Source organism: Pristis pectinata, chromosome 18 (assembly GCF_009764475.1).
Source record: "Pristis pectinata isolate sPriPec2 chromosome 18, sPriPec2.1.pri, whole genome shotgun sequence".
Lineage (NCBI taxonomy): Eukaryota > Metazoa > Chordata > Chondrichthyes > Rhinopristiformes > Pristidae > Pristis > Pristis pectinata.
In genome coordinates, this window is record NC_067422.1 from 6,467,850 (window position 1) to 6,580,473 (window position 112,624).

The 112,624-nt window shown below is 42.6% G+C and overlaps 2 protein-coding genes and 1 long non-coding RNA gene across 4 annotated transcripts; 2 read left to right on the forward strand and 1 right to left on the reverse strand.

Annotated features, from left to right (window-relative positions):
* The first annotated feature begins 3,547 nt into the window (after positions 1-3,547).
* alyref (Aly/REF export factor) lies at positions 3,548-11,547 on the forward strand. The gene is made up of 6 exons (XM_052033308.1): positions 3,548-4,067; positions 5,509-5,640; positions 7,994-8,141; positions 9,294-9,357; positions 10,219-10,384; positions 11,299-11,547. The coding sequence occupies exons 1-6, from the start codon at positions 3,801-3,803 to the stop codon at positions 11,311-11,313; spliced, it is 792 nt and encodes a 263-aa protein (XP_051889268.1). The 5' UTR covers positions 3,548-3,800; the 3' UTR covers positions 11,314-11,547.
* LOC127580098 (uncharacterized) lies at positions 4,074-47,044 on the reverse strand. Its single transcript, XR_007957783.1, has 3 exons — positions 46,921-47,044; positions 5,974-6,077; positions 4,074-5,120 (listed from the first exon to the last, which is right to left on the reverse strand). It is a non-coding gene; the product is annotated as an uncharacterized LOC127580098 (long non-coding RNA).
* Positions 47,034-94,382, forward strand: arhgdia (Rho GDP dissociation inhibitor (GDI) alpha). 2 transcript variants are annotated; one of them, XM_052033309.1, is made up of 6 exons: positions 47,034-47,181; positions 76,270-76,472; positions 85,824-85,907; positions 87,632-87,708; positions 90,111-90,174; positions 92,932-94,382. In XM_052033309.1, the coding sequence occupies exons 2-6, from the start codon at positions 76,283-76,285 to the stop codon at positions 93,129-93,131; spliced, it is 615 nt and encodes a 204-aa protein (XP_051889269.1). In that variant the 5' UTR covers positions 47,034-47,181; positions 76,270-76,282; the 3' UTR covers positions 93,132-94,382. The 2 variants fall into 2 exon arrangements, with proteins under 2 accessions (XP_051889269.1, XP_051889270.1); XM_052033310.1 differs by lacking the exon at positions 47,034-47,181 and adding an exon at positions 53,822-53,842.
* The last annotated feature ends 18,242 nt before the right edge of the window (positions 94,383-112,624 follow it).

The following is a 112,624-nucleotide window of genomic DNA, read 5'->3' on the forward strand; positions in this document are numbered from 1 at the left end:
TGTCCCGGGTGGTGTACTGAGGTTTTCAATACCGCGGTAGTGTGAAAAACTTGTCTTGCATACTGTTCATGCAGATCAATTCATTACACAGTGCATTGAGATAGTCCAAGGTAAAACAATACAGAATGCGGAGTAAAGTGTCATAGCTACAGAGAAGGTGCAGTGCAGGCAGACGATAAGGTGCAAGGTCATAACAAGGTAGATTGTGAGGTCAAGCTGCTTGAATCTGGGAGCAACACACAAGATGCTGAAGGGAACAGGGAGGATGTATTGACCCCAGAGCACAGATTTAACAGAAATATCTGGTCTCAAACTGTTAAAACAAGAGGAGAGAGCATAAGAATTGGGAACAAGATTTGGCAACCTGGTCTTTTGAGCCTGCTCCTCCCTTCATCATGGTTGATCTTCTGTCTCCTCACTGTTTTATTATTAAGAAATCTATCAATTTCAATTTTCAATGACTGAGCCTCCAGGGAGAGAATTCCGAAGATCCAGCACCCTCTAATGAAGAACTTAATTCTCATCTGAGTCCTAAATAGCCTGCCCTTTATTTTGATATTGCGATTCTAGACTCCTTAGCCCAGGTAAACATCCTCCCTGCATCCAGCCTGTTAAGTCCTGCATTAATTTTCTAAGTTTCAATGACGTCGATGATAGTTTTCTGGGCACCTTTGTTCGCTGCACAGGGATGACCCAGTCACTATATTTCTCCATTGCATTCTGTCTGTGCCCTCACCAAAGTAAGCTTGAGGAATAGTGTCTCATCATCCATTTCGGCAGGTTGTAGCCTTTGGAATATTGAGTTCAACAATCTGAAGTAACCTACTTTTCCTGTTTGTATCAGAACTGGCCAATTCTGCCCTGGTTATCCCATGTAATATTGACTTCATCTTTTTCTTGCCATGCCCTATCTGCTGGGTATTTCCAGCATTGCCTTTTTTCTGGTTTCAGCAACAGCTCTGACTTGCATTTGACAGCTTCTTTGCCCTTTTCTCTGTGTGCACTCTAACTGTCCTCATTACTCTAATAACCAGGCAGCTCTGTAAAGTGAGCAACACTGGCCTTACCCTATTAGAGATATTCCATAACACCATAAGACATTGGAGCAGAATTAGGCCATTCAGCCCATCGAGTCTGCTCTGCCATTCGATCATGGCTGATTTATTTTTCCCTCTCAAACCCATTCTCCCGCCTTCTCCCGTAACTTTTGACGCCCTTACTAATCAAGAACCTATCAGCCTCCGCTTTAAATATACCGAATGACTTGGCCTCCACAGCCGTCTGTGGCAATGAATTCCATAGATTCACCATCCTCTGGCTAAAGAAATCCCACCTCATCTCTGTTCGAAAGGGACATCCTTCTATTCTGAGGCTGTGCCCTCTGGTCCTAGAGTCTCCCACTGCTGGAAACATCCTCTCCACATCCACTCTGTCCAGACCTTTCAATGTTCAGTAGGTTTCAATGAGACCCCTCCCTCATCCTTCTGAACTCCAGTGAGTACAGGCCCAGAGACATCAAATGCTCCTCATACGTTAACCCTTTCATTCCTGGGATCATTCTTGTAAGCCCCTGGACCCTCTCCAATGCCTGCACATCCTTCCTTAGATATGGGGCCCAAAACTGCTCACAATGCTCCAGATGTGGTCTAATGCACCTTATAAAGCCTCTGCATTACATCCTTGCTTTTATATTCTCGTCCTCTCGACGTGAATGCTAATATTGCATTTGTCTTCCTTACTACCAACTCAACCTGCAAGTTAACCTTTAGGGAATCCTGCACTAGGATCCCAAGTCTCTTTGCACCTCTGATTTCTGAATTCTCTCCCTGTTTAGAAAATAGTCTACGCCTTTATTCCTTCTACCAGAGTGCATGACCATACACATCCCTGCGCTGTATTCCTTCTGCCACTTGTTTGCCCATTCTCCCAACCTGTCCAAGTCCTCCTGCAGACTCCCTGCTTCCTCAACGCTACCTGCCCCTCCACCTATCTTTGTATCGTCTGTAAACTTGGCCACAAAGCCCTCAATTCCGTCATCCAGATCATTAACATATAACGTGAAAAGTAGCGGACCCAATATCGACCCCTGAGGAACACCACTAGTCACTGACAGCCAACCAGAAAAGGCTCCCTTTATTCCCACTCTTTGCCTTCTGCCAGTCAGCCAATCTTCTATCCATGCTAGTACCCTTCCTGTAATACTATGGGCTCCGATCTTGTTTAGCAGCCTCATGTGTGGCACCTTGTCAAAAGCCTTCTGAAAATCCAAGTAAACAACATCCACTGACTCTCTTTTGTTTATCCTGCCTGTTACTTCCTCAAAGAATTCCAACAGATTTGTCAGGCAAGATTTCCCCTTAAGGAAATCATGCTGACTTCGATCTATTTCATCATGAGCTTCCAAGTATCCCGAAACCTCATCCTTCATAATGGACTCTAACATCTTACCAACCACTGAAGTCAGGCGAACCAGCCTATAATCTCCTGTCTTTTGCTTTCCTCCATTCTTAAAGAGTGGAGCAACACTTGCCATCCCTTTTCAGGTTTTCGAGCCGAAACATCAACAAGTCTTCCCCACCCCGCACTGCTGCTCGACCTGCTGAGTTCCTCCAACAGATTGTTTATTGCTGGAGGGACTCAGCGTGGAGGAATTCGTGATCATTTTATTTTGTTTCTCCCTTTGTGCTATCCGTCTTTTGCTCACACCAATTCAGAAACGGACTTGTTTTCAATCTTTCCCATTGTTAATGATAAGTCTTCAACCTGATACATTTACTTTGTTTCCCTGTCCATAGATGCTACCAGACTTGCGTTTTTTTATTGGTATTGGTTTATTACTGTCACTTGTACCGAGGTACAGTGCAAAACTTGTCTTGCATACCAATCGTACAGGTCAATTCATTACACATTGAGTTAGTGCAGAGTGTAGTACAGGTAAAAACAATAACATTACAGAGCAAAGTGTCACAGCTACAGGGAAAGTGCAGTGCAATAAGGTGCAAGGTCACAACAAGGTAGGTCGTGAGGTCATAGTCCATCTCATTGTATAAGGGAACCGTTCAATAGTCTTATCACAGTGGGGTAGAAGCTGTCCTTAAGTCCGGTGGTACGTGCCCTCAGGCTCCTGTATCTTCTACCCGATGGAAGAGGAGAGAAGAGAGAATGTCCCGGGTGGGTGGGGTCTTTGATTATGCTGGCTGCTACACCAAGGCAGCGGGAAGGTAAAGACAGCAATTCTTTATCCAGCAGTTCCTGCTTTTATTCTGGAATATCTTTTTCCCTGCTGGGAAGTGGAGCTGATGCTAAAAGAGCAACAGTCGTTTTCCTACTGAATCGGGCCACATTGGCTAAAAGTGCCGGCGTGTGTTGGCCAATCGCACAAGCGGCGCTACCTCAGCCGGGGAGCCCGGGGAGCCTCGCTTACGTCACGCCATTCCACACGTAACAAAGCGGGGCTGGCGGGCTAACAACCTGCTTCTCCGAAGGGTTTGTGAATGGCCTGCCCGTCCTGGCTGCTCATTGGTTGATCCGAACACGTCACCTGTGACGTCGGGGCATCATGAGGCGGGGGGGTGGCGCCTCTCCCCCTCCCGCTCAGCCGCCCGTCGTCGTGAGGGGAGAGCCGCCATTACGGAGCCGCGGGACGTTTTCTTCCTTTAAATGTTTGAGCGAGGAGGGCGGAAAACAACCCCACCCTGAGTAGCCGCCACATCTTGTGTGAAATCCAGTCCGGCAGCCGACGTTTAACTCTTTTATTTGGGGGAAGGCCAGAGGAAAAGAAAAACAAAAAAAGAGGAAAAATGGGCGACAAACTCGACATGTCCCTGGACGACATCATCAAACTGAACCGGCAGAAAAGTCCGGGCGGCCGCGGCGGAAGGGGCGGCGGAGGCCGCGGCGGGGGAGGCGGCGTGGGCCGCGGAGCGGGGCGAGGCGGCGCGGGTGGCCTCGCCGGTCGTGGAGCGGCGGGAGGCCGAGGCGGCGGCGGAGGGGGCCTGGGTGTAGGCCTCATGCGCAACAGACAGAGCGCAATGCGAGGAAGAAACCGACCGGCTCCTTACAGCAGGGTAGGAAGCAGCGACCGCGGTGTAAAACAAAATGATAAATGTGTTGCATTTAAACCCAGAGAGAGGAAAAAAAAACAAATCTTTGTAGGTTTGGTCTTTTTTTTAAATGAATCTTTCGGTTTAAATTTGGAACCGTGACGGAGCGGCGCCATATTGGCGGGGGCCGTTATCGATTCAAATTTTTAAACAAGATGTAGTTTGTTAGCCCGTGTAAATTGTACAAAGAAAGAGAGAGACGTCCGCCGGCTTCGAGGATCAAGCACGGGAGGCCGCGGAGGGAGAGAGAGCGGCGCCCGTTTTGGATTTGGACCCGCGCCCGGGTTCCTTCCCCCCCCCCCCCCCCCCCCCCCTTTTACCCCGGGAGATAAAATGGCGGCGGGCCGGGCCGGGCCCGGGGGCGCCGAGGCCAGCGCGGGATGGTGGAGCAGCTCGGCCAAAGGGGACTGCGTGCCCCCTTCACCGTCTGCAGGAGAGGTTTTTACAGACTTGTTCCTGTCGCATCAACTCTTCTCGGCGACATCGACCTCGCTTTTTAAACACGGACTCTTTTGACTTCTCCGGAATTGTTTGTTAATGTTACCAAACCTCTATTGAACTGAATGAACCCTGCACAAAGAGACACTGTTTTATACCGTTCCCTTCGCGTTCACTCAAACATCAGAACTGTTGCAAATGCTACTGGATATCTTCACGGACATGAAACTTTCCTAATTAAAAATTACACGCCGTTTTGCTGGCGTCTTCACGAACTGTTGCAATTTATCTAACGTTCTGTTCGAGTTATGGACTTCCGAAGTTGCTGATTTACCCAGGCCGTTATCTGGGACTAAAGGCCGTTGTTTGGGACTTTGCCAGGCGAATGCGAAATACTCCCTGGGATTGTTGTGCGACGGAGGAATTTTGCGGAGAAATGGAGAGCATCTTGCTTTTTGCCAAGAGGTGATTTCGTGGAATTGACCCCGTGGAGGAGGAGTTGCCAGCAGGAGCGGAATTTCACACCAAGTATCTGTCTAGTGGCTATTAAAAGGAATCCAGGCTTTAGTTCGAGATGTGCTGTGGAAACAGTGGTAGGATAATAAGTGAATTCATTTTTCACCAAGTAACAAGTTGCATCAGATTCTTTGCTTAACTGTTATTTGAGTATTGTTGTGTATTCATTAGAGCACTGTGATGTTACTAATTTCGTGGATTCAATATAATTAGCTACCAAGTACATTCACTGCATCTGTGGTCATGTTAAATATTTAATCCATCTCAGGTAAGGCCAACATTTTAATTTATAATGAAGATTATCTTAACCAGCAGCTGATGATTCTGGCTTACCAATGTTTAATTTTAATCAGGGAGGGGGTGGGATGGCAGTAAGTGGACATGGATTAACCAACATTTGGGGTAACAAACGTAGGAAGTCAGCGAGGTGTATCTGTTTATTTTCTTATAGCCGAAACAACTCCCAGACAAGTGGCAACATGACCTTTTTGACAGTGGTTTTGGAGCTAGCGGTGGTGTTGAAACTGGTGGAAAGCTCTTGGTGTCGAACTTAGACTTTGGTGTGTCTGATGCAGATATTCAGGTAAGTGAAGCACAGGGTGGTGGTCATTTTCATTTGATGTGACAATTTATTTATGCAGGTAGAGGACTGAAAACACTTATTGGATGCTTCTAGCTCTGGTAGGATTTGTTTTGCTTACAGCACCATCCTTCACTCTGGAAAAATAGAACGTGTACCTGAGGACTTTTTTGGACAGACCATCAAAATTAGGCCCTGTAACTGCTAGGATTACACTCAAGCTGTTTTAGGCATTTGTGACATTGAGATCTAATGTCTTCACATTGTAATTGAAGTGTATTCAATATTAGCTGTTATTTACTGTTATCTCTGGCTGTCCGCGCATGAATCTTTTACCTAATGTTCAGCTGATATTTGGACTAATACTTGACTTCTAAGTCCAAGTCTCTCTCTTTAGGGAGTGCAAACAGACCACTGGAAATCCTTGGGTAAGGCAATATCTTTGGAGAGAGAACAGCATTAATGTTTTTAAATTGGAAACAACATGAAATGTTGACACTTTTTCTCCATAGATACTGCCTGACCTGAATATTTCGAGCATCTGCAGTTATTTTGCTTTCTACTTTCTTTGGGAAAGTCTGTTTACATGGTTATTTTTGCATTTTATAAGTGGCAAGTATGTGTCACCAAGTATCTGCCCAAGCTATGGCTGTTAAAAGCTACTTTGTACCATCCAAATGGCTAACCATTCAGGATATCGGAATCCTTGTTGAGCCACAAAATTTCGACTGAACTTGCTCTGTTACCTGTTTAATGCCAATAAAGCATTTTCTTTTGGATTAAAACGTGTGTACATTGTGCTTGGTTTCTAAATCTGCATTCAAGAGAATACTAGTGCACTTTTTGTTATGCATCTGGCACATCCATGACCACCATCACTAAGGCTACCTATTTCCACTAATGTAACAGCTGTTATTATCCCTGCCTCATTTGAAATCTTCATGGCTATTTGCCATCAGCCTGTTCTCTGTAACACCTAAGAGTTTACAAAACTAAAATCCCACACACCTGTTATCTCTGCCCACTGACCAATATTGACCCTTGGTTAATGAATCCCCCCAAGCTTCTAATTTTGAAATTTCTTCCAGACCTAACATCCTTGTGCTCAAGTATTTTTAATTCATTTTCTTTGGGACCTGGGGATCACTAGTAAAGCGAGCATTTATTGCCCATGCCTAACTGTCCTTGAACTGAGTTGCTAGGCTTGCCATTTCAGGGGGCATTTAAGAGTCAATCAATAAGCGAGTCTGAAGCCACGTAGAGGCCGCACTGTTAAGGATGGCACCTTTCCTCCAGAAAGCAATTTGATGAACCTGATGAGTTTTATGACCATTTGGTAGTTTTATTCTCCTTACCAATGACATTTAAAAATCCAAATTATCTGAAAAGTTCTGCAGCTGTCATAGTGGAACTTGGACTCTGGCTTCTGTACACTACACTTTGTTCCCTGTTGTTAATTGCTCCATTAGTGGCAGGGCTTACCTTCATCTACCAATGTCTCAAGTTGGAATTCCTTTCCTAGACCTCTTCAAACCTGCATCATTGGCCAAACATTTGGTCACCTGTTGTTTTCCTGTCAGCTTTTGTTCTGATGCTTTTTGTTATTGCCTGCAGCATCAGTCTCCTTAAGTTACCCAGTGTCATGCAATCTCTTGCTCTGCATTGTTTCACCGAGGCATTTAAAATCTAATTAAATACCTTAATATTTTTATTCCTATAAGGCATACATTCAACAGCATTTACCCTTGTTTATGTACACTTCTGTTTTTAATGTAGAAATGTAATTGCTCTTCAGTGGTTCTAGCATCCCAGTGTTAACTCCCAAATTTATTCCCCAGTTTTGCATTTCAAAAGCAGTTGCCCTATCCTGGGATGTTCTATACGCCACGATTGTTGTGCTTAATGGGCTACTTATAAACTATAATACTTGATGGTAGAATTGTAAAAGATAAGTGTCAAATTTAGCAGCAAAATGACATTGATGTAAAATGCACCAAAATTTACCAAATTGTAATTTAAGTTGAAAACATTTTTCAATGCTACTTTCTATGTCATGTGTTAATTTAATTGTTTGTAGTAGTCACACTATAACACCAGGTCTATGGCACTTTGTAATTTTTCCCTTAATTCTGTCCTTTTGCTCCTCCCCAAATTTAATTCAATTTTGGCCACACCTTCAGCTTCTGGGCATTCTCTGGAATTGCCTTCCAAAACCCTCTTGATCCTGTACCTCTTGTGTGTATCTGTCCTGTTGTATTATGGGGCTTAGCATCAGGTTTTCTAAGCCCTCTAGTGAAGCACCTTGGAATGTTTTGTGTGTGAAAGGTGCTAGTTCTGCACTGTTTTTAATTTTCAGGAACTTTTTGCTGAGTTTGGAACATTGAAGAAAGCAGCTGTACATTATGATAGATCCGGTCGCAGTTTGGGGACGGCAGATGTACACTTTGAACGAAAGGCAGATGCTTTGAAAGCCATGAAGCAGTATAACGGAGTTCCCTTAGATGGTAACTTTGAAATCAGTGAAGTGAAAAAATTGAACCATCTTTTTTAAAGCTAATTCCTGAAAGTGACTTTGCTTGATCTGCTTTTTTTTCTCCCCTCCAAGTTTTGAATGTTTAGCATACTTTTATAACCACTTATTTTTCTTTGCAAAATGTAAAGCAATGATGTGCTTAAAATATAACTCCATTGCTTAAAAATTCTGAAGTGTAACTCTACACGTTCTGAATTATCCAGTTAAGTTTTCAAGTCCTAGTTCATGTTTAAAATATACATGTCCCCCTGATTCTGATGTTTTGGGGATGAGAATATCTCCAAAAAATTGTTAAATTAACTCAAGTGGTAACTTCAAGTTCCAGATTTGAGGCCTGCACCTAATGTGGCGGATATACAATGTTATGTGTACTCTATCAGCCCCAATGGGAGGAACTGTAATGGGTGCTTCGCAGCTCTGTTTAGTCCAGTTGGACAGTGTATTACACTAGAATTGATATATCTTGAAGGTTCTTTTAAATTTTTATAACCTTAATCTCCCAGTTTGAATGGAGGCAAAAATTTCATTGCTTCAGTGGCTGTTGTTGCAACATATAGCACACAGTATTAGGAGATCGGTTTGTTTTTAAATTTGAAGAAATATCTGTTGATTGCTTCCAAGTATAACAATACCCATGTTTAAAATGGACAATGTATTGACTGTTTAATGTAAATTAGACAGCTGGATAGAAATGCAGTGATAGCTTTCAAAAGGAGGCTTTGATCACTGGCTTGGTGAGCACCACGTTCAAGGTCTGTTACCTTCCTGTAAAATGCCTCTAAATAAAAAAAATCTCTGCAGAATAAAAACAGATTCATGGCTTAATCCTCAGACAAGACTTTAAAAGAAAAAGCAAAGTGTTTTTTGCATAGCCCTTTGTGACCAGAAACATTGCTTATGTTTTTAAAGAATTGGGGTTCCTCTGTAGTAGACATTTTTAAAAACAAAACATAGCAAGGGGTGTATCTTCGGTTGCATCATGCCGGGAATCAAAGCTTCCTTTCACACATTTGTCAACATACTATCTTCACTGTTCATGATTTCCTTGTGCTTTTGTACATTATGTTTATGGTTAACTATTAACATTGATAGCAGTTTTCCTTTCTGCTTGTGGTTTAAAAAGGACGACCGATGAACATTCAACTGGTTACCTCTCAAATTGATGCCCAAAGAAGACCTGTTGTTGGGTAAGCATTTCTCCCTTGCCCTTTTCCTCATTTTCAGTCTTTAGATGTGGGTGTGGCTGACATAGCCAGCATTCAGTGCCCATTTGTTTAGCCATGAAGATCTTCTGCTATTCAAGTTGAATGTAGCTCTGTGGGAGGAGGGAGGTTGTTTCAGGATGTTGATGTGGTAACGAGAGGAATTGCAATTGATTTCCAAATTAGAATGGTGTGCAATTTGTGGGGGTGTTCTTTCTAGGCAGTAGAGCCTAGTGTAATTGGTAAAAAGAGCACACCACCTGACAAACTATCCACTTGCTTGTCTCATCTACTGGCTTCATCAGTTACCTCGGAACCAAAGAACGTGTGATAGCGTGTCATATTTTCTCAAGTAACTGCCTAAGGAGCAGAAGAGGTCACGGGTTTAGAAGGTAGTACAGGAGCTTTGAGTTTGCCACATACCTTGTAGATGGAACACTGCACCTCATTTTGCAAGATGTGGAGGAAGTAGTGGATTAGGCCTGCTTGAATCAGTTCTTTGAACTGAATGTTTTGTTTTGAAACGATGCTTAGTTGGACAAGTGAAGACTACTCCATCTCTCCTGTTGTGCAGAGGTTGGAGAAGCTTTTAGTTTGCTCTAGAATATTCAGCCTCATCACTGAATATTCACATGAATATTGTAATGAATACAGTACATTTTCATTTCACCAAATTAAAATTAGCCAGCTACAGTGCTCCAAGTAGTCCAGTGCTATAAGTCACTTATCAATAACTGCTCCTGCAGAATTTTGCCATTTAAGCTAAATAATTTTTGGGAAAGTGCCTTTGCTCAAGTGTTGTACAATATTTTTGCAGTTCTTTCACAACCTTTTCTGTTATTTTAGAGGAAACAGAGCCATAAGCCGAACTCGTGGTAATGCATTCGGGGGTGGAAATCGACGGTCCAGAGGAGGCAATAGAGGTGGAAGAGGTGGTAGAGGTGGAAGAAATTCAAGGCAGCAACTTTCAGCAGAAGAGCTGGATGCCCAGTTGGATGCTTATAATGCTAGGGTGAGTTGTATTGTGCAGGTTGACTTCATTTGTTAAAAGCAGCTTCAGCAGGATTACTACAACTAATTGCTAATATTCATGGAATTGTGTATCACAGTATTTGGGTATAGAATGATTTGAACCCTTATTTGGTTCTTTGGTAGAGAAATTTAAACTCCACCGGGGGGCTCTCAGAATTCAGTCTGAGCCATCCCAACTGAGATGGTACTAAGAAGAGTGTGTTCTGTTTCAGAAGCCATGTTATTGGTGCTTTGAACAAGAATGGATTGATCGTGTATGCTTGTTGAGGACAACTGGTGATGGGACAATAAGAGAAAGTTTAAGGAAGGACCTGCAGCTCTCACATTTGAGGGCACAAGATTGGGCATTTTAGTTACAAATGAGCAGTGATGGGATTGTTTTGAAATGGCATGGTGAATGAAAGAGTAAGGTGGGTCAAGAACCTGAAGGGTAGGGTGCAGGCATCACGGATTTAACCTTTGGAATGCAGAGATAGCATGGAGGATGAAAAATGACAAGCAACATGAAATGCTTCAGCACTACCTTGTCAGTTATGAAACCCTTTGGCAGAAAGGTCATGTTTGTTGGCATATGTTACAAAGGACAACATTTCAGAGGTGACTAATAAAAGATCTGGTAATGTAGAGGATGTACTGAAGGAGTCTTTTCGATAAGTGGTCATAAGGATTTGAATGGGAATCCGAATGCAAGTTGGTTTCATCCAAGAAGTGTGTGGTTGATTGGTACAGGCTTAGAGGGCTGAAGGGCACTTCTGTGCTCCATTTATGACTGGCTAATTTGGGGTGTTACAAATCTAAAATAGTTCTAGCAAGGTCACCATAAAGCTGTAATTAAAATCGTAACATTGATCTGAAGGTTGACTTTTTTAATTTTGTTGTTTCTTCTCTTTTTAGATGGATACAAGTTAAGCGATATTGGAATTGACTTGGCAATTGACATTTTTTTCCTTGTGGGAGGGATGCGAACAATGTAGTCTAGTAACTCCATGGAATAGGTTTTTAAATCTATGTAACTTTTTAAGTCACGGTCCTGTTTTGTACTGAATGTTTTCATTTTGGGATATGTTTTATTGGTTGCATGTTTTCATGGGAGGATGGACTTGCCCCACCAGACCATGAAATAAATTCGCACTGTTAACTGAAGTTATCTGGCTTTCTTGTCTCATTGCAAATTGGAGAACCATGTAACTGTTAACACAGCACAAAGCACAACTAAGGTTTTTTAATGTTCGGCATTAAGTGAAAATTGGACAGCGATGCAAGAGATTGTTCTTAGATTTGTCCAATTGATACCAAGTAAGCCAAAGATTGGCTTGGTTGATTGAACTGAATCTGGAATCGCTTGTCAAAATAAAGTCTGAAGGTAACATGCATGTTGTATTCACTTTGGTACATTGGTTGCAATACTCATTTTAAAAAGGCTTCACTTTTTCACCCTCTTGATCTCTTGAAACATGGACATTCACAAGATAATGCTAGTTCAAATGAGAGTACAAATTTAAAATTTCAATGCTTGTCTTATTAAGAAATCTGGTAGGAGAGGGTAGATAAATTTCTGGCAATGATAAATGTTATGTCAGACCCAAGAAAATCCCCTGATGCATTGTAATTGTATAATTGTAGTTGCAATTTATGTGGTTCTTAAGCTATATGGAGTATTAGATTATTTAAACTGCAACATATCTTCATCACTGATTAAATTGGGACTGATTTTTGTGATCATTTCTGTACTATAGCTAAAGCAATGCATATTTATTTAAATGTCCAGCATTGCATTCAATATTGAGTTTCTTTTGTTCTAAAAGTGAACACAATCACCTCCAGACGTGAGGTGACGATGTAAAATTCTGAAGCATTGAAAATTGAAGTGGCAAAGTATTGTGCATGCCAGCAAATGTACAATGCTGACACTGCCAATAGAAATTAGAAACGTGGTAATCCAACCACAGGGTGTGTGGCAAGACCAGGTTCAAAGCCCATCACTGTCCATTTGGATTTTTCTCATACACAGTGACTCACTGTGCAAGGTTCATGGATCTGCTCTGCTTTCACAAATCTGGTCATTCTTGATGAAGAACAATTCTTGATTAGGGTTGCTACTTAAATTGTGGGTGTTGATCCATGATTAGTGTGAAAAAGGTTTGGGCTTTAGCAAGTGGAATTATTTATAAAATAGCACTTTCAGGTGATTTTAAACTTTGAATATTCTAGAGACAATTAAAAATATTCTGTTCTCTGCAATAGAACATAATCCTTCCTGTAAAAAGGATTTTTATGAGGTGTTGGATTTTGAGTTGAAGTGGAATTAAGGGGGTTTTCCCCATAGATATTAAGTACTAGTACAGATTTAGGAGGGAGAAATACAGGCAGCAGTTGAAAGGTTGCATACAGATTCTCGGGAGGTGTAGAGAAGCAAGACTCTGGTTTAGAGGGTACATTGAGTTGAGGTTTTGGTAGTTTTGTAGAGTAAGGCTGTTCAGGAAGATGGAGAGGAAGGGTTGAATAAAATTTAATGATGGTGAAATTTTGAATGGAGAAAGTCTGATGAGGTAAATATTCTTGTGTACCTTGAGTGAGTTGCAATGAGAGAGGATGTCTGGTGATTGGTATGGGCCAAGGAATTTAAGAAAAATGAAGTTCTGGTTCACAACTTTTGGTAAGTTAGTCGTACAGCATAGAAACAGGCCCTTCAGTCAACAGTCATTTACACCAATCCTACATTTATTCCATTTTATTCTCTCTACATTCCATCAACTCTGCACAGATTCTACCACTCATCTGCACACTGGGACCAGTTGTACAATGGCTAGCTAACCTACCAATCTGCACATTATTGGAATGTGGGAGGAAACCCATGTGGATTGCAACTTTTTTGTTTGGACCTGCACCTGTGCCATTTGAATCCTCAATCATGGGTTGAATAGGTTATCCCCCTAATGATACCTAATATTCCTCCACAATTATGGTTGAAATGTGCATGGATGGACACTTCCATTTATATAGACCTTTAAATGTAGAAATGTCTCAAGGTGCTTCAGTGCCTGAAGCAAAAATGCTGCTGAGCCCCAAAGGCAGATGACTGGAAATTTGCTGAAGAGGTAGGCATCAAATCTGTCATGAGCTACAATGGTTTCCTGTTCTGGTGCCTACACCAGTTGGGTTCCTCAAGAATCTATCTCTGGCCTTTTCCTTTTTCTCACTTCCATGCTAATGCCACAGTGCCTTGCCTCTTAAACTGTCTAGCTCTTTGACATCCAAAACTGGATGAGCAGATGTTTTTTTTAGTGAAAAGACATGCAATCATATTGAAACCCCATCTCTAGTCATTGATTCCATCCTTTTTCTTAGGATTGTGAAATTAGACTGTTCAAAACCTTGATTTGGTTGTTCCCGAGTTGAGTTTTGAACCTCAACCATGTCAAATGTAAAAATGTCTTTCCCCACCTCTTTAACATGGTCTGACTTTAACATTGCTTCACCTAAACTGTTAAAAACACACACATGCCTGTACATTTAGATGGCTATTCCACTACACTTCTGGTTGGCCTTGCTCTACTTCTCTTTATGAACTTGAGGCCATCAAAAAAACACTGCTGCCTTAATTTGTCCCTCTCGCCCATCATCCTCTGTTTAACTTAACTGGCTCCCAGTTAAGCAAAGCCATGCATTGTTATTTCCAAATCCCATACTCCCCACCCCAATCTCCCCCTTTCTGTATCACCTGCAACCCTCTAACTCAGCGATATCTGTGCTCTCCCAATTCTCGGCTTGTGCATTCCTGAAATTAGTTACTCCACTGTTGGCCCTGCTTTCATTTGCTCATTATCTAACCCCTGAAATTCCACCCCAAAACCTCTTCCCTTCTGTTCCTGCCACTTTAAGGCATTGCTTAAAAACCCTTTGACCTACTCTAAATTCATTTTGCTGCTTTCTGTCCATTTTTTTTGTTTGATAAAAATGTCTGTGAAGCATCTTAATCTTGTTATCTTTGAAAGGTCTTGTATAAATGGCAGTTGTGCAGGAAGAAACTGACGCTGTTTGCAGGTGTTGGCAAACGATCAGAAATAGGCTGCAAAACCCTTGGAACACCAAAGGTGACTATGGGCGTGGTGGGGGAAGAAAGGAACTAAAAGAGTACAGGCCTTTTGATTAGCAACGTTAATCAAAGGTTAACATCTTAGATTGCTCGGGTTTGTTAATGCATTGATGACTGTTTCATTAATTTTGAGTATTGATTCATTAGTGGATTGGGCTGTATTGGCAAATATGTTCCATTGATTGCATTTGTGCCCACATTTGCATTTGGGCATACTTTTAATGTACCTGTGATGAATTGGCCAAGCAGATCCAAACCCATTAGTATGTTTGCTTTTTCCTTTGCAGCTGGATGACATTGAAGGAAGATGGTGTTGGTAAACTCTCAAACAAGTGTGATTGAGCTAGATCTCAAACATCCAGCCCAGGAAGTCAGATAGTTCAAGTCAATTCTTTGGATGTTGCATTGAATGAGCTATGTTTTTCAATGTGGTAACTCGTGCATTAGTTGACCTAATGGCCTTTGTATCACGATCTAGAACTGAAAAGTTGGACAATAATGGACGGCTCTTAGACTAGCATAGGCATTATGGGGTGAATGATTGTACCAAAGAAAATTAAGATCAATATATGCAAGTTAATGTTTTTGTAGATTACACAATACCTTTTGTGGTAGATGAGGATTACTGCAAGTAATTTAACCAAAATCATGTCAAGAGGTTTGAACTGAAGCTCTCACTATGCACTACTAATGACATTCTAAGATTAAATCTAGTGTTCAAAATAAGCAAATTATTTTTTTAAATGCTCATCAATTCTAAAAGATTCAAACTCGCTAAGCAAACATTAGTTTTGGTCCACCCTCAGTAAATTTGAGCTGGGAGAGTGGGTGGTGGGATTCTTGTACATGCTGTGTGGGTGTGGACAGCAATCATCCTGGCGTCAACGGTTTGTGCAAGAACTATCTCAAGGGCTCGGAAAGGGGAATTGGCATATTGAGAGGATTCAATGATGTCTTCAGTAAAATAAGTCCTCACTGAGAAGTTGCACACAGCAATTTTCTTTTTAGGGAATTGATAGGTTCAAGTATTTATACACAAGGTAATGTTTTGGTTGAGTTGGCTCATAATCCTTAGAATGGAATTACTTAATGTAAATGTTGTGTATATTCTTATCCCTTGGCTGCTCATGATAGTGTTATAACTTTTGAGTGGTTATAATTTTGGAAACATCTGTCAATATAGTTAAGTCAGTTCTCAGCTACGTTTAGCAATGGGCTGGATTATAAAGGTCAGTAAGAATGGACCAATTTTCTCAAGGATCATCAGTTATTCTTCACCACCATTTGTAGTTAATTGTTACACACATCTACGTTAAGTTTCCAAAGTAGGCTGGACCTAAATCCAATTTTGCATTGGATCTTAAGTGGCTTTGCTACTTTTCCATGATGGGAATGCTGTACACATTTATATAACTGATCTCTGTGACTTAGTTCTTTTTTTGCCCTTGTATCTTTCACAATCTCTTAACAAATAAGCAAATGAACTAGGATGCTTTGTGGTCAAAGTGAGTTAGGCCAGCGCTCTCTCATACTGTTTCTGAGTTTCCCCACCCTGGCCAGGATATTTTTCTGGCTCTATACTCCTCGCATATTGAGGACTGAACTGTGCCTATTCGAAATGTTACATCCCAAATCCAGTTCACACTGAGGACATGCAAGCATCCCACTTCCTACTGATGAAACCATTGAACAATGACTCTCTATTTACCAGGCATATTTTTCTTTGCTTCATGGAGGTGAATATAACAAAACAGTGGTTCCTGTTCATCTCACAAAGAGCCTTGTATATTTGATTCCATGCAAATTCTTAAATAAGGCAACATTTGTCCTTTCAATTTATTTCCTTGTCAAGAAGTGTGTGTTAGATTCGGGTTAGTTCCAGGTACTGATGATGTGTGGCATCCTCTCCCGTCTCAGGAACAAGCTTGTGCTGCATTATTGGAAGTGCCAACTTTTGGATGTAAAGTTGTGACCTTAGAAAAGATCTGATAAACAGGAGGGCCATGCCTGGCCAAAACTTGTCCTTGAAGCAAAATGCAGTTAAATTGATTATTAGTGTACTTATCTCTAGGACCTTTTCTGTGATTTAAAACATGGCTGCTTGACTATTCAGTTATTTTTCTGCCTTAGGACATACTATGGACACCATATGTCAGAGAAAATCCAAATAGTCTCTATGCTGCCCTTGTGCATGTTAATATAGTACCTGCCTATTATCTTCCAGCAGTATACTTGACTATAAGTTATCCATTTCTTTTCCACAATATTAATGTAACTGAAAACATTATACAATCTATTCCTGCATTATGGAGAGGTTGCATTCCTAGAAAACTGTCCCTATCATTTTCTATAGTGCAAATCCTTGACAAAAACTTATAAAATTTGTTCTTTCTTTTGCAGTTGATGTTTAGTTTTTTTTTCTCTCAAGTTCTGTATCTCAGATTTTTTGGTAATGATTTATGAATTCTGTACGGGTGAATTTCTGTTACCTGAACTTCTGTAACGCGGGGGTACACTAGTTGTTATTTTTGTATAACTGGAGGTAGTGTCTTGTATTATTTATTTACATAAGTGTCAATGACACATTCCCCTGAGTAAATGATATTCAGTTTTATAACAAAATTTTGTAGTCAGTAACAATAAACGTGAGCTTGCATTTCAACCCTGTTGTAACCTAAACACAGTCTCTTGAATGAAGTTTGAGTGGATGCTGTTTTAAGCTGATCTGTCACGTTTTCTCATGGTCAGTGTTGGGTGTATGTTGGAGCATGATGTAACACAGCACAATTTTTTTTTTACAACAGAGTCCTAGTGGCTGTTCTTAGCAAATATAACGTGCATAGCACATTTAATAATGTAAGAAATAGGGAAATATGAATTCTAGAAAGTACAGCAAAGTAATTGGAAAACCTGCAAGCCCAGCTCAAAGAGGAAATTGAACATTCTGTAAATGTAATCAGAAACCCAAGGGTACATGTGAAAGGAGTGCACCGTACAATGAGCTGTGAACCAGAACTTGGTGCAATGGTCAATTTGCAACAATTTCCATTTGGAGCAAAAGTATATCCCAGAGTACTTCACAAACACATAATAAGCACAATATCCATTTTTTTTGGGTTGATAAAGATATGTGCCCACAATCTTGATGAAAAAGATTTTTTAAGTGTACCTTTTAGGAGCAGAGAAAGATAGAGATATTGTGGGAAGGGATTCCACACCATGGCTCTGGCAGCCAAAAGCAGCCGACAATGGTGGAGGAATGATAAAGGGGAGAGTTAGAGGAGTGCAGATGTTTAAGTCCTGTGGGATGTTACAGAAATAGGGACTGGCAAGGCCATGGTGGGATTTGAAAGTAACTACTAATTTTAAAATAAAGACATTGCTGAAGAGGGAGCCAGCATAGGTTAGTGAATACAAAGGTGATGGGTGAAAAGGGAATCCAGAAGTTTGAGTACAAGTGATTTAAAAACTGGGATGTGCTCAAGAGAAAACTGAGAGTTGTGTTGTATCTTCACCTGGATGGTAACTGTCTTTTCCCCAGGGTAGGGGAGTCCAAAACTAGGAGGCATAGGTTTAGGGTGGGAGGGGAACGATTTAAAAGGGACCTGAGGGACAAATTTTTCAGAGGGTGGTGAGTATGTGGAATGAGCTGCCAGAGGAAGTGGGTGAGGCAGGTACAATAATATTTAAGAAGCACTTGGATAGGTACATGGAGGGATATGGGCCGAATGCAGGAAATTGGGACTAGCTGGGTGGGCACCATGGTTGGCATGGACAGCTTGGGCTGAAGGGCCTGTATCCTTGCTATATTGCTCTACGACTTGATTTTACTAAGGATAAACAATATAGGTCCTGAGAGAGAAGGGCTATTTGACCATCAAAACATGATTAGTGAAGAGCTTTCTCATCTTCCAGTTAGTATTGGAAAGTAATGACCGATAATGATTACCTATTGTTGGGACCATGAGGTCAGAGTTGTTAGAGACAAATCATGTAATGAAACCACACGGAAGTGGCAAAAATAGATCATTACATAAAATAAAATCAGAAAGCAAATGCAACAGTGCTTTCTGGGCCATTGGAAATCTTTTGGAAAACTGCATACCTATCCTCAGTGAGTGAGTACCATAGGCAGGCTGAAGCATTCCCAGCCACGGTCAGCCAGAAGTAGACAGGACTCAAAATTGGCTTGGGCACGGAAGAGAGAGGGCAGTGGTGGAGGGGGCGTTATTCTGACTGGAGGTCTGTGACCAGTGGTGTTCAGTTGTTTGTGATTTGGACAAATATGTAGCTGGGCCAGTTAGTAAGTTTGCAGACGACACCCAATTTGATGGAGCTGTGAATAGTGGGGAAGGTTGTCACAGGATACAGCTTGGGTACAGAGCAGTTGGAAATGTCGGCAGAGAAATGGCAGACAGAATTTAATATGGACAAGTGTGAGGTGTTGTACTTTGGGAGGTTAAGTGTAAGAGAAAAATGTACAGTAAATGGCTGGACCCTTAGGAGCATTTATGTACAGAGGGATCTTGGGTGCAACTTCATTGCTCCAGAAAGTGGCAACAGAAGTAGATAGGATGGTAAAGAAGGCGTATGACATGCTTGCCTTCATCGGTCAGGGTGTTGAGTATAAAAGTTGGGAAGTCATGTTGCAGCTGTATAAAACTTCGGTCAGGCCACACTTGGAGTACTGTGTGCAGTTCTGGTCTTACAGAAAGGATGTGGAGGCTTTGGAGAGGGTGCAGAAGAGGTTCACCAGGATGTTGCCTGGGTTAGAGATAAGGAGAGGCTGGACAAACTTGAAGCATCAGAGGCTGAGAGGTGACCTGATAGAAGTATATAAAATTATGAGAGGCATAGACAGAGTCTCAACTTCACCAACCACATAAATAGTGTGGCTGCAACAGCAGATCAGAGACTGGGTCTCATACAGGGAGTGACTCATCTCCTGACACCCACATTCTTTCCAGGATCTAAAAGGCAAGATTATAGAAAGTGAAATCAAAGGGGAAATTAGAAGAAAGGGCATGAAGGAAATGATGGCAAGTTTAAAAAAAACATTGAAATATGTTTTATACAACACGAAGAGCAAGAGAATGAGTTAGGAAAAACAGGATCCCGCAAGAGACCAGAAGAAGAAGCCTGTGTGTGGAAGTGGAGGATATGAGTAAATTTCTTAAAGATTACTTTGCACCTGTTTTCATTAAACAGGGAGGAAGGGTGCTAAATATTGGATGGGATAAAGGTTGCAAGATAGGAAGGGATGTAACATCTTTATTAGCCGTGGCATAGAATATAAAAGCAGGGGCGTTGCACTAGAACTGTTATGGCACCAGTTAGACCGCAGCTTGAGTACTGCATACAATTCTGGTCACCACATTACAGGAAGTCTAACTGAATGCCGGAAGGTGCAGAGAGAAGTTGTGAGGACTGCAATGTTTTTGCAATGGGTCTGATGCTATTTTCTTTGGAACAGAGTAGACTGAGGTGTATGACATTATGAGCAGTAAAGGTAAAATAGGAAGGATCTATTTCCCTCAGTAGAGGGGGTCAGTAGTCATGGGTTTGAAATAGCTGCTACAAGAATTAGAGGAGGAGGTGAAAAAGCATTTGCCCAGAGAGCAGTAGGGGCCTGAAAGAATAATGGAGGGAGGAATCCTCACTACGGACCGAGAGCTGGAAGGAGGGATAAAGCTTGGTGGGACTTCGTCAACCGGTATGGGTATGATAGGCCCAATGGGTGTAACATTTCAATGATTCTGTGAAGGGTAGGCACTAGTGTGATGAAATATTTCCCACTCACCTGAATATGTATACTCTCTGATAACTCTCAAGAAACTTGACACCATTCAAAAGATCCCCATTTAACATACACTCCCTCCAATAAACATTCACACCCTCCACCACCGGTAAACTGTGACTACAATGTGTTCTATCTTAAAATGCACTGTAGTTGGTCCCTTAAGCTACTTGGACAGCACCTTCTAAAGCCCCTCTGCTACCACCAAAATGAACAAGGGCTGCAGGTGGTACAGGAGGATCACCATCTGTAGATTCCTGTCCAAGTCACACACCAACCTGGCTTGGCCCTTCATCGTCACTGGGTCTAAATCCTGGACTTCCCAACTGCACAGCAGCACCTTGTCCAGAAGGACTGCAGTAGTTCAAGAAGGTGCACATTACCAACTTCTCAAGAGCAATTCAGTATAGATATTAAACTTTGGCCTTGCGAGCAACACCCAGCTTCTGAAAAATAAATGAAATTAAAAGGAAATTGGTAATTGGTTTATTGTCACATCAACTGAGGTACAGTGAAGAACTTTGTCTTGCATGCCATCCATACACATCATTTCACAACATCAGTACATCGAGGTAGTACAAGGGAAAAGCAATAACAGAATGCAGAATATAGTGTTACAGTTACAGAGAAAGTGCAGTGCAGGCAGACAATAAGGTGCAAGACCATGATGAGGTAGATTGTGAGGTCAAAAGTCCATTTTATCATACAAGAGGTCCTTTTAATAGTCTTACAACAAGGATAGAAGCTGTCCTTGAGCCTGGTGGTTTGTGATTTCAGGCTTTTATATCTTCTGCCCATAGGGAAGGGGGTGGAGAAGATAGAATGTCCGGGGTGGGTGGGGTCTTTGATTATGCTGGCTGCTTTACTGAGGCAGTGAGAAGTGTAGATATATCGAGTCCATGGAGGGGAGCCTGGTTTCCGTGATGTGCTGAGCTGTGTCCACAACTCTCTGCAGTTTCTTGCGGTCTCGGGCAGAGCAGTTGTCATACCAAGCCGTGATGCATCCAGATAGGATGCTTTCTATGGTGCATCTATAAAAATTGGTGAGGGTCAAAGGGGCATGCCGAAGTTCCTTAGTCTCCTGAGGAAGTAGAGGCACTCGTGTGCTTCCTGACCATGGCGTCTGTGTGGTTGGACCAGGACAGGCTACTGGTGATGTTCACTCCTAGGGACTTAAAGCTCTCTCAACCATCTCCACCTCAGCACCATTGATACAGACAGGGGTGTGTACTCCACCCTGCTTGAAGTCAGTGCTCAGCTCTCTTGTTTTGCTGACATTGAGGGAAAGGTGGTTGTCATTAACACCATGTCACTAAACTCTCTATCTCCTTCCTGTACTCTGACTCGTTGTTATTTGAGATGCAGCCTACTACGGTCATCTGCATACTTGTAAGTGGAATTAGAGCAGAGTCTGGCCACGCAGTCATGAGTATATAGGGAGTAGAGTAGAGGGCTGAGGACAATCAGTGTTTGATGATAATTTTATGCATCTTGACCTGCAAACAGTCAAAGTATGTGATGAAAACGCATCCTTTTTTGATATATTATTTAAAGTTTGAATGTAAAGTCATAAGTTTAACAAGTAAAGATCAGCGACGATTGCCAACAGAACATTAGCTCCTGTGAGCAACTGTACAGAGAGAAAACAGGAAATATGTTGTGGCTTTGTATGTGAGCTACAACGCAGGAAGTGGTTGGGCTAGGACAGTAGTGCAACACTTCTCCTATTGGTTACTGAAATGGAGGCACTTTTTACTGTTGGTCATAGTGGTTTAGATGCCGTAGAATAGATGAATGTGAGTGTGCCTTTACAAACTGTGTATATCATGATGCAATATTATACAAGCCACGGTAGGCTGCGTGTTGACTTCCTTTCAGTGAGGGAGGTTCTGTTGGGAGCTCTGTCCTTGTTTGTGAACAGAGCATAAAGGAGTCTGTGGGCACTACGTTGGCAAGGAGTTCGGGACATTGGTGCTTGAGGGAGTAGCAGCCATGATCAAGTGTGAGGTAGCAGAGGGAAGGGTTCTCTAGGTAGAGCATTATGATGGCAGGCAGTGGATGTGACAGATGTATTGGGGGGTTTGGGGAATACAAGCGGTCATCGACAAGTGGGGATGTTCCTGAGAGTTTTCATCAAGGTCCCGAGTAAGACTCAGGACAGAACAATGCGAGGAGGAAGGTGATATTGTTACTGATACTTGGACCGGAGACGTGAGAGATGATGCCAAGCTTACTAGCACCATGAACTAGGGATGAAGTCTCTTATGAGGACTCGGTAAATAAAAGCAGTGACATTTTAATGCATCGCCTTCAGAAATTTTTGGGAGTTACAGGTTTGGCCCATGCAGCCAGGGACCCAGAGGATATTCCTGAAGACACGGCCGGCCTAAAGGCACTCACTGAAGGTGCAATTTTCAGACTTCTTTAAATCAAGCACAGCAGGATCAACTCGACCCGAAACGTTGGCTGACCATTTCCCTCAGTAGATGCTGCTCGACCTGCTGAGTTCCTCCAGCAGTTTGTTTTTTGCTCAGCTGGTCTCTCAGCGGGCAATTGAGGGAACTGATGACGCACTGGACCTACAAGCAGAATATCCTCCTGCATGGAGATAGTGCTAGAAACAGTTTTACTGGGGGCATGCGATGATGAGCACCAGTGTTGATGCTGATGCAGGTAGGTAACAAACCCACGAAGATAGTAATAGCCATGGCCAAGTTCCACGGACATCACAAGTGGATTTAGGAATGTGAGTGCCAAAGCTGGGAATACTGCACTTCATCTAGGTCCAAATGGCAGAGGACTTGCCAGGAATGTCATGGAATATTATTGCTGGTAACAAAGCCCAAGACACATGAGACATTGGTGGGTTTATCAGCACCACACACGAAGTGAGAACATAGTAAGTATCTTGAAGAGTCACTGTCACCCAGTGGCTACAGAGATCATCTAAAGTACAAGTTTGCCACAGGGCCAGAATCAGAATCAGATCTACTTTCATGGGCTTATATGACATGAAATTTGTTTTGCGGCAGAAGTACAGTGCAAAGACGTAAATTTACTATAAATCAAAATAAATAAATAATGCAGAAAAAAAAAGGAACAACAAAGTAGTGTTCACGGGTTCATGGACTGTTCAGAAATCTGATGGCGGAGGGGAAGAAGCTGTTCCTGAATCATTGAGTGTGGGTCTTCAGGCTCCTGTACCTCCTCCCCGATGGTAGTAACGAGAAGAGGGCGTGTCCCGGGTGGTGAGGTGTGCTTAAGTGATTTAGAGGTTGAAAAATACCTGGTCAGGCTAAAGGCAGCGGAGAAAAGCTGCGACTGCCCTGCCTGTTTAGATTTCCAAATTTCCTTACAATATAGAATGAGGTCATTCGGCCCATCAAGTATATGCCAGTTTGCAGAGCAATCCCACACCCCCACTAGTTTTTCCTGTAACCTATTCAACCCCCATTTCCATCGCCCCCCCCCCCCCCCCCCATGTTCTACCAACTGCCTGCTCTACGAACCCCAGCAGTCATACAGCAAACTCCACGTGTGGGCACTAGGGTTGAAGATTGAACCCGGCTCACTGGAGCTGTGAGGCAGCAGCTCTACAGCTACACCACCGTGTTGATTGAGCACTGCGGGACCACAAGTGTGCCTGAATGTCCAATCAACGTGGCCTGATACTGTAACTGTCAGAGAACAGGGCAGATTGCATGGGAGAAAGTAACTGCTGACAGAGACAGTGGTCTGTGTTTGCCTCAGGTGTGCGGGTGTAGAAGGTGTGGAATGACCCTGTTGGAATAGCATCCGTGTGGGGAAATGGGATAGTGAAGAGGTGGTAGTGGGCGCGCTGAATGGACTTCACCACATACCTGAGGAAGGGAATTAGTGCAGCGCACTTAGAGGTGAGTGAGGGAGAAAGGAGGTCAGTGCGGAGCCACGGGCAATGGGTGAGGTTCTTAAGTGAATATTTCTCATCTGTATTTAGTGTGGAGAAGGATATGAAAGCCAATAAATTCAGGGGAGGGAAGTGACACCCTGGAGTATATCAACGATATGAAGGAGCAGGTTTTGGGGCTCTTGAAAAGCATAAAGGTGAATAAATCCCCAGGGCCTGATCAGGTGTATCCTAAAATGTTATGGGAAGCAAGACGGGAGATTGCTAGGACTTTGGCAAAGATTTTTATACCTCCATTAGCCAAAGGGGAGGTTGTGGAAAACTGGAGTATAGCTAACGTTGTGAAGAGCAGCAGGGATAAGCCAGGGAATTACAGGCTGGTGAGTTTACATCAGGGGTGGTCAAGTTATTGGAAGGGATTCTGAGAGACAGGATTTATTTGCATTTGGACTGATTGAGAGCTGTGGGAGCTCAAGCGTGCCTGAATGTCCAATCAACCTGGCCTGATGCTGTAACTGTTGGAGAACAGGGTGGATCACATGGGGGTGGAGAAAGAAGGCATTGGGCATCATGTAAGTGGGACTATCCAAGCTACGGGGGGAGGACAACTCAGTGCAGGTAGATATGTCCAGTTACTTATATAGAGAGGTATACCAGTGATCATGAGCAGAGATCGGATTGAGGGACAGGATGCTTCAGAGAATTGCACCTTATGTGGTGAAGAATTGGAACCTTATAGAACCATAGAACACTACAGCACAGAAAAACAGGCCATTCGGCCCTTCTAGTCTGTGCCGAAATGTTATTTGGCTAGTCCCATTAACCTGCACCCAGTCCATAACCCTCCAGACCTCTCCTGTCCATGCATCTATCCAATTTATTCTTAAAACTCAAGAGTGAGCCCGCATTTACTACATCAGATAGCAGCCCGTTCCATACTCCCACCACTCTTTGAGTGAAGAAGTTCCCCCTAATGTTCCCCCTAAACCTTTCCCCTTTCACCCTAAAGCCATATCCTCTCGTACTTATCTCTCCTAATCTAGGTGGAAAGAGCCTACTCACATTAACTCTGTCTATGCCCCTCATAATTTTGTAAACCTCTATCAAATCTCCCCTCATTCTTCTGCGCTCAAGGAATAAAGTCCTAACCTGTTCAATCTTTCCCTGTAACTGAACTCCTGAAGTCCCAGCAACATTCTAGTAAATCTCCTCTGCACTCTTTCAATCTTACTGATATCCTTCCTATAGTTAGGTGACCAGAACTGCACACAATACTCCAAATTTGGCCTCACCAATGTCTTATACAACCTCACCATAACATCCCAACTCCTGTACTCAATACTTTGATTTATGAATGCCAGGATGCCAAAAGCCTTCTTTACAACCCTGTCTACCTGCGACGCCACTTTCAGGGAATTATGTATCTGAACTCCCAGATCCCTTTGTTCCTCCACACTCCTCAGTATCCTACCATTTACTGTGTATGTCCTACCTTGATTTGTCCTTCCAAAATGCAACACCTCACACTTGTCTGCATTAAATTCCATCTGCCATTTTTGCAGTTGGTTCAGATCCCTCTGCAAACTTTGAAAGCCTTCCTCGCTGTCCGCTACGCCTCCAATCTTAGTACCATCAGCAAACTTGCTGATCCAATTTACCACATTATCATCTAGATCATTGATATAGACAATAAACAACAATGGCCCCAGCACAGATCCCTGAGGCACACCACTAGTCACAGGCCTCCAGTCTGAGAAACAATCATCCACCACCACTCTCTGTCTTCTCCCACACAACCAATTTCAAATCCAGTTTACAACCTCTCCATGGATATCTAGTGTCTGAACCTTCTGAACTAACCTCCCATGTGGGACCTTGTCAAAGTCCTTACTAAAGTCCATGTAGACAACATCCATAGCCTTTCCTTCATCTACTTTCTTGGTAACCTCCTCAAAAAACTCCACAAGATTCGTTAAACACGATCTACCACGCACAAAACCATGCTGACTATCCTTAATCAGCCCTTGGCTACCCAAATACTTGTATATCGGATCTCTCAGAACACCTTCCAATAATTTACCCACTACTGATGTCAGGCTCACTGGCCTGTAATTACCTGGTTTACTTTTAGATCCTTTTTTAAACAATGGAACAACATGAGCTACCCTCCAGTCCTCCGGCACCGCACCCATGGCTAAGGACATTTTAAATATATCTGCCAGGGCCCCTGCAATTTCTACACTAGTCTCTCTCAAGGTCCAAGGAAATATCTTGTCAGGCCCAGGGGATTTATCTACCTTTATTCGCTGTAAGGCAGCAAGCGCCACCTCCTCTTTAATCTCTATATGTTCCATGACACTATTCCTTGTTTCCTTTCCTTCCATATCCACTATGCCAGTTTCCTGAGTAAATACTGATGCAAAAAAACTGTTTAAGATCTCCCCCATCTCCTGAGGCTCCACGCATAGAAGACCACTCTGATCTTCTAGGGGACCAATTTTGTCCCTTACTATCCTTTTACTCTTAATATACTTGTAGAAACCCTTCGGGTTTACCTTCACATTATCTGCCAAAGCAACCTCATGTCTTCTTTTTGCCTTCCTGATTTCCTTTTTTTAGTATTTTCTTATTTTTTCCATACTCTTCAAGTACTTCATTTTGTCCTAGCTGCCTATACCTGCTATACACCTCTCCCTTTTTCTTAACCAGATCGCCAATATCCCTTGAAAACCAACGTTCCCTATGCTTGTTAACTTTGCCTTTAATCCTGGCAGGAACATGCAAACTCTACACTCTCAAAATTTCGCCTTTGAAGGCCTTCCACTTACTGAGCACATCCTTGCCAGAAAACAACTTATCCCAATCCACTCTTTCTAGATCCTTTCTCATTTCCACAAAATTGGTCTTTCTCCAATTTAGAACCTCAACTCGAGGACCAGACCTGTTCTTATCTCACCTACACATACTTCTGTATGTGGAAAGTTAAAATCCCCTACTATTACAACTTACTGTTTCTTACATCGGTCTGCTACCTCCCTACAGATTTGTTCCTCCAATTCTCTCTGACTATTGGGCGGTCTATAATACAACCCTATTAGTGTGGCCACACCTTTCCTGTTCCTCAGCTCCACCCATATGGTCTCAGTAGACGAGCCCTCCGGGCTGTCCTGTCTACGCACAGCCGTGATATTTTCCCTGACCAGTATTGCCACTCCTCCCCCTTTCATCCCTCCCCCTCTATCACGTCTGAAACAACGGAATCCCGGAACATTAAGCTGCCAGTCCTGCCCCTCCTGCATCCAAATCTCACTAATAGCAATAATGTTGTAATCCCACGTGCCAATCCACGTCCTAAGCTCATCTGCCTTACCTGCAATACTTCTTGCATTGAAATAGAGGCACCTGAGAACATTTCTATCACGTACAAACCTTTGCTTTCTGTCTATACCTGCAGTCCTCACATGACCATTTTTCTCCTTCACCCTTACATGCATATAGAAAATTGCAAACTGATGCATATAAAGAATTGCAACCTTATGTGGTAAAGATTTGCAGACTTCTGCAATGAAGAATTGCAGCCTTCTGCATATTCAACATCCACTCATAGGGTGTAATGGTTTGAGCCCACAGACAATGCCAGAGCTGAGTCACCAACTGCAGCTCTAACCTCAAGCGAGGGAGGAACACCATTTCACTAGCTGAGAAGGCAATAGAAGCTTAATGGGAATACGGAGAAGATCGGCAGCTCTCTCCATGAGGGCGGCTGCAGTAACCAAGGTATGAGCGGTGTTCACCAGCACCATTGCAGATGGATGGAGTTTGATGGTTGCCCACCCAGAGCAGAATGAGACACATGGGCTGAAAGGTGAGCCAAGGACTTAACCTGATATTTTTTTGGAGGCAGTGTACCAGAAATTGGGCCAACGCACGCAATAGTTGTGTGCCGAAGATCAAAAAAAAAAGCTTGAATGATACAGAGCCAAGGCCTCTGGTGAAAACACATTGTGCTGAATGGAAAGGTGATATTCCCTATAGCATTGTAGTGATGTTAGTAATATCACTACGGAATTTTGTGAGACATAATGAGATAGTAAGAACATTTTCTGAAACCCAAGCATCTGCCAGCAAGAGCTACAAATGTGTTTACTCTGCTGCTGAGCACTGCGCTCAGCAAATATTACATTAGTGTGGCAGCAGATACTGGGGCAGAAGGTCACGCAGATCGATAGGGTTGTTAAGAAGGCGTATGGTGTGTTGGCCTTCATTAGTCAGGTATTGAGTTCAAGAGCCACGAGGTGATGTTGCAGCTCTTTAGAACTCTGGTCAGACCATACTTAGAGTATTGTGTTCAGTTCTGGTCGCCTCATTATAGGAAGGATGTGGAAGCTTTAGAGAGGGTGCAGAGGAGATTTACCAGGATGCTGCCTGGATTGGAGAGCATGTCTTATGAGGATCAGTTGACTGAGCTAGGTCTTTTCCGTTTGGAGAGAAGGAGGATGAGAGGTGACCTGATAGAGGTGTACAAGATGATAAGAGGCATTGATCGAGTGGACAGTCAGAGACTTTTTCCCAGGGCAACAATGGCTAACATGAGGGGACATAATTTTAAGGTGATTGGAGGAAGGTATAAGGGATAAGTTTTTTACACACTGAGTGGTGGGTGTGTGGAACACACTGCTGGCAAAGGTTGTGGGGGCAGATACATTAGGGACATTTAAGAGACTCTTAGATAGACACATGAATGATAGAGAAATGGAAGGCTATGTGGGATGGAAGGGTTAGATAGATCTTAGAGCAGGATAAAATGTCGGCACAACATTGTGGGCCAAAGGGCCTGTACTGTGCTGTACTGTTCTATATGTTCGATAAGGTGTCTGTTACTGGAGCACCTATGGAGACCACCAAAAGATGGAACGACGCATCTGGGGAGCAATGTCCCAGGTGAACTAGGAGGGGAAACTGATGAGATGTCCCACTTTGAGCAACCTAAGTGCAGAGTAACATTTTGACAGTGATTTAAGGTCTTCAGACCTTGGTAGCAAACCTGTGAGAGAAAGGGTTTGTAATCTGTTGGCCAGTGTTGACAACCAATTCATTGCAGCGTCAGGACAATGGTTGTGCTATTCCAAGGATGCATAAACAGGGTGGAGAGCGAGAAGGTTGGCTTGGAATGCTGTGGCAAGATTAACTCAGATCATGTTGCAGGTGGTGAGGTCGCATGAATCTTGGTAAAGTGTTTCATGTCCACAGAGTTTCTGTTGTTTACAATGTCAAGCTCAGACTGAGCTGAACGCCTTGAAAAGCTTCACCTTCCAGGGAAGGACAAGATGCAAGGCAGAGTGAGAGTTAGAGCAGAGGCACCAAGATGAGCCTTAAGAAGGAATCAATATAAGATAAGATATCTTTATTAGTCACACGTACATCGAAACACACAGTGAAATGCATCTTTTGTGTAGAGTGTTCTGGGTGCAGCCCGCGAGTGTCGCCACGCTTCCAGCGCCAACATAGCATGCCCACAACTTCCTAACCCGTACGTCTTTGGAATGTGGGAGGAAACCGGAGCACCCGGAGGAAACCCATGCAGACACGGGGAGAATGTACAAACTCCTTACAGACAGTGGCTGGAATTGAACCCGGGTCGCTGGCACTGTAATAGCGTTATGCTAACCGCTACACTACCGTGCCTGTAAAAAAAAATCCCCAGATGAACCGGAAGACGACACGGGTGATTTTCGAGCCAGAGGAGCGAGGAACAGGCCACACCTGTGCCAAGTACAGCAGCCCTGAGAGCACCTCACACCTGGTGACCAAGTTCTTCCCAGTTATTGAGAGGGAGCGCCGTTCCCACTGTCCCAGTTTCTGCTTCACCTTCCCAATCCGCTCCCGCCAATTTTTGTTGCATGCCCCGGCCCCTCTGAAGCAGATTCCCAGCACCAAGGCAAGGGTTAAGACAGTGTGCAGGCAGAGATGGTTTGCAGAAAACAATGTGATTGGATTTATAGTATTTAATAATTTACGGCAATATGTATGATTGTAACTTCTTTCCTGTGTTAAGTTCAGAGTTACTGTTGAGGTTAAGCTAAAATATTATATAATGTGATTATGGTTATGCAGAGTGAAGGTAATAATTTTAGTACAGGGTGTGTGATCAGTTATGAATGAAGCCTATTGGGAGAAGTGATTGATGGGAATCGTCAATCCCTTTGGTGCATACTGCGGATATGTTACATTTAGCTTATACGAAGAGTTTGTAGTGGAGAGAATTAAAGAGGGAAATTTATGTTTGGTTAAATGTAAGAACTGTATATATGCATGTCTCTGTAAATTAGTTACTTCCAAAATTTCACTTACGTTGGTCACCAATTTTTGTCGATGCACCATTGAAAGAGTCCTATCCAGATGGATCACGGCTTGGTATGGCAACTGCTCTGCCCAGGACAGCAAGAAACTGCAGAGAGTTGTGGACACAGCTCTGCATATAACGGAAACCAACCTCCCCTCCATGGACTCTGTCTACACTTCTTGCTGCCTCAGTAAAGCAGCCAGCATAATCAAGGACCCCTCCCACCCTGGACATTCTCTCTTCTCCCCCCCCCCCCATTGGACAGAAGATACAAAAGCCTGAAAGCGTGTACCACCAGGCTCAAGGATAGCTTCTACCCTGCCCCTAGTACGATAAGATGGACTCTTGACCTCACAATCTACCTCATTATGCCCTTGCATCTTCTCGTCTAACTGCTCGGCACTTTCTCTGTAGCTGTTACACTTTATTCTGCATTCTGTTATTGTTTTACTTTGCACTACCTCAATGCACTGTTGTAATGAAATGATCTGTATGGTCGGTATGCAAGACAAGTTTTTCACTGTACATTGTACATGTGACAATAATAAACCAACTTACCAATTACAAGTAGTTGACGGTTTGCATGAGTTCTGAAGGAAGTAGTTTATACGAATGGGAGTGTACCTTTAAGAACTGTGTTTACCATGTGATGTGACTTCTGATACATCGTTGTATCAGCCACTGGTGCTGAATGTTGACTGCCTTCAGTAAAGGATGCTTAGTGACAGCTCTTGTCCTTGTTATCTGTCTTAGTGAACAGCAACACAAAACAGCTCATGGCTACTACAGATGCACCTCACTTGAAATGATGCAGAGATTATAAACTGCACAACAGTGTGTTTCAGTCAACTCAGTCATATATTCCATAGTTCCTTTACCCTTGTGACTTTCTGCATCTTCTGAATATTTTCTTTCATTCAAAAGTCCCATACCACAGGTATTGACTTTCCTCTGGCAATTGCCCAGAGGATGTGACCCTTGGCAGTGCCTGTCAACAAGCTGTTCAACCCCAGCTATAGGACAGGATAGAATCCACCTGTTGGGGACATCTCAGCTGGGTCCTGTTCTTCCAGTGTTCACCTGGTGTCCGGCATGAGTTGGTGCCAGTCAGGAATATTGGCTCATTTCCTCCCACTAATCACCCTTAGGGCTTTGACAGGCATGAACAAATCCAGTGGGCTGAATATGGGACCCCTCTGCCCCACGTGTCTGTAGATGTGGAGAAGCTGTCTACTGTAAAGCCTAGATCTTAAGATCCTGTTCTCAGGAAAAGGGGCCAAACATTACGATTGGATGAGGAGATGTTTCTTTGCACAGTGTATCTTTGGAATCATCTAGCCTGAAGACTGGATGTTCAGACACGGTGAGTATATTCTAGACTAGGAATTGTCTTAAATTGACTTCCGGGCACTGAGAAAACAAGGGAAATTGGGATCTGGCAGGGGAGTGGAATTAAGATGAAAGATCACCACAGATTGGAGAGAAGCCGAGAAGAAAACTACTTACCCAGAGGGTGATGGGGGTGCCTGGAAGTATGGTGGGGACAGAAACCATCATCATATTCACAACGCACTGGAATGAGCAGTTGAAGTTAAGTGCTCTGCAGGATTATGGACAAGGAGCTGGGAAGTGACATGAACCCTTTTTTTTTGCAGGCACAATCACAAAGGGCCGAATGGCCCTCTTTTGTACTATAAATTTCTTCGATTCAGTGAATCTTACAGAATGGCGGAGTGGGGTCGAGGAACTGAATGGTCAACTTCTGCTCACATTTTTTATGTTCTTACAATTTAATTTTTAATTCTGAACTTATGTTGCTGCATAAAGAATCGTCCCATTATTGCAGCACTGATTGAAGTATTTGAGCTTCTTATTGAGATATCCAAACTGGAAGCTGGGCTGTGAATACACAGTTGAAGAGACAGTCATGAAGTTCCTGTCCGTGCTGAACACTGCAACCTTAATTAATTAATTACTTTCCATAGCCAGGTCTCTAGAGCTGACTAAGTGAGTGCCAGTAAGGAGCTGATGCAGTGCAGAGTGCAGTGACAAAGGCAAGTGTTTCATGATATCACTGTTCCCGCTCTTGGTGAGTCAGGCTCTAACCTTCCACCAATGAGAAAGCAGTGAGTTCTGCACTCTGCAGTGAATGCCGTTCTTGCACCTCAGCCTTTACAGAGAGGATGCAGGGCAGGGAACAGCCCAGAATTGTTCCCAGGTTTGTCTGGATAAACTGCACACAATTTATTGGCAAAGAAGCACCGAGTGAATAGGAAATAGCTTTATTCAATTGTATCAGCACATGTGCCTCTGAGCAGGAAGGTGGTTATGGGTTCAAATTCCATTCTGTACTTGGGCTGCAATCTGAGCTAGTATATGAGTGTAGTGCTGAGAGGGAGGGCCACTGTATTGTTGCCAGAGGGGTTAAACTGAGGCACTAGTTAACCAAAGAGGAACCTTTGGAACTACTAAAGGACATGGAGCACCTTCTTTTGCCTCATTTCTACTCGTGGGACCTTGCTTTGTTCAAAATGTTTGCTGTGCTTGCCTGCACTCCAAGAGCCATTTTACTTTTAGATGTGACGTTAATCCAAGTCCCTTTCAGGTACGGTGGAAGACCCCACGAGGAGTTAGTCCCAATGTCCTGGAAAATATTAACTCCTTAACCAGTGTCATTACAACAATAAGCTGCTCGTTATCACAGTGCTTTTAGTGGGATCTTGCTGTGCTCAACATTGGCTGGTACAATTCCCACAATACAACAGTGATTACAAAAGTACTTGATTGTGTGTCAAAGAACTTTGTGACATCCCAAGGTTGTGAAATTATTTCAGCATTATTCATAAACAGTTTGTTAAGTTTGAAGTGCTTTGAATGTGTGCTTTAGCATGCTGTGACATTGCGTTGGCTGAATTAAGATCTTGTTAATCGCAGTTGTACAGTACTGTGTTATTTCCTTGGTCTGATTTCAGATCTCAGCACCACTTCTTCATTCTTACTGGAAACTATTATTATCTCGTCCAATACAGCAATGCAATACTTGGGTTAGGGTTAGTGTCGTCCACAAGCGACCATATGTGAACTTGCACCACAGATTCTTTTACACTTAGAAAACCAAAGCCAATGGGGTTTCAAAGAGAAATCTTTTCTATTTCTGGAGTTATATCTGACATAAAGATGGCCAGGATTACCAGAGGCCAGTTGATGTTGTACCACCACATTATTGCAAGAGTTCCTCAGGGCAGTGTCCTCAGTCTGACAAACTTCACCTACAAATGCATCGGACCATAGAAGCAGAATCAGGCCATTCTGCCCATTGAGTCTGCTCCGCCATTTGAACATGGCTGATTTTATTTTCAGCTCCATTCTCCTGCCTTTTCCCCATAACCCTTAACCCTTTACCAAACAAGAACCTATCAATGGGGTGGCACGGTAGTGCAGCAGTTAGCGCGACGCTATTACAGCGCCAGCGATCGGGGTTCAATTCCCATTGCTGTCTGTAAGAAGTTTGTACGTTCTCCCCGTGTCTGCGTGGGTTTCCTCCGGGTGCTCCGGTTTCCTCCCACATTCCAAAGACGTGCGGGTAGGTTAACATGGGTTTAAATGGGTGGCGTGGACTTGTTGGGATGGAAGGGCCTGTTACCGTGCTGTAAATAAAGTTTTTTTAAAATTTCTGCCTTAAATGCACCCAATGACTTGGCCTCCACAGCCCTCTGTGGCAACGCATTCCACAGATTCACCACCCTCTTGCTGAAGAAATTCCTCCTCATCTCAGTTTTAAAAGGACATTGCTTTATTCTGAGGCTGTACCCTCGGATCCTGGACACTCCCACTACTGGAAACATCCTCTCAACATCCACTCTATCCAGGCCTTTCAGTATCCGCTAGGTTTCAATGAGATCCCCATTTATCCATCTGAACTCCCATTGAGTACAAGCCCAGAGACATCAAACGCTCCTCATACGTCAAGCCTTTCATTCCTGGGATCATTCTGTGAGCCTCCTCTGGACCCTCTCCAGGGCCAGCACATCTTTCCTTAGATACAGGGCCCAAAACTACACACAGTATTCCAAATGCAGTCTGACCAACGCCTTACAAAGCCTCAGCAGGACATCCTTGATTTTACGTTCTTGTCCTCTTGAAATGAATGCTAACATTGCATTTGCCTTCCTTACTACTGACTCAACCTGCAAGTTAACCCTGAGGGAATCCTGTCTGCTCTGCTAACTTGGTGGACCTGGTAAGATCATTGAATGCTCCTCTGCACCATTCCAGATGTGGTGGGCAGCATTTGCACCATTAGCCAATCCTTTTGACCCACTGACCCACTTCCCATCAAAGAGGCCAGTTCCATCCTGCCTCTACATTACTTCCGCCACAAACATTTCTGTGACCCAATCAGAGAAGGAGTCCTGTTATCAGGTTCTATGCACAGATTTTCAAGACATCATATGAAGCTGCCCACCAGTTAAAAAATTACAAATTGACTGTTGGTCTTTTTTACAAGTTTAATGGAGTACAAGAGTAAGGGAGTCTCGCTACATCTGCAGTGGGCTTTGGTCTGTGTTTACAGTCTGGAGTTTAGAAGAATGAAAGCATTTGAAAGATTTTGGGAGGGCTGGGGTGTGGAACCTATAAGTAGGGAGGCATAGTCTTGGGATGAAGGATCAGCCATTTATGACTGTGATGACGGAATTGTCTTCTCCCAGAGGGGTATGAATCTTTGGAATTCTCTTCCCTAGAGAGCTGTGGTGCTGACCCATTAAGTACATCAAAAGAGGGATTGAAAAATATTTTGATAATGCACAACTTCACATTTCAGCCAGTCCAGATGAAGGGTCTCAACCCAAAACGTCAACTGTCCATTTCCCTCCACAGGTGCTGCTCGACCTGCTGAGTTTCTCCAGCATCTTGTTGCTCCAGATTCCAGCATCTGCGGTCTTTAATGTCTCCATCACAGCCCACCACATCATGGCTAAACTGTGGGATTTACTTAAAAGGTAGACAGAATCTTGGGCAAATTACTAAATATTAGATAAGATAAGATTTCTTTATTAGTCACATGTAAATCAAAACACACAGTGAAATGCATCTTTTTTTTGCGTAGAGCATTCTGGGGGCAGCCCGCAAGTGTCACCACACTTCCGGCGCCAACATAGCATGCCCACAACTTCCTAACCCGTACGTCTTTAGAATGTGGGAGGAAACCGGAGCACCCGGCGGAAACCCACGCAGTCATGGGGAGAACGTACAAACTCCTTACAGACAGCAGCCGGAATCAAACCCGGGTCGCTGGTGCTGTAAAGCGTTACGCTAACTGCTACACTACCGTGCACAACTTCAGAAATCAATCCATTAATCTATCAACTTTTCAAGAAGTTACAGTTTCTTTGAATTAACAATTAGTTCACCATCTGAGCTCTCTCTTAATCACCTGCACATAGCCCACAGTCTCATAAATGTATCCCACAGGAGATGATAAAGAGGAGATAGATGTACTTCCAGTATTCACAGAGCCTAATATTCCCTCACCTGTCTAAATGTTGTTTTGTAATTGCCTGGTAATATACTTTAATTATTTCTTACACTGTGTTCCCTTGATGATTGTTTTCCCAGATGTGTATTCAGACAGTTAAAATACAAATGCATTTATCCAAAATCTTTCCCTTGCTGAACTACTTGACAGCTAATAAGGTACTTCTGAAGTACAGTGACTATTGCGCTGTGACAGCTAATTTGTGTACCAGCAAGCTCCTCAAACACCAACGGGGGTCAACAAGATCTTGATTTAGCTAACATAATATCACAGCATTCAGCAACAGTTCAAAACACTTCACCTTTAATGAACTCCTTAACCATAACGCTATTACAGCACCAGCGACCCGGGTTCGATTCTGGCCGCTGTCTGTAAGGAGTTTGTATGTTCTCCCCGTGTCTGCGTGGGTTTCCTCCCACATTCCAAAGACGTGCGGGTTAGGAAGTTGCGGGCCTGCTACATTGGCGCCGGAAGCGTGGCGACACTTGCGGGCTGCCCCCAGAACACTCTACGCAAAAGATGCATTTCACTGTGTGTTTCGATGTACATGTGACTAATAAAGATATCTTAATCTTATCTTAAATAATTTGTTTTGGTGATACTGACTGTGAAATGATTTTTAGTCAGGACACAGGGAAACGAGTTGGCTCTTTTAAATAGCACCGTGGACATCCTCCTGAGAATGCAGGCAAGGCCTCAGTTTAACGCCTTACTGAATGACTGCACCTCCAGCACTATTTTGTTTGGGCTCAGCTCCCTGAAATGGGACTAGAACCACAAATCAGAGGCAAATTCCATTGAGCCCCAGCCAACACTCGATATTATCTCTTTCGGACAGCCAGAATGAGGGTGTTTATACATTGAAGCACCTACGTGGTCCATTTGCACAGATATTCATAATTACAACTTACATATATGTCTGGATAATTGTTTTAACATACTGCCCTGACATCAAGAGGAAATTTCTTTGTTGGCGGATCAGACAACCATTTGCCCTGCCATGTTAGACAATGTGTCTGTGATCCATTGTCTGTATAAAAGAGTAGCTTCTGTTTTTGATCCTGGCTCTTTTCCAAGGTTATTCAAATATCTATTGTATACCTGAAAATGCTGCTCTCAGTACATGCTTTGTCTGCACTCAGAAGCAAATAAATATCTTAAACATTAATGATATAGGAGGCTGTTCTGGTCATCATATTTAACGTGGGTGTTTGTGGCCTACAAATGGGAATGTACAGGTGTTGTCTGATTTGTAAAGTGTTTTCGCCGCACTATTAACCCAAAATGATCAGCTCTTCTCCCTCCACCGACGCCCAGTCTCCTCGCCGCACCTTCCCAACTTGGAGGAAGGAAGTCATGTACAGCAGCCAACTTTGCAGATGACGCTTAGTTAGGCAGGAAGTCAAGTAGTGAGGAGCAATACACAAAGAGTGCTGGAGGGATTCGGCAGGTCAGGCAGCATCTATGGAGGGAAATGAACAGTCGGCGTTTTGGGCCGAGACCCTTCATCAGGACTGGAAAGGAAGAGGGCAGAAGCCAGAATAAGAAGGTGGGGGGAGGGGGAGGAGCACAGGCTGGCAGGGGATAGGTGAGTTCAGGGAATAGGCGAGTTCAGGTGAGGGGGGGGAAGATGTAGGAAGCTTTTATGAGGATGGTGTCTGGATGGTGTGTGGCTTGGAGGGTTTCCCTGCTTTTCCTGCCCTTGTCCTTTGAGCTGGTAGAGGTGGTGGGTTTGGAAGGTGCTGTCTAATGAGTCCTGGTGAGTTGCTGCAGTGCATCCTGTAGATGGTACAAACTGCTGCTACTGTGCGTCGGTGGTGGAGTGAGTGAATGGTGATGGATGAGGTGCCTGTCAAGCAGGCTGCTATGTCATGTATCATGTTGTGTTTCTTAAGCGTTGTTGAAACTGAACTCATCCAGGCAAGTGGAGAGTGTTCCATTATAGTCCTGACTTGAGCCTTGTAGATGGTGGACAGGCTTTAGGGAGTTAGGAGGTGAATTACTCGCCACAGGATTCCTAGCCTCTGACCTGCTCTTGTAGCCACATTGCAGCTACTCCAGTTCAGTTTCTGGTCAATGGTAGCCCTCAGGATATTGATGGTGGGGGATGCAGCGATGGAAATGCCATTGAATGTCCGAGGGGTCATAGCTGGATTATCCCTTGTTGGATATCATCATTACCTGGGACTTGTGTGGTGTGATTGTTATTTGCCACCTAACAGCCCAGATCTATCTGCATTTGTCTGTTTCTACTTCTGACCGTATGACCTTACGAAATACAACACTTGCTTTTTACTTCCTTTCCTTCTGTCGCAAAAGCATCTCTTCCAGGTGAGGTAGCAGTTCAATTGTATTTCATTTATTTAAGTATTTGGTGCTCACTTCGTCTGCATTAGGGCAAGCAGACAGATTGGGTTGCTGTTTTGCAAATAGTAACCCTGATCTTCCAAATGCCCGTCACTTTAACTCTCCGTCTTACTCCCAACCTGACATCTCTGTCTTTGGCCTCGTACACTGTCCCAGTGACACCCAATGTAAGCTTGAGAAACAGCACCTCATTTTCGGACTGGGCATATTACAGTCTTCCAGACTCAACACTGAATTCAACAGTGTTGATTCCAGTTTGATATGTCACATTTCCACTCTTCAGTTTTCTCTCTCCTTTTTTGGTAATTTCAGATTTTATTTGTCTCCCTTTCATTACAGATGCAAGTTTTTTTTAATTAGCCTTTACCACCCCCTTCCAGCCATCACCTCCACCACTTGTCTCACCCAGTCTCCACCCTGTCTCAGATCTTCCCTGCTGTTGCCTCTGCCCTTTCCCCCTTTCTCAGCAATGTACGTGTTGGCTGTTTGGGACAAAAATGGGAAGAAATTTCTTCACCCAGCGGGGAGTGAATCTTTGGAATTCTCCAGAGGACTGCGGAGGTTCAATCATTGAATTATATTGAAGATGGAGTTTGAAAGATGTTGAGATTTTATGGGAATCTCGGCATGTGGGGTTACTGCAGGAAGGTAGCATTGAGCTAAAGGATCAACCATGATCGTATTGAATGGTGGAGCAGACACGAGGGACCGAATGGCCTGCTCTCACCACAACTTCCCGTGTCTTTATGTTTATTGTAACGTTTCTGAATCGTGATGAAAGGGCATCGACCTGAAACATTATCTCCGTTCCTCTCATCACGGGTGCTACCTGACCTGCTGAGTATCTGCAGCATTTATTGTTTCTAACTTAACTCAAATTTATGTTAACGATGAACTTTGGAGCATTGGGGAGACAAATTTCATCTTGGCAATGGGTTAATATCTCAAGCATTATGTGACAAAGTACGATACTTGTTTTTAGCTCTTGGATTCCTCTCTGTGCTTCGAAGCACATGTTCCTTTACAAAAGTTTCCATTCTTAACATTGATTCCACAGCACATTCCAAGACCATAATTTCTACCCAGTTTTGGATCTGCATGAATTACCTGAAAGAGGGGAATAGTCAAACAGATATATGTCTGAGAAAACATATTTCTGACATACCAGTTGCTCAAGATAATTAATGTGCATCACTGGGCAATTGTGGAACATGAAATCTAATTTCAATGGTGCTGATATAAATAGCAATCATCAGATCAGATATCACAGGTGGCAATTTGCATGGCCATACGTTACATGCTCAAGGACTTTCATTTTACTGATCGAGTGAAACACATCACAAAGTGACTTCCCAAAGACAAGCCTGAATTTCTAAATGCTATGCGAACATACAGATGATCGAACCTTGATAAACTAATCAACAATTTTCTTTTTAATTCATTCACTTTTTGGGATTTGGGCATGGCTGACAAAGCCATCATTTTTTTGCCCATCCTTCATTGCCCTTGAGAAGATATCTTCTTGAACCACTGCAGTTGTTCCAGTGAAGCAAGTCCCACAGAACAGTTTAAAGAGAGAGTTTCAGGATTTAGACCCAGCGACAAAGAAGGAAATGGCAATAGATTTCCAAGTCGGGATGGTGTGCAACTTGGAGGGGAACCGGCAGGTGGTGGTGCTTCCACGTGTCCACTGCCCTTGTCTTTCTTGGTGGTAGCGGTTGAGAATATGGCAAGAGTAGCCCAGTAATTAAATGCACTTCATTTTGTAGATGCTACACACTGCAGCCAATTGTGCTGTAGCGGAGGGAATGCATGCTTAGGATGGTGCATGGGATACCTATCAAGCTGGCTACTTTATCCCAGATGCTGCCAAGCTTCTTGAGAGTTGTTGGCACTGTACTCATCCAGGCAAGTGAAGGTGGTGGTAAAGCTCTGGGCGTCAGGAGCTCAGTCACTTGCTGCAGAACACCAAGCCTCTGACCCATTCTCGTAGCCACTGTATTTATGTGGCTGGTCCAGCTGAGTTTCTGGTCAATGGATGGAGCTTAATATGGAGCATTCTCTGATGGTAATGCCATTGAATGTTAAGGGTGGGTCATTAGACTGACTCTTGTTGGAGATGGTCATTGCCTTACACTTCAGAGCTGTGAATGTTGCTCGGCACTTGTCAGGCCCATGGCTGAACGTCATCTGGGCCTTGCTGCATGCGGGAAGGGACTGCTTCTTTTGCTGGGGAGTTGCAAATGAAATTGAACATTGTGCGATCATCAGCGAACATTCCCACTTTTGATCTTATGACGGAAGACGCCATGGCCAAGAAAGCTCACCAGTGCCTCTACTTCCTCAGGAGGCTAAAGAAATTTGGCATGTCCCCTTTGACACTCACCAACTTTTATCGATGCACCACAGAAAGCATCCTATCTGGATGCATCACGGCTTGGTACGGCAACTGCTCTGCCCAGGACTGCAAGAAACTGCAGAGAGCTGTGGACACAGCTCAGCACACAGCCTCCCCTCCATGGACTCTGTCTATACTTCTCGCTGCCTCGGTAAAGCAGCCAGCATAATCAAAAACCCCACCCACCCCAGACATTCTCTCTTCTCCCCTCTCCCATCGGGCAGAAGATACAAAGGCCTGAAAGCACGTACCACCAGGCCCAAGGACAGCTTCTATCCAGCTGTTATAAGACCATTGAACGTTTCCCTCGTACAATAAGATGGACTCTTGACCTCACAATCTACCTCATTCTGACCTTGCACCTTATTGTCTACCTGCACTTTCTCTGTAACTGTGACACTTTATTCTGCATTCCATATTGTTTTACCTTGTACTACCTCAATGCACTGTGTAATGAATTGATCTGTACAAATGGTATGCAAGTTTTTCACTGTACTGCAGTACAAATGACAATAATAAACCAACTCCAATTCCAAAGGAAGGCCATTGATGAAGCAGTTAAAGATGGTTGGGTCGAGGACACTACCCTGAAGAACAGTGTGAACTAGGACTGAGATATTTGACCCCCAACAACCACAGCCATCTTTCTTTGTGTACGATTTACTTCTGTCATTTGAATGTGTTCCCTTTGATGCCCATTAACTTCACTTTTACCAGGGCTCCTTGATGCCACATTCAGTTCAATGCTGCTTTGATGTCAAGTGCTGCCTTTATCACCTCCTCTGGAATTCAGTTCCTTGGTCCATGTTTGGAAAAAGGTTAATCCCCAAAATATTTCTTTTCCCCATTGACTGTTTAAGCAAATATTTAATCCTCAAACAGTATTATAGAAACTGATTAGCTGGCCATACTTGGACCAAGTGGTGAGTTTGGTGAACCTGTGAGAGTCTAGAATTGAGGGAGGTCAGAGATCTCAGAGGCTGTGAAACTGCAGGAGGTTACAGAAAGAGAATTCTACAATTATTGCGGCACCATTTCCTGTAGTAAGTTACTTAATCTGTGTATGAACCTATGTTGCAATTTAATCTTGCAAAAAATGATCATGTGGCCCAGTGGCACAGCCAGAAGAGCTGCTGCCTCACAGCACCAGAGAACTAGGTTCGACCCTGACCTTGGATGCTGTCTGTGTGGAGTTTACATGTTCTCTCTGCGACCGTGTGGATTTCCTCCGGGTGCTCCAATAGCCTCTCATGTCCCAGACATGCTGGTTGGTAGGTTAATTGGCAGCTGTAAATTGCCCCTGGCGAGTAGGTAAGTGGTAGAATCTGGGGGGAGGTTGACTGGGACGTGGGGAGAGTGAAAAATGGGATTAGTGTCGTGTAAATGGCCTGCTTCCGTGCCGTATCACTTTATGACTCTATGACACAAGTGTAAGGAGTGATTGTATGAAATGGTGGGGCCTGGCAGTGAAAATCTCGTTTGTAGCCAGAAAAAAAAGGGTATTACACATTAGTTTGTACACAAGATCTTTGTTCAATTCACAGAAGGTGCAGCCTCATCACTAGTAATTGCAGCTGCATTAGAAAAAGCTGGAAAGAAGCAGATTCCATAGTGTTCCTGTTTCTTACAGGGATTTGCTCGTGGCAGGAAACACAAAAGCTCCCCGAAGTGGGCTGGACCTGAAATGGACCAGTGTAGTAGAAATGGAAGTGACTGAACCTAGAACCTCATTAACCCCAAAAATAATTACTTACGAGTGACTGCTTAAGCATTCAGTCATGTTCAACCTTCAAGCAGGCTCATAAAAAAATCTGATTATCTGATTAATAATGTTATTGGGAGCTGGTTGTGCAAATTGGTTCCCTCATTTCCTACATCATAAAATCCATGATTTTTTCTTTAACTCCCTCATTCACCACCCCAGACATACCAGCTGTGATGCAGTAGACAGTACCAAATGCAATTTGTCACCTGGGCAACCTTGGTCTCCAGTCTATCACAGACATGGCCTTTGTTCTCTCCAAACCCTGTCACCGGTCTCAGCAACTTAAATTATACTTCTTTTCTCAATTTTCCAGTTCTGATGAGGAGTCCTTGACCTTAAATGTTAAATTTGTTTTGCTTTCCAGATACTGCCTGACTCGCTGAGCATGCCCACCATTTTCTGCTTCTTCTTCCCCCCCACCATCTCCTCTTCCCCCCAGATTTTCAGCATCTGCATTGTCTGCTTTTCCAAAAAATTGAACCATTCCCACTAAATAAACAATCAGGTAGCATTGCTGGAGGAAAACCATAAAGGTTAATATTACACTTGAATGTAAGTATAAAAAGCTTGGGTGTGTTGTGCATTTGCACGTATTACTTTATAACGACTTTGCACAGTTTTTATATGTAATGATCTTAAAACAACAAAGGTATTGATAAAGCACTTTTCATTACCTCAGATTGTCTCAAAGCACCCTGCAGTTAAATAACTTCATTTGTATGACAGGAAACATTTCAGCCAATTTATCTCAGCAAGCTCCCACAGATAACAATGACCAGATATTCTGGAGCACATCTTTTGCCCTTGACCACAGCACTAATGTCAGGACATCCTGATTTCTGTGCAGATCCCCCAGCCTCAGTCACTGGCGTTGGTCTAAGTCAGCAGTGGCATCTTACGCCCAGCCCCTGCTCTTGTGCTGGTGAGTCCCACAAGGTTGGGATGGTGAACAATCTCTCAGACTCGAGAAATCTACTCACTGAACCTGTGTTGGATTAAACTTGGTGCCACCCTGCAGTGCCCATTCTAATGAATGGGAGACTTTGGATCACAGGGGAAAGGTAGGCAGTTATTTTTTTATTATGTAAGTTAATTTCAATTATTTTAACTGATTCAAAGTCAAAGTTGAGTTTATTGTCATCTGCAGAAGTACATGTGTGCACAGGTGCAATGAGAAACTTGCAGCAGCATCACAGGCACATAGAATCAGATAAGCAGCATTCACAAGAAAAACATAAATTATGTATAATTTTTTAAAAGGAAGAACATAATTAGAACAAAAAAAACAATGTCCATTTTAGTGCAATGTGATCAAAGTGGTCATAGTATTGCTAAACTGTAGTGAATAGGGTTTTGCCGATTCTTAGTACCTGGTGTGATTTTTAGCTTTTTAAATGAATAAACATTATCCTGCATTCAGTTATTGCTTTTCCCTTGTACTACCCTAATGCACTGATGTGATGAAATGATCTGTATGGAAGGCATGCAAAACAAAGTTTTTCACTGAACCTCAGTACACGTGACAATAATAAACCAATTTACCAATTTTTTTTCCATGTCCTGAATGTGCTTACGGCTGGAAAAGATGCTCACAAAAATCCAATGACCTCAATCAGTCTTTACTAGAAAATCAAAACCAGGAGGTAGATATTTAGCCCTTTGAGCTTGTTAGGTTGGCGGGCCAAGGGGCCTGTTCCTGTGCTTCTGTTCAGCTCTAATGGTATGCCAAACACACCATTAGGGCTGAACAGAAGCTGGGCTGCATCTTTAGTCTGCTTGTGTTGGGATTGGCTGGTTTTGGCGCCAGTTGAATATGAAACCAGGAATTATGCACTGAGTGACAAGAGGGTAATAAACAAATATGATGAATAAATTATGAAAATACAAAGATCAGGAAGCTTATGCACATCACAAACTCTAGAGGATAAAGAGATTATTTTCCTAAATAGCACACTACAATTACAGTCTTCACTCCTCTTATGAATGGCCTTTTGTGACTCATTTAAAGAGCAGGAATGCATTCTCACCAGAAGGATGATTCCTTTCTGCATTCTTTATGATTCATTTTTTGATGTTATTCTGAATAAAATTAAAAGAAGACTAATGCCATACAACAGCCATGTTATCTTAACATTGATTGTCAGGATGTAGTGAAGTCAGCACAGGAATAAATGTACGACAGATGCAGTCAAGATAAAGTTTATTTGTTTTATTTACAAGTGTGATTCAACCTCAACTGCTCAAGTGCTCCCATGCAATGCCAATCTATAGTCCACCATGAAGGTTCCAAGGAGACTGTTTCTGGTTTTCTCTGAAATATTTCCTGCCCACAGGACATCCCCACTCCTTAGGTCAAAGACTGGATTACAAAGTTCAATAAACAAGTTTCCTTTACAGTTTATCTTTACTGCAATCAACTGAGCAGGATGTTATTCTTAACACAAGAAACCATTAGAGTATCAACCGCCATTCCCACCAAAGGGCTATCAAGCATCGTCAGAATAGAAAAATGATGAAGGCACATCATAGAAACTTCTAGAGTCCATGAGAGATGGGGGGGGGGGGTGGTCTCATGGATATGCAAGATAAACTAACCCAGATCAATGATCACATTACCTGTATTGGTTGAAAGTAAATGTTACACAGGATTTGGGAGAGCCATTGTCACAGAGTCATACAGCAGGGAAACAGGCCCTTTGGCCCAACTTGTCCTTGCCCACCGAGCTAGTTCTATCTGCCCACATTTGACCCACAGCCCTCCAAACCTCTCCCATCAATGTACTTATCCAGATGGCTTTTAAACATTGCTAATGTGCCCACCTCAACTTGGTATATGTGATAATAATTAACCAATACTAATATTTCTGGCGTGTGAGATCTGTATTTCTTAACACTAAAGGGATCAAGGAATATAGGGAGAAGGTGGGAACAGAGTGATCAGCCAGGATCCTCTTGAATGATGAAGCAGACCCAAGAGGCTGACTGGTTTCCTCCTGCTTCTTTTTTCTATGTTAAATGTCCCCTTGAGAGGGCAGCCAGGATCTCACATAAAATCTCCCATCTGAAAAATGACAAAGCTCAATAGTGCAGCTCACTCTTAGTGATGCATGGAAGAAGCATCTTAGATTGTGTGCTGGAATCCGTGAGTCGAGCTCCAACCTATGACCTTCTGACGAGGTTAGAGTGGCATCACTGAGCAAAGGGCGACGAGACGCTTCAAGCAGAAGTGGAGACTTTGGTCTGGTTCAGCTCCCCCATCAAGGTGTAGAACCAAATTCCAGGTAGGGTTGGTGAAAGCAAAGGATGCTGTGTGAAGGTTTTATTTCTGAATGGGTGAATTAACGAGGTCCCATGCACATTTACCAAGTCCTAACAATACAGCCCTGAAGGAACTTCTTCAAGTACAGAACTGTAAAAAGGAAGGCACTATTCCAGCCTTCCCTCTGTCCATCCCTCCCGAGTTGAGCACACAGATTGTTCCCTCCAGGCTCATTCTGACAATTTTTTCAGATTCAATTGGCAACCCATATTCCTGATATCCTAGACGGCTGAGCTCCTTGCCTTGAGGAAGCCAGTCCCTGAATCGGACCCTGACCCTGAACCCAATCTGGTCACTGTCAATGGTCAATCTCGTGCCTGGGTCTGACCCTACCCCTGTGCCCATCCCTAGATCTGATCTTGCCACTGAACCCAACTCTCTCCTGCCTGTGGCTGAATCTGAGTCTATCCCTGCCCCTGCCCCTACCTGGTCTGTCTCCGGCCCCTACCTGTGGCTGACTGGGTCAAAGTCAAAGTCGAGTTTATTGTCATACACACAAGTACATGTGTGCACAGGTGCAGTGAAAAACCTACTTGCAGCAGCATCACAGGCACATGGCATCATTCACAAGATCCCAAGACAAAGAAGCAGAAGTAGGCCATTCGGCCCATCAAGTCTGCTCCGCTACCTCACCATGAGCTAAACTATTCTCCCATCTAGCCCCAATTCCCAGCCTTTTCCCTTGATACCTTGACTAATTAGATACCTATCAATCTCCTCCTTAAACACCCCCAGTGATCGAGCCTCCACAGCTGTATGCGGCAACGAATTCTATAAATCCACACACAATTAGAATAAAAAAACAAAGTCCACTGTAATGCAAAGTGATCAAACTGGTCATTGGTGCTGCTAAACTTTAGTGATCAGGGGTTGTGCCGGTTGGTTCAAGAACAATCTCCGGCCCCCGGCCCTGTCAGTGGCCCAACCTGCCCTAACTCTGACCCTGTCCCCGAGCCCAACACGCCCTCGACTGCCGCTAGGCCCGGCTCTGCCACGACCGTGGCCCTACCAGGGAGCTGACTCGAATCCAGGTCCAGGTCCAGGTCCAGATCCAGGTCCAGGTCCAGGTCCGGGCCTCCGACCAGGGCCGCGCTCCGCCGCCCTCACAGCAGCCGAGCGGAAGTCCCGCCCCACCGGAAGCGGCGGCTCCTCCCCCTCCCCACCCGGGCAGCGTCGGGCGGAGCCGTTCATTCGGCTGTCGGTGCAGCGCTGGTGCAGACTGGGTTCTTTTTCAATCTCTTGGCTTTAGAGGCTTTTCTAATTGAGCACGGTAAAGAAAGCAGAGCGGCGGTGGGGGAGGGCGGGGGAGTGGGCTTTGCTCCGGTGACACTTTGTGTGGGAGGGGTGAGGGCGCATCAACCCCCGGGGCGCCGCCGGCGTGTCAGTGGGGATGAGGCGACCGTTAATGGTGGGTGGGGGAGGGGGGGAGAGCGCGCGGGGCTCCCCCGAGTCCCTTCGGCTCCCCCCCGAGTCCCTTCGGCTCCCCCCCGAGTCCCTTCGGCTCCCCGAACCCGGGGGCGCGCGGGGGCTCTTCGGCTCCCCCGAGTCCCTTCGGCTCCCCGAACCCGGGGGCGCGCGGGGGCTCTTCGGCTCCCCCGAGTCCCTTCGGCTCCCCGAACCCGGGGGCGAGCGGGGGCTCTTCGGCTCCCCCGAGTCCCTTCGGCTCTCCGATCCCCGGGGCTGCATCGGCGTCCCGAGTCCCTTCGGCTCCCCGAACCCGGAGTGCGCGGGGCTCCTTCAAATTCTGTCCCTGAGCAAAAGTACGGAAGCTAGGACACAACCCGCTCCAATGCGAGTAAATGCTTGGACGGGCGTGTGGAAATATACATAGCCCGGAAGATCTGCAAGGTGTCTCTTTAACTGATTTGATCAGGATTATGGCTATTCACTTCCTAGTTTGCGGTTTTGGAGAAAGGGAAAAAAAACTATAATGTGTAATTACCGTGCTAAGGTGAAGATCAGTTAATGACTAGGATCTGCAGCAATCCTCGGGGTATGCTGCCTGGGCTCTATGATTAAACACTGATTCAGTTAGCAATTTTAAATTAAGTGGCAAGCGTGCAATTAATTAATTGGATTTTTCTCTTTTTTGCTTTTTGACCTACACGTGAAAGAAACATTATATGTATGGCCCCATTTCCTGTGCCTGCCTCTAGTTCTTTCTTCGGGTAGGGCGGTGTCTTGGCGCCCGTTCCTCAGCGACGCAGCTTTTACGGCTACCAGGAAATGCGATTTTCACTCTTAATGGCGGCGATTTGTCGTTTATATATTCTAAAAATCACACCGCTGGCCTTTGCTCGAAAGTTTCCTTTGCATAAGCTTCATCGATTATTATCACGAGGACAAAAAAGAGAAGTACCGTGCACTACAGAAGGATTCACGAGCTTAGCCCCACTTAACAAATTACATTGAGCATCAGGCGGGTATTGCACAATATTTCCTTTTAACTGCTAAAGAAAGCAGGTAAAATTGCAGATTGCGGCATATTAAGTGGCCGGCCATGTTGGCCATGCATATTTTTTGAAATTATTCACATAAAGGTTAAATTCAAATTTTAAAATGTACTCTTTTATTTTCATGTCTATCCCTGTGAAAACGCTACTGTATAATAATAGGGGATTCTTGCCAGCAATCTTCTTTCGGGTCATAATGCCTTGTCCCAGTATTTAATTTTTTAGTAGCAAAAGAAGCCTCAGAGCACACTAATTTGGATGTTATGCTAATTTGGACATGAGGCCATGTAGCCCATTGTCTGCTTTGTTGGCTTTTTCGATATAATACTAAATAATTTCCTCTGACCTTCCCTAATGGGCGGATGCAATCTGTCAAATGTATATCAATGTTTCCCTGAAAAGTGTTCTGTGCTCAAACAACTATTACTGTTTGTCTTAAAGCAGTTCCTTTTTTCCATAACTGTCTTATTGACTTTTTGGAAGTAATCTAATATGCATGCATTGTCTGGCTGCATGTTGCCTTGAAGCAGGGGAGATGAAGGGGAAGTGAGAAATTTGAGCTGTGTCAAATTGTATGCTTTTTGGCTTGCAGTTAATGATAATAACAGCTTTGGAAAGCAATGAACTTCATGAATATAGGTAAATACTAATATTTTGCCTTGTCCCTGCGCCATTTATTTTTAACTGCCAAATGTGACCTATTGCTTTCCACTGCTTTAACTTGTGTATCCTTAAACAGGAAATGGTGCAAATAATCTTTAGTGTTCTCATTATAGAATGTATAAAATATATTGGGTTATGAAAGCACTTGGAACAATATTTTTTGGGGTACTAAATTAAGAAATAAAGAATACATTTCAGACTAAGATAGCAAACCTGGTTAAAATAACTTTGTTAATTTGAAAACCATCTAACAAAAAATCTGAACACCTTTTTGATTTTGCCTTTTATCTACTATCTGGAAATGTACTAGCTTTACTGTGTCATGCATTTCATCAAATATTTCCCTTACTAAATTAGGGCTATGTTTAGGGACCAACACAGTGATTTAAAACAAGTGGCACATCTAGTAGAGGTGATACCTTGCTGCTCCAGTGACTGGTTCAATCCCAACCTCTGGTGCTATCTGTGGAGTTCGTACGTTCTTCCTGTGACTGTGTGGGTTACTTCCGGGTGCTTCAGTTTCCTCACACATGCTAAAGATGTGTGGGTTGGTAGGTTAATTGGCTGTGTTAAAATGTCCCTGTTGTGTGAGTGAGTGCTGGAATCTAGGGGAAATTGATGGGAATATGGGGAGAATTGAGATTGGTGTAAATGAGTTCTTGGCAGGAGGGGGTTGTGGACTCAGTGAACCACAAGTGTATCTGTTCTTTATAACTCTGACTTCAGTTTAGAAGATGTGGCATATAATTCTTCAAGCAGTCTGTTTTATTAAAATGTTGGCTGGTATGGTTTGTCATGATCTTTTTGAAAGAAAAGGGGAAGTGGATTATGCTAATTACATTTAATGATAAAGAGCAGTTCAGTTGACAATGGTTACCTGTAATTTATTTGTTATCTGCAGTGTTACCAACTATTTCCTTTTCTAATGGATGATATGTACAAAACCAGCTTCCAGCTTTGAGTTACCTGCATAGTTATTTTTGGTCTCATGAAGGTGATCAGTATCTGCACCACTTTCTACTCTGCTGTATAACTGAAGTTGGAAATGTAGCTGCCAATTCAAGTGTTTTTGGAAGTTGTGCCATGAATAAAGCTAAATCTAGTTTGTAATTAATTCCTCATCAATTTGCATGTACATATACACACCAATTTTTACCCAGTGCAAACCTAAGTTCTCTTGTATATTGTACTTAAACCACATTCATGCACTATACATAATCTTGTAATTTTTCATCCTTGTCAATGTTTATAAAAAAAATAATGCAGGTACTCTCAAATAGACCTTGCTGTATTGTGGATCTTCATCTATCGTTCTAGTAGCCTTTGCTTCGTTAGTCCTTTTCAGAAGGCAAAGTTCCAACTTAAAATTGTTTTCATTGAAAACTAATTAACCCCCCATTTTCTAAAGTGGCAAATTAATGAACAGGTAGAGTAATAATGAAACAATGCAGATAAATTAGTGGTCTCAAATGTGACAAGTTGGGAACCAGTTTCAGCTGGTATGTGCTCAGAGCACTGTGCAGGAAGTGAGATGACGATGATGCGGACTGTGGTATTCTGTTTTTACGTGGCGCTCTGGCAGTTACTTTACGTTATGTTTTTACAGTGATTATTCATTAGCTTAAACTGCTATCAGCAGTACTAATGGGAGAAGAATGGTAGACAAATATTGTTTCAACTGGAGTAAAATTAAAACTACAGATGTTGGTAAATCAGCAAAACAATGCTGAAATCATTCTGTAGGTCAAGCAAAATGAAAGGTGTGGGGGGGAACTGGGATGTTACACTTCTAGGACCCTTCAAGATGGGAAAAGTAAGAAAAGCATGTGAAGTTGCAGGGAGGGGAAGGGAATATCTGTGATGTGCAGACTAAAATTGTCAAGGTAACATCTGCCTTAAAGACAGCTGAAGAACAAAAAATAAGTTGAAGCAGGAAGTATAGCCACATCTTGGTGGGGGGGTGGTGTCAGAAAGGAGTGGTTACCTGAAGTTGTTAATTTCATTAAGTCCTGAGGGCTTCAAAGTGCATACAAAAGTTTACATTGGGGATTATTGGTGCAATGTAGGAGGTTGAAAATAGGTTAGAGGGGCAGTACAGTAGAGAATTAGTGACAGGCAACCAGAAGCTTGATCTCTCCTGGATGATTGAAGGTGTTCTGTAAAGCAGCTGCCCTTCTTGCATTTGGGTTCTCCAGTATAGGGGAGACCACATCATGAACAAAGAAAACATGGTACTCTAAATTAGCAGAAGTGCAAATGAATTGTTTCCTCTGGTAGTATGACTGCTATTTGAGTTTCTGCATGGTGGGAAGGGAAGAGGTAAAAGGGCAGGTGTGGTATTCCTGTGGATGCCTGGGGAAGTGAGCAGGGGAGTGGTTGCTCAAGCTGAAAGAGTGACCAGGAAGATGTGGATGGAACAGTTCCCTTGGAATGCTGAGAGAAGAGAGGAAGATGTCTGGTGATGCAATTCCATTGGAGGTCACAGGGATTATGGAGGATGATTCTTTGAACGTGGAAGGTGAGGACAAAGATGTTCTGGCTTGGAAATGGTGAAAGCAGATTGCTGGAAGTGGAGATGTGGTCAAAAGCCTTGTCATACAGGGAGAGGGGAGATCATGGTTAAGGGAAAAGGAAGACATCTTAAAGGCACTACTCTGGCAAGTTTTGTGATCAGAGCAGATACTTAAATGTTAATATTTATAGCCATTTTCATCAATTTCTGGGATTGAAACAATTTAGCAAGGAGCACCTTGAACAAAACTATTGATAATTATCACAATTATTCATTAGTTTTGTTAAGCTCTTGGGAAGTGGTAAATGTCCTGGTCATGTAAATGAATAAACAATATAATTTATGAAAGGCCTATTTCAAAAAAAGTACCCAAAAATCCATGTTGCTGGTGGCAGCATTGGTGTCTGTCTTTTGCTGCCAAGGTCCATAACCTGCCACAAAAACTGTCCTTTGACCAAACCTAGATCATCTGTCCTTGCAGCTCCCTTTGAGGTTCTGCAGTGGCATGCAGTTCTTTGCAGTGTTTTACTAAATTGAAGATGCTGTATAATCACAAGTTGTTGAAAGGATGCTTCTTTACCTCTAGCATGTAAATTTTAGAAATAACCTGTATAGTTCATTCACCGCAATTATTGGCACTCAACACTCATTAGGCAACAATCTTCTGTAAAGTTGTCAGGTTTTTTTATACCACAGTTTCAGTGGTAATATTCTGGAAATGTCTTGTACAGGTATCGTTCAACATCCAATGCTGCCAATTGTTGGTATTTTCTGACGAACCCTCAGGGAATGGAATATATGAAGGTCATATTTGAATTGGAGCCAGGTGTAATGACATCAGTGTTTAAATTGTGTACATTGTTGAAGTTGATGGCTAGAGTCGACATTGGAATGTTTATTGTAGCAGCTCTAACCTGAGATGGTTACTGTAAGATATCTCAGTCAAAATGTTTTGAAAATGAAGATTGATGTACACTAATTCAGTAATTAAAATAAGGTCCATCAAGTAAGCATTATAATGCAAGGAGCATTTGTTCTAATGGAACAAGGCTGATTTTTTTGTTTAATATGGTGGAAGCTCCTTGCCTGCATTTATAAGCTATTTTCATAAATCTGTAATTATCTGCTTGGTATGCAGTGTTTCTCGTGTGCTTGCTTGGATCCATCTGTCACCTCACACTTGCGTCAGCTTTTTAAAACTTCGAAAGTATGGACACTTGTGTAGCATTTTCTGCTGACAGTCTCATTATTCAGTTTAGTCTTTTGACAGCAGTTGTTGAGAATGGAATGGTGGATATTTTATAGTCGTAAATGGAAAATCTTGCCAGGGAAAGAACGTTTTGTAACTACGTCAACAATCCAAGGTGTTCCTGTTCTCTATACTGTAACCAACTGTGAGCTACTGAATAAAATTAACACTGGGTCTTGCATTACTGAGTATCCATTGTCATAGTCTGATGAATACAATAACACAAATCTCTGCACAGTAGTGAATAAGATTAATCAAGAATTGCACTCCTGATTTTTAAGGACTTACTGTAATTCTACATTTAAAAATTCTTCGTAATTTGTGGTATGCCGAATTGCATTAGAAGTGCTTAAATCGGCTTTGTTGTAGTTGCTAGCCATAATTGTCTAATTCAAAGATGCAGTAGTCAACAGAAGCACTATTCATGTTCAGCAGTTGAAACTCTTTTGGACTGAAGCCATTTGCATCACATCAACTGTTTCCCCCCCTCCTATTTTACATTTTTTAACTTAAATAATTTAGGACTGCAAAGGATTTTCCCATGTAATCCACGTTCACCATTTAATTTCAACCATTGTACATTTTTGTACTGTTTTGTCTTTTTTTCACTTTAGAGTTGCAGAGCAATCAGGACAAATGGGAAGGAATAGTTGAAAACTGGAGGTGGGTGCCAGTTCAGTGATTGTCACTTGGTGCCACTTATTCACAGTCTGGAGAAATGAAATGTCAGTGGAAAATGGAGAAACAGCTTGAATCTGAGAGGCAATGGGCTGGAACAGAGGTTTCTATGACAAACTGGGATTTGTTTGAATATCTGGACACATGGTGTCCTCATTTTACTGGAATGCTTAACAGTTTTGTATCTGCAAGTCATTCTAATTAAATGGAATATAGTTTGTTTCCTGAAAATGTCTGAGCTTTATATTGTGATATTTCTTTAGGTTGCATTTTGTTTTGCCAATCTTCAGTAGAACATGTTTTGGCTTATTCTGTTTCTTCTTTCTCCTACACCTTCTAGGGTAAGAGCTGTTCAAATTGTTGGCCCAAGTTGAGAGTAAGTAGTTGTATCTATAGGAAATAAAAAGGTTTTATATAGCACCTTTTAACATAGTAAGACATGTCTATGTAGTTTGAGTGTCAGTGAAGAAAATTTGACACTAGCCCATGTGGAGATGTTGGGACTGATGACCACAGCTGGGTTAATGAGGCGGGGTTTAGAGTATCATCAAAGAGGAAAGATGTTAAAGGGTTGAGGAAGGGAATTCCAGAGCATGAGTCTTAATGGCTGAAGGCATATTCACCAATGAAAAGATGGCTAAATTTGGAGGCTGTTATGAGCCAGCATTGAAGATGTCAATCTTTAGGTGGTTCAAATTTGGAGGATATCAGGGAAACATTAAAATAGTAGCAGAAGTAAGCTATTCAGCCCTTTGGGCCTGCTCCACCATTCAACGTGATCATGACTGATCATTCACTTCAGTACCTCATATCCCTCAACCCTTTGGCATTTAGAAATATATATAACTCCTTGAATTTATTTAATGACTTGGCACCCACTGCTCTCTGAAGTAGAGAACTCTACTATCTTCTGGCTGAAGAAACAACTTCCGATTTGGTTCTAAACTGCATTCCCACTGTCCTGAGGCTTTGACCCCTGGTTCTGACTTCTCCATCATTGGGAAGATCCTCCTTGTATCTAGTCTATCGAGTTTGGTTAGTATTTTGTAGTTTTGAGATCCCTTCTCACTCTTCTATACTCCAAGTGAACATGGCCGATCTCTCATCATTTTTCGATCTTGCCATTCCAGGAATCAGTCTTCCTTCATTGTAATCTCTTAACAGCATCCTTTTTCAGACAAGGAGACACAACGGCAGATGGGGTTTCACTCGGGTCCTGTACAGCTGCAGCAAAACATCCTTCTGCAATGAAGTCCAACGTACCATTTGCCTTCCTAACTTTGCTGTATCTGGAAGCTCACTTTCAGCGACTGATGTTCAAGGATATGCGGGTTTTGTTACACTTCCCGTTTCCTAATCTATCACATTCAGACAATCTGTCCTTCTGTTTTTAGAACCAAACCAATCTCATTTATCCACATTAAACAGCATCTGCCATGCGTTTGGCCACTCACCAAATTTGTCTAAATTACATTGGAGCTTTTCTGTCTTCTCGTGGATTTTTTTTCCCCTGCCCTCCCCCACATCCCAGCTTTGGTCTTTTATAGTTCCCTCATCCAAATCATATTGCAAATAGCTACAGCCCAAGCAATGATCCTTGTGATGCCCATTAGCTGCCCGCTACCCGGAAAAAGACTTGCTTATTCCTACATTCTTTCCTGTCTGTCAACAAATCTATACTAGTACATTATATTACCCCAAGTTCCATGTGCTTTAATTTTACACACTTGTGTTTCACCTTATCAAAAGGAGCAAGGAATGAAGCCACAATTGGACTTGAAAGTAGATTGTAAATATTATAAAACTGAGGTATTGTTTAGCTGGAACTAGTGTAGAGTCAGCGGGCAGTTGTGTTTATGGGTGAAAGAGTAGAACCCAGTGTGAATTAGAACAGCAGTTTTCAAACTTCAGGTGACCTATTTTAACCCATGTGACCCAATAAGAATAACTAGTTAAGTAATAGGTTTAATCAAACTATTGATATAACCAATCTTCAAACTACCATTGAATGTATTACAAGTGGTGATTGGTTTTAATGTTACATGGTGCATCTGTATAAAACCCAGCTTGTCAACTGCAACTAAGTGTAGATGACTGCATTAGAATAGTGCCTTGTATGTTGCACAGCAGGCAGTCAATCTGTTTCTTCTGTGGGGTCAAGCCATGACTAAGATCATTTCTTTTAAGTAAGAAAGACACTGTTGGTTTTATTGGCAGATCAGTGAAGGCAAAGGTGGGAATGAGTGTTATCAGAGTGGAATAGGGCAATGTTAACTATTTTCGTAGAGACAGAGCAATATGGCAAGGAAACAGGCCATTCAGCCACTGTGACTATGCTGACCATCAAACACCCATTTATAGTAATCTTACATTAATCTCATCTTGTTTCGTATTCTTCTTACATACCCATTAACACTATCCTCCCCCTCCCCCCTCCCCCCACACCTCTATCACTCACTACACATTAGGGGCAATTTACAGTAGCCAATTACCCTAACAATCTGCACATCTTTGGGATGTGGGAGGAAACTGGAGCACCCAAAGGAAACTCTCTCAGTCACAGGGAGAACATGCAAATGCCATGCAACCGGCACGCACGGTGAGGATAGAGCTTGGGTGTCTGGTCATGTGAGGCTGGAGCTGTTACTAGCTGTTGGATGATGCTGTGCTGAAAAATATCAGACTTCCAATGTATATGCTTGCCAATTGTGATCTGTTGATCTGATCCTGAAAGCTTTGCATTGTTAATTTGCTGCTGTTAGGTGATAAGCAAATGTGACTTTAATTCTGCTCTAGAAGTATAATCTGTAATATTAATAATTCTTGGGCACTCATATTAATAATTCTTGGGCACTCAATCTCTATGCGAGCTGTTCTAATATGGTTACTTTCTGTTTTCATTTTCAGTTCCTAACCCATAGTGTTTAGTCCCCAATTAATTACCCAGTCTTAATTCAGGGGAAGTATTATGCAGAGACAGATTTTTCCCATTGCTGACAGTTAATGAGAATTCACTGACTGCAGTCTTGCTGGTTCCAGCACCTTTTATAGCAATGAGAGCATGAATTGGCAAAAGCTTCTGATTTTGTTTCGAGAACTGCAAGTTGTGGACCAAACTTTAGAGAGAGGAGAAAGTAAATTAAGTTATTTCTGGAGGTCAAAAAAAGAATTATTTTGACTGAAGCTATTAATAAAAGTAAAACTTGACGCTGTTTTTTTTATTTCAAACCACAAAATTGATCTGCTAAATGTGAGCATGCTAGCTTTTGCACATACTTAAATAGCTTCTTGATGGACAACTGTCCTAGAATTCCAAGAGATGTGTAATTGTTTTAGAAATTGTCTTTAAGCACAAGTCTGTTATTGATCAATTTCATTAAGCTTTTTATATTTTTTAATGATTTGTACTGGTATCCATCACTGAAGAATGTGAAGAGTCAACAGTTAAATGTATGACCAAGATCAATTGGTTGTTTCTGTGCTCGTTTACTCATCACTCTGGGGATTATCCAATCCAGTTATAAAAGTTTTATTTTAATTAAATCAGAAGTATGTCATTGACACTGTTCTCAAGATATTCTTTATGTAATTGGCTGTCAGTTGTATTTAAGAATTAGAGCAGTTGTCTCCAGCTGGTGCTGATTTTCTTTGAGATTTATTATTGTACACATTTTTCAATCTTGCTTCTATGGCCAAAATCTCTTATCTAATTTTGGACTGCTAGCAGCAGTGTCCTTAATTTTTGTTGAATACAGTAGGCAAATATAGTAGCCTCATTTCCCTGGATTATTATCTATCCAAATGGCTCTCTGCTTTTCAAACAATACCTCATCTTGAAACTTGTAATATCTTCTGATTTTTTTTGTATTTAATGCTATTGTGTAATTGTCAACGTAGCACTTGCAAAATGTCAGAATTTGGGCTGTAAGGTGGCTTGAGATATTTTGGGTGTTAAAGGTGTCCTAAATGCAAATCTTTCTATAGGTACTACATTTTTGACAGCTAGAAAATTTTAACCATTTTTTCCAAACTAAATGTATAAAATGTGCATGCGCATATTAAATCATTTGGTTTACTGAGTATAAGTGTTTTGAGAACTTCTTTTCATGTGGTGGGTGGATAATAATCATGGTCAATTATACTAGTTCACCTTTATGTGAAGTGTCATTTGCAAATCCCATTGGATCTTGGATTGCTGTGAAGTGTGCAAAATTCTTAAAGGTCTTGATGGGGTAGCTATATAGTTGTTTCCATTGGGTCTAGAAGTAGGGGTTGCAGTCTCAAAATAAGGGCCAGATCAAAAGAAATTTCCCCACACAAGGTGGTGAATCTTTGGAATTAACTCCTTGAGGGTTGTGAAGCTCACTTAGTATATTTCAAGACATTGGTAATTTTTTAGATACTGAGTGAATTGTGAGATATGAGGTTGGTGTAGAAATTGGGTGCTAAGATAAAACATATGCTGCAGTCTTAGTGAGCAGCAGACCAGGTGAGCTTACTAACATATTTCTTGTGTTCTTAGAACGGTTGAAAAGTCAAATCGTGTCTGCTGGTCCTGTCAGTGTTGTGAAGTTGTCACCTTAAGCCAATTTTATGAGCCTTGTATTTTTGGTTGTGAGAATTGAATCATTGAAGTGTGGTAACATCTCCTTGTGATGCGTGATTAAGAAGAAATGCAGCTTTCAAGGTATTAACTGAATGTATTATAACTAAGTTGCTTTTGGAACATAGAGGCCCATGATGTCAGTTTAAACTAATCCTGTCTGCCTACACGTGGTCTATATCCCTCCAGGCCCTACCCATTCATGTGCCTGTGTAAATGCCTCTTAAACATTGCGATCGATCTGCTTGCACCGTCACACTTTTGGTACTTTCCAGGCACCTACTGCTCTGTGTAGTTATTTTAAAAAAACCTTCCTTGTAATTCTCTTTTAAACTTCCCCCTTTTTTTTACTTTAAAGTTATGCCCTCCAGTATTTGATGCTTCCATTCTGACGGAAAAACTGTCTACCCTATCTATCTATAATTTTACATACTTCTATCAGGTCACCCCACCCCCCCCCCCCCCCCCAGCCTCTGATGATACTAGAAAACCAAGTTTGTCCAACTTCTCCTTGTAGCTAATACTCTCTGATCCAGGCAACGTTCTGATGAACATCTTCTGCACTCTCTCCAAAGTAATGCAGGGACCAGAACTACACAATACTCCAAATGTGGCCTAATCAAAGATTTGTACAGATGCAATGTGACTTGCTGGCTTTTATGCTCAATGCCACTGTTATAACTATTGCCCTTCTTAAACAAAAGAACAACATTAGCAATTCTCTAGTCTTCTGGGACCTTGCTTGTGGCTGAAAAGGATACAAAGATCTCTGTCAAGGCCCCAACAATGTCCTCTCGCCTCTCAATAATTTGGGATCGATTCCATCAGGCCTTGGGGACTTCATCCTTTTTAATGGTCTTCAAGAGACCCAATGCTACCACCTTGATTAACGTGCCCTAGAATATCAGCATATCTCTCCCTGATCTCACCATCTTCTATGTTCTTCTCTTTGGTGAGTACTGATGCAAAGTACTTGTTTAGTACCTCGCCCACTACTTCTGGCTCCACTCATAAATTCCTTTGTCCTTGAGTGGTCCTATCCTCTCTCTGGTTACCCTCTTGTTTTTAATGTATGTATAAGGTGCCTTGGGATTTTTCCTGATCCTCCTCACCAAGGGCATTCCATGGCCCCTTTTAGCCCTCTTGATGCTTTTCTGAAATTTTGGGTAGGTTTTACTGCCTCCTTGTTTACACCAAGGAAATCTGTTTTTTTTCCTGTGTTAAATGTCAGCTGTCCTTAATAAGGAGCAGTATATTATTTCTAAAGTTGTCACTTGTATAATGGGCCGAACGGCCTCGTGCTGTGCTTTATCAGCTTTGTGGAAGCATTGGCTTTCCATGGATATAGTCATTGGTATATCATCAATAAAAGCTAATTTTGAATAACTGTTTTTGTAAGTTCATTCCAGCATTATAGCTTTTTACCTATTCTAAATTATAAAATTGAAATAACCCTTTAGGTGGTGGTTTAAACTGAATAGATAAACCGACAGGGAAATGGGTAGACTGTTGATTTGTCATTTGTGGCTCTTGTCGCATGAACAGTTACTCAGTTTGGGATTGCATGCAGCTATATTTTCTAGTGATCTGATATCTAGAGCAAGGTGGTCTCTGGCTAGATATCTTCAGGGAAATGGGGGAAATATTGCCAGTTACAGGAAGTAAAAGGGAAATTGAACCCTGATTAATGGTTATCTGCAGTCCTCTGGCATTCTGAAAATGTAAAAGGTTTTCCATTAAACCATTAACTAACTTACTTTAATCATCCTTATTACTAATGGTTTACAGAGGGAGTGGCCACTTTGATTCTTTTGCCTTAGTTGTTGTCACTGCCAGTTCCAACAAAATTGTGTGCCTGTTTTGTGCATTTAGTTTTTCTGAAATAGTTTTAAAATCTTTTCTAAAACAGCTCAGCTTGCACATGTTTTAACTAGTTTGCTGCGCTGTAAACAGTGTCTAAGTTTTCATTTATAAGTATATAACGTCTAAGGAATTCAGTTACTCAGGTTTTATATAGTCAGAGACTTCGTTTGCATCAGGCCTGGAACTCTTAAACTTTCCCATGACCCTCAGAATACTGAAGATTGTGTCACATGACCTACCTTCTTTGTCTAATGCAATGCGAAATTTAACTTTCTTGGTATTGGAAAATTGCTTTTGTAAGTAGGAAGTGCCAGGAAAACAATTCATAACATCCAGAATTGCATGTTCTTTTTTTTTGAAGTCTGCATAAGAAATAAGAAACAGGACTTGAGCACTGACGTATCTGTGCTTGGGAGTAGACATTCCAGTGATTCATTTTAAAGGGTTGCACGATGTTAGTAGTAAAGCCAATTGCAGAATGGAACACGAGGGATTGGTACTGGAAGCATTTCTGCAAGTTTCCTTCATTAGAATACTTTAAGGGCTCATTAGTAAATTTGGAACATTTCACAGTGATAACCACCATGATAAATATGTCTATCAATGGAATGTCAAAACATTCTCTTGGGAAGGATTGTAATAGCAATTTTTTTTACTGTACACTAAAGTTGATATATTGTCAGATTAAATAGATATTAGTTGCAGGGTAATAAAGGAAAATTGGGTTAATGAAGCCTGAACTGTTTTTGGTAAACACGATCTTCTGAATTTACTGCTTTGTATGTTTGCAGATATTTATGCTGTGATTTCAATGGTGCAATACAGTCCATCATATGGTCAGATAGTGACCATAAGAAATCTGAACAGGTATAGGCTATTAGGCTTCTTAAGCCTGCGACACCATTGATAAAGATCATGGCAGATCCAACTTCCTTCTAGTCCACTTTCTGCCCTCTACCCCTCACCCCTGATTTCCCTTCCTGGTTAAAAAATCTATCACAGCTTTGAATATACTCAAGTATTTGTCCTCTTTCACCCTTTTTCAGCAAGGAATTGCAAAGACTCTCAACCCTTTTGGGGGGGGAGAAATATTCTTCCTCATTCACTGTCATTCTGAGACCACGTCCTTCAATCCTGGACTCTTACCAGAGGAGAAACATGCCCCAGCATTTGCCCTGTCAAGATGCCAAAGAGTCTTGTGCTTCAATAAATCTCATTTGTTTAAGTGGTAGCTAGCCAACTTGATCAATCCAGGATCATCCTCAGAGTCTTCCCTGAATTGCTTCTAATGATAAAATCTTTCCTTAAATGAGGGGACCTAAACTGTGTACTGTACTCTGGATGTGGTCTTGCTAGTGCTTAGTATGGTTGTAATAAGACTTCCCTAATTTTATATGCCAACCCCCTTGAAATAAAAGCCAGTGTTTCCATTAACCTTGCTGACCACCTGCTGCACTTGTATGCTAGCTTTGTTTCATGTATGAAGAGCTCCTAATCCCTTTGTACTGCAGCTTTCAAAGTCTTTCTCCATTTAAATCTAGTTTCTTTCTTCCAAAGTGAGCAACTTCACATTTTCCTGCACTATCCTCTCAGTTGCAAACTTTTCGCCCACTCATTTAACCTATCGATGTCTTTGCAAATTGTTTGCATTCTCACAGCAAGTCTCCACCCACCACCCCCAATTTTTGCATCACCCACAAATTTGACTACAGTACCTTCACTTCCTCAATCATTAATGTAAACAGCCCTATGCCAGGACTAATCCCAGTGGTTACACGTTGCTGATCTTAAAATGACCCCCTTAACTCTATTCCCTGCTGGCTAGCCAGTCCTCTATCCAAGCTAATATATTACTTTCAAGACCATGAGCTTGCAAGGTGGCTCTGTGTGGCATCTTGTTAAATATATTTTGAAAATTCAAATCTATTATATTGACTGGTTCCCCTCTACCCATTCTGGCTCATACTTCCTGAAAGAGCTCTTATTTGACAGACATGATTTCCCCTTGATGTAGCTATGCTAATTCTACTTGATCAGGTTATAACTTTCCAAATGTTTGGCTATTACTACCTGAATGAGGGATTCTAACATTTTTTGAATATTAGATACAAGGATATACTGTAGCTATCAGTTCTTTGCTTACCACCCTTTTTGAGTAGGGGTATCTCAGTTTTCCAATTCTTTGGTACCTCCCAAATCTAAAGATTTTTGAAAGATGTCAACCAATGTATCCACCATCTCAGTAGTCACTACTTTTAGGATCCTATAGGATCCTAGCATGTAAATCATTAGGTCCAGGAAATCAGCCTTTAGCCTCTTGTTTATCTCCTGTATTTTTAGTATTATTGGCAAAGTTGGAGGTGTTATTTGTTGTAAAGGTTGATGTCTAAGGTACTTATCCCTACAGCCTTCATTCCTTACTAATTTCTCTTGGTCATGTTTTCCTTCTACATGAATATACCTCCTTTTCTCTTTTGAGCTGTGGTCTCTTGTTCTGCTTCTTTATGGCGAATACCTTTACTAATGCATTGACGCTTGATACTTTGAATATTTCTATCATATCATATGCCATATCTTACAATGCCATATTGGGGGGGGGGGGGTTGCAAAATAAAAGGGGAAGTAAATTTCTGTAATGCGTTCAAAGTGAACCTACCATGGAATATTCAATGCTGTAGTTGAATACGTGACCTAGAAAAGTAAGTTTAAGAAGTTTTTGCTCAAGCAAATTTTTCCTTGGTTATCTGTTGTAATCCACCAATTAAGAAAACATCTGATAAGAAACTATTCCTTTTTGGTAAAGTACCTTTGGGATGACTGTTACAAAGGAGAAGTAATTTATTAGTTGCTTGGATCACGTGCCATTGGTTTGCTTTTGTAAATTTTGCAAAATTTTGGACACAAATTGTATAAATCTAGTAGTTGAAGTAGATTTTCCAAGTTCACATGAAATGGTGATACATATTGGAGTTTGCATACTGATATGAGCTTTGCTTTGGGTGCTGCTTTCATGTTGTGGCACGTCACTTCTAAAGAGATGAGTTACCACTCATGGTCAATTGACTGTTATTCCCATTTTAACCTTGGTAAGTCAAGTCAAATGGATTGGTTCTTCCACTGGTATTTGTGTTTGCTTCCATTGCATCACCCTGCCTGTTGAAGGATCATCTAGAAAGTAGGTGACTTTCTAATCTTTGCCTTGTCAGTTACCTCGCTAGATAGAAGTTGATAAATGGGTCACTCAATATCAAATCAAAATCCTTTACTTTGTTTTCCAAGAATAAAATAAATTAATGTGGCTAAGCAGGAAGAAGTGCTGAATTGGGGTTACCTTTTTCTTGGTAGGTTGCTGTTTGTATATTAGATAAACTTCATGACATTGCTTTGTAAGAAATTAAGAAATTGTAAGAAGTAGTTACTGCTCGCAAAATATCAAATGAAGGCTTGAATGATAGATTAGTACATCAGAGTCTGCTAATTAAAATCTCCCCCCCTTTCCCCAACATTGTCCCCAAACTCTCAAGACAACCCTCCATTCCAGAACCATGCTGATCATTAGCTAATTGGAGCATTTAAAGCACTTCAATCCATTAAACCCAATAAAGGAGAGATCCAGCTGTCATTTTTTTTAATAGACTATCTGAACAGCCAATGTGTGAAAAGCTGGAGCAAAACATATGTACGGTGGTCTTACCTTTGAGTGACTTTTCACTGCATTATGGCAGTCTGGAAAATGTTGTAGTTTTCTCACCACTTTCCTTATTTAACACATTAACTGGAATTCAAATGTTTAAGGTTTGCAAGTTTTAAAAGTCTTTATTTAGAGTAAAGAAATGGGAGAGATTAATTGGAACTTGCATTCATTTGTAACTTGAGAGTGAGCCAAGTTATCAATGCATATTGAGAACTAACACTTTTTGACATGTTAGTTTCTTGTATATAGGAGTGGACTAAGGGAAATGATTTTACATCAGGGCTTGAGTCTGCAGACAAGGTTATTTGAATTTCTCATCAACTTAGCGTAACTGCCAAACAAAATTTAAAGCAGGTAAAATATGATTGTATTTTGACAGGTACCTAACACCCCCTTATTGTGCAAATCTGAAAACTTAATAAAATCAAACTAATAAGGATTTTTATCTGTTGAAATGAATACGATTGAAATCTGCCTTTTAATGAGTGTTCAATTACAAGCTTGGATACCTGTCAAAATGCATAAATCAATAACAAATTTTACCTCGAAGTATTGTGTTCATCTGTCTGTAACATAAGAAAAAATGAAAAACCTTTGTTCCATTTTGAAATGTTTATCTGGTCAAATTAATGAATTCTGATTATTAATGATAGAAATGTTTTTGTTTATGTTTGAAGTTAAATTATTGGTGTATACTGATTAAAACTTGCACCATGTTGAACCTAGTTGCGGTAATGTGCTGGCAGTAAGTGAATAGGTAATGGAGTAGACTGATCTAAATGGGTAGTTTCCAGGAAGCTGCGTTAAATTTATTTTGGGCTCCACAAACTTTCTTTACAATACAAATGGTTTAGTAAATTGGAAATGCTAATGTGCATAGTTTTTGTTTGTCCTGGAGAACTCCAGTGCAGTTGAAGGATACTTGTATCTAAGAGTAGGTGGTCGCTGCATCTTGGCATTGTGAATGGAAACATTTTACTTTGAGCCAAACAGGAATTTGCTTATTTCATCCACCAGTCATAATAGCAAGTCTATCCATTCACCAGTTAGAGAAAATAACAAGCTGATGCTGCTGGATATACTTTATTTGCTACATTTTGTTTTCATGTTCAAGTTCCTACATTTTGTTGTATGCAAAGCAGGGAGGGGAAATGAGCTGCAAGTGTGTCTGCTAAATGGGCATGAATGTGGCAAGTGGAAGTGATCTAGAGAAATGTGAGGTTGTATGCATTAGTTGGAAGAGGGAAAACTGCTTTTTAAGCACTGAGAATCTGGTAAATATTGATGTGCACTTGGAATACTATAGTTCTGGTTGCCTGGGTATAGGAAGGATGTCATTAAGCTAGAAAGAGTGCAGAAAAGATTCAGGAGAATGTTGCTGGGACTTGAGCTGCAAGGAGAGACTGGATAGGCTGGGACTTTTTCCCCCGGAGCATAGGAGGCTGAGGGGTGACCTTAAAGGTCTATAAAATCATGGAGGGCATAAATAAGGTAACTGGCTGCAGTCTTTATCCTGGCTTTGGGGTGTCTAAAATGAGAGGGCAGAGGTTTAAGGAGAGAAGGGAAAGATTTAAGAGGGATCTGAGGGGCAGCTTTGTCATGCAGAGGATGGTGGGTCAATGGAGTGAGCTGCCAGAGGAAGTGGTAGAGATGGGTGCAATTACAATGTTTCAAAGACATTTGGACAGGTACGTGGTTAGGAAAGGTTTGGAGGGATATGGGCCAAATGCAGACAAATAAGACTAGCTCAAATAGACAGCTTGGTTGGCATGGACGAGTTGGGCCAAAGGGCTTGTTTCCATGCTGTGTGACTGGCTCTAGTGTGCTAGTTCATTGGATGCAAAGAAAATGAATGTTCAGCATGCAATTTGGAAGGTTGACTGCACAAAGGCTTGGAGTACAAAAGGAAGAGGGTCTTGCTAAGATTGTATAGATCTTTGTGTGATCCTTTTTAAAAACAAAAGATATTTGTCTTGAAGTTGGTGCAGCGTAAATTAGATCTTTTCCTGGTATGAGGATGATTGTACTTTGAGGAAAAAATGGATAAAAATGCATCTGTTTGATGGAGTTCAAAACATAGAACATTACAGCACAGTGCAGGCCCTTTGGCCCATGATGTTGTGCTGACGTTTTATCCTACTCTAAGAACTATTTAACCATTCCCTCCCATATAGCCCTCCATTTTTCTAAGAGTCTCTTATGTCCCTAATGTATCTGTCTCCACCACCTCTGCCAGCAATGTGTTCCATGCACCCACCACTGTTTTAAAAACTTGCCTCTGACCACCCCCCCCCCCCCCCCCCCCCAATACCTTCCTCCAATCATCTTAAAATTATGCTCCCTCGTGTTAGCCATTTTTGCCCTAGGTAAAAGTCTGACTGTCCACTTGATCTATGCCTCTTGTACACCTCTATTAAGTCACATCTCATCCTCCTTCGTTCCAAAGAGAAAAACCCTAGCTCACGTAACCTTTCCTCATAAGACATGTTCTCCAATCCAGGCAGCATCCTGGTAAATCTCCTCTGCATCCTCTAAAGCTTCCACATCCTCGTTATAATAAGGTGACCAGAACTGAACACAATACTCCAAGTGTGGTCTAACCAAAGTTTTATAGAGCTGCAACATTACCTCACAGCTCTTGAACTTAATACCCCAACTAATGAAGGCCAACACACCATATGCCTTCTTAACAACCCTATCAATCTACACAGCAGCTTAAAGGGATCTATGGACTTGGAGCCCACAATACCTCTGTTCCTCCACATTGCTAAGAGTCCTGCCATTAACCTTGTATTCTGCCTTCAAATTCTATCTTCGAAAATGTATCACCTCACTTTTCTGGGTTGAACTCTTTCTGCCACTTTTCAGCCCAGCTTTGCATCCTATCAATGCCCTGTTGTAACCTGCAGCAACCTTCTACACTATCCACACCACCACCAAACTTCGTGTCATCTGCAAACTTAATAACCCACCCTTCCACATCCTCAGTCATTTATAAGAAAAATCAGCAGGGGTACCAGAACAGATCCCTGCAGAACACCACTGGTCACTGACCTCCAGGCAGAATACCCTACATCTACAACCACCCTCTGTCTTCGATGGGTGAGCCAGTTCTGAATCCACACAGCCAGGTTTCCCTGGATCCCATGCCTCCTGACTCTCGGAATGAGCCTTCCATGAGGAACCTTGTAAAATGCCTTACTGAAATCCATGTACACCACATCCACTGCTCTAACTTCATCAATGTGCATTGTATGTTAACGCCCTGTATGTTAACTATTTTCCCCCTCCACCGATGCTGCTTGCCCTGTTAACCATTTCTAGCTTTGTTTTAAAGCCAAGATCTTGCAGAATGGCTTAGATGGCATGGAGCCTTGTGACCTACTTCTGCTTCTGTTTTTCTGTGTTCTCAGAAGTTAAAAATGCATTTCAGTGAAATGTAGGCCAAAAGTTGTTTCCTTTCCTCTGCCTGCCTTTCAAGATATGTTCGATTTTTAGGTCACGTAACGGTAGAATGCACTGAAGTCGAGCTTTGGAATTCCTTCTGATAAATTAATAAAATTGTTTAGGCATTTTCCATTTATCTGTCTGGCTTCCATTCCCATAATTGTTTCATGTTAGAGAACCAAGAGTAACCAAAAAAAAACTATTTTAGTTTCACCAAGTTTATATCCAAGAAATTAATATCCACAGAAGAGCTTTAAAGTTACTTTGCTACAGTGACAGAAAATTAATGCCTAGATGATTTTATTACTCAAGTGTTCTGCTTACTGCTAGTGATATTTCTCATAACTGCTGATTGTCTGAATGTTCAGTGTCTACTGTCTGATCAGTGGCTGTTATGCTGTTCATACAAGTAAGGAGAGCCTGAGATTCGGTCAATAATCTCTTATGAGCTAGCATCAAGCAAAGGCAAATAGGATTGTTTTGAATTTTATTTTCGTAAAGATTTTGCAGAAACAATGGGGAAGAAGAAATAACTTTTTGAATTGAAGTTCTACTATTCTGAATTTTTGTCGCTTTTTCCAATCAACAAATAATCTTTGTGGCACAGATAATTCTTGGGTCACTTTGATAGCTATTTCTCCATAATAAATGTGATGTGCAGGAATACTCTGTGATACAAAACTGCTCTCATTTTATTTGGCCCTTTGAGTTTTAAGAAAATCATAAAAATGAAAATGTAGAATAGTTGGCACAATTATGCACAATTTTTACAGGATAGAACACAACTAGAACAAAAAAAACTTCAGGCTTCTGTACCTCCTCCCCAATGGTAGCTGTGAGAAGGTGACGTAGCCCGGATGGTGGGGATTGTTGATGATAGATGTTGCCGCCTTGAGGCAGCACCTCCTGTAGATACTACCAATGATGGGGACGGGTATCTGCTCAGTTGCTGATATAAAGAAAACTGCCTTGGTATAGTTAATCACTCATAACTAAAACTTTCTAGCCCTGGAAAAATCCTTGTCAATTTCCTCTGCATCATCTCTAGTGCTATCACCTATTTTGATATGTTGACCAGGACTGTTGCATAGCTAGTGTTGTGAATATTTCAGTCTAATCTTCATGCTGTTGTGTACTTGTCTTGACTGAAGGCTTGTATCCTGTATGTAGTATTAACTAAATTGCCTATTTGTCTTACTGTCTTTATGGATTTGTGGCATGCAGTTCAAGATACCTGTTCTTCTGCACTTATTGGTACCTATTGTATATCAATTTCCTAAATGTATTGCAACACTAACACTCTTAATTTTCTATCTCATTAACCTCATCTTGAGATTGGTACTTTTTTAAGGCAATCTTTGATATTTTTGTAGAATTTTGTGATTCAAAATTGCATCCAAGCATTTAGGCTTTAATTAACTTGCTAAAAATGAAATAAGCTTTGAAATGCAATTTACTGTTTGTCTAACAGTATCATATCTAAGAGCACATCTGATTTTTTTTTATATATTTGCTATTGAAAGCTGTCGTTAGAGGCTTTAGACCAATTACAAGATTTGTACATGAATGGCTGTTTCAAGCTGATGTTTTAATAGCTGGAAATATTTGGATTGTAACCCTTGCCCTTAGTGTGTGGGTCTGTGATATGCATTAATGAATTGAAATTTGCAGTGTTAGACTATTATCAAATCTCTTGGAAACCTTTCAATGCTTCACACATTCTGTCAACGTTGACTCATTGTCAATTTGTTCATGAGGAATTTTGGTGGTTGAGGTAATGAAGTGTATTCTAGGAGTCCAGCAAAAATGGCCATCACTTCAAGTAGACCTTTGGTATGTCCTGAATTGAGAAATAGACCTATTTATTGTTGCATTTCAGCACTAGTACCTTGTAGAATGTAGGAGCACAAAGCTATTCAGCTGAACAAATTTCTACTGGTCGTGTTCTCCGTGAATCATCTGATTGGGTCCTTTTCTCTAACTCCGTATATCTTTGAATTTCATTTTTGAAAGTAAGTTCTATTTTAGAACATGCCTTCAGGGGGGGAAAAACATCTGAATTCCAGTTATCCTTTTTAAAAGATCTTTTCCCAATCTCCTATTTAATATTTATTTTGGTGCCCTAACAAGACTGAAAGCTGATAAATTCTAAGGACTCAATGGTATCCATCCCAGAGTTGTGAGAGGCTGGTAGATGCTCTGGCTATCTCCTTTCAAAATCCTATAGTTTCTGGAATTGTTCCTGCAGATTGGAGTGTAGCAAATATGAGTCCACTATTTAAGAAGAGAAGGAGCGAGAAAATGGTGAAATACCTGATAATATAACATCAGTAGTAGGGAAAGTGGAGTCTATCCTGAAGGATGAATTAACCAGATCTAGAAACAAACATGGGATTGAGTATAGTCAGAATCGAGATTATTATCACTGACTTGTATATTGTCAAATTTGTTGTTTTGCGACAGCACTCTTGCTGACGTTGAGTGTGTGGTTGTGACACCACTCAACCAGCTGATCTAGCTCACTCCTGTATGCCTCCTTGTCACCATCTGAGATTCTACCAACAACAGCGGAGTCATCGGCGAATTGATAGATGATGTTTGAGCTGTGCTTAGCCACGCAGTTATGACAGTAGAGAGAGAGTAGAGCAGTGGGCTAAGCATGCATCCTTGAGGTGCGCCTGTGTTCATTGTCAGTGAGGAGGTGTTATTACAGATCCACACTGACTGTGGTCTCATGACAGGAAGTGGAGGATCCAGTTGCAGAGGGAGGTACAGAGGCCCAGGATGTATGGATTTATGAAAGAGAAATCCTGTTTGACTAACCCTTTGCAGTTCTGAGGATGTACTTAGTTGAATGGATAAGTGTGTGGTGGATTAAAGTTAGGTTTTCACAAGTCTGAATCAACTTCTGTTAGTCTTGTACTAATTCTATTCCCAGAACATTTCCTGTTAGCTTCCCCACAAAGCTCTTGTGTTTCTAGCCTTAAGACCTACTATTTCCAATTGTCTTTATTTCATCATACAGAAATTTCATATCATTTTGAACTCTACCTTTGCATCCTGTTTTGCCCTACTATTGCCTATGTTCATTGACGTGCTTTTTAGCATGCCATTTTCACAATTCCTGTGCTGAGATCCAATTTCTGCCTTTCCATCTCCCTGACTTGTATTGCTGCCTTCAATTTTAACTTGTTTACTGATATCGTTCCTCTTCTACATTTATAGGTACCCATAGTTGTTGTTTTAGGGCATTGAGAAAAAATTCAGAATGAAGACTATTAATTCAAGGCCCACAAGTGATGGTTTTGCTGGAGAATTAGTTGTTGAGGGGCTACTGTTTAGCATGGTCAGTAGTGAGCTTACATTGTGTGTGAGGTTATACATTTGCCATTAATTATGGGATTCTGTGAGCTTTTTGTAATAGTTGATATTTATAACAGATTCAATGGTATTACATAGTCTTTGCAATCCAGAAAAATGGGCCATTTGGTGTTTGTTCCACATGAGCTTTCTCCCATCTTTTATCAATGCATCTTTCTCTCCTGCTCCTGCTTATCTGGTTTCCCCTTGCATGAATTTTGTTCATTCACCTCAATTGTTTGTTGTGATAGTAAGTCCCAGATTCTAGAAACTTTAAGAAGAAATTTCCCTTGGAATTATCGGTAGTGATCTAATTGATGGTTGCAGTAGAGGCATTTAGAATCATGTAGGGTATAGACAGGGTAGATGGAGTCATCCTGGTGATGGGTCAAGAATCAAAAGTGATGTAAGGAAAAACTTCTGAGCAGTGGTGTCTTTTGAGCAGTAAGGGTTTATGGTAGTAGTGGAGGCCAATTCAGTTGCAGCGTTCAGAAGGTCTCGGGTACTGAGCCTGACACTTTGGCTCAGAAGGGAAGGGGGGAGAAGAGGCAACTGGTAGTGATAGGGGATTCATTGGTTAGGGGAGCAGACAGGAGGTTCTATGGACAAGAATGAGATTCAGATAGTATGTTGCCTCCCAGGATCCAGATGTCTTGGATAGAGCCCATAGCATTCTTAAGGGGGAGGGTGAGCAGCCAGAGGTCGTGGTACACATTGGTACCAATGACATAGGCAGGAAAAGTGACGAGATCCTGCAAAGTGAGTTCAGGGAGTTGGGTGCTAAGTTAAAAGACGGAACCTCCGGGGTGGTGATCTCAGGATTACTACCCGTGCCATGTGCTAGTGAGACAAGAACTAGGAAGATGGTGCAGTTTAGATCCCAGGACAGGTGGGACCTGTGCAAACGGGATGGTTTGCACCTGAACTGGAGGGGAACAATTATCCTTAGATCCTTGCAGGAAGGTTTGCTAGTGCTACTCGGGGGGGGTGGAGGGGGGGGGGGGGTGGAGGGGGGGTGCACCAGAGTGACAGGACAGCAAGTGGAGAGGCTGTGGGGAAAATAGATGTTAAGTCTACAGGCAAAGATGGAAACCGAAAGGTTGAGCACGGTGGGACTAATGTTCTGAGTTGTGTATATTTCAATGCAAAGAGTATTGTAGGTAAGGCAGATGAACTTGGAGGATAGATCCGTATGTGGAATTATGATGTTGCAGTCATTAGTGAGACTTGGTTGCAGGAAGGGCAGGACTGGCAACTCAGTGTTCTGGGGTTCTGTTGTTTTAGACATGATAGAGGGGGAGAGGTGGCGTTACTCATCTGGGAAAATGTTCCGGCAGTGCTCAGAGAGGAGGTACTGGAGGGCTTGACTACTGAGGCAATTTGGGTGGAACTGAGAAATAAAAAAAGGACGACCACATTAATGGGACTATATTAGACCACCCAATAGTCAGTGGGATTTAGAGGAGCAAATTTGTAGACAGATAGCAGACAGTTGTAGGAAATATAAAATTGTGATAGTAGGTGCTTTTAACTTTCCACATTGACTAGGACTCCCATTCTGTAAAAGGACTGGATGAGATAGAATTTGTCAAATGTGTTCAGGAAAGTTTCCTTAATATACGGAGGTCCCAACTAGAGAGTGCCATACTGGATCTCCTCTTAAGGAAAGAGATGGCAGGTGACAGAAGTGAGTGTAGGGGAACACTTTGGATCTAGTGATCATAATTCCATTAGTTTCAAGATAATTATGGAGAAGGTTAGGACTGGTCCTAGGGTTAAGATTCTAAACTGGAGGAAAGCCAATTTTGATGGGATCATCAGAAGGGATCTGGCAGCCATGTTGTTTTCTGGCAAAGAGATGCGTGGCAAGTGGGAGGCCTTCAAAAGTGAAATGTTGGGAGTACAGAATCTGTATGTTCCTCTTAGAGTAAAAGGCAAGGCTGACAGGTTTAGGGAACCTTGGTTATCGAGGGATATTGAGGCCCTGGTAAAGAAAAAGGAGGTGCCTATTGGGTATAGGCAGTTAGGATCAAACGAGGTGCTTGAGTATAAGAAATGCAAGAGAACACTTAAGAGAAATCAGGAGGGCTAAAAGAGAACATGAGGTTACTCTGGCAGACAAGGTGAAAAAGGGTTTCTAAGCTATTAAAAGCAAAAGGATAACAAGGGACAAAATTGGTCCTCATGAAGATCAACATGGACATCTCTGTGGAGCCAAGAGAGATGGGGGAGATCTTGAATGAGTTTTTTGCATCTGTATTTACTCAAAAGACAGTCTATAGGACTGAGACAAAAGAGTAGTGAGATTATGGACCATATCCAGCTTACAGAAGAGGAGGTGCTTGCTGTCTTGAGGTGAATTAGGGTGGATAAATCCCCAGGTCCTGACGAGGTGTCCCTTCAGACCTTGTGGGAGGCTAATGCAGAAATTGCAGGGGCCCTGACATGGATATTTAGAACATCCTTAGCCACAGGTGAGGTATTGGAGGACTGGAGAGTAGCTAAGGTTCTGTTGTTTAAGAAAGTCTCTAAGAATAAGCCAGGAAATTATTGGAAGGTATTCTGAGGGACAGGATATACAGATATTTGGATAGACAGGGCCTGATTAGGGATAGTCAGCATGGCTTTGTGCATGGCAGGTCATGTCTAACCAATCTGAGTTTTTCAAGTAGGTTACCAGGAAGGTTGATCAAGGGAAGGCGGTGGACGTCGTCTACATGGACTTTAGCAAGGCCTTTGATGAAGTCCCGCATGGGAGGCTGGTCCAGAAGGTTAAGTCTCTTGGCATTCAGGATGAAGTAGTCAATTGGATTCAATGTTGGCTTAATGGGAGAAGCCAGAGAGTGGTAGTAGATGGTTGTCTCTCTGACTGGAAGCCTGTGACTAGTGGTGTGTTGCAGGGATCTATGCTGGACCTGTTGTTTATCATCTATATTAATGATTTAGATGATTATATGGTAAACTGGAGCATCAGATTTGCAGATGGCACTGAGATTGGGGCAGAGTGGACAGTGAGGAAGGCTATTAAAGCTTGCAAAGTGATCTGGACCAGCTGGGAAAATGGGCTGAAAAATGGCAGATGGAATTTAATGCAGACAAGTGTGAGGTGCTGCACTTTGGGAGGACGAACCAGGGTAAGACTTGCACAGTGAATGGTAGGGCTCTGAGGTGTGTGGTAAAACAAAAGGACCTGGGAATACAGATCCTTAATTACTTGGAAGTGGCATCACGGTAGATAGAGTTGTAAAGAGAGCTTTTTGGCACTTTGGCCTTCATAAATCAGTGCATTGTGTACAGGAGTTGGGATGTTGAAGTTGTACAAGATGTTGGTGAGGCTGAATTTAGAGCATTGTATGCAGTTCTGGTCACATACCTGCAGGAAAGATATAAGCTTGAAAGAGTGCAGAGAAAATGTACATGAATGTTGCCGGGACTTGAGGGCCTGAATTACAAGGTTAGGTTAGGACTTTATTCCATGGAGTGCAGGAGAATGAGGGGAGATCTTGTAGGAATATACAAAATTATGAGGGGTATAGATAGGGTGAATGCATGCAGGCTTTTTCCTGAGGTTGGATGGGACTAGAGCTAGAGGTCATAGGTTTAGGGTAGAAGGTGAAATATTTAAGGGGAATCTGAGGGGGAACTACTTCACTCAGAGGGTGGTGCGAGTGTGGAACGAGCTGCCAGCGGAAGTGGTGGATGTGGGTTCCATTGTAACAGTTAAGAGGAGTTTGGATAGGTGCATGAATGAGAGGTATAGAGGGCGATGGTCTGAGTGCAGATAGATGGGACCAGTCAGAAAACCAGGCCGGCATGGACTAGATGGGCCGAAGGGTCTGTTTCTGTGCAGTGGTGCTGTATGACTAAGTGTGCTGGATAAGAATGTAATAAAAGTATTTGCAGGACAATGGGGAGTGGGTCCAACTGGGATTGTTCTTAAAGAGCAAACTTGACAGGCTTAATGGTCTATTTGTTCTATGATTATAGTACCTTGTTCTGGTCTTGTATAGCTCCCAGATTGAGAGTGTTCCTTCTCCCAATGAACGTGCTTCACCAAGTGTTTACTAACACACATCAGGTAGAAGTGTAAATTAATATGAGTCTCTAATTGTTTGAGTTTAACTTTAAATCAGCCTGTGGGTCTGTAATTGTTATCCATAACTTTGATTCACTTTCCTGTTTATCTTAGCTGTACAGATCTCCACATTATTTCAGCACAGTGAAGTAATAGAACATAAAACAGCACAGTACAGGCCCTTCAGCCCATGATGTGCCAACCTATATAAACCTACTCCCTAATCAATCTAACTCTCTCCTACACAGCCTATAACCCTCCATTTTTTTCAACTTTTCTTACATCCATGTGCCTACCTAAGAGTCTTTTAAATGTCCCTATTATATCAGCCTCTACCACCACTCCCGGCAGTGCAGTGCGTTCCAGGCACCCATCATTGTCTGGAAATATCTACCTCTGAAGTCTATCACCCCCGCCCCGCCCCCCACAATCTTCCTCCTCTTGTTAAACTGGTATTGTCCATTGCTGCCCTGGGAAAAAGATGTCGGCTCTATAAGCACGTTTGAAAGATCGTGAAAAATCCATTGTGACATGAATCCAAAATAGTTCATTCTCAACAGATTTGCATTCTAGGCCTATATCAGATACATTTAATAAATAGTAATTATTTTGAATATAACTTGGGGCCCACTTGGCTCTGTCACAGGATGTTTTGTATAAATGTGCACAATTTGGAGAAGTAGGAGAGGCTGGAGGCAAAAGCATCAAGACCTATCTAGTTATCCCTCTGCCTTCCTGGTAGTCACATGATGCAGTGACTGATTAATAACTGGATTATAGGTGAAATAATAGATTCTCTGCCATGTGAAGGAAAGGGTTATTATCTAACCTGTCCAGATTTGCAGAATCTCATTGATTGCTGAATCTTGCTGTTGACCTGTTTTATTTTCTCCACTGTATCAGTAGATATGGCTGTCATCTGTCATCTGGATGGTGTGAACTTCGTGCTTAAAGTTAAAGCATTATATTTGCTGCTGTTACAATGTAATTAAAAGCATGATATTGAGCAATACTGATCTTTGCTTGAGGGAAGTTATTGGGTTAAATTCATCTGTGTTCTTGAAACTCATTGTGAAACCATGTTAATTCTGCTGCCATATATGGAAGAATGAAAACTAAGGCTGAGCTTCCTGCATCGACATGCTAGTTGTGTTTTACAGTAACTGCATTGTAAATGTTGACCGAATCCTTTTTTTTGGTGTCCCTTCTGTTGAAAGACTGTATACTTCAAGGTATGTTTCAATTTTGTATGGTGAGGGGTGGGTGGGTAGATCCAGAAATACAGGCACCGCCCCCACACCCCATTCCCATTCTTAAAAGTTTGGACATTAGAATTGTGCATTGATTAACTGCCTTATGATACCTTGGCTGAATCACTGCTTAAAAACTGTAATATTTCATTGTCTTTTTGTTTAAAAAAGATCAATTTGTACTGCATTTTTAAAACAAGCATTGTCTTTTGATCGCAATGTGAAATTTAAAAACTCTTGTCATTGCAACTCACTACAAGAAGAGTTCTATGAATTTAGAACGAAAGTGGCTGTTAGAGTTTCAAGCTCCCTGTTCAGAACAGTATTGTCAGGAGATGTTTTAAGACTTCGTTAACTTGAGTTGTTTGGATCCTTCAAGTATGTTGCAATCATAATGGAGTTGGTGTCAGTGTTGATGCTGAATCTTAAACCCCAATGCTTAATTTCTGAGTGTAAGTGTATAATGATCTTCACAACACTGGGAACTCACATTTTGCTGTTTCTATTACAGTTGTGTGAAAGAAATGGCAGAGCAAGAGCCAACCGCAGAACAGCTGGCAGCAATTGCTGCTGAGAATCAGGAAGAAGAACCTGTAGTGAGTTACAAACCACCAGCACAGAAAACTCTTCAGGAGATTGAAGAACTGGACAAAGATGATGAGAGCCTCAGGAAGTACAAAGAGGTACTGCTGGGAAACCGCTCTAAACCTGTTGGTAAGTCTGCTTTTTTTCAAGAATGTGGTAGTTATATCAGACACCCCTTTACCATTCTCCCAGTTCCTTGGGACTCAACTCAGTTTTGTGCGTATGCTCATGGAAGGGTGATAGTTTTATCCTCTATAAATAACCATCTAGATGTTTAGTGAGTTAGAAAGAAGCAGCTGAACCATTCAGACAGACAAGTTCTGTTATGTTAGCTGATCCTTGTTGGATGTTGGCAGCTGAAGGAATTCTCATTCTTATAAATATGGAAGGATATACAACAACAGGATTTTCTGCCCCACCTCAATTTTAAGATGTTTTATCACTAATTTCCAATTCTTGTGTGGTTTACATGGGATTTCTGGCTTAGACCATTTGCCCCAACTAGTCCACGCTGGTGTTTTTATATTCTGCTCAAATGTTCTATACTTTAAGTCTATCAGTGTAGCCCTTTAATCCCTTTCCTTCATAAATTTGTCTAGCTTACTCTTAAATGTTTCCATATCTTCACTTTAACCACCACCTCTGCATTCTTGCCAATTTTTAGCTAAAGGCATTTTTTGTGCATTTCCTATTGAATGTCTTGTTAACAATCTTGCATTAATAGTCTCAAGTTATCCTCTTTCCAACTAGTGAAAACTTTCTCCCTCTGTCCGTCCAGTAAATTAGTTCCTCTTGTGCCTGCTATCCAGTGAATTTCTCCAGAGAATGAAAGCGTTTGGTGATAGTGTAATTGGCCTTGGCTGCAGTGTTTTTTCTTCTGAATGAAGGGGCATTCAGCTTTTAGCGGATGTCATGCTAGACATCTTTAGAAGACAGTTATCCATGTGAGAATTATTCTAAAAACCTACAACAGTCTTGAAAATGTGGGAATGTCAGTATCAAGGTAAATCTTTTCTGATCTGTCTTTTGTTTTTGTATCAATAAGCACTCAGTTTGCTTGCCACTGATTTTCATTTCAGTTGATTTTTTCCATATATTTGTAAGTGTGATGCCAAAGACGTGTTAAAAGCATTTGCATTGTACCACAACTTGAAGTTCTGATTGTCAAATCTGCAAGTGTATGTATGCTACTTTTTCAAACCTATTTTGGCAAAGATTGGTGTCCATCTTTTGAATTCTGAGTTGTTTTGAGTCTAGTAAAAATTACACACTGTATTTCAATAAATGGGACACAAAACTGAGTCAATTTGGTTTGGGAAAGTGAAAGTGAGTGTAATAAGGATCAAAATGTCTTGCATCCCATCTGATTCTAACTAAATAAAGCATGCTTGAGGGAGAGTGTTCCCTGGAGAGGACTCTGGTTGCTATGAATCCTGAGAGTGTCTTGGTTGCCAAAACATGTGGCAAGAGAACAAGACTTGTCTCAGCTGGCAACTGGCTCCAGTTCCTGTGAATGGAATGGAGTTAAAATGATCAGCTGAGCTTTCTGATGACTGCTGGAAATGGGGCAATGCAAATATTGAGAAACACTTAAGGTGGACTTAATTCTGGTTTGTCTCCACTTCCTCCCCTCTCCCACATGGTTGGGCAGCCTTTTAAGGTCAAGAATGTTTTGGAGCAGAAGGCAATTTGCATGATTAGTTGAATGTGATAAGAATTCAACTTTCCCAGCTAATAATAACTCTAAATCTGCCTCGTCATATTCTGTTGTAATACTAGATTACCTTCCCAGCTAATAATAACTCTAAATCTGCCTCGCCATATTCTGTTGTAATACTAGATTACCTTCCCAGCTAATAATAACTCTAAATCTGCCTCGCCATATTCTGTTGTAATACTAGATTACCTTCCCAGCTAATAATAACTCTAAATCTGCCTCGCCATATTCTGTTGTAATACTAGATTACCTTCCCAGCTAATAATAACTCTAAATCTGCCTCGCCATATTCTGTTGTAATACTAGATTACCAAATATTCATATTGGTCAGGAATTCAGTATGTTATTGTGGAATATAAAATCCTTTGAATCATTGCAGATTTGATAACCTCAGGAAATAGCACCGTTTTCATTAGAACATAATGTTAGGAAATCCAGTAGTGGTAGAATTGAAATTGAATTTTATTAGGGTACTTTGGGAAGCTTTTTTCACTTAAATTTATAAACAAGACCAGAAGTTGCAGTTTTTTTTTAATGTAGGTAGATGAGGCATATATGTCAGTTTCTATGGAGCATAGTCTTTCTTTCATGGTTTTGGATGGTGAATATCTTGAAGGCCAGCATTTATTGCCCACCTTTAATTGGTTTCAAAGTAGTGAGCAAGTGCCTTAGACTGCGATTTGTAAAGCAAGATAACTCCCGTGGTGCTGTTGGTTCCAGGATTTGAAATCTGATGTCAAAGGAGTGCTTTCAAGACACTCGGCAGGAAACTGGCAACTGGTGGTAGCGTTTTTGTGCTTCTGATTTTGTTGTCCTTCTAGGTAGTGGAGGTCAGGAAAATTGGGAATAACTCATTAAAGAAATGAAGAAATACCAGAAAAGATAAAGGGTGGAATGAAGTGGAGTAGAGGTCTGCACAGGTGGACTCTACTGTTGTGTTTCTCTCACTCCACAATGATACCTTCAATGCAATATAGTGATCTGAAATTAGTTGTACATCATCCAGGGCCTTTTTAGATTTGTATGGTTTTTTTTTGTGGGATTTTCCTGTTTCTCACCCCCAATGACGTATTTCTAACTTTCAGGTCAGTCCTCTTATAATGGATTCATCCTCTAAAACATGCAGTTTCTTTGCATTTCCCATATCAGATTCTGTGGTCTTTTAAATGACTAATTCCAGGTTCATTCAACCTTTCCTCTAACCAGACCCTTTAAGAACTGGGATCATTCTGATGTGTGCCAAGACACTATTGGTGTCCGCAATCGGGTACTTGTTTGGGTCTGGCTAAAGCTGGCCACAGTCAAATCATCTCTTCCACACTTTTTCCTCAACTTCTTGAAGGTAATAGCCAACATTTGATAATTATTTATTTTAGTCCTTTGGTTAAACCTAATGGTCAGCTGACTGTTTTTAGACTTTCTGGCAATTTGTCTATTTACCCAAAGTTCTTTTTCTTTTCCCCTTTGAAAAAGAATATGGTTCACAGTTACCGGGAGGATTTTTAATGGAGTCTGACTAGGAGTGTTGCAAGATTACATCTTTTTAAGATTTTTGATAAGCTAATTGTCTTTGTAGAAATAACAGCAAAATTTAAGACTATGACAAGAGACTGCAGATGCTGAAAACGGGAACAAAAAGTGACATCAGATCCCGTTCTGATTCTAAAACAAAGCTATTTTAAGTCTTCGTGTCAGTGCTTTATTTTTTTCTTCTTAAGGACCGTTCTATAGTTCTGTACAATCTGAAGTTCTTTAGCCTCTGACATTGCCACTACCCTGTTGAGGTGTTATTAAACCAAATGTTGGCTGGTTTTAAATACATGATGTGATTACAATCAGAAAAGTTTCTGGGTTGTTTATTTCTCAGAAAGCATAATTTGAGTTCTTGTATAATTTAGCTAGTTGATTAAAATCTAAGTATTTGCTATTTTCCTTGTACTTGCTGTTCAAACAGGGTGGTCACAACATGTGCATTTTAGCATGCTAGTTTTCAGTGTTACTTTCCTAATACTCAGTGTTCCTGGTTTGCATAGTATCCATGTGTTTCTGTCGGGTGCTTAAAACTGCAAAGACTGTATACGGTCCCTACTGTCTTGACTGCTTGTGCGCTTAAACAATATTTAAGAGCCACAATGACATTATAGATTGTGACATGTTAGTTCACAGTTTGTGCAATTGACTGCAATTAGACCTTGCATTTTCCAAATGCAATTTATTGTCTGGATCTACATCTCCAACAGAAAGGGTCAAAATAAATTATCTTGGCAAGTAATTTAGCAACGCCTTGAAGTTTTGTATCATTTTAAACTCTAGATGGTTTAAAAATTGTGGTGACTTTTAATTACTGCCTTTTGGATATTTTTCTCTTTTTCCCTCCTTGTTGCTTTATGTTTAAAGCAGTGTATTCTTGTCAAAGTTTGTGATGTTTGGCCAATGTAGACTAAAATCTCCTGAATACTGAATCTTGAAGCGTAACAGCTCAAGCTTTAATCCCCAAATGCAAGAACCAAAGTTGCAGCTTGTACAGTAATTGAATGAGTCTTCGGTGTGATCCTAGCTGTAATATTTTTGCTGAGAGTGTCTAATGTGACTTCTCAGTGTTAGTTTCCATTTCCATTCAGTGCATTTGCATAGAAACCAAGTAAAGACTTTTATTCCTCTGTAGCTTGAAAACTGTATAATGTATGCAAGTCCCATACAGCTTCAAAGTATGAATTGGCATGAGACACTGAGATCTTTTAACTGGTTATAATGATTGGCATGAAGTGGAAATGTGATTTGAGTTGAAATCTTTTGCAGCATTACAGGTAGATGAGAAATTCAAATCAATATTTTAAGATTTGATATGAGAGTACCATCCTGTGTTTATAGCTAGTCTCCATTACCACAGCAAAATTAGTTCCATTGTTCCAGGAATAATTCTCCTTTCAATTTAAATTGAAGGCAGATTCCCTAGTTAGTGTGACAAATTTGTTCATGCATTTTTTTTAAAAACAGGATTGAGTGTGAGTTGATGTGCTATAAGGCATTTAAAAAGGCTCTTCAGATTGGTGACTGGATAAGTACTTGGCTTTAACATAGTGTCTGGACTCTGGTCTATTTATATCTGCTCAGAAGATAATTTGCAGTTGGATTGTGATACACCTTGAAACATGAGCTAATTGGCACGCATACTTGATCTTGCCTTGAATTCTGCCCATATCTCAACACATTCTCCAATGATCCCTATTCCTGTTGACCTGCATTGGCTCTCAGGCTAATAGATTTTAAATTTTCATATCTTTCCTAATCCCTCCGTAGCCTTGCCTATCTCTTTCTGTAACTTCAGCCTGTGTTTCTTGGGAGCCTTTTCAGCCCTACAAGATCCAACAGCTCAGCTTTCCTACAATTCTAGCCTCTTGGGGATTCCTCTTGGCTTTTATTGCTGGGCCATCAGCTGCCAAGCCCCAGGATCTAGCATTCTCCACTTAAACCTTCCTCTTGTCCCTTAAGAGGTTCTACCTTTTTAACTCAGCTTTTGTACATCTGCTGTAAAACCTCTATCTGTCTCTGTGCCAGAAACAGTGTTGTAAAACAGGCAAAATCAATTTGCACAAAATTTAAAACAAAACAGAAAATGCAGCAAACACTCAGGTCAAGCAGCATCTTTGGAAAGAAGATGGAGTTGATGTTTCAAGTGAAGATTCCTTGTTGGAACTAGGAAAGAGGGAAAAATGAGTTGGCTTGTAGTTGCAGTGAAGGTTGGGGAGGATGGATTGGTCAAAGGGAAAATTGTGATTGGGTGAGACGAGCTTGGGTGTGGCAATAAATTGTAGTCAATGAGTTAATGGCAGTAGTTAGTGATAATAAGTCAAAGATGTGTAAAATATGGTGAAATACAGGGCTGTCAGGCTGCACTAATGCCCAGTATCACAGGTTTTGGTTTAGATTGGGAGTGATCAGTTCTGATGCAGACAAAGCGAGTTACTGGATTTCAGTACTGAGTTTGGAAAGCTGCCGTGTGCCCAGGTGGAAGATGAGGTCCTCAAGTTTGCCTTGGACTTTGCTGTAACAGTACAGGAGACCACAGACTGGTCAGTGTGTAATGGAAAATTAAAGTGTGGTCTCCATATCAAACTGTAAAACTTTGGATAACTAAATTTGTCTGTATCAGAGCTAGCTGTCTCTGCTGTAAGTCAACATCTGTGATACCTAATTCTTCCTTTTTCCATTAGCATAGGCTGAGACACTGGGTATGTCTCTCAGCCCTGCATTTTGCAAAGTTTTAAACTCCATTGTCTGTATTAGAGATACTCACTTTGTCTTATCTCCTCACCCCTCCCCTAGCCCGCAACTTAAAACCAACTCGTTATTTCCTAATGAAGGGTTTTCAACCTAAAATTTTAACCCTGTTTCTCTTTCCACAGATCCTGCTTGACCTGAGTGTTTCCAGCATTTTCTGTTTTTATTTCAGATTTCTGATACCTGCAGTTTCTTGATTTCTATTAACTTACAAAATTAGGTTTGGTTTTGAAGTGCAGAGGAAACAGAAGTTGCAGTAACTTTTACTGAAAGTGAGCAATTTCTGCAGAAAATTTCAGCAAGTGGAGGCTGGTTACATACAAGTAATGTGCATACATATATCTGCCACTTAGTGCAGTATGATCACCAAACAGGATTGACAGAAGAATTACCAATCATCTCCCCTCTGGCTGGCCACAGCATTGTCAGTATATGGACCTTTTATTTAAATAAAATACCTGTGGGGTGCCTTGGGATGCTTTACCATGTTAGAGATGGTAATGAAAATGTGCTGTTTTGGGCTTTACTTTGTTCATGGTTTGTATTCTCCAATGGCCCATACTTGATTCTCAACTCACTTGAAACAAGTGTGGAGGTTGAATATAAAATTCAAAGTGCATTTGCTGAATGATACTGTGACCCATTCTGCACAGTAAATGCAATGTACACAACTGGTTGTGAATTTGCATATTTCTCAGTCCTCCCAAATGGAGCTGAGGTGATTTGACTTGCTTACTGTCGTTAAGCATTGTTTTGTTAGATTGGATAAACTGCCAAACTCACTTTTCAGAGATTGTACCTAAATCCAACCTGCTGCTTTTCCCAATAAAGCTACTTGGGTTAATCCAATGTAACATAATTGGCATTTCATAAATATCATTAGTTACAGCTAAATACTCAAGTGTTGTTTTTTTTCCCCTAATCTGCTGTATGATTGGTGTTCCTGGTCGTACTCGAACTTGATGTCCACTCAATGGTGTATATTAAATTTGCACATTTCGTCATTCTGAAACATGGTTGAATATCCCAAGAGTCAATCAGCATTGAGCTTATCTTTGGGTGAGGAGGGACATCACAGTGGGTTTTATTATCTCAGTGCTGTGAAAAGAATTGACAGATTGTTATCCAATGACTCTTCCGGAAATTGTATGCGCATCAGTCAGGTGAGGTTTGGTTAGGCTTGGCTGTTAAACCTTCCCCCTCTCACGGAGCCATAACCTCTCGATGCTCAGTGGAAAGATGCAGAGTTGAAGGCCAGCCACTAGGGGAAAGTAATGGTATGCTGTTGACTTACCAAGCAAATGTCAGCACATCCCAGGGGACAAGTAGTGTAATTAATAATGGGTTTGACGATTAAAGCAGGAGCCCTGAGAACATGCTGTGCAGAAAGTGATTATTCCCAAACTTTCAAGGCTAATCATTCCAAGAGCAGGTAATGCATGCTGCTAGGGTTAAAAGGGAGATTTGTCCCACATAAATGGAAGGAGTGAAGGGAGCATACAGTAACTTTCCTGAGTAGTAAACTGCACATTTGTTTTTATCTTTACAGCGTGGTAACAGGCCCTTCTGGCCCAACGAGTCCGTGCCACCCATTTTAAACCCAAATTAACCTACCCGTACGTCTTTTTGCAATGTGGGAGGAAACCGGAGCACCCGGAGGAAACCCACACAGACATGGGAGAACGTACAAACTCCTTACAGACAGGAATCGAACTGCCATCGCTGGCGCTGTAATAGCGTCGCGCTAACTGCTATGCTACCGTACTGTACCGTACCGTGTTAATGGAATTCATTTTGTATAGTCTATGTGAGAGAGAGACATGATTTTCTTGTTTCTCGGTTGCTTTTTGCTACCGAAAACTGATCAGGATATAGAACACTGACATTTGGTAGGATATAATTTCTGCTTTTTGAGATATTGTTGTCAGAATGCAAAACAAGGAGGGCTGTAGTAACAGTGAGGGAACTTGTGTTGTATTATCTCTGGACATTTCCCCAAATTAGTAACATCAAAGTTATGTAGAACTGTCTTGGGTGATGTTGTATACTAAGTGATTTTATTCTGTCCTGGAACTTTCGTCCATTGGTCCTGGCTCTTTCGACTGCAAACCGGGACCTCCTACAGTTGTTTTGAGCCTGGAATCATGAAGGTGTGAAAATGGATTTTCAACAAGTGTGTTAAATCCCATTACACAGAGCTTTCAGTATTGTGGTCTGTTGATGTGTTTGCAAACTTGAGTAGAACATTGATCTTTTTTTCCCCAACAATTTTGTTATATGCCATAAAACTACTACTTCATTAATTTTGAATGTAATGCAAAATTATGTCCATATGCAGGCATTTTTAAGAGGTGGAATTAACCATAGTTTGTCTTGCGATAAAAGCCAAAATGACCTGAGGCATTCAGTTTTAATGATGCATATTTACTTTCAACCATATTGATAGTAATTTCATAATGGTTCAAAGTTGATGTGGCTGTTTGAGCCTTGTAGAAAGATGCTAAAATTTTGGGCAAGGTAGAAAATATTAAATGTGTGGCTAATTTAAAATCCTTGTGTTGTATTTTCTGGGAATTCATTAACTGAAAAATTAACTTCTGACCAAATTAAGAACTAATACCTACAAATTCTTTAAACCATGTTTTTGGGGTAATTCAACTTCCAAGAAATATCTAAAATGAGTTTTTTTTAAAAAACTGCTTGTATTCACTTCATTGAACAGTTTCTGTTTCACTGCATACATCCAAATCACTTCCAATGCTCCAGTTCAAAGATATTCAGCATTTTAACATTGATTTGTATTTCTACAGCAGATTTGACATTGTAAAATGTCCACAGCATGCTACGATTTTTCACTTGGTGGCTCAGGAGCAAGGTTGGGAGGTGACCAAAGAAGTACCAAGTTTCATAATTAACTTGCTAAATGTTCAGATCCAGATTGTTACTTCTCCACTTTGAAAGAAGAGATATAACAATGATGCTACTTAAAGGTTTTAATGGAGATAAGTTAGGACATGCAAGTTGAGCATCCTTGCAAAATTATGGGTCATTTCTCAGATGGCTCTATTGTCACAGCAATGGTCCATGTCTGCTTCTGTGATGCTAATGTTTTAGTTTGTAAATGCCTTAGTAATTGTTTTCTTGTTTACTTTTTGTTGAAAGAAATATGCGAGTCTTTTATAGAATGAAATGTTATATCTGAGGGGGAATATCTAACTGGAAGCAGAATCTTGTGCATTGTAAATCAGCCAACTCCCAGTAGTTCAAGGTCGGAATACTTTCATGTGTCGTTGAACTCAACAATCTGAAATACAAATTCCTTTGAATACAATCCTTTAGAGTGAAACAAATGTACCAGAGAGATGGTATTTAAACCTCAATTAGTCTTTTCCTGATGGTGTCTGCGTACAACACAGCAAATTGAAATAGTATTAGGAAAGTGCAGTTCTTTATAAAAAAAAAAGTGTTTTCTTTACTTGCAGACCCTAACGTTCCAAATGTTCAGGTGATCAGTTTATCGTTGGTATGTGCATCTGCACCTCATCCCTTAGTCCTGGATTTAACAGGTGAGCAAAACTCCCTACTTAGCACCTTCATAACGTTAAATGTGTAGAACCATCTATGTGTAAATTTCAAAATAGTGCATGTTATGTTTATTTGATGTTTTATTTGAAATAGTAGTTCAGGTCTAGCCTGGCTCTGCCATTTGTTCTTGTACAATCAATTTCTGGTCCTCAGAGCAAGTTTCTCCCATCTGTCCTCATGATCCTTTGACATTGGGGATCAGTTGCCTCCAAGGCTTGAATGTCTTCCTTGAGGCTCGGTGACCTGGAATATTGTAGAGATATGGTCTGGCATGATTACTTCTGACTTGTTCCTTTGGGCATGGATTATCATTGTTAGCTTTGTTTACAGTTTCCCAGTGGTGATGTTGAATGTAAAGACCAGCAAAACCATTGAATCTACTTCATTCCTTGCTATTAGTAACACTTCATGTTCACATATAGCCCCTTTTTCCTTTCAATTATGGTATGTCCTAGTATTTCCAGTAAATGTCACGGTTTATTAATCTACTGATTTTTTTTTTCCATTAACAGTTGATCCAAGTTATCTTGTATTCTTGAATTTCCTCAGCAAATTCAATTGCCCTCCTGAACTGATGCCTGTGGCAGTGAATTTATGAATGCAAGTCAAAAATGGAAGGTTGCTTCATGCTGCAATTTCCTTCAGCTGATTCCGGCAGCCTGTGTAGCAATTGGGTTTCTGTATACCAATAAAAGGAAGGAATTGTTGCCAAGTGCCACTTGAGCCCCACTGTGTTGGAAGTGGATTGTCATGTTCTCAGCAGTGGGTTGCTGGGAACAATTGCTTGTACGTAACTGTTCGACTTTAAAGTTCTTGTGTGATCATTCACCAAGACTGCTACTCTGCAAAACTGACCTCATTCCCAATTGCAGTTAAAAATCCTTCCATTATTGCAACCTTCAGTTATGTTCTACCTTGTAATGTCTACTGTTCCAGTAGGTTCTTGTCTGTTCAGTGGCAGAGCCTTCGAGCATCATGCTCTCTGATAATCTTAAAGTGCTCTGCAGCTTGCCAGTGGAAGCATCTTCGCAGGCTTATCACCAGCTGCAGCAGCCCCTGTGCTGCTCCATTGACTTTCTCCCTGGAGTCCAAGAGGTGGATGTGACCTTCCACAGGCTTCCCAGTTCTCGGGCTGGAGATCTGCTCGCTGAGCTTGTGCTTGAGTAAACCTGCCGATCCACTTTCAAATTATTAGTAGACAATGACTGCTGGGTGAAAGGTAGTTGTATTTGTATTTCTTGTTTGACTATTTTAATTGATTTTAGTGCATTTTAGCTTTTTAACTATTAAATTCATCAATGCTGAGTGTTAGTGAGGAGGTGATTTGGAAGTGGTTTTGCAAGCCCAGCCAGGTGTCTGTGCTGATGCAGCTGCTATAGTGCACTGGGCTTCACATTACCTGGAGGCAGGCTCCCAGTGGAAAGTTGCCTGTGGACCATATTGGAACATACTGTGACATGAGGCAATTTTTGGCTGTAGAAAATCTGTCCCTATTTCTCAATTGCACTTCCAGTGACCTTTAACTACTCCACAAAGTACTACTTGGTTTCTGGTACTATTTGGTATTTTTGTATTTTTCAGTGCACCAAGGGCACTGATTTTTAAAGTGCTTACACAAATGTCCAAACTAGTGTAGAACACAGTACAGTGGAGTTCCATGAATATTTTGTTTGGTTTGTGTTTGACCAAATGTCTTTATTTTCAGGTGACCTTGAGAACTTTAAAAAGAATCCTTTTGTACTGAAAGAGGGTGTTGAATACAGGATTAAAATTTGCTTCAAGGTTTGTTTCTGCACTTGGAAATAGTTTATTGAAATCTTTGCTTGTTAATTTTCTGGTCTATACTTAATTTCCAAAATTCAAGCAATCCCCATTGCTTCCAGCTTCTTGCATTCTGCAGCCCTTGGCTGCTCTGAATAACACTGGGAAAACCACAACATTGGGAGCAATTACGCAAACAGCTGTTTGGTTTAAGCTGGATGTATTCAGCTTTAGCACGTCATCAAACATTGTCATGTTTGTGGGACTGTCTCTACATCGACAACACTTAGAATTTAGGAGACTGGTTCTAATTTTAGATGTTTTGTCAATATCTTCTTCCTGTCTGAAAGAAAACAGATGAGCTGGGAAACTGGTAGAAAAGTCGTAGTAATCCAGTGGGAAAATTAGGAAGTTACCAGAAATAAAATGCAACCAAATGCTTTATTGTAGGTACAAAGGTTATTTTAATATCTACCGGTCACACCCATGGAGGCTGAAACAGAACAACAACAGTGTATGTTGTTATGTGGGCCTGTGTGATTTCATTTATTGCTGCCAATTGTAGCCAGTTTGCTGCTCGCCTGTAGGTTGGGGCTTTAATTGCTCACTGGTTACCAACACACTAATGGTGCCTTAGCCAAAACAACCAATTCTAGAGGGTGAACATCCTGTTTTAGAGCATATTTGAGACTGGGATTAAACCTGTCCCCCTGACTATTGGCCAATAGGCATTACGTGATTGTAAATGAAAATTAAAAATTCTGCGGATGCTGGAAATCTGAAGTACGAGCAGATAATGCTAGAAACACTCAGCAGATCAAAGACGCTTTATCAGAACTGTTTTGATGAAGGGCCTTCAAACTGAAACATTAGTTCTGTTTCTTTCCATGGATGCTGCCTGACCTGCTGAGTGTTTCTAGCATTTTGTCTGTCTTACTGGATTGTAATCCTGCAGCAGAAGTAGCACCTCTGAGACTTCGTAGCACCTCACTGACCACTGTTCTGTTGCACTCAAGATTCTTGACTGAGTGTGTTGCTGATCTGTGTACCATTGTCTTTCTTTAAATGTTTTATTGTAATGTATAGTAATTGCTAGTTATAACTCTAGGATTTTGTTTTGTGATTACAAAGCAGAAATACAGTTGAGCTTCAGGCTGTTTCATAAACCCAGTTACAGGTGATTTCTATTGTTTCTCAATAAGGATGTTAAAATTGTAGTACTTCATAAATTGGCCTTGAAATACTTTGCTGATTCTTCATGCAGACTGAACATGAGTATAGGGTCAGATCATGCAGGGATTCCCTTTGTATATTTGAGCTTGCTGTCAGCTGCCCCCTCCCATCTGATACTGTTTCTGACTTGCTGGATTTGCTCAAACTGAATGAGTTTAAAAATTTCCTTTAATCATTTGAAAGGTCAAAGTCATCGTTTTTGGCCTCTGCCACAAATTCTATTTTACAATTTTTGCATTTAAACCAGACCATTCAACCCTGAGGTGAGCACCTGGCCACTCATCCATTGATCACCAAAACCATTTACTCTCTCTGCCTTAGCAACACCCCTTTTTGATGTCTGCTCATCAGCTAAAGTCCTTATCTATGCCTTTGGAATAGTTAAGTGTGAAGGTTACAGTGATATCCTAGTCAGCCTCCCACCTTCACCCTCACCAAAATTAAGGTGGCCCAAAACTCCATGACTCGTAGCTTAATCTGCACCGAGTGGTGTCATTCATCACCACTGCTTGCTCAGCAACATTGGGTCCTGGTTTAATAGCACCTTTATTTTTAAAATTCACATCCTTGTTTTCTGATCTGTTCTTGTCCCTCCCAGTTTCTAACTTTATCCTGTCTTGCAAATCTGTTCCCTGGGTTCATCCATTTCTAGCCTCTTGTGTATTACTGATTTTAATCAGTTTACTGTAATCGTCCCTTTTGCTGCCTATTTGAAGCCTTAGATTCTGTTGAGTTTTTCAGCCTTTTTTGAGGATGCATTTTATAAACTTGACTTTACCTCATTAAAATCTCCTTCCTTGGCTTGATGCATATTTATATTTGATCAAGTTTGGCTATATTAAAGGCACTATATAACTGCAAATTACACTGATAGATATCGCAGTGCCATTGCATCCTAGACCAAGCCCTAGACCTCTTGGGAGGAGAGGTGATAAGAAATCCATTCCTGTGCCCATTGTGCCTACTATACAGTTTTAACATTGTAGATCTTTCACCATTTGTGCAATGCAATTTCACACCAATGGATAAACAAAACCTAGAATATGAAATGTTGTGTAAGTAGATTGCTAAATGCAGATATTTATTCTGAGAACTGTATTTAATACAAGTGACTCAATGAGTCAGATCAGTAGAAGAACTAACATCCAATGTATAGACATTGAGGTCATTCAATCTCTGTATTTTACCAGGTTAACAGAGAAATAGTTTCTGGGCTGAAATATGTTCAGACAACGATAAGGAAAGGAATTAGAAGTGAGTACAACTAAGCATAAATTTTCTATATGATCCTAATGTGTATTTAAAAACCTGTCTAAAATAATGCTGTGATGACCTTGTGCAGTTTCAAACTCTCTGTACCCTTCTCCAAAAAGAAGCTTCTTCCTCCTCCCACCTCTGCCAAATAGTTCAGATGCTTCCTATTTCAAAATAATGCATGTCACAAATACGAGGACTTTTTGTATGTTAGTTCAGATAAAGTGATCCTTTATCTTTAATGAATGTCTCCTTGATGTTTTTATAGTTCATTGTTAGTATTGCTCTGAGTTGAATCTTGGCCATGGTTAATTAGATTATAAGTAATGAAATTTTTGTTGAAAGCCACACAAGGGATAAATTATGAAATAGGAATATTTGGCACAGATGCAAGCACTCTAAATCTGAAATGTAAATGAATTCTATAAATAGTAGCTCTGAGCACTTCTGAAGTGGGGAAATATCTGGAGAAGTTTTTTTTTAAAATAAGGGTTTCATAATACAAAGTATTGGATGCCTGTTGGGTAATGTACACGGGAATCTGGGGAAAACTATGCATATTGTATTAAAGGAGTATAACCTGGTGCCAACCATGCCAACTACAGATGCACATTAGCTTTTGAATTTATATTGGATATTTATCATTCTGGGTCAAAAGATCACTCCTGTAATTCAGCCCTGACTGCCTAGGCAAAAGCATGTGGTATCTGGTTAATGCAACATGAAACAGAAATTCTTATTACTGTCACTGTATTGATGAGTGCCAGTAATTTTGTTAGGACAAATTTTTTTAAAAAAATCTAGTGAGATTGTCTGATTAGAAAACTGCATGTTGTTAAACATGTATATCCATTAGTGTAGAAGCTCTCATTTAAATTTATTTCCAAGGTTTATAGGACTTTCATAGAATATATATGAGAAAAGTGGTGTGTCCATCCTGGCTCTTCAGATACGTGTGGTCTGTGGTCCACTCCCAAGAAATGTAGGATTTCACTTGACCACCTTAAGCCTGATTGGAGGCAAGGGAACTGATGGAATTGCTCTGCTGCGAACCAGCATGGATCTGATGGGCTGAACTGTCTCCCATACCATAAGTCTCAAATACATAACCTCCAGTTTTGTTTAATTATCTAATTCAGAATATATCCCTTCAAAAACTCAACTGGGAAAGTGGTTAAATTGTGACTGGATAGTGAAGACAAGCATGATAGTAACTTTGAGTCAAATTATGTTACCAGAAAAGGAATTGCAAGTCTGGAGTGGGAGGGTTTAAAAATAATGGTGGGTGGGGTCCAAGAAAAATTTCAAGAAACTGCAAAAGCTTTGTGTTTGGGATTAGCAGAAGTAATTATGGTGCCCTTAAACAGCGAGGAGAAACCATAACAAGCGAGGAAAGATGGGAAACCAGTTTTGTCTTCGTAGTCTGAAAGCAGGAAGCCTGTATCGACAGTATCTACAGAAATGTTTGCTTTCCACTACTAGGTCCTGTAGTAGTTGACGGATTACATTCCAGGAGTTAAATACAGATTCACTTGGTAGAACCCTGCATTGACATGGTCTGACAGTTTCCCTCAAGTCTGCCATTAGTTGTATAACAAATAGATTTCCAGTCTGCTTTAGTATAGTTGAGTGCACGGGTGAATTAATTGCCGGGGTTGAAATGATTGTAATGGTGAAGGGCTAGGTGGGAAGAAATACTCTCCAGTTGAGAGCAAGTGTGACCTCAGAGCTGGCCAGTTCATGCAAGAAGTACTTTCTCTCACAGGGTTGTATAAATCTGGAACTTCCACCCACCCAATCTCAAAAAAACAACTGAAGTTGAGTGTGCTGGGGAAAAAAAATCAGGGTTTTCAGTAAGGATTATGGAGACAAGTCGAGTGACTGAACACAATACAGATCAGCCAGAATCTAATTAACAATCCAGTTGTATCAAATGGTCCCCCTCGTGCTCCAGATGGAAGCGTGGTGGCTGCAGGGTGGGAGGAACCCTAGGCTTTAATGGTGTATTATGCTCAGATATTGGGAGTTGCTTATCAGGCTCAAGGACAGCGTCTGTCCCATTCCGATAAGACAATCGGATGGGTCTCTTGTATGATAAGATGGACTCTTGACCTCTCACTCTACCTTGTCATGGCCTTGCACCTTATTGTCTGCCTGCACTGCACTTTCTCTGCAACTATAACACTTTATTCTGCATTCTGTTATTGTTTTCCCCTTGTACTATCTTGATGTACTGATGTTGTGAAATGATCTGTATGCATGACATGCAAGACAGTTTTTCCACTGTATGAAAAACACTATGATGCTGGAGGAACTCAGCAGGCAGTCAATGTTGTTGACTGTCGACAGTCAACCGTTGACTGCCTGCTTTTCTCCACAGATGCTGCCTGGCCTGCTGAGTTCCTCCAGCATCATAGTGTTTTTCATCTAGATTCCAGCATCTGCAGTCCTTTGTTTCTCTAGTTTTTCACTGTACCTCAGCCTGAAGACTTGCACTCAACGATTCAGAAACAGCTTCTTTCCCTCTGCTGTCAGATTTCTGAACAGAGCATGAACTATCTCATTATTCTGTTTTTTGCACTATTTTTTAATTCATAGTAGTTTTGTCTTTGCACTGTACTACTGCTACTGCAAAACAACAAATTTCATGTCACCCAAGTCTCTGATAATTCTGATGTAACAATAAACCAGTTTACCAATGTGATGAGACATGGAGAGATTACTTAAACATTGCTTTTTCTTATGCATTTTGAACAGTTGATAAGGCTGACTACATGGTGGGGAGCTATGGACCACGTGACACCGAATACGAGTTCCTCACGCCACAGGAAGAAGCACCCAAAGGCATGATGACCAGGGGCAGCTATGTTGTCAAATCTGTTTTCACTGATGATGACAAAGTCATTCACCTCTCCTGGGAGTGGCAGCTCAACATCAAGAAGGATTGGAAAGATTAATCAATGCAAGGCCAGCTGTAGTCCATCCAATAGAGGAAAAAAAAACAAAAATACACCTCCTGTACCAAAGTTAGCTTTTTTTGAAAAGAAACAAAATTGTATTAGATTTATACTGCACAGCGAGATCATTGGCAAAATAAATCAAACCCTTTTTTTTTGGTAAGGCACAGGTCAGATGCATGGCTACATGTTTCATTCTCCTATTCATTTGTGATTCTTCCCCTTTGTTCTGCCGACAGCCTCCTTTTGAGGGGGGTGAGGGGGCTGCAGTTTTTTTAGAAAGAGGAAGTGATATGTAAATCAGGCTTAGCTTGATGCCCCTCCTTGGGGTTTTGACCGTTTGTTTCATTAGCACAGTGCTAAACTTGGAGAGCTACGTGATCACAATGTTTAAACTAGGCAGAAGAATATAATATAAAGCTTTAGAGGCAGTTCTTTCTGAGATTTAATCCTGTAATTTTTATTCTGTGTAACCATGTTGCCTTATGTATGCTAAAGTTGTTTATGGAAATAATCAAAGAAAAAAAATCATGAATTTCTTAGTCGTCTTTTATACCAGCATGGATTTAGAACCAATTTGTTTTTTCCTGCCTGAAGACCTGTGGGTGCACATCCACAATAAAGCTAGTCTAATCAGTGATAAGTTTTCTGAATGAATACACTCGTTTTTAAAAAAAAAAGTGCTTGTACAAAATTGAGTATTGAATGCGTACAGTTCAGAGGGATTTTTTGTGCTGTCTTGGTATGTTGTGGAATTATATGGTGGGGATCCTGTACTGATTTGCATGTAGCTGATGCAAAATGGAGCTATCTGAACACTCTTTCAACAGTAGATGGTGCTGGTAAAATATCGTTTAAAAAATGCTTTTTTTTAAAACTTGAATGTTGGAAAGAGATGGCCTGAATAATGTTATGCCTCTTTGTATTTTGTGCCACACATCAATCTGCCTCAGAATTTCATCCCTGGATTCTATGCTCCATTGTCCAGCTAATTTTGACTAGTTCTGAGTTTTGAACATGGCATATTTAAGAGTATTCTAAGCAGCCAGCATATATCATTGGTAGCCATTGCGGTTAGAACTGGGACCAAAAGTGATTTTACCTGTTTGTCTTGCCATAGTCCCTCTTTCCCCTATTACAGCAATGGATTTTTTTGTGTTCTCTCCTGACTCCTGTGTGGACTGGACATTAACAGATGAAAGAACAATACCATCATTTTCACAGCAAGTATAATAAAATATTCAGACTAAAGTATTTGTTTTTCTTTGTCAACAAAAAACATCCATTTGTGTAACATTTCTGAATAATGAAACATCAAGGTTCCTTGCAGAACAGTTACCAAGCAGGATTTACTCTGTGACTGGTGAACAGCATGGTACAGAGTAAGTTGATGCAGTATCTTGGGAAGAGTGGTTGGAGGTTCAGATGAGGATGCTGTCACTGCTGGAATAATGGGAAGAAGGGATTCACAAAAACCCTGAAATGGAGGGGGTGCAAAGATGTGAGGGTTGGAGAGAGACAAAGCCATGGAAGGATGAGCAGTAGAAGAGAGAGGTTGCAGGGCTGCTTTTGGCTATTGAATGGCAGATGGGTGTCCTGCATGACTGCACATTTTTATCAACTACCCCCTCTATCCCACCCCCCAAATAATTACATCTCATTATTGGTTCCCTGTTGTTGAAGGATGCTGACAAAGGAAAGTAAATTTACATGAAAACAGACTAAATTTGTATTACTAATTAGGTGTAGCTTTTTGTGGTGTTCGTCTTCTAGCCAACAAAGCTTGTGTAATTTTCTTCAAAGTGCTGCTTTTAAAACAAAACATGTTTATAATGAATCCTTCCAGAGAAATCATGAATATCACAAAATACCAGTGCTCTTAGTAATTCAAAGGGTGAGTTGTCAAATTCCTTTTGAGGGCCATTTACATAATGGAGTCTCCACTGTGATCAGCCCTTCTGTACAATCTCCAAGAGCAAAGATTTGGACTCTGGTAGGGAGGAGGGGGGTGGGGGGGAGAAGAGAACATAATTACATTTGTCCAAAGTTGAAATTGTTTGTATTCAGTTGAACATTTTGGTGGGTAGTGTGTACAGTTGCCATGTGGAAAGATTTACGATGATGTTACTGGGACTGAGGCCATAAGCTGTATAGGCTGGGACTTTTCTCCCTGGAGCATAGGAGGCTGAGGGGTGACCTTAGAGGTTTATAACATCATGAGGGGCACAAGATAAAGTGAATGCTCAGTCTTTTTCCCAGCATGGGTGAATCCACTGTAGTTTTAAAATAGGTTTAAAGTGAGATGGGGAAGATCTTCCACACAAATTGTGGTGGGTAAATGGAATGAACTGCCAGAGGTGGGTAGAATTAGGACACTTAAAAGACATTTGGATGAGTACACAGATAGGAAAGGTTTAAAGGGATATGGGCCAAACCTGGGCAAATGGGACTGCCTCAGTTAGGAAACTTGATCAGCATGGGCCAGTTAAATCAGAACCTGTTTTCCGTGCTGTGTAGCTTTCTGATTCGGTGACTCTACCCGCTGAGCTTTGTTCATTGGGTCAGAATCAAATATAAACAAAATGATAAGCAGGAAATTAAGATTGTTTTCCAGCTCCCACTGGGGAAACATCTACCAATGAAGGAAAGGAGAAAGGGAGGCAATCAAAGCAGTGATTGGAGAGCATGTAATAGAAGCATTTGCTCTTTCCTCTGACAACTACACCTGAAATAGACTCAAGAAATCTATTTCTTTCTGAAAGTTTTATTTTTAAACTGTTGCTTTTGTTGGAGGCTCTGCTTCAATGACTTGGCCTGTCAAACGTTCTGCCTTTTCCCATCTGGCCATGCAACAGGGGAGGACGGTGTGCGCTCTGACCCTGCACACTGGCTGGATTTCCTGATGATGCCCTTTTTGAAATTCAATTCACAAAGCCTGCTTAATATTTAAAATAGTAACTTTTTTTTTCTAGATTGGATATCAATTAAAAGTACCTCCAACTTTTTCTTAGAGAAAACAGGAAATGTATTCTCAATGAAGTGTTTCACTCTGCTTTTCCCTGTGGCAAAATTTAAATTCGTAGAAATATGTAAATAGCAAACAAAACAATGAAGTACTGCATTTGTTTAACGCTTGCACATCCTCTTAAAGTGCTGGACTCCAGAGGGAGTGCAGTGAAACATGCTGCGTGTGGCAGTGCATCTGCTGGAGGTCCTCACTTCCATCTGGAATCACCAACTCCATGTGCCAAGATTGGCTGCATTGTGTCAAGTTGATGGCGTTTTGCCAGTGGTGTCACAGCCCTGATAGCAAGTAGAACAGCTATCCTGATAATAACAAGCTGCTGTTTAGTTCTCAAGTTAATTTCTTGGTCTATAACCAGTGTATGGGTCATCCATCTGGTGGTGTACTGTGGAGTCTATAGGGACTGGTCAACAATCCTTTTTGATTACTAATTGTTAACTATTGGAGGGATTTGATAAGGGTTAGTCTGTGCCTTGGGTGTGAGTTAGGTCATGGACAGCAGAACTCTGGATGAGGTTAAGTTGATGGTATTTTGCTGGGCTGGTCAGGAGGAACAGCAATGGAGAAATCTAGGAGATGAGGGTTGTCAGTAGACGATGGGGCAAAGCCAGCTGCAGAGTCTGTGGGTATTACAGAGTACAGTATTACAGCATTGGCTAATACCTGGTTCTTCCAGAGGAGGGCGTTCAGTCGTTGGTTCCATGCGTACAGAAGTCTATATGTCTTGTCAATCTGCATTTGGGTGGTATTGGTTTATGTGGGAAGTTCTCCTGCTGCCCTGGCCAATACTTAGTACTCACTCAACACAGTCAGTTGTGTTTAAGGAAGCTTTCATGCTTCAGAAAGCAGTGCATTGGCTGTAAGACAGTGTCCTGAGGTCAGGGAAGGCACTGAAGAAATGCACGTCGTCTTCCAGTGGTCTTTTGGCCCAGGGTCATTGGCTGCTCTCCCCAGCATGTCTGATGGTCACTGGTATGCCAGACCAGTTGCTAGGTTACTCCATTCCCATGTCTGGTTAGCAGGATTTAAACCAGAAACCTACCATATTTGGTCACCAACAACCTGGAGCCCTGGAGTGCCACAAAAGATGAAACTCATTATTTGGAAACGTCTGACAGACCTGTAGTGAGATCGGGAGATACTTTGACCCTATCCCTGTCCACTCTCCCTCTGTCTTCGGTTTTAGTTCTGCCCACTGCGATGGGATGAAAGGCCTCTGATTCTTTGTCAGGTCATCAGTTCCATTTGGCCCATTTCCTGGGGGTTGACCAAGTGATGATAATTACCTGCTGTTTAGAGCCACTCCAATCCCCTGCTCCCTCTCTCTGGTAGTCAGGGAACAGTGAGTCAGCCCTCAGTGTCTTGGGCTCCACAAGGTGTGTGGGGATGTTTGATGGTCAGTGTGGGTGCTGATGGACTGACAGCCTGTTTCTGTGTTGTATCATTCCAGGGGGACTGGAGCAATGGAACGTTGGCCCCAGTCCCTTGGGTAACAGATTGCAAAGTGCTGTATTTTTCAGTGGTCGTGTTTCCTGCATGAAATTACACCTTGCAAAAGTGGCCCAAGTACTAATGATAGTGACTCACACTTGCATGTGAATCCTGTGGCAGTTGTTCACCAATTAGCCTTGCTGTTCACACTGTGCCCATTTTTACTTGTATGCCAAGCTACAGGAGCCGAATGGGACTCCGCTGACATTGGACGGCAGCTTTAGAACTGATGGCTGACCGTTCAAGCATCTTCCAACCGCAGAGGGCCACAAGTGAAGGGAACACTTCCTCTAGCATTTGGATTAACCCTTCCATGGCTGTATCTGTGGTGACACTGCCAGCAGCACTCCATTTACGGGAGGCATTCTGGCCAAGGCTGGTCACTCAGGGTGAAGGCAGGCATTTGTCCTTCCCGAGAATCTTCAGAGCCACCACATCCTACCTGCATCTCTCCAATGTATTCACAGGCTCCACTCTTTCAAGGCTGCTGTCACTGAGATATGTGGTATGCAACGGGAAGACCTTCAGTGGCACTTGAGCTTGGACTGCTCTCTCTCAAGCATTCTCACTGCAGGATTGCTTAAAGCAGCCTCAACAGGTATCTGCCATGTCTCCCAGTTTGCTGCTCCCAGCTACATTACACAGGCCACTGCCCTCAGAAGAAATGATCCCATCTCCAGTGGCTTCAATGAGGAGCCGGTTTGATCTCAGACACTGAGGTTGGCTGCACTTCTGGCTTCTCACAACTGCAGGCAGCCACTGACTGCACTCATGACCCCCCCTCGTGTGGAGTTATCCACTGGTGTCCTCTAAATGGTGGGAGATTGAAAAGTGCTGATGCTGAGGGGATCTGTGCACTAATCACTGAAAGTTAACATACAGGTACAGTAAGGAGTTAGAAGGCAAGTTGTACATTGGCCTTTACTGCAGGAGGGTTTGAGTACAAGGGTAGCGACCTGGGCCCTGGTGTGATGGCACCTGGGGTGCTGTGTACAGGTCTGGTCTCTCGCCCTCAGGAAGGATCTACTTGCAACAGAGTGGATACTGCAAAGATTCACCTGATTTATTTCTGGGAATGCCAGTTTATAGTTTGAGCAGAAATTAAGAGGACTGGGCCTATGTTCTCTGGAGTTTAGAAGAATGCAAAATGATCTCAATAAAATGAGCGGGGCTTGGACATTAAATGACAAGTTAGTGTCTTCCCTGACTAGAGCAAAGGGTCACACTCGCAAAATAAGGGGTCGACCATTCAGGACTGAGGTGAGAAGACAATTTTTCACCCAGAGGGCGGTGAATCTTTGGAATACTCTACCTCAGAGGACAGTGGAGGCTTGTTCACTGAGAACATTCAGGACAGAGATTGATATAAGATAGATAAGATTTCTTCATTAGTCAGATGTACATCGAAACACAATGAAATACATCCTTTGTGTAGAGTGTTCTGGGGGCAGCCCGCAAGTGTCGCCACACTTATGGTGCTGACATAGCATGACCACAACTTCCTAACCTGCACGTCTTTGGAATGTGGGAGGAAACCGGAGCACCCGGAGGAAACCCACGCAGACACGGGGAGAACGTACAAACTCCTTACAGACAGCGGCGGGAATTGAACCCGGGTTGCTGGCGCTGTAATAGTGTTACGCTAACCGCTACACTACTGTGCCTGTGATGGGCTGTCAGATATTAAGGGAACCATAAAATACAGGATTAGTGCAGGAAAGTGACACTGGGGTAAAAGGTTAGCCATGAGCTCATTGGTGAAGCAGGGATGAAGGGTTGAATGGCCAACTCCTATTTCCTACAAGGGCTGCCCTTAGTAATCCACAGCTTTCTCTGGACAGGTGAAGTTTGCAACGCCTCAAAGTCGAGTTTAGTGTCATCTGCACAAGTGCAATGAAAAACTTCAACTTGCAGCAGCATCACAGGCGCATACAGGTGGTTGTGAATCCTCACAAAGATTTCCTCATGGTGAATGTGGCTGAGAAATTCCGCAGAGCTAGACTTGTCCAGTGGCTAGCAGGCAGTTCCCCACACCCGCTCCCCCTCCAACCGCGGCGACCGAGTGCAGATACAACAAGGACCAGGATGGTGATGGAAAGCAGCGCAGGCTTCCTGAAGCTGAGACTGTGTTGCTTGAGTCAGCCCAGGGTTGTCCTACAGTACAAACCAAAGCAAGGAGATGAGGGATGGAGCTACAGCCTGGAGAGGAGCAGGGAATGTTTGTGCTCAATATTCACAGAAGCTGGGCGGTCGTGCCCAGACACTGTTCCTGCAGGTCATCCGGTGTCTGCAGATGGTGGGAGGGTCTGGGACACCCGGTGTCTGCGGACGGTGGGAGGGTCTGGGACACCCGGTGTCTGCGGAAGGTGGGAGGGTCTGTGGATGGTGGGAGTTTCTGGGACGCCCAGTGTCTGCGGACGGTGGGAGGGTCTGCAGATAGTGGGAATTTCTGGGACACTCGGTGTCTGCGGAAGGGCGCCCAGCATGTGGAGAGATTTCCTCTCCTGAACCGTGCTGTGGAGATGCTGTGAAAACATTTGCTGCCTTACTGTAAATGTCTCCCTGCTGGCTCTGTGACCGTCCTGGGAACGAAACAATGTTCATTGTGCAGATATGATCTGTAGAGTATTAAATACAGACACTGGAGCTGAGGTTTCTTTGGAAATTCTGATTAAATTTACAGTTATGGAAAACTCCATGACACAATAGTCAGCTTGGGCTGTAATCGCCTGTATCGCCTGCAGGCGGCGGTGTGATGTGAATTTCGAGGGAGCAACATGCAGACGCACTAAAATGGACTTTGTTTTTTGTTCTAATTATGTTCCTTCCCTTGTAAAAATTGTGTATAATTTCTGTTTAATTGATGTTTTTCTTGCTTATCTGGTGCTATGTGCCTGTGATGCTGCTGCAATTAAGTTTTTCATTGCACCTGTGCACACATGTACTTGTGCATATGACAATAAACTCAACTTTGACTTTCACACAGACACGCAGATGCACATACACACACAGACACCACACACACCCAGATGCATCCAGACACACAGACACCACACACACACCCAGACACACAAACACCACAGACACGCACACACAGACACACAAACACACACACCTAGACACACACAGAGACACAGACAGACACACACAGACACCTCACACACAGACACCACACACACATACAGACACACAGACACCACACACACATACAGACACACAGACACCGCACACACATACACACACACAGATACCACACACACAGACACTGCACACACAGACACCACACACACATACAGACACACACACACAGACACCGCACACACAGACACCGCACACACAGACACCACACACACATACAGACACACACACACACAAACACACACAAGAGCCACATCCCCAGCACCCACCACTCACCAGCTGCTCCCCCCCACCCCAAGGGAAACGCTGCGTCCCACTCAGGGCACTCACCGACCAACACTCTCCCTCTCCCCTGTCCCCTGTGGCCTAACCCGGTGTAAAAAAAACAAACTGCTGGAGAAACTCGGCAGGTCAAACAGCATCCGTGGAGGAAAAGGAATGGTCGACGTTTCGGGTCAAGACGTTTCAAGTCCTGCTTCAGGACTTGCCGTGATGCGTGGATCGTAGACGATAGTGTTTGTAAACTGTGGCGAATGATCTGACTGACTCGGATATACTGCAGTCACACAAAACCTGATGCTGGTGATCTCAGGGAGCGGATGGGCAGCAGAAGCCACAGAGACAGTGCCCGGGAGACCAGTCCCTTCCTTGCCCAAGGCTCATGGTCCCAGGAAACCCGTTCTGATCTCAGTTGAATTAGGAGTGGCGTTGGGGCGGAAGGAGGTACAGCAGGGATGTCATGTGGCCCCTCCGTGGGGGATAACAGGAGGTTCATCGCCTGAGGTTCTTCATTCACAAATGGATGGTTCAGACCTCCATTGGGAATGGCGGCAGTTGTGGGGAACGCTCCTGCTGGGGGCTATCCCATCAGTCGGAAATAAACAGAGAGGAAAACCACGCAGTCTATTTATTGAAGAATTAGGTTGCCAACCCAGCCAGCAATTTGTACCTTTACTGTAACAAAACATTCGGGATGGTTGGGTGATCCAAGTCACATCCAGAGATAGTTGGAGCTTAGAGAGGTTCATTTTAAAGAGGGCCTCGAAGGAGGAGAGAGCGGTGGGGAGGTGGAGAGGTTTAGGGAGGGAACCCCTGAGCCAAGGCCCCTGGCATGTCAACCAATGGACACAGGAGCCAGGATGTGTTGAGTTGCAATGTTGTAACAGCAGGTGAGTCCAAGATGTCTATAAGACCATAAGATACAGGAGCAGAATTAGGCCATTCGGCCCATAGACTCTGCTCTGCCATTCAATCATGGCTGAAGTTTTTTAACCCCATTCTCCTGCCTTCTCCCCATAACCCTTAACCCCCTCACCAATCAAGAACCTAGCAATCTCTGCCTTAAATCCACCCAATGACTTCGCCTCCACAGCCCTCTGTGGCAACGAATTCCACAGATTCACCTCCCTCTGGCTGAAGAAATTCCTCCTCATCTCAGTTTTAAAGGGACGTCCCTTTATTCTGAGGCTGTGCTGGACTCTCCTACTGGTGGAAACAGCCTTTCCGCATCCACTCCATCCAGGCCTTTCAGTATTCGGTAGGTTTCAGTGAGATCCCCCCTCATGGTACCCGTGATGTTCAGTGCTGTCCGAGGGGGAGGAGAGCCAACCAGAGAATATCAGTGGGATTACTGCTGCACTTAATCTGCAGTGACAGTCATGGCCCTGAGGGATGGCTACCACACAGTTACCTCTTACAATGATCTGGAAGGTTTGCAGAGGGGAGAGGAGTTGGTTTAAGTTGAACAACCTGGCCAGGACACAGGTGGAGACTCAGTACATTCAGTCTCCTGATCAGGCCAGTGCTGGCTACCAAACAGCAGAAGAGGAACTTCTTCAGCCAGAGGGCGGTGAATCTGTGGGATTTGTTGCCACAGAGAGCAGTGGAGGCCAAGTCACTGGGTGTATTAAGGCAGAGATTGATAGGTTCTTGAATGGTAAGGGGGTTAAGGGTTAAACCTCCACTTGTTTAACGAGGCCAAGCTCCAGACTGGTTGTGTGTGACGTGGCTCCTTCTCAGGGTAACAGAGTCACACAGAACGGAAACAGGCCCTTTGGCCCAACCGGTCCATGCTAACCAAGATGCCCATCTAAGCTAGTCCCATTTGCCCACGTTAGTCCCATATCCCTCTAAACCTTTCCTAAACCTGTCCAAGTGTCTTTTAAATGTTCTTATTGTACCTGCCTCAACCACTTCCTCTGGCAGCTCGTTCCATACACCCACCTCCCTCTGGGTGAAGGTGTTGCCCCTCAGATCCCTTTCAAATCTTTCCCCTCTCACCTCTGCCCCCTAGTTTTTGATTCTCTTTCCCTGAGGAAAAAACTGTGCGTTCACCCTATCTGTGCCCCTCGTGGTTTTATACACCTCTGTAAGGTCACCCCTCAGTCTCCTACATTCCAATGAATAAAGTCCTAGCCTGCCCAACCTCTTCCTGTAACTCAGGACCTTGAGTATCCTCATAAATCTTCCCTGCACTCTTTCCAGCTTAATGATCTTTCTTATAACAGGGCAACCAAGATTGTACACAATACTCCAGGTGCGGCCTCACCAATGTCTTACATCTTGTACAAGTGCAACGTCTTGTCATAGAATGGCTACAGAACAAGGGGCCATTATATCTGCACCGACTCTCCACCAGAGCAACTCCCCACTTTCATGAGTCAGAGAGTCTACAACAGCTTCCTCGCCCTGGGGAGAAGGTTGGGAGGTTTGGTCGGACTTGCGGGATGACTCCGTGGGTGGCCCCTAGTTCCCACCCAGCCAGCTGCAGCCACCCAGTCCCCTGGTTGGGTGTGAAGGGGCTGGCAGGATCACCTCACTGGTCCCAGACAGGAGGTCACCAGAGTCTGACTAGCTGTGGAGTTCTGGACAATGTTTCAGTCAGTTTGGACAATGCTTGCTCACTGCCTGGTACTTTTATACGGTTTATTAGCAATAAATGGACTTTGTATAAGAGGACTGTTTAATTATTCCTTGTTCTTATCACTGCCTGTGTGTTTACTCTTTGGACTGACTGTACCTGGTCGACGCCAAGGTGATCACGCTTCAGGTAATGATTGACAACTGTCGCCATTACTTCACTTCCCTCCCCTTCCTTCCATCATCCCTCCCTCATCTCCCTCCCACCTCCCCCCCTGCTCCACAGATCAGAGATGGGGGCTGGGCAATCAGGAGGAGTTAGGTCATTGGGGGGACAGGATGCAGAGGCAGCCGAGTTTTGGATGGAGGGCTGTTCTGGGTGGCCCGGTGGCACAGCGGGTAGAGCTGCTGCCTCACAGCTCCGGAGTCCTGGGTTCAATCCTGACCTCGGAGTTTTCACCTTCTCCCCGTGACCGCGTGGGTTTCCCCCGGGTGCTCCGGCATCCTTCCACGTGCCAAAGACGCACGGGCTGCTGTTGGTTGCCACCGATGTGTGGGTGAGTGGTAGAACCTTGGGGGGGGGTCGACGGGAATGTGGGGAGAATGAAGCAGGATTATTGTAGGGTTAGTCCGGGCAATGGACAGTACAGAGTGGATGGGCCGAAGGGCCTGTTTCTTTCCCTCATTCTGGGATGCAGTTGTGAAACTTCGGAGACTGTGAGTCGTCAGACGTGTGTTGCCACAGGAAGAGGTCTCTGCCAAGAGGGAATCCAATGTGTGACGCAGACTAAGGAGCAGGAGATTTTCAGAAACTCTACTGGAATTCTCAGGAGCTGGAGAGACCATTTGATTAATGTGCCATTGAACAGAGCATTAAAATGCTCTGTGACTGCCAAGTTGTACCACTGATCCAATCAGTCTTCACCAGCTCAGCACTGTGTGTGTGTGGAGCCCTATCTGATTGGGACATCCTTGTTCCAGCTCCGCAGGGAACGTCAGGGAACGCACTTGCCAGATTGTTGGGAGCGTTTTAACTTCATGGTTTATTGCAGTTTCAGCTGTGGCTCTGGCTGGCCAGGAGACAGTAGAGTCAGCTCCAGAGCTGTCAGTCCAGCGGCCAAATCAGGGCCTTCAGACACTCCGCGGGGAAGGTGCAGTGTTACACACGTGTTCCTCTCACCCACACACGTGTGGCACCTCATGCACATGTAGAGCACAGCCACACTCAAACATACATGGCACAATTACACCCACATGTGGCACACACGTCAAATCCACACACATGGACACCCCATCCATGTTACTCCTCACTCTCACGGGCGTGACATACTCCAAATGTATGGCACACACATGTTCACGTCAGTAACCCTCACACGTGTGTGTTACCCTCCCATGCTCACACGTGTTACCCTTCTGCTCTCACACATGCGTGTAACCCTCCCATGCTCACGTGTTTCACGCCCATTCTCACATGTATGTTACCCTCCCACACACACGTGTTACTCTCACCCCCTCACACATTAACCTTGCACCGTCACACACGTGTGACGCACACTTTCACACACCTTCTACTCCCTCTGTTCCAGGGGTGAGACCTCCCTCCCAACACCTTGAGTGACCAGGTTCAGCTCCTCCTGACCAGCCCTGGGTCTCCCTGTCACACGACCCTTCCCCAAGCCCGACCAGAGGTGGCCTGGGTTGTGAGGTTATCTGAGATAGGACTTGGGAATTGGTTTATTATTGTCACATGTACTGAGATACAGTGAAAAACTTTGTTTTGCAGGCCATCCATACAGATCAGTCCAAACATAAGTACACTGAGGTTGAACAAAAGAAAAAAACAATAAGAGAATTCGGAATAAAGTGTTACAGTTACAGAGAAAGTGCAGCGCAGGCAGACAATAAGGTGCAAGGGCCACGACGAGGTAGATTGTGAGGTCAGAAGTTCATCTTTATCGTACAAGAGGTCCGTTCAAGAGTCTGATAACAGTGGGATAGAAGCTGTCCTTGAGCCTGGTGGTACGTGTTTTTGAGCTTTTGTATCTTCTGCCCAATGACCAGACTGTGTTCACAACTCTGCAATTTCTTGTGGTCTACAGCCTACCGCCGTAACAGGTCTATAGCGGACACCATCTCCCTGGCCCTACACTCAGCTCTGGAACATCTGAACAGTAAAGACACCTACGTTAGACTATTGTTTATTGACTACAGCTCTGCCTTCAATACTATAATTCCAAGTAAACTCATCACCAAGCTCCGAGACCTGGGACTCAATACCTCCCTCTGCAACTGGATCCTTGACTTTCTGACCCACAGACTGCAATCAGTGAGGATAGGCAGCAATACCTCCAGCACGATTATTCTAAACACTGGTGCCCCAGAAGGCTGCATCCTCAGCCCTCTACTCTACTTCCTATACACTCATGACTGTGTGGCCAGATTCTGCTCTACAAGTTTGCAGATGATATCACCGTAGCAGGCCGTACCTCAAATAATGATGAGCCAGAGTACAGGAAGAAGATAGAGAGCTTAGTGACATGGTGTCATGACAACAACCTTTCCCTCAATGTCAGCAAAACATAAGACTGGTCATTGACTTCAGGAAAGGGGACAGCGTACATGCACCTGTCTACATCAAAGGTGCTGAGGTCGAGAGGGTTGACAGCTTCAAGTTCCTGCGAGTGAACATCACCAATAGCCTGTTCTGGTCCAACCACGTAGACACCACAGCCAAGAAAGCTCACCAGTGCCTCTACTTCCTCAGGAGGCTAAAGAAATTTGGCATGTCCCCTTTGACCCTCACCAACTTTTATCGATGCACATAGAAAGCATCCTATCTGGATGCATCACGGCTTGGTACGGCAACTGGTCTGCCCAGGACTGCAAGAAACTGCAGAGAGTTGTGGACACAGCCTAGCGGGTCATGGAAACCAGCCTCCCCCCCTTGGACTCTGTCTATACCTTTCACGGCCTTGGTGAAGCAGCCAGCATAATCAAAGACCCCACCCACCTGGGTCATTCTCTCTTCTCTCCTCTCCCATCAGGCAGAAGGTACAGGAGCCTGAGGGCACGTACCACCAGGCTCAAGGACACCTTCTATCCCATGGTGATAAGACTATTGACCTTATACAATGAGATGGACTCTTGACCTCACAATCTACCTTCTTTAACCTTGTACATTGTCTACCTGCAATATGACACTTTACACTGTTCTGTTATTGTTTTTACCCTGTACTACCTCAATGCACTGTGTAATGAATTGATCTGTACAAACGGTATGCAAGGCAAGTTTTTCATGTACCTCGGTACAAGTGACAATAATAAACTAATACCAATACCAAGCTGTGATGCATGTGGATAGGATGCTTTCTATGGTGCATCTGTAAAACTTGGTGAGGGCACTGGGGACATGCCGAATTTCCTTAGCCTTCTGAGGAAGTAGAGACGCTGGTGTAGAGTTGTAACAGGGGTACTCTGGACCCAGGGTTCCTGGTAAAATCAGTCTAGTAGTAGCACACTACTACTATGCTGTAGTGGTTTCTACAGCTAGACTGTAGAAACAGCCTAGCTGTAGAAACCACTACTGCATAGTGGTTTCTATGCTGTACCTCCCTATGATCTATAAAATCATAGGGAGATACAGCACAGAAACAGGCCCTTCGGCCCACCGAGTCTGTGCCGACCATTAATCACCCATTTACACCAATGCTACATTTGTCCCATGTTTTATTCTCCTCACGTTCTGATTCAGTCCCCCCAGGTTGCACCCCTCACCCACACACTGCGGGCAATTTACAGCGGCCAATTAACCAACCGACCCCGCACGTCTTCGGGATGTGGGAGGAAACCGGAGCACCCGGGGGAAACCCACGCGGTCACAGGGAGAACGTGCAAATTCCACACAGAGTACCGGAGGTTGGGATTGAACCCGGGTCTCTGGAGCTTTGAGGCAGCAGCTCTACCCGCTACACTAAAGTAGTTGGAGGTGATTGTGTGGGGAAGAGCGTTGGGGGAGACGGCCACTTCAAGTATAAACAATTCTTCCTCTCATTTGAATGACCAGTGTTAATGCAGCACCTTGAAGGTGGTGAAGCGCGCTCTGGGGTGTAAACAGGCAAAACACAGAGATGTTGGGATTGGATAAGATTTCTTTATCAGTCACCTGTACATCGAAACACACAGTGAAATACATCTTTTTGTGTAGAGTGTTCTGGGGGCAGCTCGCAAGTGTCGCCACGCTTCCGGTGCCAACATAGCACGCCCACAACTTCCTAACCTGTACATCTCTGGAATGTGGGAGGAAACCAGAGCACCCGGAGGAAACCCACGCAGACACGGGGAGAACGTACAAACTCCTTACAGACAGTGGCCGGATGGCTGGTGCTGTAAAGCATTACACTAACTGCTACACTATTGTGCCTGCCCTTTGGGGACTCAATGCCAGATAGGAGCTCTTCATAAGGGGAGAGGGAGGATGGGAGGTTAGGGAGGGAACTCCAGAGCTCAGGGCTGGGAGACAGCTGCCTATAGTAGAAGAAGGGGGGGAAGGTGTTATACCAGGAATGCAAGAATAAACAGCCAAGAGGTCCCTCACCCTTTACATATGTCACACTCACGCCTTTACAACACAAGCTGCAGAACAGAGAGACCTGGGGATGTTTATAGCCCGATTAGTGAAAGTGGCAGAACAGTTAACCAAGTGAATAATATGGGATCCAGGACTTAAACAGAGCACAGGAGGCAGGAAATGGTGCCACAAAGCTCCAGCCGGGAAGGCTGTGAAGATGTCGGAGAGGATGTGAGGAAGATTTGTTGGAATGGTCTGGGCCGCAGTTATGGCTACATAGTCGAGGAATCGGGCTGTTCTCCTTGGAGCAAGGAAGGTTAACAGGAGATTTGATGGAGGTATTTATTAACATAAAGAATGTAGATAGAGTAAATAAAGATAAAGGGCTGATAATCAGAGGGCAGAGATTTCAGGTGGTTGATAAAAGGAAATGTTAACACTTTGAGTGTTTAGGGGCTGATCGCACTCCCTGAAAGGGCAGTGGATGAAGATTCAACTTTACAACGTGAATTGGAGATGTACTAAAGTGGGGAAGTATTGAAGAGGGTTGGGACAGAGCTGGAGGGTGGGACTGACGGGAGGCCTCCTACAGTCACTACGTTGTGTATCTGCTGAGCTACTTATCAAATATTGAAGTGGAAATTGTTCCTGAAGTCCATTCAAAGCACATTTGTAAGTGGGACTGTTGAAGACTTATTTCTGAGGGATTTATTGTATTGTATTATTATGTTGGTTTATTATTGTCACTTGTACCGAGGTGTATTGTGGAGGGTCATGTCTGTCACATGACAGCATTGCCTACAACCTGGTCGGAAGACACACCACTGCCAATCAAGGCTTGGCCCTGCCCCACCCTCAGTGCACACCTGACCATTGGCCCCTTTAAGTACCTTTGTACTTGGCCTTGGGCCATTGGCCTTTGTAATCGATTAGTCCTTGCTGGCACCGAGCCATTGGCCCCCTGTAAATTACCTGGGCTGGACCCCCCCCCCCCACCAGCCCTCCAGCACTATAAAGGGCGCCACGTGGGCTTGGCTCACTCTCTTTTGCCACCTTCGAGGGATCACCCTGCTTCACTCCAGGCCGAGTACCATGGGACGGCACTGGAGACATCGTTGGTGAGGTGTTCACTGTTAAAGGGTTGGGAGCGTTTTAGTTAGTGTCCCTAGTAGCAGAGAGCCGTACCTGCACTGAGGCAAGGGGTGGTGGGTATCGTATTGTTTTTCCTTGATTGTATGTTCCTAGTTCGTTGTGTGTGTCTGTGTATTTTATCCCCGGTGCGATCTTCCCACGCTCGGTATAAACTGTGCGCGCGTGTGCGTTATTCCTGTTACCATTTCCCCACGCCCATCTTTTGTAAATAAAATCATTTACTACCAGACTGTGTTCAGAGTCCTTGCTTTTGAGACCCATCGAATCTGTTTTCTCACTCATAACATGAGATACAGTGAAAAACTTGTCTTGCATACCGTCCGTACAGATCAATTCATTATGCAGTGCATTGAGGTAGTACAGGGTAAAAACAATAAGAGAATACAGAGTAAAGTGTCACAGCATTTGTTAAAGTGTTAAGATTTGTTAAAGGATTAAAGAGTTAGGGCAGGTATACACAGGTGGCTTGGAGGCTGGCAGACTTATGCCAGTGGGCACAGTCTGGATCAGGTGCTGATGATCTATGTTAATGACTGCAGTGAAAGGACAGAGTGTGACAGTGCCCTGGGTTAAACAGGATACAGAAAGGAAAGGCAGGATTCTGATTAATAGAGCCAGGGATGTCTTGATGAGAAGGCTGTGATCTTTTCACATTTAATTGTCCTGGTTTTTTACTTATTCACGTGACAGGGACATCACTGGCAAGGCCAGCATTTATTGCCTATCCCTAATTGCACTTCGAACTGAGTTCCTTGCCAGTCCTTCTCAGAGGGCAGTTAAAGAGTGAGCAACGTGGCAGTAGATCTGATCGGTGCTGGGACTGGTTTATCATTGTCACGTGTACCGAGATACAGTGGAAAGGGTTTTGTTTTGTGTGCCATCCGAACAGATCATCCCATACATAAGTACATTGAGATATCATAAAGAAAACGGACTGCAGAATATAGTGTTCCAGCTCAAGAGAGAGTGCAGTGCAGGCAGGCAGGCAAATAAAGTGCAAGGGCCACAAAGACGTAGATTGGGAGATCAAGAGTTCATCTTTTAGCGTATTAGTCTTATAACAGCGGGATAGAAGCTGTCCTTGAGCCTGGTGGTACGTGTTTTCAAGCTTTTGTACCTTCTGCCTGATGGGAGGGGGAGAAGAGAGAATGTCCGGGGTGGGAGGGGTCCTGGATGACGTCGGCTGCTTTACCGAGGCAGCGGGAAGTGTAGACGGAGTCAGTGGAGGGGAGGCTGGTTTGTGTGATGTGCTGGGCTGTGTCCACAACTCTCTGCAGTTTCTTGCGGTCCCGGGCGAAGCAGTTGCCGTACCAAGCCGTGGTCCATCCAGAGAGGATGCTTTCTATTGTGCATCCATAAAAATTGGTGAGGGTCATCGGAGGCATGCCGAATTTTCTTAGCCTCCTGAGGAAGTAGAGGCAGAGAGACCAGACTGAGGAAGGTTGGTAGACCTCCTTCCTCAAAGTGTCACTGTGAACCAGACCAATCTGGTAGCTTCACAATTACCACTGTTCCAAGATTATTTAGCTTTGAATTCCCCAGTGGATGTGGTGTAATTTAATGTCCTCCGATCCGGGCGACATCCTGGTGAATCTACTCTGCACCCTCCCCACCTCCTTCCTATAGTGTGGCGAGCAGAACCGCACACAGTACTCCGAGTGCAGTCTAACCAGTGTTTTGTAAAGTTGCAACGTAACCTCCCGACTTTTATACTCGACACCCCGAGCTATGAAGGCACGCCTGCTGTTAGCCTTCTTCACCACCCTGTCTACCAGTGTTGCCACTTTCAGGGAACTAATGACTCGGATTCCAAAGTCTCTCTGTTCATTGACGTTCCTTAGTGCCCCACCATTTACTGTCTATGTCCAACCCCCATTTGACTTCGAAAATACATCATGTCAGATTTGTCAGGATTGCCTATGCTTCACTCAACTTTCCACCTGATCCATATCCTGCTGTAACCTTAGACAACCTTCCTCACTATCCACGGCACCACCAACTTTTGTGACACTTGCATACTTACTAATCACACTTCTTTCCTGGAATTTGGAAAGAAAATGGTTTGCTGGTCCTTGTTGCAAAGGAACAAGGAAGTTTTGCTGAGGTTATACAGGGAAGTTGTGGGACCTCACTGAACAGGCTTGGTTGCCTGACTCTTACCTGGGAGTTCAGTGCGATGTTGATTGGCTGTCTTGATAGCCGGAAGTAGGATGTGGCCCAGTGAGGAGAGACGAAGGAAGGTTAGCCCAATCACTGGAGCTCAGAGGAGTGAGAGGTGAGACATGCAAAAGACTACAGGGTAGATGTTGAAAGACTGGTTCCTCCACTGGAGAGTCCAGAAGTGGGAGTGGAGAGGGGTTGTTCACAAGGAGAAACTGCCTCACATGGAGAGGCGTGAATCCTTGAAATTCCTGAGTGGGGGAAATTGGTGAATTGGTTTATTATTGTCATGTGTACCAAGCTTGGGCTGCCTATGCCATAAACTCTCGAATCCCCTCCCTAAACCCCTCTGCCTCCTCACCTCTCCCTTTTACCACAGCTGACTAAACCCACCACTTTGCCCAACCTGACCTGATACCGCTCTTGTTGCTCAAGGTCAAATTTGTTTGATAATCTTCCTGTAAAGTTCCTTGGAATCTTATACCCTGTTAACAGTGTGGAGTGTTGTAAGAGACTATTGTCCTGTTAACTCTGGAGGGATTATATGACCCCGATAGTCAAATTAACAGCACAGCCCACAAAAAGGAACAAAATTCTGCATGGTGTCTTCCTCATCTTTTAATGTAATTAAATTTTAGCCTAGCATATTATTGTAACTTTATATCACTGTGGAATATTGTGCACTGAATGTAATGAAATATTAATATAGTGTTAATGAGACTGTATTTTATTATAATCTCGACTGCTATAGATTACACAGGAGGTTAGGGATGTGACCACAAACAGAAATGGTATTATATTGCAATGAACAGGTGGCTTGGTGACCATTAGGTGAAACAATATTTACTCAGACAGAGAAAGGAGCTATAAATCAAAACGGCTTTAAATAAAGTAGCATTCTATATAGAGAACTTCAGGATTATTTCTTCATAAAGCTGCCTTTTGCTTTCAGACAGTTTTCAAATGATGTTTGCGTTAACCATATAAGAAAGAGTGAGAGACAGGCTGGGTGTACAGAACAGACACAGAAGATCCTAGTCATTGAAAGTGGCTACACAGGTGGACAGGGTGGTTAAGAAGGCTTATGGAATGCTTGCCTTT

Bases quoted from the DNA above. Each gene is read 5' to 3' on its own strand.
- alyref (XM_052033308.1), top strand. From the start codon at position 3,801: ATGGGCGACAAACTCGACATGTCCCTGGACGACATCATCAAACTGAAC. The intron at 4,068-5,508 runs GTAGGAAGCAGC...ATTTTCTTATAG, and splicing joins GACCGGCTCCTTACAGCAGG to CCGAAACAACTCCCAGACAA. The intron at 8,142-9,293 runs GTAACTTTGAAA...TGGTTTAAAAAG, and splicing joins TAACGGAGTTCCCTTAGATG to GACGACCGATGAACATTCAA.
- arhgdia (XM_052033309.1), top strand. From the start codon at position 76,283: ATGGCAGAGCAAGAGCCAACCGCAGAACAGCTGGCAGCAATTGCTGCT. The intron at 87,709-90,110 runs GTTTGTTTCTGC...GTATTTTACCAG, and splicing joins GGATTAAAATTTGCTTCAAG to GTTAACAGAGAAATAGTTTC. The intron at 90,175-92,931 runs GTGAGTACAACT...CATTTTGAACAG, and splicing joins GATAAGGAAAGGAATTAGAA to TTGATAAGGCTGACTACATG.